At 39.2% G+C, this 144179-nt stretch overlaps 1 protein-coding gene and 1 long non-coding RNA gene across 2 annotated transcripts in view; one reads left to right on the top strand and one right to left on the bottom strand.

The window, feature by feature from the left end:
- ccni2 (cyclin I family, member 2) overlaps positions 1 to 8425 on the bottom strand; it is a 9096-nt gene extending 671 nt beyond the window's left edge. Inside the window, exons 1-7 of the mRNA XM_038707822.1 lie at positions 8137 to 8425; positions 7286 to 7442; positions 6735 to 6869; positions 6083 to 6157; positions 5835 to 5975; positions 1388 to 1687; positions 1 to 1069 (exon numbers count right to left, since the gene is read on the bottom strand). The exon at positions 1 to 1069 is cut by the window's left edge and continues 671 nt beyond it. Of these exons, the coding sequence (XP_038563750.1) occupies positions 752 to 1069; positions 1388 to 1687; positions 5835 to 5975; positions 6083 to 6157; positions 6735 to 6869; positions 7286 to 7399 (1083 nt within the window). The 5' untranslated portion in view covers positions 7400 to 7442; positions 8137 to 8425 and the 3' untranslated portion in view covers positions 1 to 751. The remainder of the gene's footprint in view (positions 1070 to 1387; positions 1688 to 5834; positions 5976 to 6082; positions 6158 to 6734; positions 6870 to 7285; positions 7443 to 8136) is intronic.
- A 38574-nt stretch (positions 8426 to 46999) lies between these two features.
- LOC119896106 lies at positions 47000 to 129898 on the top strand. The gene is made up of 2 exons (XR_005443173.1): positions 47000 to 47153; positions 129052 to 129898. It is a non-coding gene; the product is annotated as an uncharacterized LOC119896106 (long non-coding RNA).
- Positions 129899 to 144179: the final 14281 nt, after the last annotated feature.

The following is a 144179-nucleotide window of genomic DNA, read 5'->3' as shown; positions in this document are numbered from 1 at the left end:
TCAACACAGGCAGAAGCATTAATGAAATAAAAAAAAACATCTCACAGTCATGAAATTAAAGCTTTTGTAAAAATGTAGCTTCTGTAAATAACACTTAACACTGCACAGAAATGTTTAGTACAAGTAAGTAAGATTAAAATAATAAAGTTGTGGAAAAATATTTGCATTTTAAAAAAAGCTTGTATTAATCTCAAAGTGCTATGTGGCTCTGTGAGGAACCTGAGCACCAATATACCTCAACATTCAAAATCAGGATCATCTCTCACAAACCCCCCCAAAAAGCTCCTCCAACTTGTTAACCAAAAATATTTGGGGTGGATATAAAAGGACATAGGTTAAAAAAAGTAGATAAGAAATATGCCATTAATAGGTATGAGAACCTCTGCATCAAGGACAAACATTCAAATTCAGTCACATTAATTTCCCACAATTTCTCCTTAACTGCCCAGCTGTCAACACAAGAACAACTTATGGCCTCAGAATAGGAGGTTAACTCTGATCCATACACACCTCTAGATTCACAGTTTGGTTGTAGACAAGTGCACAGAAGAGACTAAAAGAATTTCAGACCTCAGACAGGCCACAGAGAAAAAGTTTCAGGTGAGTAACATCTGGATTGAAGTCTAGTCAGTGCCCATTAAGCTTACGACTGAAAAATGTGCTGAATTATAGTATATTAGGACTTCATCCTCACCGTGAAATGGAAGCACTGTGCACTTGTAAGAGGTGGACGGTGTGGATAAATGTCCGACTAGTTGACAGCGGGGTGCAGCGGCGGGCAGGGCGAGATGTCATTCTGCTGGGAATCAAACAAACCCTCAATATTGTCCCCCTCCGCCTCTGGAGTGGTCTCCTCGTCGTACAAACACCTAAAACCGTCGTAATACTCGTCAGAGTCCCCCTGCGTTCCGTCCTGTCTGAGGCGCTGAGAGGGGCTCCAGGCTCGCTCCTCGTCCTGGATCTGTGCGGTGTCGAAGATGTAGACGGCGTTGGCCGGCAGGGAGAACTCCAGGCTGTGTAGGTACTCGTCCACCATCTCTTTGCAGTGGATGAACTCGCCACTATCAACCTGGGAGAGCAAAGACATCAAAATGGGTGTATGTATGCTACAACGCTTTTTGGCAGAGCATCATTTGTTGACCCAAATGTGCCAATATGTGCCTTTAATGTGGTGCCTTCATCAGTATAAAGGGGGGGGGGGCAATTTGTTAGACAAATGTCTTTTAACAAACCAAAAGATTGCGAATTAGTTAAATTTGGTCAAACTGAATGATATATAGTGGGTCATTTTACAAAAATAAACCATACTCTCATGTAAATGTTTTCTAATGACAAACAATTTCTTGTTATTTATCCAAAAAACAAAAAGCCTGTGCATTTCTCTTACTTGTGCTTTCTTCAGCAGATCGGTGAAGACGGAGAACCAGTCAGACGTGAGCGCCTCCAGTTCCAAAGTGATGATGGCCAAGGCCAACGTGGAGCCCTTGAACTGCCAAAGCTGGTGGCAGGCCATACAGTGCTGCACCTGCCTGGTCCACAACGCTGCCTGGAAGCCCGGGGGTGTCTTCTGACGCCCCGGTCCTGCGGGAAGCAAACCGGGGTCTGTTGCCGCATCCCAGCCGATGCTGGAGCCGGGCCCGATGGACGGAATGAGGTGAGGGTGGCCGGAGACGAGCAGGGCGTGGAACTGGACCAGAGTGAACAGAGAAACAAACAGGAAGAACGAGACCAAAACTTTAGCATAATGATGTCATTGTTGTCTCAGTGTGCATTCATCGCTCACCCCTTACCTCTACAACTTCATAACATTAAATATACCAGTGCATCGGATGTACAACCATGCATATCTGACAGTCATTTATCCCTTTGATTCAACCCTCATTCTCATCCACCCAGGACCCTGTCACTTTGCAGTCAGTGGTTCTCTACTCTTCTCAAGTGTTCATTGCTGCATTAAAAGCTACTGTAAACCTGAAGCTCTGCAGGAGGATACTTTGAGCAACAGTTAGAGAATCACACCATCAGGTTTTACTAATGAAGACCCACCTGATTGCCTGAGGAACCATAGTAATCTTGTTCGTATTGTATCGTACGTGCAGTGCTTTTCTGTGTTCCCATTTCTAGACAGGAACTGTAAATCACAACCTGAGTCGGGGCTCAATGTTAAAAAAAAAAAAACTTTTTTGAAATTTTGTTCGCTTTCTTCATACACTTGTCACATAGTGATTAGTAAACATCTGGTAACAGATTGTTAGCTAGCAAGTGAAACCAAGGGGCTAATGTAGTTCCATCCTTTGATTTAAATAAAATAAATAAAGTAAAAAAGGGATTTCCTGCCACGTGACAAGTGGCTGGTGAAGAAAAACGACTGGATTTCAAAATAACAGCGCATTCTTCTGATGTTTGTTAGTCTTTCATACATGTTGTGTTCAGCTCATTTGCTTTAGTTTGTCTCTTACCCTGTAGCAAAAATAAGCCATGTTTTTTTGAAAGAAAGCAGAATTCACTGGGAGGTAGATTCAGCAATGTGATGCGAAAGTCAAAAAGTTCAGCTCTCGACTTCTTAAAACCTTCTCAAGTCTCTCCGATGATGATGAAACATGGAGAGTTCAGGGTAGTGTAGCAAACAAAGAAAACAACAAGTTTAGATTCGACAGTCCTGGTACGCTCTCAGATGGTAAAAGACTTGAGCATCACATAGCTGATTCTGCCTTTCAAAATAGTTTTACCTGGATGTTGAAGCATATCGTAGGTAATGACAAGGCATCTCTGTAAATCCTCTTATTTATTCACATGAGTGTGTTATGGTGGAGAGTCTGACAAATTATTGATAGATTTTATTGATTGCCGTTTCATAGACAATGGAGAACCACTTTATTTAGAACACAAATGCAGAGGAATTTCTTCAGGGCAGGGGGAATGTAATTGTGAGATACTTAGAGTACAGTTTAAAAGTATTTATTTGAATAGTGTAAAGAGAAAAATGTCTTTATTTTATTATAGTTTTTATTAATACATTATGTCTCTTTATTTAAAAAGTATTGGATTTTTGTAATACCTAAAGTGAAGTGCTAGGACAATAAGATTCACTACAATAACGCCACACGCACAGTAAAACGGACACCAATATCAGTCAAATCCACAAACTGTATTTGTGGAATGTGCCATTTTTAATCTTGCAAAAGTCACTGAGTCAGTCCAAACAAACGTGCCAAGCGTCTTTTTGGTGACAGCTTTGAGGCCTTTAAGAAAATGTCCTCCACCAACTTCAATATCACAAACTAATCAAACGCTTACATTTATTTGTCGAGGGAATGTTGATGGACTTTTGGTCTGGGATGAGATGGACTCACACACACGACAAAACTTCACAAATCAACTAGGGATTGTTTTTTTTTTAGAGAAAGTAAAATAATCATCTTCTATGAATCACTGTTGGAGTTCTTTTGAGAAAGTGAACGGAGGAAGTCTTCTCAATGTAAATCCTTTCAATAGTGTGGATCAACACGATGTGTAAACCATTTCTGTCAAGAGAATCACGGGCTGTATTCATAAAACATCCAACTGCTGGCCTACGACCTGTTTTGCTTTCCTCATTTGCAGTTTAGTTTTCTGCCAAATTACAATTTATTTTGCTTTAAAACAAAGAACAAGTAGAATATCTGCCCTTTGAACTTCCATAGAGTCTTCATATAATGTGAAACTTGGGCTGAACAATATTTCAATATTATCATTCCTGACTTTGAGTGGAATTATATAGTGATAATCTTATTAGGTCATATCCTTTTTGCAAATTTCTGCCCAAATTAATGATTCCAAGCAAAGTGTAGGTAAGACTAAGTCTAGAGCCATGCTATAATATCATTATATAGAAAGCTAAAAAGGTCAAAGTTTTTACAGTTCATCCTGAGGGGGACATGAATGTGCTTATCAAATTTCATGCCAATTCAACTTACAGTTGTTGGGAAATTTCATTAAAAAAGTGAACCTGCTTCTGACGCTAGAGGACATGTCAGAGGATCACCAAAGGCACTAGGCTGGAAACATGGATATTGGTAGCAAATTTCATGGCAATCAATCCAAAAGAGATATTGGAGTTGCACAAAGTAGTGGGCCAACTGCTGCTAGTGTGGCTAAAAACTAACAAAAGTAGTCACTGAAATGTTGTTTTGTGTGTGTAAAGATTTTAGTTTTAATAATGAAACTGATGTTCAAAGCAATAAACTTATTTTGCATACATTTGCCACAATTTTGATGTATGAAGATATTGAACATAACCCATCACCCAACTCTATTTGTGAAGCCCATTAATACCTGCTCAAACTGTTGCCTTATGGCATAGTAACTCATCATTACATCCTGGAAAAAAGCCCAACAGCATGACCTAAATAATGTGTGAGTTTGTTGACAGTTCAGTCAGTGGTCAAGGATTTAGGCAATAATTTGTGAGGGTTATCGATTGAACTGCTGTGAACAGGTCCGAGCAACAAAACCATATTGTGCCATAAACTAAGTTACACAGAATGGGGCTTTTTAATAATTATAAACCTTGCTTTGACATTATAAAACAGTCTTAACAATTCACAGCATGTTATACATAACGCAAATGACCCAAATTGTCTGTTTCTGGAGGATTTAGGTACCCACTGTACGGCTGTGGGGTTAAGAGTTAGTAAGAAGTGCCTTGGCCTGATATGCAACGCCTTTGCTGGCTGTTATTTTGCTGGCAGCTTGCAAATGCAGTTTTGTGTGGTTTGAGGAATCGCATACACCTCTATCCAGACCTCGTGCTGAAATGCGTCTGTTGCTTTTCGTCCACTTGCACGCAATTTGGGTAACTGGCCTGGGTTATGCCGTAACTTGGGTTTGTCCAATATGTGGTTTTCAAGTCCAACATTGTCATATGTACTGGAGCTGCAGTTATCTGACAATGAAAATCTTTAAATGCAGTGGAAATACCAAGTGTGTAAAGACAATAAGTTGACTGTTTTAACTGAGGTCAGGTGGCAATATTATAATTATACTACTACTACTACTACACACAAAGAGCTGCAACGATAATCGAATAATCGTGTGACTATTAAATGAATCACCATCAACTTTCAGAATTGGTTTGAGTAATTTTCTAAAGAAACATTCTCCGATTCCAGTAAACTGAATATCTTTGGGTTGTGGACAAAACAAGACATTTGAGGACATCATCTTGGGCTTTGGGAAAAAATTTCACTATTTTCTAACATTTTATAGACCAAACAACTAATTGATTAATTGAGATAATAATCGACAGATTAATCGAGAATAAAAATGGCAAACTTGTTTTTTATTATTCTTTATTATCTTGTGTTTTATCATAAATAAAATAAGTTTGTTGCAGCCCTACATTTAATGGAAAACCAAATATAGATCTAACATATCCTCTAATCAGACTCTTTCATTTTAGGATGCGTATATGAGACACACACACACACACACACACACACACACACACACACACAGGATTTACTCCAACCAGGACTGAGTGGAGTTTATAATAATGGGCACAATGAGTCAAATCAACGCACAATCTCTACCAGGACCAATTCTTTACTGTGGGGGGGGCAGGGGGAGGGTTAAGGGTTTGTAAACACCATCTTGAAGCAAACAGGATGCGAGCATGATGGTTTAATGTGTGCTTTTGTACTGCTGTGTTTTTAGGCAAAGACCAGGACCTGAGTTCACAAAGCATTTCATAGTCTAGCCAGCTCACTATGAGATGCTCTGACAGCTCAACAAACAAACAAAAAAACCCCCAAAACAGTTATGTTTGCCTGTCTATCTGCTGAATTCTGACTTACTATGTGAATGAAGTCGACTGGTGTTGCGGTGTACAAGTCCCAGTGCAACTTGTCTAGAATGATCCTCTCCATGCGAAGAATCTCCGCTGTTGAAAAGCTGCATCCGCTCTGCACAACCAGGTCTTTGACGCAGCCTATTACCTGTTTAAAACAGACACCAACAAAAAGGGAAGCAAATAAAACGTATTGTTTTGAAATAGCATCGCTCTGGGTGTTTCCCCCCCCCCATCCATAAAGGAAGATCTCACCTCATCTTCCTCGTTGATTTTGGCAGCCAGGACCAATGAGGTAAAAGCAATGCATTTCAGGTATTTTGGTTGGGCCTAAAACCAAAAAATAATATAAAAAAAAAAAATAGCATTTAGTTCTTAAGAAGCAGAAAGATCACATGATCAGTAAGTGAATTTGGGAAATGAGCACATTTAGCATGAGGGATACGAGTTCGAGGTCTTTTTGGTCACACTGATTAGACAGATCACATCACTATGGCCTCTTTCTCCCTGCAGCTAAGGACAAACTAGTAGATCAGTTCATATCCATCAGCGCTAACATTTTTAAAAAGTCTAATTTAAATATACTTTTATGGTCAAATTAGCAAGTAAATGTAACTAAAGTAAAGATGTAGTTATTTACGATTCACTGTAGCCCTATGTGATGTCAAATACAGATGAAATGTATTGCTTTCATTGAATACAGACTTGGAACCATTGGCTTATGGATTAAAGAAGAAAAAACTATGTTGTCTATACTGTTCTATGCAGCCATTTGTGCAGGGTTTGTTAAGTAATGGGGAAATCCAGTCTTTATTATTTCCATTTTTTCTAAAAGAGTAAATTTCAGATCCTGGACAAATGGTAGACAAAAGGTCGTAAACCATTGTCACATGTTGTAGCCGTCTACCTTGACAGCGGACAGCAGTCGGTTGAGGATACAGACTCCCAGTGCAAAGGTCTCCGGACAGAACTGGAACAGTCTGTTCATCTCTCCGAGCCAAAGGATGATTTCTTGGTATTGGGAGGAAGAGATGTCAGCACCCTGAGTGGTCAAAGGAGACAATCACCAGTTAATAAATAAGTTGTCAATAAGATGTCAGACGTTTTTAAAAAACAAATGCTTAACTGTGTTTCAGATTAGCCAGACAGCCCCCCCCCCTCCCACCACCACTATGGGATTTTAAGGACACGTAAAAATGGAACTTCCAATAACCTTTGAGAAACTATAACATAAAAGTGACCGATTTTATGCTCTTTATTTTTAGCAAACCAAGATTAATTTTTCTGTTGGCCACAATACCTTTTTGTCATATAGGAAAAATTCCAGCAGCTTTAGCCCGAGCTTCTGTTTCAGCTGTGCAGCAATACATTTGTGGCCAATACAAATCCTGTGTGTGTGTCCGAGTACACCTACATCTAAAAAAATATATGTATGTTAATGATTTCTTCTCCACTCACCTGGATGCATCCATTCTTGAAGACAGGTACCTTCCAGAGGCGAGCCTCCCTCACCAGGGCGGCCTCCAGCAAGCCGACCAGCCGACGGCTCTCCTCAGTTCCTGGGTTCTTCATTGCCACCACAGCACAGGCCAGGCTGCACCCAGGTCACGTACACCTAATGGAGAAGGGGGAGGAGGAGTGAGGCAACAGAGAAAGAGATTACAATGCAATGCGAACAGACTGGCCTACACCAAACAAACGTCTCTATAAAATCAGTCTATTAAGCTATGCACACCCTTGAATTCACTCGGAGGTCAAAAAACATTAAGCATATTTTCAACACAGTGGGGTCCGGATCCCATTTTGACAGGTAAATAAAAGCAAGGAAGGACGAAAACACAGAAGGGGATTAATAAACAAAGTTCAGGAGTGTAAACAGTTTATTTTTCCTGAAAACAGCAACTTTAACAGCTCTTTTAAATTTCGAACGGGATTAAACAAGTTTCACTGCGCATATCTTGTCAGTTTTGGGCGCCAGTGATCTGGTAAACAGTTCATCAGACCAGCAGCTCTCAGAAAGCAGCAGGAAATATCTTTCAGTTTGATAAACAGCATCGCCATTTTTTAAGTTGTGCAGGCAGGAAGCGCAGGATAGAGAAACTGCACTTAAATATGTAACATGTTTAAAAAATTTATATGACTTTGTTTTAATCTGCAGTGGGTGGAATGCCACACACACACATACACACACACAAACACACAGGATCCAGGCGGGATAATGGGCTGCAGCTGCTGCAGCAGCCTCTTGCATAGTTGCTGCTGCAGCCAGAAAACATTTGTCTTAGTCTTCTTTGCTCGAGCAGTCTTACCTCTTCGATTTCAAACGCGGGATATCACTTTGGCGGCAGGTGCATTTATACGGCTTTGCAATTAGTCCATATTCACCGAAAGCAACGAGCAAACAACCGTCGGATGCTGTTTGAGAATACAATCTCGGAAAGAAACGTGTTTTCAAGTAAATATAGGGAAAGCAGCCGCATTATATACAGCACAAATATAACAATATGTTAAAAAAGCGCAAATTATTCCAAATCGCTGGGACAGTGGAAGAAATAAGCGCAAAATCCTAAAAAGAAGCAGGAAGCAAAAAAAAAAAAAATCAGGGAGGATTGAGGGCAAGCTGTGTTTTGAACGCTCCGGACTCCGCCCCGCCGTGACGTCATCCCGTCTATAAGGCAGAAATGTGTTAGTGGGTCAGACATACGGGACTCCTCGCACAAAATGGTCGAGACTTCACTGGAAATGGAAGATTTCTGCTGCGTGTCCATATAACATGTTTGTTCAGGTGCTGAGATATAACGCCCCCCACTTTGGCTTTACCCTCTTCATGTGCATGAATCCTGCTGAGACCCAGGCTGCTCCTCCAGCAGCAGCTCTTTCTCTGCTGCAAGCTCATTTTGCTTTTTTCTTTCATGCAGGCTGGTGTTTGTTATAAATGAATAACCTCTAGCAGCAACTCAACATTGCAAAGATATCTGATATTGGAAATGTATGGTATCTGGGGACTTACCTTGTGCTTGTTTGACACCTTTTGACTTCTCATTGTATTCACTTTTAAACAGCAGCTGAAAAATACTTTATGAAGCGTAGGCTGTTGTTAAGTTTTACTTTTAGGCTTTTTTTCACAGCAGACATTTTGTCGCGGGATGAAAAAGAGAATGATGTAAAAATGATAATTTGCTCTAATATCTATGTAATATATCACGGATCATATCGCAATTGCAACATCATTCAAAAGAATTGCGATATTTTTTCAAAAATCATAATGATTTGGTCCATATATACCTGTGCCAGGTGCAGAACATTGATGTTGTGCACTGTGGCTCGCTGATATGACTAATGGGACACTTTAAATTAGTAGAATTTGTCCAATTTGTGTACCACTATAAATATCTTATATAAATTACTGAAGAAATGGTCATTTATAACATTTATTATATGACAGTTAGCCTTGCTAGTACAGTTAAATCTGCATGAGGCTGACCTGATGCAAGGCTGGACCCCAGCAACTGCAATTTGTTAGTGGGAATTTGATAAATAAGTATTTTACCAAAGAACGATACACACTTAAATGATTGGGATAAGGAAACCCTATCCTAAAGAGTTGTGTGCCATATAATGATACCTGTATTATTTTGGCTCATATAATGTTAACGTGGTGCATTTTCCTAAATAAAATTGGGTTGAATAAAATTTCCACAAAACAAATTGACACACAGCCAGTTCTCAAACAAGGAATTAATCCTTCGGACTGTAAAATCAAGTTGGTAAAAAGGCCTGTCACAAGTTCACACAGCCCATAATGACACCTTCAGATATCTCGTTTTGTTTGTCAATATAATATGTTTACTGTCATAGAAGACTAAGAAAATAGAAAATGTTGGAACCAGCGACGTCACATTTTTGCTTGAAAAAAAAAATACTCACGATTAATCCATAATCCAAATTGTTGATGATTGATCTTCTGCCAATCGATTAATCAACTAATTGATTCAGCTCTTCTTGAACTCGAATCAACTGACTGACCAACACTGCTATGAAAGAACCAGAACCAGAACCACTTCAACCACCTGCAGGTATGTCTAATACCAATGCTGTAGTAATTGTTTATAATGTATTTAATGTGTTTAAAAACATATAAATGTATGTTATGGTGTTCAAAAATCCATGCACACTATAGTGGAAACCTGCTCACTCACATAACATACCACAGGCCACATTAGGATAGCACACAAAAACACCCTTTTTGCTCTCATTCTCCTTTTTCCTTCCTATCTATCCTCCGCGATAAGAAAAGCATTATTTTCACATGGATATGCTTTTGTCATCACACCTGATAATGAAACTAAACCTCAAACTTCCACGACCTTCAGAATACCAAAACAAATGCCAGGCTGAGATTGCATCACTATGGAGAATGTTGCAACCCTTACTCAGTATTGCTCAATGGCATTTTTTTAATGCAGTAGCTCAGTTTCCTGTTTGTTGCCAAAATCTAGTGGTTGCACACTTGGTTACATGAATTCATGGACAAAAACACACGTGATTGTGGTCATTTACTAACTGTAATGCAGTTTTACCCAGTTTTCATGTTTCACACCATTCATTATGTGAGACTTTTGAAAGCAAGTAATGACTATTGCACTTACAGTGGGTACGGAAAGTATTCAGACCCCTTTAAATTTTTCACTCTTTGTTTCATTGCAGCCATTTTCCAAAAATGCAAAAAGTTCATTTTATTTCTCAGTAATGTACACTCAGCACCCCATCTTGACAGAAAAAAAAACAGAAATGTAGAAATTTTTGCAAATTTATTAAAAAAGAAAAACTGAAATATCACATGGTCATAAGTATTCAGACCCTTTGCTCAGTATTTAGTAGAAGCACCCTTTTGATCTAATACAGCCATGAGTCGTTTTGGGAAAGATGCAACAAGTTTTTCACATCTGGATTTGGGTATCCTCTGCCATTCCTCCTTGCAGATCCTCTCCAGTTCTGTCAGGTTGGATGGTAAACGTTGGTGGACAGCCATTTTCAGGTCTCTCCAGAGATGCTCAATTGGGTTTAAGTCAGGGCTCTGGCTGGGCCATTCAAGAACAGCCACGGAGTTGTTGTGAAGCCACTCCTTCGTTATTTTAGCGGTGTGCTTAGGGTCATTGTCTTGTTGGAAGGTAAACCTTCGGCCCAGTCTGAGGTCCAGAGCACTCTGGAAAAGGTTTTCGTCCAGGATATCCCTGTACTTGGCCGCATTCATCTTTCCCTCGATTGCAACCGGTCGTCCTGTCCCTGCAGCTGAAAAACACCCCCACAGCATGATGCTGCCACCACCATGCTCACTGTTGAGACTGTATTGGACAGGTGATGAGCAGTGCCTGGTTTTCTCCACACATACCGCTTAGAATTAAGGCCAAAAAGTTCTATCTTGGTCTCATCAGACCAGAGGATCTTATTTATCACCATCTTGGAGTCCTTCAGGTGTTTTTTAGCAAACTCCATGCGGGCTTTCATGTGTCTTGCACTGAGGAGAGGCTTCCGTCGGGCCACTCTGCCATAAAGCCCCGACTGGTGGATTGCTGCAGTGATGGTTGACTTACTACAACTTTCTCCCATCTCCCGACTGCATCTCTGGAGCTCAGCCACAGTGACCTTTGGGTTCTTCTTTACCTCTCTCACCAAGGCTCTTCTCCCCCGATAGCTCAGTTTGGCCGGACGGCCAGCTCTAGGAAGGGTTCTGGTCGTCCCAAACGTCTTCCATTTGAGGATTATGGAGGCCACTGTGCTCTTAGGAACCTTAAGTGCAGCAGAAATTTTTTTGTAACCTTGGCCAGATCTGTGCCTTGCCACAATTCTGTCTCTGAGCTCTTCAGGCAGTTCCTTTGACCTCATGATTCTCATTTGCTCTGACATGCACTGTGAGCTGTAAGGTCTTATATAGACAGGTGTGTGGCTTTCCTAATCAAGTCCAATCAGTATAATCAAACACAGCTGGACTCAAATGAAGGTGTAGAACCATCTCAAGGATGATCAGAAGAAATAGACAGCACCTGAGTTAAATATGAGTGTCACGGCAAAGGGTCTGAATACTTATGACCATGTGATATTTCAGTTTTTCTTTTTTAATAAATTTGCAAAAATTTCTACATTTCTGTTTTTTTCTGTCAAGATGGGGTGCTGAGTGTACATTACTGAGAAATAAAATGAACTTTTTTGATTTTTGGAAAATGGCTGCAATGAAACAAAGAGTGAAAAATTTAAAGGGGTCTGAATACTTTCCGTACCCACTGTATATCAATTAAAATACTTGTGAACATATTATTTAATCTTTTAATAAGCTATTCTGGGATTCTTTAGATTTGTAAATAAAGAAAGACAAGAATTTACACAGAAATGTGCATTTTGACTTTCCTTTCTCTTTAGCCACTGAAAACCAGAGAGCACTCATCAATACGTCACTGTTGGCAGTAGGATTTGATTAATTGCAGCCAACTAGCATTTCAAATGGTTCTCCCACCAGGGATGGATGATTTAATTTATGTTTTTTTGTGTGATGAGGTCCCATTTAGTCTGAGCTGGAACTAATGTTTCTAGATGTAAAGACTTCTTTGTTTTTAGTGTAGGTAGGTTTCCTCTTTCTTTAAGAAAGCTTCTAACATTCTACCAGAGAAGGTAAATCATTGAGTCAATCACTACTGTATCTGCCCTTTTCAAGCTAGACTAAGAATCTCTAGAATTGTCTTTGTGTAGCTGACCCTGATCACTGACCTCCTTGAAGGAAGGAGTAAATGAACACACGATATCCCAGCAGAACTAAATTAAAAGCTCACAAATGGCAGTGATATGATGAAAGGACTGTAATTAGTGGAACACTTTTAAGTTATTTGAAAGCTAGACTACACAAAACAGGCCATAAGTATTACAATGTTGCCCTTTCTATAAATAGTTCCCAGTTCTGGGGGACAGGAAGTATTTGGACAGCACATTAACATCAATCAAGTCATCACGTTTCATATTTGGTTGTAGGCAATGACTGTCGGTTGGTTTCAGGGGGTTTTGACCTTCTTCAGCAATGAAAATTGTTGTTTGCTCATGTTGTATGGCCACTGTCAAACATACTGAATTATATTGATAGATTAGACAATTGCCTGTTGTAAAAATAACCCAGTTACAACTGAAACTTTAAAAATATAATGCATCCCTACCTTCAAAGCAGTCTGACAGTCAAACAGTGTAATAAATATTTGAAAACTTTATGTCCAAAGTTATTGCACGGTTCCATCACTCGAAAAAGGTCCATTTGTCTTATTATAAATGCAATCCAAATGGAGATACTGTCAAGAGAACAAAATGTTACATGACATATGTAGATTTATAAACTGATATATTTGGGCACAGTATTTATGCAGAGAAGCCCTAAAGGATGAGAGGTTGAGAACGGATTAACCTAATTGTTTCATATTAAATCCAATGTACTGGAGTGGAGAACTGTCCATATACTCACAGCCTGCGCTGTGTCTGTAACCTATGAGCATGGTGGTATAATAACCTCTTAAGAAATTATTAATTTTGTATCTTTGCTGTAATTAGCTAGCTTATTCATTGTTATTGTTAAAATATAAATGTTTTATTTATGCCCATTAGAGGCCAATAAGCTGAGCCAGTGACGTGTCAGTGTTGTTCTGGATCTTCTCTGTCCACATATACCGTCAGCAAACTTTACCACCAGTCAACAGACGTCAGCTGCACTCACACAGCCGACAAAGTTGACCAGTGTGTCTGAGCCGAGGTCACGACTGGAATGTTGATACGGAAAGATTGTCACAGTGAGCAGCATATCTGCATGTTGACAGAGTGTAACAAGCAGTGGGAACACAGCGATTGTGTGGTTTATCAAGCCAGGTTGTGTTTGACTTACACATCTTGTTTATTCTGTGTGGCTCTTTGAGTCATTTTATATCAAAAGGTTATTCTCACATATCCTGGGGTCTTGAGCCTACACATAAGTCTGTCTTTCTCTTTATCCTCTTGTCTCCCTGCAGTCTGAACTGTATCATGCAGAATGTCATGCTTGCTAACTGCTTCTGCTGCATCTGATGTCTTAGGTGTTTGCACAGTAGTGTGTGTTTGCATTCCATCACTCACCCAGTCACCAGCGGAAATTTGTACCTATTCGTGTTTTTTTTTCAGGATGGTTTTGTGTAACCCTGAGAGAAAGGGTGTGACACCAACATTGCTAATTCCCACAAGAGCCAAGCAAAAAATTAATACACTAATAGCATTTTACAGTGCTTCAAGGAAAAAACAAAAACATCAACCTGTATGTTGTTATTTTTTGTTTGGACCTTTTTTTAAGCAAACAAACCTTTTGCAAAGAAACAAACTTGTTAAATCTCTGAAGAATACCTGTCAATTAAAGGGTAAAATTGGCAATTTTCAATTTTTTTTGTCAACTAATCCCATGGAAAGACTGTGTTAGTCTATCTCTCAATACTTTCCCGACTTCCCTACCCTGCTATGGCACTCTGCCTCTAGCCTGTTTCCACTGAATAAGTAAATTTAAACTTTAAAGCAAGTCACACACAGTACATGCTTCCATTTTTAAAAACACATGTTACTCTAACTGGTGTAAACATGCTATTTATTTGGAGACTTTTTTCGGCTGCAGATTTGGTGCACCAGTGAGTATTTTGCATGTGGTTCATGGATGTATTTTTAATAGTTTCTGGACAACAATAGAGGTCTATGGCACAGAGGAACAAGTCTATCCGACTTTGGATATAGAGACAATACTTTCTAGGAGATCAATTCTTTGCTGGTTTTGGTCTTTTAATGGAATTTGTTGACGGTAAGTTAAAATTGTATCTTAAATATGTCAGTAGCATTTAAGAGCTTGGGACCATGTTAGATTGATTTGTTTGAAATCAAATCAGAGTCAACACTGATCAGGTGACAGAGCTAACCAATTAATTTATTTTTAGTTTATTTTAAACTAATAAAATTCTAAGATTGTTAAATAATGTTGCTTGGCATTTATCAAGTAAAAATATTAAACACCTGCTGCCGCTGGACACAGCTTAAAAATTCTCTGACTTAACAGTGTCAAATTAATTCTATAGAGGTTTCTCTTGGCTCCTTGTCAGTGTGGTAAACTTATAATATGTATATATATATATGTACATATATATATATATGTATATATATGTACATATAAATATATATATATATATATATGTACATATAAATATATATATATATATATATATATATATATAAACACATATACAGTGCTACTGTATATTCAAAAGGGAGCCAAGCCAGACTGCTTGTACAAGAGATGAAAACACTCACAGAGTCTCGGGGGGGAACACTGGCTTCAGCTTCTTGGATCCTAAGTATGAAACAGGAATGTAGACTCTACATGTTTATCTTCATATCTAAGTGATGGTTTGAGCAGTCTGCTCTGATCAGTTTAAAAAGAATTTCCAATGTGTCTGCAGACGCCCTGTGTCTCTGCTCTACCCACGTAGCTGAAGAATGCTCAGCACCGTAAATCAACCCTGAACCAACTTTGTCCTGTCAGGAAAGCTTTGTGCACTTGGCTGAGCATATTATGTTCCTAGAGTCACGTCTGATCTCTGACTTTGATCACTGCCTGTTGGGCCAAACTGAAATGTTTTTTCTTTTCTTTTTATCTTTTGAGGCCCCCTCAAGCGATGTCGCCACTGTGTTGGCTTAGCTAGACTTAACGTGCATGCGTTTCTACAGTCCACAAAGGGCTGTTCATATTTTCTGGAATTCAGTGGTACAGAACATAATGTACTGACTACACCACTTGTGATACAGATCCCTATAGATAACTAACTTAGGAGAAAAACTTTCATCCCATGTTCTTAGATCACATCACACACACAGGGTTTTCATACACTGTCTGTGGATCAAATCTGAAAAAAATCTATTTTGGATTTTTGGCCATGCTAGTAGTGTGGCTCAAGGGATGGCAATGTTGGTTTCAAATTGAAATTACTTCATGTCATTCATGTTACCTTGGATGAATTGTGATAATTTGGGGGTGGCCCGTTAACTTTTAATCTAGTGCCATCATCTTGTCTCCCTGTCAGCCTCAGCTTTACTTTGTTTTGTGCCAATCAGTAAATGTTAGCATGTTAACATGCTTAACTATGATGGTGAACACGATTAACATTAGCAAACATTAGCATGTTAGTATTGTCATTGTGTGCATTTTACCATGCAACTTTATTAATAATAATAATAATAATAATAATAATTAATAACAGCTTTATTTGTAACATGAATTTATGTTTAGCTCAAAGCATTATTGTGTTTATAAGTACACTGCAGCCTGACTTGCTAGAGTGGGTGTGGACTCTTGTTCCAGGCACACAGGCCAGTTGTTAGCCATGTTCCTGTCTCCACTGTCACCATACTCATAAATTGTGCTAGTGAAAACTTGAGCATTTACAACAAATTTTCAGCTCTTTAATATAATCTTTTGTGTCTTGTCCACATGAGTCCTACACATTGCCATCTCCATGCAGCAGGGGCGTTTTTAGGATCTTGAAACATTGGGGGCTTAGCCCAGCCCATAAAACTTCATATCTTCACATAATAATTGACCCCCCCCCCAAAGTTAAGTCTGTAAAGCAGTAAAGCAACAGTAAACATCCTCTATTTATACGGCACAACGAAACTCACAACACTATTAACTGTCTCATTTTGATGTTGCTAAATTGTAATGTCATGTGTCTAATTATAATAATATAACAACGAAACTGTGGCAATATGAACCGGGGGTCTGGGGGTATTGCCCCAGAAAAGTGTTAAACACTTAATTTCCTGCATTGTGGTGTTTTTCTGCACCAATTTCTGCATTTTCTGCATCAATTTACTGTGGAAATTATTTATGTAAAGGTAGCAGGCAGGTGGCTGAGTCTTTGTGAGCCGGTTTCACTGGTTGCTTTTAAATGACTTGAAGGCTGGCAATTCTGCCTTCAGATGTTATGACTGATTACTCATTTGATTGTCCTTGTTGCTGAATTGTGGTGAATATTTAAGAACATTTTGATATTTTATGACCTTGCAACTGATTATTTATTCCCATCTTAAATGTGCAATGCCTGGCCAGGACATTCTTGGAAAAAGAGTTTTTCTGGTTTAATAAAGATTTAATAAAACAATTTAAAATCTAAAACTGTAACAGAATATAATGCAGAGCAGCTCTCAGCAGCTCTGAGTTGCTTTCAGATATGTTTCTCCTGTAGATCAACTTTTAATATCATCACTGCTGAATCAACACACGCAGACGTGACTGATTGAGGTAACCTCTTTAAATGTGCATGTGGCACCTTTTTACCTCATCAATAATAAATTAAATCATTTTAATTCTGGACTTAATAGCTCCTGTGTTTCAGCAGGTTTTCTGCTCATGTTCAAAGTTCTGCACATTCAGAATCTAACTGGGTTCTCTGACATTTCCAGAATAAAGGAATATTTTGAGAGGTCAAACAGGATAAATCATCATAAACTTCTGTGGTCCACCTGCATGCCGCACCGTGTGGAAGGGATCCATACCACGTATTGCACCACTACTATCCATGGTAGTGTGGGGATTTAATTCTTGCATGTTTTGTTGCACAGGATCACAGCCCCTATGTGTCCACATGAGGAAAGGTCAAGATATCAGAGTAAAAATGAACTGTCTATTGCATTAGACAAGGCAACTTGACCAGTTTATGTTATTAAGTAGCCCATTCAAATATTTCTGCAAATGCAGTGAAGAAGTTCAAGTTCTAAAAATCGTGATTTATTTTCATTCATAAAAATGTCTCAAAACATCCCACTATTTATTAGCCTAGTGCCAACAGGGTTAGGGTTAGCAGCTTGGAAAAGATAACTGCGTCGAGTAAAACTCTCGCATTCCAGCAGCAACCTCTGTGAGGACCAGTCCAGTCAACACATGTATGGGCGCACATCATTTTAAAACAAGACAGTAATTAGGCTGTCTGTCTTTCAATCATGGTTTAGTTAGTCTGTGCTAATGCAAGTTTTCCCTTCTGACAGAAGCAGGACCCCATTTGGGACTGTACTAGATGAGACAAGGAGGTGGAACAGGAATCAAACACTCATTTCTAATAACTTTTGAAAACAGAATGTACTTATTATTGTGGCATAAAGAGGGTATTTGCAGTGACAGAAGATGGAGAATAATATAACTAGAACAAAACCAACTACATAAACCATAGAACAGTGGATAGTTAATGTAGCTAGCCACGGCACAAATGTATTCAGTTCTCCTAATGTTACACTTGTCTGCGATATTCCCTGTGTCTCACTTGGCCCTGACTCTCCTTGTTCTGTGGTCACTTCAACTCACATCTAGGAAAGCAACATATGTTTGTGAACACAGAACTGTCTTCAGTGCAAACTCTGATGACATGCTATTAACCTGACAAAGTCATTTTACTCTGTGAATTTTAGAACAAACTATACAGTATGTCTACTAGCTATCCATACAACTTACAAGCTCGTCCTCCTCCTAATCCTCCTCCTGTGACCTCTGTCCTCTTCCTCTTAAAATACTGCAGGATGCTCATCTCTGTGTGAACATTTTGACCACTGTTACTTTTAAATTGTTTATGGACATGTATGTACACATACTTTTTAAGATCAGAGACAGAGGCAAAAAAGTGGCCCAGGAGTTTGTCCGTGGTCAGTCCACCCTTGAATACGATAAATAAATCCATATCATCATCATGCTTACCATAAACTGGTGCTCTGTACTGGGTCTGACTTTGTTTTGCTTTTGACCTCATTTCTGCTGTCTGTCTCATGTTCACCATGGCAGCGCTAGTAGGCCTACTGGTGCTGCTGGCCAGTGGTGGGTAGAGTACTCAAAATCTTTACTCAAGAAAAATTACAACTACTCCCATAAAAAGTAAAAGAACAAAAATGACAAACCTACTCAAGCAAAAGTACAATATATTTCATAATATATTTCATCTGCTGTTCATCAGGTTAGAAACAGCTGCTGTGCAACAGGTTATTTATAGGGAATGCAATTTGCTTTGCTTCCTGATCATCTGTAATTTAGCTACTTCTACAATTCTATTTCTACAATTATTTTCCTTTTTAAATCTCCATGAAGGTGTTGATAAGATCACTATAAAATATCTCTTTTGCTGCCCAGCCAACTATTGTTGCCTGTGCCTTTTATTATGGAGATGTAGCCAACCAAACGGCTTGCTTTGCAGCAGCACAGGCAGCCAAAATTCTGATTATTCCTAAAGCATCTCAATAATCTTTACAACGCAAAGAATTATTGTGGCAGTAACAGGAGAGCAGCTCCTTGTTGAAGCAGGTGAACCTACATACAGAGGAAGCTGTGGGTCATGCGTAAAACCCAACAGGACTATTTTATCCTCTACTCTCTCTGTGTGCATTTCAAAAATAAATACCAGCTGGTAGCTGCTGAGTGAAAGATTAGTTTCACCAGCGACATTCTGTTTATGGATTCACCGTCGGACATCGCTATAAAACAAATAGTAACCAATGTGTATTAAAGAAAAGAAACAGGATAATGTCCAAAGCGATGCTCTGTTCAACAACAGGACACTTTTAATATATCTCAATCAGCTGGATCATTTTATTCTCGCTAATTTGCAGGAGAATAAATAATAACAATAATCTCTGTCTCTCTCTCTCTCTCTCTCTCTCTCTCTCTCTCTCTCTCTCTCTCTCTCGCTCCCGCGCGCCTAACGTCAGTTGAGCAAGTAAAGTTAAATTTTCCCTTGCCATGCAAGTAAACGTAACTTCATGCAGATCGTGGGGCTTAAATCTTTTTCACGTCCCAATACAACGTTTAACACGTTGTAATGATTCTGTGGAAATTAGTGGAATAAGTCTTTTGCAGCAATTTGTACGAGCCTATTTTGACACTGCAGAAACACGTCTTGATATTATGGGTTGCTCATAATATCACACAGGTGATTTGCAGGTCAAAAGATGTCTTGGATGATTTCTTGGCTAAAACCTGGCTAAATATTGTTTACCTTTAGATGTATAGGTTACATATGACCCTTTCAACAGCATAATGGTCATTGGTCAATGGTCACAATTGGCAGAATGAAAAAGTGACAAAATACACATAATACCCCACATAATCTATTGTTGGATCTAACACCTACCACTGGAGGGAGACAGAGGCCAGATCATAGATGTTAAGACATGCTGACCACCCATCCAACAGTTTCTCGTAACCCCAGTCATGTTTTGTTCTTCATTATTTTCATCGTCCCTGTGATATAAAGATGAAATGGTGAACTGCACACCCATTCGCTGCTCATTAAAAAAAACAAAACTTGTTTCTTTGTTCCTACTCTAAAGCACACTACTGTGGATGGCTCTCAGAAATCAGATTTCACCCCTGTCTTGCTTTAAAAGCTTTAATGGGGAATTCATTCAATCAAGGGAAGACATGACATCGTTAAGGTTAGAGAAGAAAGAATGCGGTGAAGAGGTGGGAGCAGCGAGAGCAGCCCATACCTTGACCATCACCCCAAAGTGGGTCTGAATAATACAAAAAGATGGTGTTCCTTTCTCCCTGCCTTCATGTCATTATTAAAGGTTGTACGCTGAAGGTGGAAAACACTGAGATAATAACATTGATGCCAGCTCAATCAATTTCATGGTCTGTTAATGGAAAAGTGGCAGGTTGTCCTATTACTTTGTACAGTCGGTGTGTCTGATGTGGCATAATGGATGGAGATAAAACAGCGGAAGGTTACATCACCAATCCACATGTCTTATTAAATCCGGAGACACAAGGACTTAAAACAAATTCAAATCTCAGCATAAAATAGGCAAGTCATCAGAGGGGATTTCTGCTCTTTTTAAAATTTTCTTTTGGTGATTGTTAATTTGATTGCTGCTCACAAGAAAAGTACATCGGAGAGAAAAAAAAAAGTAGGAGAGTCTGTACAGTCACATTTGCAATTCAATTTTTAATTAAATCAAATCAGAATGGTACTGGTGCTTCCATGCTGCAGTAATAGATAGCTTGATTTTGTTTACCTGTTTGGATTCATGTTTTTTTTTCTGCATTTCTGCAAAAATACACATTTTCATACAAGTTTTGAGTGATTTGTGTGGTGACTATAAAACTAAAACCATTTGTACTGTTTTTTATCAAATCTTCATTACATAAGTGGGTTGCACTTTCATGGTATACTACTTAGGGTGTCACCGTGGGTTCTGTGCATGACCTTGATTATATTTTCCAATCTTCGCTTTTATTCCCTCTAATGAGGGCTCACCTTCTCCTTTTCACATAGCTGAGTAAGTGTCACATTTTCTATTCTGCGGGTAAAATGTTGGATAGGAGACGCATGAGTGCTATGTATTAAATATAAAATAAATGACATCATAACGTCGACAGAGAGCTGTATGCTCTTAAATTGTCCAGGTCATCTTTTGTCAACAGGCGGAGGAGCACAAAATTGTGATGCTGTGGTTGTCTTTTTCATCAATAGGGGGCAGTATGGTTACATAGGAGCTGCTTTCAACATCCTCTGCACAAAAGCTCTCTTGAGTACAAAGAGAAAATATTATATAAAAATCATCTTGGAAGCAGAGCAGCAGTCGCCTAGGAATTTCTGGGAACTCAATATCTTTCAGTGTCTGAGTTTAGAGTTTCTATCTCTGATTCTTGTGTCGCCTTTTGCCTTTGAAGCAACATAAAAACTGCAAAAACCTTTTTATGTTTGTATGGATATTAAGTTTAGTTTGTGCTGGCTGTCTCTCTGTTGGTATTTGATTCTGTAATTGGAATCTAGACCTTGGTATTTACCTTTTGAGTTTGGTTGCAACCGTGTCCACATAGTCCCCAAGTGCATCGAACATACGTCTTCCTTGCTGTTAAACACATGCACCGTCACGTGCACAAATTTTTGGTTCCAGTTCCATTTCTACTTGACTGAGCCACACTTTTTGTAGATACCTCTTAACTTTAAAATTAAAATCTAATCATCAGTCTCATGCAAGTGCTTACAAGTGCTTAAAAAAGGGAATAAGCACATTTTCATTTAAATCACTTCTCTGTTGTATAGCACCTTGGGTAAAGAATTAAATTTAGGCCTAATCAGTACTGAGTGTGGGTTTTCTTCGGGCATTAAACAAATTAAGATGTATGGCATCAGATTGCTTGGCTGAAACCACCCACTGTATAATAATCATTACTGCACAGCTAATTGTCCACCATTGTACACATCAATATGGAGAACATTCTTTACTGTAATTCTGGGTTCACTGGAGATTAGGGAGGAAATTCTGCTCATTATGGGAATTTGGGAAACAGTTTTATAATCCACACTGAACAATAAAATCATTTGGTCAAAATGATGTGTTAATGTATGAAATCTACATTGTTGAGCCCCCAACAAATTACTCTATAATCTACTTCCCCTTCATGAAACGAGCAGTACATCCATGTTGAAATATCAAAGTACCCTCTGATCTAATTTCACCGAGGTGAGGGAGGAGTTGCAGCTGCTGATTTTTCATGCCGCACCGTAACCCTCTCCAACTGTTTCTCATCAGCTTGCTTTGCCTTGTCGTCTTATGTAAGGAGTCGACTGCACTCATTCACAGCCCTGGGAAATGTGAGACACGGCTTCTTGATCGGCTTCACAGTTTTTGGGTTCTGTTTTTGGAAGTAGAATTTCATGACTTCTTAGCCACGCTGGCAGCAGAGCTCCGGGGATGGCAATGTCGGTCTGTCTGTCAATCCACCACTTTGGTCTGAAATATCTCAACAACTATTGGCATAATTACTATGAAAGTTGGTATATATATACTTGGTGCCCAGAGACTGTATCCTAATGGCTTTGGTGATTATCTGATCATTCCTCTAGCGCCACCATGAGGTTCACATTTGTGGCTTGTGAGGGAAATGTCTTGACAACTGTTGGATGAGTTGTCATGACTTTTGGTGCAAACACTCATGTTCCCCTCCGGATGAATTCTAATAACTTTGGAGATTTCTTAACTTTTCATTACTGCCATTATCATGTCAAAATGTTCTATTGTCCAGTAATTTGGTTTATGACCAAATACTTGCATAACTGATGACATTCCCATCAGCCTCAGCTGTACTTTGTGTTTTTTGCTAATTAGCAAATGTTAACATGTTAAAGTAGCATGGTAAATTATACCTGCCTAACAAATACCATGTTGATGTTAGCATTTAGCTCAAAGAACCACTGTGCCCAAGTATAACCTTGTGGAGCTGATAGCATGGCAAAAGACTCTTAAGTGGTGTCCCAAATCCATATAATGGATAACAATAAACAGTAGTTCTAAGCAGGTTGTGAGTGTTGAGTGTAGTACATTAACACTGGAAAAGTGCCAAAAAAGTACAAAACAAAAAAAAAAACAAACCCCCAAATTCTTGATTGTGGTGTTGATGGACACCATTCTCCCATAATACAATATGAAAAGAAATGTAGAGCTAATCGTAGCTGGAAAACATTAAAATTAATTGTGGATGGTGATGAGTTCCAGGAGCTGAGTTGTCTCAGAAGAGAAGTATTACATTACATATTACATATGATGCACTGAATTTCTGTAAAGATATTTTTCTGTCTCTTTGTTAGGTTTAGTTGGCAGTAGCATTCTAAACTTGTCATGATTTCTTGTATACTAGTTGAAAAACCAGTATCCCATAAAAATTAATAAATAATGTATATATAATTAGTATGCAGTATGGAATTGGCATACACCTTTCATCTTGTTGTCTTTTTAAACTGCTGGTTGTTTCTTACTTCAGTGTGTCTACTCTACCTCTACCTCTTAAATTAAAGCAGTGTCCACTTGTGTCTCCTCTTCACATGTTATGACCTTTGTCGCAAGCAGTTGAACTAAAGGGTGATTTTCTTCCCCCTCAGATTGTTTTATTTAAAGGATTTTTAAGGTGAGAAGATATGAAAGTATCCAGTATTTCACAAGAATTTCACAAGACGAAAGCAACACATTTGAGAAAGGATATCCCTTTTATGAGATTGTGACCCCTCCAATTCATCTTTGGACACCTTGTGGAGTCCCGACCTGACCCCCAGGTAGGAAAAGTATTAGAATGTAGAGAGATTTGGAGATTTATTTCTTCCTGTGGCCACATATGCCAACCATATAAATTAATTCCACGGTAAAGTGCTCTCACCAAAGTGCACAGGATATGCTATCCAGAGAACGTTAAAAGATTTTACTCTAGGTGGGTGTCTGAAGGAACGTTCAGTACTCCAGCTACGCAATGCACAAACATCCTCCCACATGCATTTCAATTGATCGAACAGCATCTCGAAGTTGCTACAGTTTAATAACCATGACAACCTGTTGGTCATGTCATTACTTCTTGGAACAAAAGTCACTGGGGGAGTTGCATGGAAGAGAGCGGCCATCGTGTAGGTGGAGGTGGATGAGGAGGAGGAGGAAGCACAAGACAAACCAGTCATCACCGTTCTGGGGGAGCAAAATGCACCAAAGACAAAGGATGGAATTTGCAGGAAAATTCAGGCTTTTCTCCTCAGAGGCATTAAATCTGTGCGAGGCATATGAACGGCAGGTTTGTTAGGCTCACTTTATAATTAGACTTTGGGCTGCCACCATCATTTCTCATCTCTGTGGAAAGGAGAGCACCAGTCCTCATCACAGCAACCTGCCTCGAAGGTGCTCATTAATGAAGTGACGAAAACACACACACACACACACACACGCATACACAAACAAAAATACTTACATTTACACTCAGGAGCCCTTTCTACTTTATTTACTCCAACAGCTCAAATAATTGTTTTTCATCCCATTTTAAAATGAGGACAGGTTTGTAACAGCTGTGAGATAACGCCTGCCCCAGCAATCTGAGCATGATCACACACGCACGCACGTACGCACGGCTGGGCTGGTAATGGGTTATAAGGCCAGCTTCCTCCAGCTCTTCTGGGCTCTCCTCTCTCCACCTCCAACCAGGCAGAAGGCAGAATGTTGTCTACCTTTTTGTAAGGAATGGGCAGACTTTATTCAAACTATCCTTTCTCCGGAGTCTAGGTGAGCTCTTTTTAAGTAGGTAATTATAGATTGGTTTGATTTAGGTTCATTTTGTTGTTTTGTTGCAGCCCACCCTGAAGCTCAAATAAACTTCTGAGTAAAAATACTTAGATGGCTCAAATGTAACATAAAAGTAGTTAAATTAAATTTGAAAACCTTATGCAGAGTGGATTTGTTGTGATTTAATTGACATTTATGCAGGAAATTGATCTGTTAAATAGATACATAAACGTAGTGTCTGCATGCCTGCTACTACCTTAAGAAGCAGATGTGTTTGCCGTAATGCAAATGGAAGCAAAAAAGGACTATTATCTTTTCTCAAAATCTTTTATATAAGCATTAGACTGTTGGCTAATTCCGCAATAGATGTGTCAAAAAAAGCAGTCCCTCAACTATCTGAGACCAGCTCCACCAACATGTTATTTATTTGTTTCCAAATGCCTGGACTGCTAGATGTAATGAGATGGTATTTTTGCTTTTGCTCTTCTTAGGTCTTTATGCAATGTAACAGCATCTCAGTGCACTTAAAAGTGCGTATTCCCATTGTTTTATAGCATTTAAAATTTAGCCATGGTGGGGATATTTTTCTATTCTATAGCTTCATATTTAAATTTAGCGTTACATATTCCAAGTTTAATCTAAAACACTCTCAGAATTAAAGGTACAGCATATTAGTGAAATTCATAATGTAGACGTACTTGCACACTTTCTCACACTTTTCGGTATAACTGCTAATAGAATATTGTACCATGACATTTTGAATATTGCTAGGCTATTTTTAAGACCTAGCACCTCATGTTAGGAGAAAAAGTATTATTAGCATTCTGGCGCACTGAGAGCTTCAACCTCAGTTTTGAACCTTTGAGTTAAAAAAAAAGTATACTGTACTAACTTGCTAAGAACTTGCTTGCATATGTGCCCATTGCTAAACACACACACACACACACACACACAGGTGATGTGATACAGTGCTGGCTCATTCATGCTAATGTGATTGACTCCTGTTTGTCTCAGCAAGTGATGGTGCCAACCCCTTCTCAGGGGACTGCTCCAGGGTTTGTGAGTTAGAATTTTTCCTCAAATCCCATTTTATGCATCTCTTATCATTACTTTGCCTCTCCCACTTACATCACAAAGGTTGATATGCGAGGAAGGAAGAATCAATGCAACGTGTATCTGACAAATGAGACATCCTTGAGTGTTATTTTGTAGCACTATCAGTTTCCTGTGACGTGTTGCACAGCAGCACCGCCTGCCACTGGACATGGAACAGATTGTTCTGTTTGCCTTGTTTGCATTTTCTCAGATGATGTGATTGTATACATATTGTACTTAAGTATGAATTATGAGGTATTTTCATTTTATGCTACTTTACACTTGAACTCAATTACATTTCAGAGGGACATATTGTTCAATATACTCCACTACATTTATTTGACAACTGGAGTTACTAGTTACTTTGCAGGTCCAGAGTTTAGATACAAAGTGATCAACAAATTAAGTATAATTTTTTATAGATTGAACTTCCCAACAACATATACAGAAGTTACAATTAGGCCCACCGCCTACAACATTAAAAGCCAGTCACACATTAATGCAACAATAATACCATTCTAATAATATAATATACATAAATAATAAAATAATTCTGTATAATTGGAACTTTTACCTTTGATACCATTGTAGTTACACCACGATCGATATAAACGTAAAAACAACAGAGCACCTATTTGCTCTGTCTATTTTGCACCTAGCTTGTGACACGATCCAAAAACTCATGGAAATCCTTGCATGACTGGCTGAGCTCCAAATCCATACATATCGATTTCTTCTCTTTCCAGTTAATATTATCATAACAAAATACTACTGTATATATACAATTTTTTTTGCCAACCCCCCACCCTTGTCCTATATTGACAACAGAATAGTTTGTCACTGTACTAATATGTGTTATAAATACATTTGATTGGAAAAAAAAAAATCCTGGCCCAGTTGGATTCTCTCACCACTGCGGCTGTCTTATCCTAAGTCCTAATTCATACCTTTGCTTGACCGCATGATGTTTTCCATGGAGGTCAAGGGAAAGTGTTTAGAGGATAGGTGTTTAGTGTTTTTTTTTTTTTTTTTACTATCTGACCGAAGCCTAAATCTTGTTTAGCAATTTCTCAGTTGTGAAAATAGAAATACTCATATTGACTCTTCATATTGAATGATTTGACATACAGAGTCCCATAAATCCACACATGAACAGCAAACAGCTATTTAGGACTGTGTGAGTAAAGATCAATCAAATGATCTGTATGTTCATTTTACACGCCCAAATGATTACAAGCATTTCATTAACACTTTTTCACATAGACATGTTGTTTTATTAAAATCCGAGCACAATAAACATGTTATTGATTTTGCTGAATCTATATTATCATTATACTGTCCTATTAAATCAGCTCCAGCATCCAATTACAAAATAGATTTCCAGCCCCAGCTGATACTGTCATAAAACATATATTGTTCAATGGTGTGATTTTCTAAACTAATTCCAAAACACTGACCACCTATTAAACAAATGCCTTCATTATAAGCATTTATAACTTTTATGAAAAGGGCATTCAATTGCACCAGATATGAAAGTGGAGAATTTATATATCATGTGTTTATGAGACCCACATGGAGATTTTCACTTTTTTCCCCACTTTCAAAAGAGAGTAGAGCTCTTCGATAAGTCACTAAAGCTTATGAAGAAACAACTTTAAAAGAGAACTCCAGTGATTTAGTATTGCACTTCAGTAGTGTTTGGTAACTTGCAAAAGAAAATCAGAATCTCTGCAGCTAAGGCTGAGATATGTGTGGGTACTTACCAGTCAGGTAAGGTCTAACTAAAGATGCTGTCCCTGCATTATGGGAAGTTTATACAACCCACTGTTTTGGGGGGATTAGGAACAAAAAGGCCAAGATAGCTCAGCCTCAGCTGCAGAGCTTCTGCACAGTACAGTCTGTATACAAATTATATTTTAAAAGTGTTTTTGAAACTTTCATTCCAATAAAACCATTTGAATTGAATTATACAACCATTTAAAAAGGTTGTAATAGGCCTACTCATTGTGACTGAAGTGACAAACACAATGGAGTGAGAAGTGAGAGTTATTTGAAATAATTTTTACAGAAATACTGTGACTGACGAGTGGACGAGGCGTATCAGATGCAAAGCTAAGGAATATAACTTCTCCAGTAATATTAGGCTACCTATTATAGCATTTCATATGAATCAATTCAACTCAACTCAACTTTATTTATAGAGCACTTTCAACACCACAAGTGGAACCAGAGTGCTGTACAGAAGGTATAAAAGAGAAAATAAAAACAGAGACAAAAAACAAAGCAATCAATCAACCAAATAATCCCACTGTCATAGCAAAACTTATATTTTTAGGTTTTCGTGGCCATAAAACCCTTTGAAAACGTTTTACGGATAAATACTATCATATGACGAAAGAGTGGACGAACAGCAAGTAACGCAGCTACCACTGACTCCGGCTGTGCCCTGTTACGGCTGCGCCACGGTTTTGTTCCATCCTCTGCCCAGCATCAACGTCCACTGGAAGCATATAGCCTGCCTTCACTTTATTGACTTGTTAATTTGTCAGTTTTGTGCATTTCAGAATCAGAGCATTTTGCCTGCCTGATTTTGCTGACGTGTTTAGATTTTGTTGATTTTGTAAGTCTTGCTTGCTTTTTGTGGTTCTACTATAAGTAGTACTTTTCAGACCTTTGGCTGTTTCTCTGCAGTCTCTCCTTCTGGACAGTGCCTAGAGTCCAGTAATGAATCCAACATTACATGTACATTAAATGTACGGTGTTTACAACTTTTTCTCTCACATGCATGAGCATGTTAACGCCACCTGTTGCTGATTGGCTGGAACAATGTTGTGTGGCTTGCGTCGAGCTACTTTCTTCGTGTTCCATTTACAGACCCAGGGCTGTGTCAGACACACAAAACGGAGAGCTAGTGAACTGTGAGGAAATATTCACTGAAATAAAAAAACATTTATGGATTAGAATCACTTAGTATGCCTTTAAGTGTGATGTATCCTCACTGCAGCCTACTGCGAAAGGCTTCTTGCTCTTCTTTAAGCAGCATTTTCTAATTGCAATGTCTTTAAAGATGGTGGACCTCAATCGATGCCTGTGTCATGTGATGGACTACAAATGCACACGGATTAAGTAGAGAAGAACACTTGTTCCCAGAGAGAAACATGGGACTGGGTGTTAGCAGAGCTAACAGGTAGGTAATAGGACATGTGTTTTATGTGGTCACATCGGTTGGGGAATTACTTGTGGTAATTGGGAAACAGCAGACAGATTGTATTACCTGAAGACAAATACAAGATACACACAGCCACAAACACACGCACGCACACAACAACTTCGACTAGAACTAGTAGCTCAGGAAGCTTTGTGTGAGAGATAAGCCTAAAACCATTAAATAAAAAAATACATGATTTGGGTTTTTCTGGTACAGAGGAGGTTTTGAGTTTCAGGTCCTATAGTGCTGGGCACCTTCTGATTCAAGTCTTCAGTCCAAACACTTTTACTGTTTGCCTGAGCCTTTTACTCGCAATATTTACACAAATTACACCAATTTTACACTAGAAAACAACTGTCTACTTGTCAAGAGGACTAGCACGGAACCTGTGAAAACAGTTACATAATGTCTTCTGTAGCTCTGAAAGAAGCTCTCCAAAGTCAGAGAAAATAACCGGTGTTTAACCAAGGGGGTAAGCCACAGTTGAAACAGTGAAGCTGACCAAAGCCTGCATAGAGAGGGTTAGCTTCACTGTGTTTAGCAGGTGAGCATTGTAGGTCAGCTGATTAAACAGTGACGATCTGAGTCAAACAAACACACTGAGCAAAGAGACTTTTTATTGGCGCAGCTATGCAGCTACCAGATTTTTCTGCCGTTGCTCTACATCATTAAACCTCAGTTATGCTGCGTGATCATGCACAGTAGACGCTGGTGCCAACAGTAAGTAGCCCTGTAGTAGTATTTTTTTGGTCCAAAACTGGATTCAATGCTCTCCATTCAAATCTGCGTGGTGTCTTCCCCCAGCAATACACTGTCTATGTGTTTACCTGGGTGGGAGGGTGTAACAAAAGATGCTGTTGAGCTCCATTTTGGGAATTGTAGGATCCACTCTTTTTGAAGGTGGACCCATATTAGGCACTGAAAATCTGGATTACATTAGGCCTACATTTATTCATTTAGATGACACTTTTATCCAAAGCAACTTACTATATAATAAATATAATATAAATTACTATATGCAGTATATGTCAGAGGTTGCATGTCTTGGGACAACTAGGGGTTAAGTTTCTTGTTCACACTGGTGGATGTGTCACAGTGAGAACCCAGGTCTGCAGTCGAAGTAAAAAACAAAATTCTTTCCTAATCACCTTTCCTTGACTTCGATGGAAAACGTTATGAGGTCAAGGACAGATGTGAAGGAGAATTCATAAGGACTTAGGAAAAGAGGACCGCGGGGCTCAGAGAATCTGACTGCTCTTTTCCAGGCGACGTAATTATGCGATAGCGGATGTTACTGACTTGACTTGAAGATGGACTACAAAAAGCGCATCTCTGATACTGTGCATCGTGTTGTTTTAATGCAGGCCATCTAAAGGTGGACAATATATTACTAATATAGCGTCCGAGCGAATAGTATAGGCTATGCGTTACGCGCAGCTCTGTAATCAAATACGATTTTACCCATAGCCTAGTAAAAAAAACAGTAATTGAAAATCAATCTGTGGTGGTAAGCGTTGATAATGTGGCAGGTCGCCACAAATAAATCTGTGTGGGAGACACTGAAATAATACGTTACATTTACTTTAGAAGTCATCCAGCTTCATCATTGCCTTTGATATGTTACAAAACTTAATTTCACTCCATAACTTGTTGCTGCCGCAAGGAATTGTAGGACGGGATTATCTCCTTTCCTTTCGTAAAGGATGGTGCGGTGTACCCCAAGCTAAAGGAGATATGAAAGGAAGCATTGAAGCTCCTTTCCTTAGCTTTTAGAGAATTTGACCTCCTATCATGGCTGCCACTGAGATACTTCCGGTTCACTTCACTCACACCAAAGGCATGTTTCTTATCCACTGCGTCATTGCCACCCCAAGGATCATGTGGGATCCTCTGCTGTTTTGATGTTGACCATTTACAGCAAGGTGAGGCAGGCAAGAGTCATACCAGGGAAGTAGTTCAACAATGGGTAGGTCCACAGTCCAAAATCCAATGTAGGCGATGTTCAAGCTGAAATAATATATTCTGTTTCCCTGTGTTTTGGATATTCTGTAATATCTGTAGATATTCTGTAGAATATCCAAAACACAGGGTAACAAACACTTAATTTCTGATATGTCCCCAAAGGCCTGTTTTTTCCTTTTAACAATAAAAAATATTGACAATATGTTTGAAAAACACATGTTGGCAATATTTGTAACGACAAAAAAGGATGCCTAAAGTCTTTTCATAAAGTAGACTGATAAGGTAATTCCAGGTAAACACAAACACAAGTATTCCTTAGTGATTTTATATAAGAGAATAAATGTAAATGTAATGTAATGTGTATATAAACTCTGTAGCAATTACAAAGCAGAAGAAGATAAAGATCTATAATGAAAAAGTGCTCTAAAGCTTGGACTGAATTGGGACTTTATCCTGTGAGACAACAAGAAAAGGCAAGGTCCCTTTCAGCAACTAATAAGACAACAACAACAACAACAGAGAAATCTAAAAAATAGGAAACAAGGCCACCATGGTGCAGAGTATACAGGTCATCCACACACAGCCAGTGCATAATGTGTACATTAGAATTAAAAGACTCCAGCATTACTGTTTAATGGCTCTGAACCAAATTAAACATTTAAAAGGCTCCACCATCAAAGTGATGTAAAGGGAAATAAATATTAATGAATGAACCAACACTTGGTTCAAAGGGTTGGAAGCTGGGAAAATTAAAAGGGAGCAAGGGTCTGCATACAGAATGATGCTCAGTGGGGAGAGAAGACAGAAGTGAGAATGTTTGATTCCTCTGAGACCACACATACAACCAAATACATGAATTAATGTTACTGTGAGGCAGGTTGGTTTAAAGCATGTCTGTTTCTGTGCACCAAACTGTATATGCATAAACTGTATATGTCCACAATCTGTTGAGATCAAGTGAGGCATGAAGTCTTAACAGTATCTAGTATTTCGTTTCTTTCAAGTCAGCCTTTTTCTTGCACACAATACTCTGCATTAGTGCATGTGTAGTCCTACTGATTTGGTCATTTGTGGTGTTGTCAACTTTGTTGGCAATAAAGCAATAGCTGAAGTCTGGTTATCTCCGAACTTCCCTCAGTTCAACTCAGATTAATCAGAAGTTTTTATCATCAGTTCAGATTTCCTCAGTTTCCTTTTCCTCCAACATAAAGCTTCATTGCAGAAATCTCTGTGTCTTGTCTTTTGTCTTGTTTTTTGTGACAACAAGCTTAATTTTGATCATCATGTGAATCTGTTGTCCAGACTTGCTTCCTGTACCTTTGTGTCTTGTAAGAAAAGATGGGGTTGTTGTCTTTGGCTGACATTATTTATGGTTAAAGCTCTACAGCAAAAACTGACAAACTATCTCTACTCTTTGATCTCATCTGATTACAGTCATTACAACAACTCACAAGTCATTCAAACTTTATATATCTATACCGGCCTGTCTTTACCAGAAAATCAAAAATGATCTTGTTTGTTCAAGTAGCTTATTATTATAGATATTGTGAATGTGACCTCTAGTGGCCTTATGATGGTAGTAAAGGAAGGTCCAAAGTCAGGTGACATATAGTATAAAGAGCAAGAAAGTCCACGTAAGGAGGTGGATGGCTGGGTCAAACTCAGTCAGGAGACTGGCATTCGTGTCTCATGTGAAACCAAGTCAGTGTAGAGTTATTTAGAGTTTTAAGCTAAATTGCGTAACTGACTTAGGTCACATGATGTCCTACTTACATTAAACAAAACTGTGATGTTTTCCTAAACCAAACTATGTAGTTTTGTTGCTTAAACCTAACCAAACTGCGAGTTATGGTGCGCTAGGACTACACCTGTTGGAGGATAGGTATTTTTAGGGGCACTAAAATGTCATTTTGTGAGACATTGACAAACGACCTGTTTTGTCATTTAGGTATGAGGATTTTATCTATTCTGCACGGTCAAGCAGAACTGACTAAGCTCCTCACAAATGGCATGACAAAAAGTTTTAAAATTACACAACTCTTTTTTTTCATATTAATTTTTTATACATAGCTACTTGCTAATTGTCTTTCTTAATGTGTAACTACTTGTGAACAGGCCACTCTTGAATGAGATTTTAATCTCAACTAGACTACCTAGAAAAAAACCCTTCAAAAATCCAATCTTTTGCACTGACAATCTTTAATCCACTTTTATTACATCCTGTTCTATTATATTGATAAACTGCCAATCCCATATGAGGCTACATTAAGGTTCGGCCTTAGATGTTATGTCAATAAATAAAGATATACTGATGTTATTGCCATAGAAATGAATTTACTGTTGTACAGTTTAATCATAATTTCCTTCCTTTCATATCACATTTTCAGTCCAAACTGAAGAGCTATATCTAAGAGGTTTATGTAAACCAAGACATTTATAGGATATATTATACATTATTAGTGTGTATTTGGCTGTGGCCCAGGGTGTACAGTTCACTAAACATGTGGTAGAAATAGCAAGGTCAAGAACAACGGGCAACACCAGCATTATTTTTCTTTTTGAAGATTCCCTCTCTCCAACATTTGTGGCAGCTTTAAGAATGCCGTAGGCAAGGTAGATAGCTCATCACAATGAATGACAAGTGTGGGGACGTAACCTTGACCAAATGAGGGGAAGAGGTGATGACTAATGATTCATTTTCCTGACTCAAGGTGAAAAGTTACACTTTTTGTGTGCAAGAGTCATAGCAATATTCTCCTGAATCAGAAAAGAGCAAATATAAACCCCCATTAACTGTCTATCATTTAACTCTTTATTACGTATATCGGCAAACCTGATCTAGAATTGTTGATTCACCATCTTCCAGAGCACATCCTATTACATGCTCTGAAGGATAAGATGCGTTTGAAGTGTGACAAATATCACTGTATTTGGGAGATCTGAAGTGTTAACACAGGTCGACTGACCAAATTCACCAGATCTTTTGTCATTGATACTGGCTGCCAAATGCTAACATATTAAGTTCAAGGATTAAAATGTTGAAAATAGAGCTCATCCTGATGCATTGGGACAAACGAAGATGCTAATTATCAAACAGAGTGTGTGTTGTCAGTGGATATTCATCTATGCTCCACATCAAAACAGCCTCCTGTACATCTCTTAAATATCTTAACTGATTTAAACTTGCAAATCCCTTTCGGTACATGTTTAATTCATCATTTGCCTCAAAGTTTCAGGCTCACATGAGTTAAAGATATGCAAATGAACTCACAGTGACTTCCCTGCCCGTTGACTCACAATGCCCCTGCACTGGATTTGTCCTCTTGCTAACCCCTTATGAGGTGAGCGGGAAAATAATCATCCCAGGTTGCATTCTGCAATGACCTGCTATTTTGCTCCCATCTTAGCTTGAACAGATAGACCTCCTGTTTCTCTTTTCTGGTAGACATGTAAAAAGGGCAGTCTCCTTAGGCAAATATACTTCATCCATAAAATAATATATGCATTTTGGAGTTGATTATGTAAGAACACTGTGAAGATGCTTGGAATAAATTTAAGGATTTATGTTCTTAGAAGTTAATATTAATTCCCTGCCCTCTGATGTGTAGGTTTGTCACAATATGATGAATGTTCACACTTTTGCTTATTAATTCATTTGAATGGAGTTTTTTTTTATTTATTATCTTCATAAAACAGGCGGCCACACACTGAATAGATGCTCCCAAACTGTATATTAGAACATTGTTTTTTTCAGTACGCAGGTGCCCCTTTCTCTGGAGATAGTTTTTGCCTATGAACCTGATATCGTGTTGGAATGCACATACACTACCTTGAAGCACAGATTTATTCAATAAAATAGGCACCATTTACCCCGGAGACCAGCATCCTGCATGTGGTGGCAACAGAAACACTTTGATAAGGTTAGGGAAAGATCAGGTTTTGATTAAAGTGGCTATAATCAATATTTTTTCAATTAGCAATACATCACGGGCGCAGCAGGCAGCTGTTTTCAGCAAAAAGGCTCTATAAAAAGTGATTGTACAGAACCTGCTCAGCACCAAACAGCAGACAAAAACAGTTAGCCACCAGATGAACATGGATTCCCTACAGCGCCAGATTTCCCCCCCAGGAGTAGTGAGGACCAAAACAGAGCTAGAAGGACAGTGACTGTTGGACTTTTTGTGAGTGGACAGAAACAAAACTTCAAAAGAATGCTAATATTGCTACGTGTCTGCTGCTGCTAATGAGTTTACCATATCAACTTAAAGGGGCATTATGGAGTTTCCAGCGGCCACTAGCGGTGCGGTTTTAAGGATTGCAACCAGGCATGTGCTCGTACGCATGCTCGCTTAAACTCATGAGCAAGCATAATCCGAAACACTACCACTTTCATACAGAAATCCTGCAATAAACTCAGAAACACCTGCATGCAGGCTGTGGCTTTTCACACAGACATGTTCAGGCTCTGTTACTTCAATGTTCCCGCCTCAGAGGCAGATCAACACCAGCTCCGTAACGTTACTTTATTCAGCGCAGCAAGCCGCAGATTGGCACAATCCTCCCGGAAAAAAGGCGGAGTGACAGCGGCTATAGGCAGGCAGGGAGACTGCTTCACACAACATGCTGGAAACTCAGGTAAACCCCTACTGCAACCTTATAGTAAAAGTTTCATCAGCTGCAGGTTGAACTAATCCATGCTCGTTACTTGATCGTGGTACATTTACTGCATTTACGCGACGTGCTACATCGTTAGCTCGCCTGCTGCTTTCAGTAACTATCTTTATTATCTGTGTATCATTCACCGGAGGCTCAGCAATGTCAGCACAGCTAAATGTTTTGGATGATAACGAAACGGGTAGTGAGCTGGACTGAATATTATAATTAGATTGTGTCACAGTTTATAATAATAAGACCATAGTAAGTAAATTTAATGTAGTGTCAGTGGATGGCTATTCCTCTGGGTTGTATATTATGTGGGTCATGTTAGTTACAGCGACTGAGAGGTGGAGAAGCTGTGTACCTGAGTACTGGTAAAAGGCAATAAATCTAAATTGAATGTTACGAAGCAAACAGCGGCAGATCCCAGCTAATGTAACATTAGCTGGCTGCTCCAGGCTGCATCACTATAGGATGGTAAACAAATCGTTCCACAATTGTTTTTTACTGTTACATCATTTCTTGCGGGCTTTGACTCTTTGACATAATATCTGTGGTACACAGGATAGTAATATGGGTCGCGTTAGTTGGTGAATTAATGTGGAAAGCGGTCGGATAACATTAGCAACTGCTCGGTGTTAGCTGGCGAGCTAACGTGACTTTCTCTATGTTTCTCCAGCTTTACTAATGCTCACTTTGTTCTTACTCAACATCATCTGAACCTGTTTGGTCTGATGGGCTTCAGCACATCAACCTTTATGGTCGTTTTGTATCCTTACGTGGAGGGAGCCGGTTGTTTTATGGTGTTAGTGGACTGCATGTCGTTAGCTGCCGTGTTGTCGCTGTAGTCAGAGAGAGGCTCGTGAGCGCGCACAGAGCTGAATCCGAACTCACATTAAAAGCAGAATAGTGGCTGATGCAAGCAACGGAGAAAACAGGCGTGTGCTTAATTTCTAAGTGAGTTTTGAGCCCATTGACAATAAGGCAATGACAATTTGATTTATTAAAATCAAAAACTTACATATAGCCCCTTTAAAGACAATAATGTGTTGTGTTCACAGTTTGTTTTGGCTGCCCCCAAATGGCTAAATAGCTGTTATTGCAGGTTAATAAAGTAAACATATCCTGTCTTCTGCTACAAGTCACTGTTGTAACCATATGGCAACGCCATTCAATAGAGGGTTAACTTCTTCTTTTAACCATATTTAACCAAGGCCATGAAACTGAAACATGCTTTAGCTACAAGCTTATATTATATAGAAAGATCAGATATTGTGGGTAAAACAAATGAAACACAGTCAGTGGACATTTTGCAGATAACTGCAGTATAACATAATTTCTAGGAGATAGGACTGGCATAAAGTTTTTTTTTTGCTTTGAAATTGTGCCTTTTCACATTAAAATAACATGCAGGATGTATCCTGTTGTAGGAAATCACATGCGAAGTCAATGTTCACAATGAAATAGTAACATTAAAAGAAGGAAATGGGACATTACACAAGCCCAATGTAGTGTAACCTCCCTAGAAAAAAACCAACATGACCAGTGAACATAATGTCATCTTCATGAGGCAGAATACATTTTTAAACAGCACTGACTAAACTGCATTTCATGTCAGTAGAACCCCATGTACACTTGTTTGATGATTTATTCACTTGGTGCCGGCCACATCTGCAATCGTCCATGCCTAGCACCTGGCTTGTGTGAAGGTATTGGAGGAAAATGAGAAGTGGAGAAGTGTGTGGGTTTCATCATGACCTTATGAACAGGCATTTGCTTTAGCTGTTAGAGCCACATGCGTTGTCAGTGGACTTCAGGTTGAGGTTAAAAGCTGTTTCATCTGCCAAATCTAAATGTTTAATGACCTCGGGAACATGATTAAAGCTTTGGTTGTTTCTTTACAGGCTTCTTGTGATCAAATAGATATGTTGATGAAGTAAAGCTGCTTTTTTTTCCTATGGTTAGTCATCTAAGATGACTTTCTTTTAAAGTGTATTCCAGAATTTGAACAGGATGTTGCACAAGATGGAAGTGGTAGCTTACAATAATAAGATAAACTTATAGGATATAGGGGTTTTAAAACAAGTTATTACAGCGCAGATTACCAATATTACATTTGGCGTGATAAAATAAATTAGGTTTCTTAATTTCGGGCACATTCCCCATGTTTGACTTGTTGGCATAATCATCCTCAAGATCAGTGTTCTTTCTCCATTTCATTTTTATTCTCTCCCTGTCTTTCTGTCTTCCTCACCAAGCTCGCTGTTGTCATTGCTTAGGATTTGAAAAATATCTGCCAACTATCCAGTAAGTGAGTTCCAGCCAGTTCCCAATGTGCCTGTGTTTTAAATAGTTCATGATTTAAACTCCCTCCCTCTGTCTCCATGGCCCCTGCGAAGTAGCTGTAGAGATGCTGTGTTATTCTAAAAAGCAACTGGGGAGTATTTGTGTTGAAGGAATTCTTTGCTGCTGTGTAATGAAGGCTTATTTCATAACAGCGTTTCAAATAGAAACACGCTCATCCTAATTTGAGAATAGAATCTCAAGTAGAGGTTGTATAACTTGCCTTAAGCCGATGCATTTATGTTGTTTTATTGTCTGAATTGGATTGGAGCATTTATGCACTTTCAATCAGTATTTGACTGGCGTCTTTCTGTTTGTCTGCTGTTGGAGAAGCATTTGGCATTGTATTCATGAACAATTTTTCCAATTACCTGACTGAACAATTGAAAACAGAAAAATATACAAAGCAACAACTCGCCTGGGATGAATGCTCAATTAGAAAAAAAATAATCATAATATTGTTTGTTTTAAATCACTGGCTGCCACCACCAGTACCATCATTAAAGTCAACATGAGAGGAGAATAAAAGAAGCAGGAAAGTTCTGCCACTTGTCAGAATATTAAAGAACAGATGAGCACATTTGAATGGATAATGTGAAAAGAAGAAATGTCACATGGATATGTTTTGTGTAGGATTGAAGCTGTTACTGCAGTAAAGGGCAGAATGAAACGGTGGCAGTGCTACATTCACCTTGGTACAATGTGAGTGTTTTCTGGTATGAGTCCTGCATCTTGAGAACATGTGAATGCTCTCCACTCTGTTATTACTATTAAGTTGCCTTGAGCAAGACACTAAAGACCTGTTCAGGAGGGAAAAAAGTAAGCTATATGGCTGAAGTCTCCTTGAAACACAATGAATGTCTGTGAATTTAAAAACCAGGGGACACAAATGTCCCAAATGGAACCTTCGCTACTGTACCCTGATTTATGAAAGTCGCAAGTCAGTCAGGCAGTGCAGCCATTGCTATGATATCATCTGATTAAAATGCAAAAGCATAAGCCAGACAACAGTATGCTTCCAATAAAGCATAGTTACTGCAAAATAATTTTATCTATCCATTCATGCATCCCCTCATTATATATATGTGCTTATATTATGGGGGATGTACATAGCAATTTGTTTTCACTTTGCAATATTTAATTCATTTCAAGTTGGAGTGTTGATAGCATCCCAGCTTTAACTGCATAAAGCAAATTATGCTTGCAACATACATTGTGAGTGACAGACAAAACAGGTTGATCACATCTTGTCACTGGCTACTTGTGTACATGTAAGATCTTCCCTTGGTCGAGTGCATTGATATTTATAGCTTAGTTTAGTTGCACTATATTTTCAAATCAGTCAGAATAACGAGCCATATGACCCTGATACAGTGCATTGTTAGATTAGGTCAGTAAAAATCTGAGGGATTGCAAAGTGACACAATGACAAGTTAGATAAGAGAATAAGAACTTTATTCATCCCAAAGGAGAGAAATACATATATGTACTTTAGCATGTTGGTATGCTAACATTTGGTAATTAGCACTAAACACAAAGTACAGCTGAAGCTAATGGGAATGCCATTAGACTTAACTCTTGGTCATTCTAGCCAAGCAATCTATCCACCATAACATCAAACTACAAATCGACTCCTCAACCATCACCCAAACCAAGGTGTTGAGAAACTTGGTTGTCATGATTGATGAACAACTGTCCTTTTCAGACCATGTTGCTGCTGTCTCTCAGTCGTGCCGCGTTGCTCTATACAACATCAGAAAAATCAGGCCCTACCTCACTCAGTATGCCTGCTTCTGGTACAGGCCATGGTTATCTCTCGCCTCGACTATTGCAATGCCCTCCTAGCAGGTCTTCCAGCTTGTGTGGTGAAACCCCTACACAAGGTTCAGAACGCAGCAGCACGTCTGGTTTTTGATCAGCCCAAAAGGACTCATGTCACTCCATCACTGTGTGACCTCCATTGGCTACCTATGGCCTCCAGAATGAGATTCAAATCACTTTTATTAAGTTCTCTTTTATCAAATAGATTTTTAAAAGTGTGAATAAACAGCTGTACTTTGTCCATATGTGACAAAAACACTATCGCCACTAGGGGATCAGCAAATGGCAACTGCAAGGTGTCACTGCGCAAAACGGATATAGAGATACAGACACACACACACACACACACACACACACACACACAGATATACGTATATAATACGACTATTTATTTATTTATTACTATTATTTTTTCCTGACTGGTGTGTTATGGTTGGTTGGTTGGTTGGTTGGTTGGTTGTTGTTGTTGATGGTGATGTATGTAGCCTAACCAGGGAACGGGGTTGCAAATTAGCTTCAGCTAGAAACCCCAACACATCTTTTCAAGTTACTGTAACCTGTTGCAGTGTGTCTCTTTGCATTGTCCCTGACAAATAAACAAATAAATAAAATGCTTGCATACAGAGTGACTACTGGATCTGCACATCTACCTAAGCTCCATAATACATGTTTACGTTCCTTCTCGGCCACATCGCTCTTCCAACGAATGCCACCTGGCTCTGCCATCCCTTCACACAAAGCGACCCCAGTCCCAGCTGTGACACTACGATGATGGAACGAGCTACCACACGCCATCAGAGCAGCGGGGGGGTCCCACTCTAACTTCAAGAAGCTCTTGAAAACTCATCTCTTTCGAGAACACTTCCTCTCATAACACCTCTAACTCCTAACATCTAACATGCACTTCCTGTGCTCTTCTTCTTCTATCCCCTTACAATTATCTTGTATTGATTGCACTTTTTTGTTAACTGTCACTTCTTTCCCTAAATATTTATCCCATTGATGCGATATGTGCTATTAGCTCTTACTAGTATTTATTGCTGCTCTTACTAGTATGTATTGTCAGTTGTAGATCTCCTGCTATATTTGATGCTTTGTTGATTTTGTATGTTGTTTCTCAAATGTACTGGACTCTATGGGTACAGTGGGTGGAGCCCGATGACTGTCCGCCCTAGCCTAGCACACATGGACACAACAGATGCACTCTCACCTCCCTGCACCCTAAGTGGGGTAGGGGGGTAGAAAGCATCCAGATTTATTGTCCTGGACCTGCACATGCTCCGTATGTTCTTAAGAACAAAGGAAGTGCGTTGTCTCAATCTGGCTGCACTGTGGACACCAAGAACCAGCATGCAGCTGGGGTGAACTGACAGGCACACAGCTCACTCACCTTCTTAGCAGAGGTGAGAGCAAGGTGCAGGGCTATTCAAGAGATAGCATTTTCAATGAGGACTGCTCCAGGAGCTTATCATGTACAGATATTAGAGCCACCAGCACAAGCAGCAAGTCCTACTGAGGCGCCGAGAGACACGACACTGTTCGCTGTCTTCTCACACCCTGCAGAAAGCATATCACGAGGGAGTGGGTGAAGACTGTTCTGTCACCAAACCCCCTGTGACAGGAGAGATAGCTGCAGCGCGACAGCCCCTTCTTCATCAGACCCTGCAGGAAAGAGAAAATGGATCCCACCGAACAGGTAGGCAGATCCGTCTCCCTGATGCCCACATCTATAGGTTCCCTGGACTTCACCCTGTCTGTTGCGCTGGAGGAAACGCACCACCACACTAGAAACATAACCTGGAGTGGATTGTGTATGTGTAGTGTGTGGCCACAACACTCACTGCACTCCCCTGGCAGGTCCCGCCTCATTCAGTGAGAGACTCATCTATGAAGACTGACACGGATGAAGACACCCTGCCGAGCAGCACCCTAATGCCCTTCTCGCATAACGATGAAGTGCGATGCATCTGCTGAGTGTGTGGGGGGCTAGCGAGTAGTTGACAGGGAGCCTAATGTATTTGTAGGCTACCCCCTCAGAGGAGAAGCCTAGAAGTTCCTGCTACTGTGTCACCTCGACATGAAATAGGCGTCTTTCAGGTTGATGGTGGTGAACCAGTTGCCAGGCTGCACTGGCTCCAGCATTTTCTTGATCATCAGCATGTGGAAATGCCCTCTTTTTCATTATGCTGGTTCAGGTGGCGGAGATCCAGAATGGCTCAGAAGCCTCTCGTCTTTTTGGGGACCAAAAAGTACATGGTGCAAGACCTCTGTGCATGTCATGCACAGAGATGCCCTATGACAGCCTGCTTCAGCAGAAGTTGCTGGATCTCGGCGGCCAGGAAGTCCACTTCCTCTTGAGAGGATAGACTGGCTTCCATTTTCCAGGAAAACTGGTGGTATGCAGCAGAACTGAAGAGAGTAGCCTCGTCTCAGAATGCTGTCCACCCAGCTTGTCAGCATGCAGCGGCGTCGCCATTCTGCATGAAAATGTGTACACGTGAACAAAGCATCTTCGGCACTCTCCACCGCCAAACTTCCGGCTAGCGAGGAAGAAGCCCAGGTCCTACTACCGTCTCGCTCAGATGCCACCAGAAGAGCAACATGGGACATGGGCTTCTGTCCCAGTGGTTTGAATAGCGCAGCAAAGACCCGGGCCCTCCCACTGTCTCTCTCTCTCTCGAGCTTAGCAAGGAGAGCAGTGTGGGCCCTAGGTCGGATCATTAGCTTAGCACTGGTGAACTTGCAGTTTTGTGGAGACTGAAGCGCATAACGGAGGGAGGAGGTCTGGTGGTGTGCATCAGCCTCTGTCCCTCTGTCACCCTTATTTTTTATTTATTTAAAAAAATAAATAAATAAGGCTTAGACTTTTTCCAAGGGCTGCAATCGAAAAGGCCGACTTGGCCTTGAACGCACCACAGCCGGTGTGACTGTGGTTGACACGTCACCCAGTGTTGACGTCAGCCTCAAGCTCACAGCTTCCATGTGAAGCAGCGGCAGGGTAGACAGCCTCGTCTGCTGCAACAGGCGCTACGAGCCGCTCGTGGAGGAAACAAAACCAACCGAAGCAGCTAGCGATCTCTTTCGTCCCGCTATACCGAGAGAGACCTGACTTTGGCTGTCTCTCTCCGGCTATAGCGGACTAGCCTAGCTGCGCTGTGACCGCTTGGCGAAAAAGATGTCTGCAGGGCAGCGAGTCTGTTTATGTAACACGCTTTCACCACCGGTGAGCTAGTAATGCGCCCGTGCAAGTCCTCGTGGGCACGCTGGGAATGTTGGGAGTTACAGTACACTGCTACCCGATTTCCACGGTAAGAACAGCTCGTTTCTCGGCTGTCACGTCATGGAAATGGACCATTATGGCTGTGCAGACTCGGCGGTCAGGCTAGCGAAGTGGACGCCCGGGCCTCACCCACCCTCTCACTCGGTTCTGACCGGGAGAGCGGTATGGGCCGCGGGGCGAACTGTTAGCTTGGCGTCGGTGAGCGTAGCGGCGCGTTCAACATGGCTAGCTCAATGGGATGGGGTTGGTGGTGGGGAATTAGCACTTTTAAGAATGTAATGTGTTTCTAATAAACAGTTTAACATTCACAAGCATCACCACAGTGTACACACAAGCAGCACATGTTAGAACAGTTTGATGGGAGAAGTTAACTTAGCTCTTTGAGGAATGTAATTAACATGTTTTACTCAAAAAACAGTTTCCACATTCTCAAAAGCCTTACCATAGTTTTACACAAGCAGCACATGTAAAACAATGGCGTCTTGAACACCAGACAGGAGATTGTGGCAGCGTCAGCAGGCCTCTCTCCCTCCATAACAGTCACTTGGCCAGTCGCTCCCTTCCCCAGCCGCAGGTCGGCTGGCGGGGGGTGGGGACCTGGACTCGTCTGGGCAGGACATGGGTCACCTCGCCTGGGTGCAAAGATAATTTTTAAAGTGGTGACTCCATCCGTGGAGGTGGTGAATTGGTAAGCAGTTCGCCGTTTGCTGAAGAAAAAAGGATGCTGAGGCAGTCTGTCCTTCATCCTGAAGGGAGCATGAAAGTTGTTGAGATTTTTCACTAAAAACATGGTTCAAAATATGAAAAAGGAAGTGCAAATGACAAATGATTGGTGGAATGCCAGAATAAAGGTACATGTCAGTATGTAATAAATTATAAGCAATAAAAAAAGTACAGAAAGATGCATCAGTGTTACTATGTCACAGCAGTAGACAATTTAATAAGTTGTAGGGCAGGACCACATTACTATCACACATATATAAATGCCTGTTTGTTCTCATTTTCCGTGACCCACGCTCCTTCCCTCATTTCTTTCTCTCCTCTCCCATAGCCTCTCTCGTATCCTGCAGATACACTCATGGGGGTCTCCCAAGCCTGGAAGCCATGGTGGGTCCTCCACAAAGCCTTTCCCACATCACAGCCGTAATCCTGTTCAACCATTCCCATCTGCTTCTCACTTCTCATACATTTCATATTCAATAAACACTTAGATTCACACCTAAGTAGATGGCGTCATCCCTGTTTGTCAACTGTTCCAAATTACAGAAATGATATAGAATAAAAATATGAAAAATGTATTAGGGGTGCATCATTAAAGGACGCAAGTAACTCTGAGCTGCAGGTGTTTCAGCACACACCATTCGACAAACATGTCCAGAACACTTGGTCTCTGCTGATACACCCCACAGTAGCAGTCCGAGGTGTAAAGGGTAAACAGTACAGGAGACAGGAATATCCCCTGTGGAGTTCCGGTGCTGAAAAATTAAAACACCTGTTTCTATAACACAAAATTATGTTTACTTTGTGGTCTTTTAAATGTTTTTTTTTTGTGAAACACCGTTTCTCTAAAAATTATTAAAACGTGACAAAGGAACATTATTTTCCGGTTTAACAAATTACAACTCACAGAAATATGTCTTCTGTGAGGAATTGTGAGTAGGTATTGTTTAAGTATGTTATGTGATCTATAATATCACTTTACTTTATTTTAGGGATACCATTTGTGATTTGAGAGTTCATTAAGCCATCCTGTTCAATTTTAGATTCTTTATCACATGTTCTTTCATTTATCATGCAGCATCAGAACTAACATTCTGGGCTCTGCATGCTGGTTGCCACGCAGTTTCACACAGTGTGGGTTTTCCAACTATTCCTTTTTTTCTCCCCAACAACAGAGCTTGCTAAATCTGATAAAACACGCTTGAATCAGTCTGGATAATCTCCTTAGATAAAAAGCTTTGCCTGTAGGGTAGTTTCTGTCTTTTGTTTTTAGTATTTATACCCTCATATTTTCAAGTAGCAGTAAAAATAGATGAGATGTTGCCTCATTGACACAGTTAACACTCCAACATCCAACCCTCGTCATCACTGTTCACGTTTCTGTTATATCACAGCTCTCTTGTGTCACCCTCCTTGGAGCGTTGTAGCTTCTAACACTGCTCTTTTCCCCTAAATCAATGCAATATAGTGCTATATGTGAAATAAATGTGGCACTTGATGTAATTGCCTGAGGAGCACAATCACTTCCCAAATAATGTATGAAAACATTATATGCTAATTACTACAAACACTGCATAAATGTAATTTCTTGCTATATGAAAATGACTGGCAGTCATGAGCATGTGCACATCCACACACATGCTAGGTGTACTCCAGAAGTTAGAAAATATCCATGCATGTCTGTCTTTTCTATTGATCACAACAATACTGTGCTATATACATATAAGCAGTGCCTTGCGGGAAGTTCTGTTCGCTCTGATCTTTGGAAAACTTGTGTAAGAATCCTTTTGAGTTTACATGTATGGATGTTTCCCAGTATGTAATATCTACAATTCATATTATCCATTCTGTATGGGTAGCATACCCTCAGCCCTTGAGCTGTGTAGTTTGTGCATTTGTACATGCATGTTTCCACATGCTAGAGAGTCTGTCCCGGCAGGCCTCGGATCAAGCTTTGTTACAGCAGCAACCACAGTGCTGATGTACATTTGGGAATGAACCGTAGCCTGTGTACAAATGAATCCTTATCAGCTGCAGTGGGCGGCATTTTGTATCCAAACTTACAAAGTAACCTTGCAATGGAAGCAACACATATCAGGGGGAAAAAAGATAGGTAATCAATACAGTATCACACAGGCATATCCCCCCCTCTATGAAGAGGAGTTCTTCACAATAACAGGCAAGGTTTCACCCTGGGGGTGCAACAAAGACATGCCAGTGGTATTTATGTATCTATGAATATATCAGTTTCTATGCGAGAGGACAGACCTCCCAGCGAAAGTACTTAAAAACAAACGTGCAATTTCAATTATCCCAAGCTCTGCAAAAAGAAGCAAAGCTGCAGACTGTGCTCCTCCATTAATGTTATCAGATTTTTTCCTGGCTTATTAGCTTGATTCTCAAAAAGCAGCCACGTAAAAAAAATATTTCTCATAACATAGGCTATAATAGCCTATATTTAATAAATTGCATCCACCTGACACAAATATTTTATGACCTGTTAAATGTATTAGTGAGAACTATGTGACATACTATAGACTATGTGTATAAATGTCTTCAAAAGTCAAGATACCTAACTAAATCAGCCTATTTGACTATGTTGGACGAGGTATTAACTTGTGCATCAAATCTACTGAGATGTGTTACACAACAAGGTGATTGTTTATTTGGGCCTGCCACACTCACAGTGCTGAAAATTAAATAAGAAATGATTTCAAATGATTGGATCATTATAACTTGTAAATAAATGTTTTCTCTCTAATCTATTGTGAATAAAGCAAAAGTTAAAGAGTTTATTTTTCTGTACAATGTTGAAAAGGCTCAGATGACCGTGCTCACTAAGCTGACAAGATGAGAAATAGAAGAGTCAGAGAACTCAAATGCACATCATGTGATATACTCTTGCGACTGTGACATAAATCTAACGCACCTTAGCAGTAAGGTGGAATATTTAACCTGTCAATACCCTGCCCCCTTTTCTCCTCTGCTAGCTTGCAGCTTCACGGTGCATTAGCTAGCTAGCTAATGGTTGTTGGGTGTTTATCTTATTAGCTGTCGGCTTCAAACATGCACTTTCCAAAGATGGATTTATTCCACTGCATCACGTCACCAAGCTTGCTAACATCAGAAAGGTATGAGCTATTGCTAGTTGTTTGTTAATGTCCTTGCTGGCTTCTGATATGTGCTCTATGTCTTGTGTTTGTGCTGTATTTACACTCAGCTGCCAGGTTAATTATACACCTAACTAAAACTAATGAAGTGGGCAAACAATGGGCCTTTTTCACAGCAGACATTTTGACTCTTATTACAGAAAAAACACAGTAGTAGTTAATAACCTTATGCTCTGTTCCATTTACTGTTTCAGTTTGTCATGCTTGAGCACACAGATCTAATGAACCTGGGAAACCTTAATGGAGTTAATGTTATGGTTGATTGTAGATACTGTCATACCGGGAAAACCACAGGTGTCAAAATGTCTAACATGAAAAAGGCCTATTCATTTCTAGTAAGTTAGTGACTCAACTAACTTTTCCTTAGCTAACTTTTCTTTTGGTGGTTGTTTGGCATGTGTATTATGACACTTCCATACTAGACATTGTTAGTTGTGAAATATGACTAGTAATGTTTCAGTATTTTGTGTTTTTATGGGCTTCATTGGTTTGGAATAACTTATTTCCATTCCACGCTTTCCTGTTGGCTCTACAAGTCTGTAGCAAAGAGTAAAGTTCTATATTTGCTTTATGGATTGAATTTACAATTTACTTGTTATTGCACAAAGACCATTCTCTTTTTTTTTATTTTGTGGCTGTAATATTGTCTTCATTGGAATCTCAGCCATGCTTTTGTCGTAGTCTCCTTTTCCTCACACACTTCATATTTAGCTAAGCATTAGGATACAGAAATATGTCAGCTCACAAGCAAATGTTTTACTGCATGTGATGTTTACTGTACCTCATAAGTAGGTACAGTGAACCACTGAGCTTCTTCTTTTGTATGCTATATGCTACTGCCAACCTTGAACTAATATTGATGTCCTGATTGTCTGATGCTCATCAATGTTACATAACATTTCATAATTTAAAGGTCCAGTGTGTAATATTTCTGAAGATTTATTGACAGAAATGCAATGTAAGATCCATAATTATCTTTTCAGTTGTGTATAAAGACATTATATAATAAACTGTTATGTTTTTATCACCTTAGAATGAGACGTTTATATCTACATAACAGCGGGTCCCCCCTTCCATGGACGTCGCCACGTTGCATCTAATTCAGCACCGCTATTAAAGTATTTATTTTCTTTATTTTTTGCCACTATCAAAGTAATCACCATAATCTGGCTGTGGGCCAGATATTATTGTTGGCTGGCAGTTTTGGCGAGGATCCATAATAACAGAGAATGAATGTGTTTCCCTTGTCAGTATTTGCATAAACTTTATCGATTATGTGGTTAATAATGGACTGTGGTGCAGAAACAGTGTCAGTGTTTCACACTCTTGGCTTACTTTTTCCATGTTATCTGTCAGTGGCCAAGTCGCAATAACCTATACTTTTACTGAATAATTTAGTAAATATAATTTCTTAATAAATATACCTAAAGAAACCTCATTTCTTGACTGGCTTCTCTCTCCTGTCTCTGAAGGGACACCTTTTGTACTCAGCCACCGTAGTATACCCTTTGAAAGGGTTGGGGCAGTGGTAGACTGGAAAGTTGGTTGCAAATTACAACCTCACCACTAGATGCCACTAAATCTTACACACTGAACCTTTAAAACTGTCTGCTTCATTTCATAAATTGAAACTATCTGCTGGAAGTCATGAATTATGGCATTTAATATCCCTAAGTTGATTATTACCTGCTGCATCACTGATGTGTCTTAAGCTGTGCAGACATTGTGCATTTTTATTAATCTTTTACATTGTGTTAGGCCACTTGTAATCAACCATTCTCCACTCCAGGGGTGAAAATGAACTTTTTGGCTCACCTTCCAAGGTGTCACATTTGTTTCTGTTCTTTTAATTGAGATAATACGGTATTAACAGTGTTTTCTAAACTTACAAGATACATATTAATCATTCAACGTAAATCTCACCAATGCTCTCTCTTAAGTGCAATTTATACTTCTGCGTCAAATTGACGGCGTAGGTGACGGTGTAAGCTACGGGGCTACGCAGAGGCTACGCCGTCGCCTGACGTGCACCTCCTCAAAAATGTAACTACACGTCGAGTCAACGCGGACCGTAAGCTCTGTGATTGGTCGGCTGGGTAGCCTCGCAATGCCTCCGAGCCGACTGGAAGTACCCTATGTGAAATCACACACATTTGCTGGATAATGCTGCAAACTTTGTATTTCTGTATTAAGCAAAAGCGACTTTTATATGTGGATATTTTTTTCCCGCGTTGATCTCCGTATGAAAGCAGCTACACTCTCCCCTCTTTCCCTTTGCCCACCCCCTTACAAATCTATGCCAATCCAACACAAGTAACATGAAACGAACATAAACAACAACCAATGAATGCCCCTAATCCGTGTGTTACACAATTTTAGATCCTTTGGTAACCTTGGACCAATTTAAGTGTGACACACAACAAACAAGAATGCTCGTCTGCAGGTAGTTACTGTCAAATACTGTTATTATGTCGATATCATGCCGAATACATTTACCCGCCACTGTGGCGGGTAGCCTTCCAACCTTTAGCCACCAAAACGGAAAACCTACCCGCAATTGGCGGGTGTTAATTTTCATCTCTACTCCACTCCCTGAACCTGCAACTGCAACCAATTTAACTCTGAATGTAAGCACAGAACCCCCAGTGGTTTTGTCCACTGACAATTCCAGTAACGTTTATTCAAACAAAATAGCTGCATCCTCAACAATGTTGACAAAAAAAGAAGACGCGAAAGGGAGACTTACTTTGTGCAATCAGGCTGTTAGGATTGGCGATGGATCAGTGGATACGACACTGAAGATCTGGGTCCGATTACCACTGCCACATATCCACGAATGTGTCCCTGAGCAAAACACTTAATCCCTAGTTGCTCCGAGGCGTGTGACCTCTGACATACAGTAAATAGCAATTGTAAGTCACTTTGGTTGAAAGCATCAGCTAAATGAGTAAATATAAATGTGACTTTACTATGATCGGAAAGTAAAAAGGAAGATGTAGACAATATGGGCCGCAGTGAAATTCTTATGTTTATATCACAGATCAGTCAAGACTACAGTTTTAGCCACAACATGTAACCCCACCACTACTCTAATATTTTTTTAAAAACTCATTGTCATGTCTTTTGATAGCATAAGTGGAACTGCTCAAACTGTAAGATACCCAACCAAATTTCTGCCAGAAATTCATGCTATGGTGTGAGAGCCAAATTGTTGATCTTTCAGGCAATTGATCTAGTGACATGACCGCACTCAAACTGCATGTCAAATGACCACTCTGGCAGAAATTCAGCCCAATTCTAAAATCTGTACAGCGTCTGCCCAGCTTTAGCCTGCTGCTGCATATCAGGTGGATTGCTGCTTTAGATTTATCCGCCTCATTTCACTAGATGTTTCCCAGAATGAGGAGGTGCTTTGATTCAGAAATGCATCATTGTGGTTGGTGTTTGGCCCATATATAGTAGATTCTAAAAACTGGCGTGGTGGGGTCTGTATCTGGTGCTGTTTTGGGAAAAACTTTTATTATTGTCACCGTGTTGCTGTGCTGAGCTTGTTAAGAACATGTGATGAGGTCAGAGCCATGTTTTTACATGTTTTGTGTTCACATAATCCCAGCGAGGTGTCTGACTTTGAAATAGAAAAGTACCGAAAAATTGTGATGACTCGCACATCTTAATAATTCAACATATAGGTGGTCACATCATTTTAAACAAATTTCTGGACATAAAAGCCAATATAAGACGAACGATCGCTCCGTTATGTGCTCAGTTGTTCCAAGTCTTCAGCCTCTCTGTTTTCCAGACAATTAAACGAAAAGGTTTCCATCCCCAAGTTCAGAGCTCATTTAACCAAATTAGAGAACAAATTACATTAGTAATGAAAAGTAATTGAGCATCCTGTAATTAAATCCAAGACAAACGGGCCTGTCAGCTCCACTTTTATTCAACATTTGGCCATATTTAAGTTAGAATTCCCCCTTTGTCAAATCAAATTCTTTAAATTAAATGGATGTCTTGATAGCTGAATTAAGAAATGACTGTTTGATCAGCATCTTGACTTTCTACCTGACTCTTGTCGGGTTTTTTTTAATGTACGTTTTGTAGCACTTTCCTTTCTTGTTCACGTTATTACAGACTGTACTTTGCTGACCTGATTTTTGACTGGCTTCATGGCAATTTATCTGTAAATGACTGACTGCCTGCTTGCCTGACTGACTGATTGGCAGGATCAAACCAATTTAAATGTCTGTATGCCAGATGTGGCAGCTAACATGGAGAAAAAAAAGCAGCTTAGTCTTGAGAGCCACACTCACATCTGCTAATCCATCCTTCTATGGCATGCGTATCATGAAGCAATTAAGGAACAATTGCTTATAATACTCTAACAGTTTAAATGTGATTGCTAACCAGTTGTGGGAGTTTGGCAGGTGTATATTTATGATTGTGTGAATTGAATGGCCTTAAAAGTCCACAATTTACGGCTGTTTCTCTCTCTCTCTCTCTCTCGGTGGAGCTATGTAGTTGATCTGTGAGTGTTTTTGCCTCTTGAACAGTGTGAGGGAGAAACAAATTGCATCAACAGTTCTCTTCCCTTTAAGAGTGTGATGAATTCCCTGCACTCTGATTAGGCCATGCAGGTTTGTCTGGCCATTGCTCGACATAGACAATAAGCCCTAAAAGGCTTTACTAAATGGCCAGGGCGCAGTCAGTGGGGGAGAGAGATGAGGTGAGGTGGGATGGGGTGATGGGGGGAACCTGTCATAAAACAAACAAGAGTGGTAGAGGGAGCAAGAGAGTGAGGTGCAGCAGAGATGGAGGGGAGTGTGTCGTTTCCTGGAATAAGTGGCTTTAAATGGCTGTGGAAAACAGTTAACGAGTCTGACCTGTTGGGGAACCAGAGGGTAGGCGGCTGTCAGGTCAGGCATGGCAGTCTGGGCATCTGTGTGTGTGTATGTGCATGCTGGTGCTGTGTGTGGCCATGTGTATTTATTTGTTTGACTTCGGTACCCAGCAGTCAAAATAATACAGAGTTCACCTGTCGATTAAGTCTCCAAACAGGAGCTCCACTGTGCCAGTCTCTTCTGGCCCATAACGACCTTAATAATTGCTGCAGGCAACACTGCCGATGGTAACCTGCCTTCATATCTCTCTCTCTCTCTGTGTGTGTGTGTGTGTGTGTGTGTGTGTGTGTGTGTGTGTATTTTTTAATAGGAGGATATACACCAAGATGTCAGTTTAACTTACGAGTGTGACGCTGATTTAGTGTGACAGACATACTCGGCTACAAACACACAGTGACTTCCTGCAAGTACATGGCGTTGTCTTCCCCAGATTGCAATTAACCCTCAGCAGAACGAATGTGATTTTGAAGTGGAATATTGAACATGGAGTACAGAGCTGATTTTACAGCGTTCTCTTTTTCCTCCACTGTGTTCAGCACATTGAGGTTTTTCATCACATCGTGTGTGATCTCTATACAGTATTTATAACGCAGTTTAATCTGATGGCAACATAAAGTTTGTTTATTTATATATATATATATATATATATATATATATTTTTTTTTTAAAACTTCCTCTCAAAAAACCAAACGCCAAAAGGCTGCTAACTCAGTGGTGATTCAGACGTTATATTTTATAGCTGAAATAAAACATTTTCTCACATGTAAGGCAGTTTGCTTTCAGCAATTCTGATTATTAAGCTAAATTTTCCTCCCATACCGCGCAGTTGCCCTCAGGCTGTATAACACCTACGTGTATGGACCATTTTCATTCCTGTGACATACTTTTCATTTTGGCATTTTGGAGTGTTTGTTAACAAATCTTTGGACAATCCAGTGTCATAAAGGTGGTTGATGAAAAGGTGCTGGCTGGATGGACATGCTACATGAAATGCTGTGTCTCTATGATAACAAAATAAATATGATCACCAAAAGTTGAGCATTAAATATCTCTAAAATGTAAAGGATCCACTTTGTAAAGGCATTATTTTATATTTTTGTGAACGAAAGGACTTGGGGATTGTGGATGTCTTTTGGCATATCTTGCAAAAGTTCATTTATTTCAGTAATTCAACTTAAAAGGTGAAACTAATATATTATATAGACTCTTTCCATGCAAAGTGAGAGATTTCAAGCTTTTTATTTGATATAATTGATGATTATTGCGTACAGCTTATGAAAACCCCAAAATTAAAAATCTCAGAAAATTAGAATATTACATGAAATCAATAAAAAAACAAAACAGAAATGTGAGCCCTCTGAAAAGTATAATCATGCATATGTACTCAGTACTTGGTTTGGGCCCCTTTTGCATGAATTACTGCCTCAATGCGGCGTGGCATGGACGCTATCAGCCTGTGGCACTGCTGAGGTGTTATGGAAGACCAGGATGCTTCAATAGCGGCCTTCAGCTCTTCTGCATTGTTCGGTCTCATGTCTTTCATCTTTCTCTTGGCAATGCCCCATAGATTCTCTAAGGGGGTTCAGGTCAGGCGAGTTTACTGGCCAATCAAGCACAGTAATCCCATGGTTATTGAACCAGGTTTTGGTACTTTTGGCAGCGTGGGCAGGTGCCAAGTCCTGCTGGAAAATGAAGTCAGCATCTCCATAAAGCTCGTCTGCTGAAGGAAGCATAAAGTGCTCTAAAATGTCCTGGTAGACGGCTGCGCTGACTCTGGACTTAATAAAGAACAGTGGACCAACACCAGCAGATGACATGGCTCCCCAAACCAATACAGGCTGTGGAAACTTCACACTGGACTTCAAGCATCTTGGATTGTGTGCCTCTCCATTCTTCCTCCAGACTCTGGGACCTTGGTTTCCAAATGAGATGCAAAATTTGCTCTCATCAGAAAAGAGGACTTCGGACCACTGAGAAATAGACCAGTTCTTGTTTTCTTTAGTCCAGGTAAGACGCTTCTGACGTTGTTTGTTGTTCAGGAGCGGCTTGACAAGAGGAATAAGACATTTGAAGCCCATGTCCAGGACCCGTCTGTGTGTGGTGGCTCTTGATGCAGTAACTCCAGCCTCAGTCCACTCCTTGTGAAGCTCCCCCACACATTTGAATGGCCTTTACCTGACAATCCTCTCCAGGCTACGGTCATCCCTGCTGCTTGTGCACCTTTTTCTTCCACACTTTTCCCTTCCACTTAACTTTCTATTAATGTGCCTTGATACAGCACTTTGAGAACATCCAACTTCTTTTGCAATTACCTTTTGAGGCTTTCCCTCCTTGTGGAGGGTGTCAATGATGGTTTTCTGCACAACTGTCAGGTCAGCAGTCTTCCCCATGATTGTGAATTCCACTGAACCAGACTGAGAGACCAATTAAAGGCTCAGGAACCCTTTACAGGTGTTTTGGATTAATTAGCTGAGCCTACAATACTGAACCTTTTTCACAATATTCTAATTTTCTGAGATTTTCAATTTGGAGTTTTCATAAGCTCTACGCAATAATCATCAAAATTATATCAATGAAATATCTCTCTTTGCATGTAATGAGTCTATATAATATATTAGTTTCACCTTTTCAGTTGAATTACTGAAATAAATGAATCGATCGATTTATTGTCTGCCAAACTTAACTCAATTAATGCATTGACTTAGGTCTATACATACCCCTTTAAAGCAACTACAAATTTGGGCTTTAACAGACAAAAAATTATTTGTTTACATAATTAGTTTACTGGAAGTACTGTATTTACAGGAAAGACACTTAATGGTAATTTGAACACTCTGAGCTTCTGACACTCCCATGTACAATGAATACCAGTTCTTCTTCATTCATTTGATATCAGTGTTATTGGGATTAATGTCCTGAACAGCCATTACTGTAACAGTTTGCATCTGGTCTAAATGGTATTTTCAGTTTTGGCCAGATATCATGACTCCTCCCAGTCCTCTAGAGGGCTATCTAAAAGTAGCCTATCTAAAGGTGATTCTTCCATGCAGGTAAATGAGACAAATCAGTGAGTTTTCTTTAGAACTGAGACCAAGAAATCTGTTTTTTGAGCAAATCCTCAGAAAACATGCATGTTCACGCCAAAACCTTTCTAGTGGCCCTAGGGAGCATAGGAGGAAGTTGTGTGACGGTATTATGGAGCCACAAAGTCCAACCGTCAACATTAACCAAGTGCTTATTGCTGCAGCCATGACCCTCCATAACCTAATGAAGTAGTAATTTTAATAAAGTTGCCCTAAACCTACCCAAGTGTTTGTGTGCTTAAACCTAATCAAACCTTAAACATATCATTGTCACATCAAAAAATGGAGTCTGTTTTCCAACCGTGAACGTTGGCTTGTCTATAGTGGCGTTACATCAGAAAAAGCTTATGTTTCATTGTAGAGGGCGTTCTTTGGAGGACTTTTTGTTAGAACCTGCAAGTGATATGTCATGACCTCCAAATGACCTCTGTCATGTAGTTGGTTCACCGTTTGCTGCCTCAATGTCTACTATTAAACAGCTAAGTAGTTTTAATTTGGGAATTTAGAAACGTCTCTGTACATACTTGAAAAAAGCATTTTCTAGGAAGGTCATATTACGGTTTTTCTCATTCGCTTTGGTGCATTTCTCGAATCATCCTTAACATTTGCACAACAGTAAGTGCATTTCTCGAAACAGGTAGTACAAACGGCACAACACAGTGGATTACCTGCAAAAGGCCATAACTTGCTCAAAATCCTTAGTCTATCTCTCAAAAGCAAATCTTTGTCATTGAACTTGTCAGTGCCATCAGAACGACAAGTCCTTGTCTCTCGTTTATGAACAAGCAAGTCAAAATGTTTAGCCATCTTGTCAATACACAGTGTAATCTGTAAGTAATTTTTGATGTACATTTTGGCTAAGATTTTGATGACAATGATTGAAAATGCACAAGGCTGCACTTTTTTTAGTCTGGCATATATCACTTTCACCAGTACAAAGTTATACATTGCAGGAGAGAGGACAGGAATCACAGCTATGCTTTTACTGTTCGTACTGTAATTTGTTGACAGAGCATGTCATTGTAAGAAGAAAAAAAAGAGACAGGACTGTTGCATGTTGTATCACAGAGATATCTATCTATCTATCTTCAACCATTTTGCATGTAGTGACTAATGCAATGACCTTGTGTCTAGATGTTTTGGGGGGTAAGATTGTTCAACAGAGACTGGTATAATTCATTGTGATCAGCAGGACATAAGCAATTGATAATGTAGGAAACAGCAGACAATTCTACATAATCATTTGCATCAGTGTGTCAAGTCATTTGCAATTTGTTCAAAACAATGAGAAAGTGCTTTTATGATGTGCACAAGTGACGAGATGATGTGGAGGTTGAACAATTAGTTTTGAGAATTTCAATTCTGATCTGAAAAATGCACCAAAGCGACTGAGAAAAACTTTAATCTTCAAGTTGTTGAAAGGACATTTTTAGTGTACTCAGTCCATCCAGTGTTTGAATCCCATATTGATTGTCGATGTTAGTTTCAGAAAGGTTTAAATGTGACACTAGATTCCATTCAAACATGAGTCACCAAACTTTGCCTAGTTAACCGTGTGCTTGGTGGTTGCATGTAAAATTCAATTATTGAGCCATTCAGGCAGAATTCTGGTCTGTATGGAGTATTTATGTGAGTGGATGAACTGCCACCCTCAAAATTAGGTCCCTAACCTAGATATTCTCACTACTGGTTTCACACTGGCCCAGTCGCCGCTACAAGCAACGTGTGCGTATGTTTCTTTTCTTTGCGCTCATTTTTCTGTGTCTCTGTTTGACTGATTGATGTGGTTGACTGATTGTTTCTTCATGTGAAAACACAGCTGAGCATTTACTTACAAAATGCATCTGTGTGTGTGCGTTTGTCACTGTGTATTCACAAGAGGTGGATAAACATACGCACGTCTATTTTATTTACAATCTAATGTTAATTGTGATGCTGATTTGGTTTGACGGCGGCAGACCCGTGCACGAACACACACACACACAAACATGTACCAACAGCTGCATGAACATGCTACTTACAAGCCATTTGTGTCTACCCTGGAAAACAATTAACCTTGAACTGAACGAATGGAATTTGGAAACGGAGTACTGAACGACGCATGCAGTAGGGAGTTCCTGCTGTTGCTCATTAGTGACATGCAATGCATGATGTGCAGATATGGAACTGTGCCACATGTTTGCATAAACATGAAGGCTTATATTTTGCAAGAAAACTGTCTGTTCTTCTATACGTATCCAATGTTTATGTATGAGTCATATGCTGATGGATGTATGTTTTGTTACAGATGAACATATATCATGCAATGGCTTTCTCTTATATGCATTTTAAAAACAAACAGATAAATATTCTGACGTGTGTCTAGTACCGTCTTGGTGATTCAACAGATTGCTGAATAATTTCTGGAAAGCAGGGTGTAATCGTGTTGTCAGATTAATAAAAGTTGGGTGGCCTGGAGGATAAAAGGATACAGGGGAGGGCGCCAAGACAGAGGGCTGAACCCTTGTCCCAAGTCACATTGAGATCCCTAAAGAAAAGGACAAAGACACAGAAGGACAGAGGGGAGACAGGAGATAAATGTGGGTATCACGGGATGAAGGGGAGGAAGAACCGCATGACTGAAATGAAAATTAGGGTTGAGCTGGTCCGGTGACAAATGCCTATCTTGTCTCTTCAGTATGTTAAAATGATGATAAATACATGAATTTTGCTCCAGTTGGTCACCTTGCCTGTCATGTAAGCCACTGGAATCACTTGTGTCCTTGGTAGATCTTTTGCTTTGGTGCTGACAGACACAAGCAAGTTAGCTCTGGTAGACTATCAGTCGGAAAATGTGTTCAGCGCAAAGAAGATGTGATAGACCTTTTTCAACAGCAGACATTTTGACTTGTCACAGCAGGAACGATATGGGTGAAACAAATGTCGTTAGCAATGGCTCAGTTTCTATGTGTGTCTCGGTAAGCCACGACAGTGAAGTGTGACACCAAGACCCTGGTACGAGTTCATGTAAATGGAATGTAGTCGCTTTTAATGTTATCAATTACATCTGCTATGACAAGCCAAAATGCCTGCTGTGAGAAAGGTCTATTGTACCTCTTTATCAGTTGTTAACCAGCCCTTTAAAAAACCATCCAAAGCGCAGGCCGACTTGGAGTGCAGAGCAGTGGCTAGTTGTCCGCTCTCCTCAGCTACAGCACTGTGGCTGGGATGTGTTGCTGTGGGGGGGGCATAACAATGCTGGGAAATTGGACAGTGGCGTAGCTGATTAGTCGACTTGCATCATCCCTCAATGACTCAGTATCAACTCGCCGCCAATGAGTGCTGAACACACATAGAAACAGTGGGTGGAAGGGTTTTGACGCACGCCATATGTTGCAGTGTTGCCCTAGAAGTGGAAAAAATTACGTGTAACATCTCTACAGACCCTACATGCCCATGGTTCATCCACACATGATTTCACAAGAGCTGGTCAATTTGACTGACCTCTCCCTCACCCTTCAGTACATCTACATTTGCCTCTGTAGTATAATAGTAGTAATAAAAATAATAATACTGACTAAGAATATAACACTATAATTATTGTTCCGGATTTAAATGTGCTGCACTATTAGTCAATATTATTTTTGTATTGAAGATAAAATATGTTATACATCATTTGTGAACAGTTATTAAATTATAAGTGCATTCAGCAGGGAATACACTGGTCTGTGCGATCTGTTAAAATCACTCACAGCAATACTTTGGATTTCAGCATTAATTGTAAATCTATTTTGTTAGAGGGAGTTAAATCAATGTTTTTCCCAGCCCTCCCTAACACGCTTAGGCACTTTCAAAGAGCAGGTAAAGGCTCCATGCGGCTGACTGCCTACTCTTGTTCTTTTTCTGCAAAACACATGGATTAGGCATCAGTGAATGTGTAGGTGAAGTTAAGCTCCTGGATCAAATTAACATTCAGCCGCAGTTGTGACTTGATTTCTCTGAACTCATTACCATTTGTTCACTTTTCATGGAATTAGTTGTCAATGCAAAGTCGCATGCCTCACAGTTGTGAAATACAGCACAACACATAATCATCTCAACACAATCACATTAAATTGCATTATTAACATCACATTAAATCATTATTGATAGTTGTGTGAAATAGATTTTCCTTTGTCGATTGTCTTAAATCAATCATATGGGCATGTGTTAAGCTAAACCCTGACACTGGGATTAACATAAATTGATCACTTTTAGTTTTCAATAATGAGCAGTAATTACAGAGTTATGGTAAATGATTTATGTTTCTCAGAAAGGCAATCAGTAAATCTAAATTACTATCATTCTTGCCAAGAGGGAATATACTAATATGTGCTAAATGTGCTGAGAAATAATGTTTTTGTCTTGTAATTGTAGTTTTCTACAGTCCAGTTCATGACCACTCACTTTTTTTGAGCCTTTTTTCCTCTAATATGCTCTGAAGCAGAGGTTGAAATATTTTTTTAGGGTTAAGTGGTAAGTTAATCAGTGGGGTTAAAGATTGTGTATATGTAAGATGGGAAAGTAATGCTTGGTGATGTCTTTACATTTACAGTCTGCTGACTTGACTGCAATTTTGAATTGAATGCAACTTTATACCCTGACCAGTCATTCCCTCTTGTTTGTGTGAAATGTCCAAAGCCAGTGTTATAATCTTTAAGATTTCAAACCCCTTTTTTGATCCAGTTCATGGTCAGCATTGTAAAGCAATCGCCATTCACTGTTAACATTGTGTAATTGCCTCTGCATATTAGTTTTCATTGTTACTGGCATAGTCCGCTGTTCTTGTGCTGGATTAAAATTGCGTTCACACCCACAAAGGATTCACAGTAAGCAATGCATGTATGTAATCCAATTTCTTTTTGTATCAATGACATCAGCCAACTCACCTAACACTGTATCAGAGCTGAATTAAGTTACAACTAAAGCAAACCAACATTTCCTACTGTTGCCAATTCATAATAAGCATTAAACTGTGGAAACACGGGCTGACTTTTATTGTAATGTGCTCACAAGAAGCGTAGAGATCAGAGATTAGCGCTATCAGCAAAACAAGACAATTGTCAGTTTTCTGACGGCAGATAACTTTTGAATATTGCATTGAGTAAATGAATAAGAAGGGAAGGATCAGCCACAATGAGCTGTTAGATGAAAATGAATTGCAGGTGATGGTCACACACTACCAACTCCACAGCGAATTAACCAACTCCTACTACGGCGCTCTACTTCTGTCTGGAAGACTGCAATTGCAATTATTATTAACTGACTTTTGAACTTTAACAGATGGTTAAACATTGGCTTTAGGTTGAGTTTGGACTGAAATATTTTGTGAGCAGTCAGCTTAGGCAGTATCCTGAAGTAAGAAGGCTGAGCCAGAAAACCTTTGCTGATTGATACTGTAATACACGGTATAGGGGTCGTATATACATATGTATTGTTATATCGTACATGTTCTGGAAATTTATTTGGTAACCATTTATAGATAAAACAATCACATGGCAATTCTTGGTTTATACGCTACGTTTAATATTTATATAAGACAGATGAAGGTACTACATTACATTGACGCTACAGTCCTGTAAATCCAAGTTTGCCATGCTGCAGTCCTGCTCCTTAATTCCCTCATGAATTTGGTCATGCATTCCCTCATTCCTGCAATGGCCTGAAACAACAACATTATCATAATGCTCAATCTGCTGTTGGACTAAGCACTTCTCTCAACTGAGGCAGGCCCTTTCAAAGTGTGAAACACGGGCCCAGGGAGAGGCAGAATTGTCTCACAGTATATGGTGCCAAACCCGACCTGCCAGCATTGACACACGGGTGGCAGACACTGACAACAAACACAACCCAACCTCCAAACTGCCAGCACCCTGCTGCAACAGCTGTGCCAGGAGACTGATCCAACACAGCCAGCACTGTAACCAGTGCCTCAGACGGGCTTGAATGTTTGAAGGGAACAAACATGAGTCCCAAGTCTCATTGACCCATCCACCTTCACAAAAACGCTGCATTTAATTGCAGATTAAGTGTCTAGATGGTCAGTGATAGAACTGTGTGAATGATGTTACATTAAAGGACAAGGCGGTTGTATACCACAACCATCAGTCAAGATTTTAATAATTGACCCTTCCATCCATCTGGCATTCCATAACAACCCAATGCTAAATTTTCATTTTCAGATTACCTGGGGCCAAACAACAAGCTTCGGATCCTGCTGTATGATGGTCACAGAAATGGATTTGATATTATTTTCTTAGCACTTTCTAAGCACTGGGGTGGTGATGGCGCAGTGGATAAGACGCATGGCTTTGATGTGGGAGGCCCAGGTTCAACTCCCCACTGTGACCCTCCAACGTTACCCTGAACAAGACACTTAGTCCCTAGTTGCATCAGCTAAATATAACTGTTCAGTATGGAAATATGTGGGCTTTACAGAAGGAAATGAATCTGATTTTTTTTTTTTTTTTTTTTTTTAAATTGATTGGGTTGAACATCATTCTTGTCACCATGCTTTCCTTGCTCAGAGTCACCAGGCAAACATTTAATGTGCACTGCATGAATATGAATACCGACTTTGTTGGTATGAGAAAGTCCTTGTTTTAGTAGTGCAAGTCTGCCACAGACAGAAGTGAATTAAAAAGAGGTGTGTGTGTGTAATTATAATTACAGTAGGAATGTGGTCTCAACTGGTACTTTCCCTGCTATAATTCTGCTATTTATATCTGTGATTATTTTTTCTCAAATATCTGTAATAAGTGAAAGGAAATGCTGTTGAAGATGCTGGAATTCACATTCACTGTACTGCACCTCCTTAACTTAGGTCCCTTTCTCCATGCTATATACTTGCTTCACTGTGATGTGGCTAAATGAAAATTCTACCAAAAACCTCAAACACCCGACACCTACAGGCTTGAAAAGCAGTTGTATCCGTCTGTATGCTAAATATGTTCCAAACAGGTATAAATACACAGCCTTTGCTTGTTGCTAGCGTGGTTAGCAATTTATGTCCTGCATTCTACATTTCTGTTTTTTCAGTCTTGAACAGCACCTGCTGCTGAGAAGGAAGTGGTGTGAAAAATGGCATGGCCTAATGGCCCAACAAAAATGGCATGCTGTTTATAACTGTTCAGGAAAACATCAATGGCATATTAATAACTACGTTTCGGTTTTGTCTAGAAGTCTGCTGTACCTCCATACATTTTGTTGTCTAATGTACTTCATCCTGCATCTCTCTGCTGCTGCTTCTTTCCACCTTATATGTGAGTCTGAGCAGTAAGCTCCCTGTCTCATCTTTCTCTTCCCGCCACTCTCCACTGCATCAGAGGCGAGTCTCGCTCCCTGCTATGTGCCGTGCCTGTGGGGAGTCTCGTCAGTCACCCAGACCTAGGACACCTCCTGACAAGGTCATAGAGGTCTGCCACTCTGAGATTAAAACAGCTCCATCCATCCAGAGAGTTACCCCTCCGGGCAGCCATTATATTGGCAGATCGCCATGCCAAAAAAACTCAAATGGATATGTAGTGCACAGGCTGTGACCTTCCAACAGACTGCTGTCATTTTCGGGTCTCTCTGTCTTGTGAAATGTCAATGGTCGGTGGTTATAGTGTTTCTTTCAGGTGGAATGATGTTTTCAGTGGGAGAAAAGTTCATAATTTCATGTTTGTCCACAATTCTAGTGTGTGGGTAAAAACTAGGGTTCACCTGGAAAAAAGTATTCCTTTTCTGCCAATTCTCACATCATTTTTTTGCTGTTTTTAGTATTTGTGTGTTCATTATTTACGTATGTGTGTTTGCCATCGGTTTGAGCCAGGCCAACAGCAGGGATGAGCAGGCAGCCTGTTTCAGGTCTCAGGGCCCAAAGGTTTCACAGAAACACAGCTGTCAAAACTGGCACACAACCCTAATTAGTGCTTATTAGTATGCACGTTTGCTTGTGTGAGTTTAGTTCGACTCATGGTTCACCGAAGAGAGCAGTCTGGCTGGGGGACCTCAGATTACTGAAGCTTTTATCCATCCATCCGTTGTTTCTTTCTTGAGGTCTGTTTGGCATCAAATATTTGATGCTGTATTATTTTGCGTCCCAAGAAAGCTCAAAAGATCAAATATATGCAGGCTGGAAAATGTAAGATTGAGACTTTATTAGAATAGTGGAAGCAAAATGAAGTTGTACATTACTTCCAGTCCACTGTCCTATTATAATGTAACAATTTCCCTTGCAGCCATAAAGCAATCCAACAGAGAATTCCTGTAAAATCTGACCTGGTGTCACCCATGTAAAATGCAGCGTAAGACCTACTGAAATATAGACACAAACAGAACCCATCTGTTTGTTTCTAGTAAGAGCACTAATTACTGTGATTATACTAATGGGGTTATACTAATTAATGGGGTTATGATTTATTGATATTTAAATGTGACACAGAGCACCTTTAAAGGGATAGACCATGTATTTGGATAAATTCATTCTTTGATTAGCTTGTTGTTGTGTGGTGAGATTGCTTCTAGTAATTTACCTCATTGTGCCCATCTGTATTTTGCCGGAACAGTTTTTGTCTTTGCAAAACAGACCCTTTTTTCAGGGCTTGTCAAGTAGGGATAGGGGGGAAAAAAGTAGGTTCCCATAAGACTTGCAATTCTTATCTTTTACAATTCTGAACTGATTTCAAAAAATACAGTTTTGTAATGTTATGGTTTCTCATCCCACGTTCACGGTAATGATCAAGAGTTCATCTTTAATGAAGACGTGTTTGGGTGGATTGGATCTGATAACTTAATAATTAACTTTTCAAGGTGCTTTGTCTATACAGTGCACAGCATCATCAGGACTGTTAACAATGTGGAGAAAAAAAAACAAACATGTTCTACCAGATTCTTTTCTCTGCTTTCTTTTGTTCGGTCAGAGAGAGACCTTCGTCTGTACCAGTTTGCTGCCAGTTGTGTTTCACATTACAATGAAGTGGACTAAAAACATGAGTGAATGGTTTGGCAGGCAGTGCATGGGATAAGAGCCTGCAAATAGCTCTCAGCACTTTACTAACCACAAATTTGAAACTAATTTTCTCGCCACTCAAAGGTGAGTCAAACAAAGTTCTTGTTTTACAGCAGCTATGGCACTACAGCCATATTTTAGTTAATGCTCTTGGACGTACTTAAGTGTTTTGAGTACCATGTATAAAGGTGAATACTGAGACCAGACAACATTAGATGTTCTAACCTTAACAAGCCCCTTAAATACATAAATTGTAACGCGGCTTAACCAATGAAGCACTTGAGAAAGATCTGTTTTCAGAACAGGAGGGATTTCTGACACCAATCTGCTGTATTTATCAAATGCAACTGTACATGCACATGTTGTAGTGACATGAAATATAAATCTCTTACCACTGTCTCTTTCCATTAACTTCTTAGCTTCCTGCCTACTGCCCCTTCTCCCTTTCTTCTTCACCACAGCTTGTTCCACATTTAGATGGCATTAGATCTGAATTGATGAGAGAAACAGTTTGTGTGGTTTTTGTCTATCCTAGAGCAAACTGGGGCCTGATGGGGGCATGGATATGGGTTTGGGGAAATTGGGGGATCTAATGTGAGTGTGGACATAGTGTGTGTTTGTGCATGAACACTGTTAGGAGATTTGCCAAGGCTCAGGCAGCATGTACCCGGGGGCGTAAGGAGTATTTGTTTGGAGAGGAGCGCGCACACACACACACACACACACACACGATGCATCTAATTGGCAGAAGACAGCTGCTGCCAACCAGAAAACCCATGTGAAAGTGCTCATTGTGCTTTGGCCCACAGGCTGCCACGCCACACTTAACAATTTATCCTCATCGTTATGAGCGCAAATGTGAAGCGAATTCATTTCCCGTCTGAAGCGTTTTATTTACAAGCAATATAACAGCACAAGGGCTAACAACCTTTGATTGTCATAATCTTCTCATCATAGTTATGGAATATTGTCTTTGCTATAACTCGACGATTTATTAGAATCAGAATCTGACTGCCTTTGTTCCTGGGCAGAGACGATAGACATTACACTTTACTAGTGTGGGATCTTTATTTCCATTAAATTGTGAAGTTGTTTCTGAAAGCATACATGTTACAACAGTTCACACATTGCGTGCTCTAAGAGGACCTCAAAAGAGAGGACTTCTCATTTTTATTGGCAAATTGTGTTGACGTCAGTATCCCAACAAGGACACTTAACAGACTCAGGATGTGTTTTGGTGCACATTAATGGTGTAATGATTGCACAGGAAATTAGATTGAAGATTTCATTATTCAACAGTAATCAAAAACAGGCCAGGGATTCAAAAATTTTGACTGAAAACACAACAGCTCAGTCCATGTGACCAGTACATGAAGGGCAGAAACATTAATTGGTAAACAGCTGGTAAAAACATTAGTATTAAAAAAAAAACCAGTAATATATGTTTTCACTTGAGGGTGGACATTTAGTATCTGGCTTTGAATTGCCACCAGTTTTAAGTCCTCTTATGTTTTGATATGCCAGCAATATGTAAGATGACTACAGTTACTTCAATTTCAAACTCAAAGTGAATGCTCCAACCCACTCTGATCTGCTACATTTATCAGGATTTCAGTCAGTGACCTTGACCAAGGTTAGTTGGCTTGACTGCCAATTTTACAGGATTTCATATTATTTTGAGTAAATAGGCTGAAAATTACAAAGTGTGTTTATCTTAGTTGGTCATAGTTAACAGCTTCAGTAACTGCGCTGTGAGCTGCAGCAGGGTCGTACTATTTGTTTTTAAAAAGAGTAGAAACGACAATAATGAAAAATAAAACCATAACATAATCCAGTTACAAAAATCAGGTTTTCTCATGGGTGAATTGAGTCAGAATCAAGAAAAATCCTTCTTCGTTCTTATGTAAATGCATTCTTTACACCATTAGCATGCACGAAAAATGTTTAAACATCTTTGGGACAACATTCAGTCATAGGGCGAGCTGTGCTGGGTTTGTGTGGAAGGATCACTGAGCGAGCTGTGAGTGAAAGATAGTGAGGAGATGGCTGACTTGGTTGTTCACAGAACTCAGCAATAAGTGTCACAAGTCAGTAACTCATTACAATGGTCCTGTCACTGATATAATAATAAACTCTTACTGATGCAAGACACAAACTATTTTAGACACTGTTGCCCCCTCTACCCCTCTTTCCAGCAGTTCACCCTCTGCCCAGTAGATGGAAGCAAAGCCACACAGACTCAACAGGGGAAAAAAATAGCTGGGTGTGAGTTTCTCCAGATGGTGAGTGGCGAGCAGGTGCTCCTCTGCCCTTCTTTCCCCAAGCAGGCTGACAGGTCCTTTCAACTCTCTTCAATCAAGTTTCCATAAAAGCAGAAAGAGACCTAGTGCTCTTTACAGCAAGGGCTTGACGAGAGCTTCATTCCAAAGTGATAGATACAGCGGTTTCAGATCCAGGCGACCTGCACCTCGACAGGGAGAGCAGGAGTGGTAAAAAAAACAGCAATGTAAAGAGAGGAAAGTGAGAAAAGGGGCGTTGGCATAGAGAAACTACAGATTTGATTACCAAATGCAGATTATGGGAGACCCTGAGGTTTGGAGAACGCAAATAAAATAAAAACAGATTGACTCAGGAATTCTGTACATCTCTTTCTCTCTACCCGCCCTTGATCCAACTTTGAACGTGCGGCTTTTAAGCCTTCGGTGTGTGTAACACCGGCTCTGTCTTGTTCTCTCTCCCGCCGCATCTCCCTTTCTAATTAATGCTCAGCTATGTGAACCCAGGATTAGATCAGGCCAGGGAAATCAATGGCTGACAGCAGGGGGGGGGGGAGAGCAATAAGCAAGCTGACATTTTAATCAGGGTGGGTGAGGATCGGAAGTAACAGTAAGGTTTCCCCTTTGAGGTTGAGTGTGTGTGTCTGTGTCAGTCGCATACATGCATGTATATGCAGCGCGTGTGTTTGTATTTGTGTGTGTATTAACATGTGTAAGCCAGTGTCAAGGATAGCTTATGAAGGAAGACTGAGATGTCTGTGGGAGAGTTTGGACCCTGAAGTTCTCACAGAAGGACCACCGGATCTATGGAAGTCTTGGAGGCATGCTATGCAAGACTGCTGCCTCAGCGGCCATGGGGATGGGAGCTACCCTGTAGCATGTTTTCACAAACTGGCCTCGACTAAGAAAAAAATCATCACACTCAACTCCCCTTACGTGATTTCACCAGGGCGAAAATGTGTGAAAAGAGAATCCGGGACAGCTGCTTGCTTGAAAGGAAGAAAAAAAAAAACTTGCCCTCAACAAAAACCTTACTCTTGAACTTTAATTAGAAAAACACTGAGGCAGCTCGAGTCATATTATTGTTCAACTTGGGGGCACGAGCTAGTGTTCCACTAATCTCGCAGTGATGGCTCTAGTATACAGCACAACTGAGCTGTATACTAGAGCCATGTGTTTCAACTTTTTATGTACATTGAGCTTCACCCTGCAATGAATCCTACCTTTTTTAATGTGCAGCTTTATTGAGTCTTTATTGAAAAGCTGTTGATTTTAAATATTACATTTTATTGTCCTGAACAAAGAAAAGGGTAAGGGCTCTTCCTGACGTAACTGAACCCCAGCTGAGCAACTGGTTTGTTGTTGTGGATGAACTTAACCACATCTGCTGACTGCTCAGTCTTTTCACCACTGCAGCCCTCTGTAGACCAGGTGCTGGACCTTTTCCCAGGGGCACGGCAACAAGCAAAGCTCGAGCTTCAGTCCATCTCAGCCCCTGCTCGCGTCCTTTATCTCAATCCCTGTGCTCTAACAAAGGCCCCGGTGACTGAGCTCCTGCACCACAGCTATTTCTAAATTATATCTCCTGATCCCAGGTCCTTTAATCCACAGTGCTGGTACCACTAATACACAGAATTTTCCAGTGGGTCGTGTTTGCTAAGCCCCGGTCCCCACCTCTTGTCAGTATACTGTACTTATACATGTCATCACATGGGTTTTAGTTAAGCTGTTTTAAACTTATAAACATTTTTTAATTGTAATAAATAAATTTTAGCTCCTGTGGTTTGTTTATGCTCTGCTCCAACCCCGACTTTTAAAGAACCTGTGTCTGTGAGTCCTAGGGCTCGTTCCCTAGGTGGCGTTGTCGGCGAGCCCTCGCAACATATATTTTTTTAGTTAGTAATATTCACACCTATCATGCGCCACACATGAACTATGCCCTATGCATAAACCAGCCACTGCAGTTTCTAACATGAATTTCAGCCAGCAAATGTTTCAAAGTATGTGGGGAAAAATGCACTTAACTCAAGAGTGTTCCAATAATATTTTTTTAAATGGCATTTGTCCCTGTGTGTGTGGCTGAATGTCCTCTGCTTCTCTTTGCTGCGTTTTCAGTGCTGCCAGCTGTATTCCTAATGGGAAGTTCTTGAGAGGGGCCACTGCTTTTACAATTAGCTGTCTATGCGGTGTCCTTCCATTTACCACGTGGTCTAATGCAAAGCAATACACATAGCAAGGCCCCTCAGGACATAGTTCCCTAATGCAGAACATTCTGCTGGAAAGACAACGGTGCACTTTTACATCAAAGATTTACATTGATTTTATGAGGCTTTGCAAAGCAAATGATAGTGTATTTAAATGCAAGGAAGTTGCTTAGAGAGACAGAAAGGTCAGGTAGCTGGAAGTGAAAGAAAATGCCCTGCGTCATAGTGTTTACTGGAATAGCACAAGGCTCGGGAGCTTTTTTTATTTTTCCAAAATGTAGAAGAGCTGAAGGTGCAGATCAGAACACAAACACCTCATATCTCTCACATCAGCAGTTGGCAGACCATTGTGTATGCCCTCTCACGTTGGAACAGGCAACACAATATGTCTCAGGTTAATGTATTTGCACTAAATGAGTAAAGCAGTATACATGAGTCATGTCTGTGATTTATGAGATTATGTTCACTGCTACAGTGACTCATTTTAGCAGACACACTGTTACAGTAAAGTATGATGTAACTACAAACTCACATTTATTCCCCTAGGTCCGAGCTCCAGTACAATTATTTGTTTACTGAGTGAATGCGCACACTTGTATGTACTTTTGTGTTGCACACAAACTGCCCCCATCGTCTTACAGTGTTTGTGACACAGGCAAAGAGAAATGGGATGCAGTTTATACACTGTATAAATGATAGAGTTTGCACATGGTACAGTTTTGAATAAGTTGCTGTGTGAACCATCAGGCAGTCCACTGCAGGTGCTGCTGTACCACCTACAGCTCAGGAAGAGGGGAGGAGAAAGAGAGAAAGAATAGTGAAGAAGGAAAATTCTGAAAGGAGGGATGGGATGGAATAAACATAAAAATTCGTCAGTCCACATGGGTATTATCTTTTTTTCTATGCATGTATAAAACAGAACTAAGCAAGAATAGCACACAACAGAATGTACATTTGATGGAAAAGTGAGACTGAGCCATGAATCTGCAGCCTCTCATTCAAATAAACAGTGCAACAGTTGTTTTCAATATCTGCCACAACCAGAGAGGATCAACTGATCAATAAAAGAAAAACCACGTGCATCACGTTCAACTGTTTCTAGACTAAACAGCCGTTGGACTGTGCAAGACTGATAATGGGTGAGAATAAAAGGAAACAAGAATGGAGCTATGGTGGGAACAGAGGTTTCAAAATGCATGAAGTCCCAGGATGAAAACTGGGAGAGGAGATGAAATGGAATGCAGTACTTGTGTTACACTTGGCTGCAAATTTCAGTGTTTGATCAAGGCAGGACTCACTGATTGACAAGTGTAGCTTCACACAGATTTCAGTCATATTTCTGTGCATGATGATAGAGAGGTGGAGCTAAGAAAAAGTACAATAACGGCAATGAACATCCTAACAGCATACTCACTAACACTATTGCAATAAAACCTTTTATTATCTTGGCATGCCAATTTAAACAAATGCCAAGTTCTAAGTAATTTGTGATCCTTAGAGGAACAATAGACATTGCAGCATAATATGATGCTGTCTCATATATTCCTAAACAAGGAGCACTGGACAGGCACTAGTGTTTGCAAGGGTCTGATGGTGGTTGGGCTGACAGTGAGATCAAAATCTCTCCATGTTCTAGACATAATTCAGTGGAGCACATTAGGGGAATTGTGAGGAAGAGCATCATAAATTGATTCAAATCAATCTGATTTGAATTAATACAGCCAGGAAGTATTTAACAGACAATTTCATGCCAATTTTGTATATATGGCAACGGAGTTAGTTCCTTTTTATTTTTTTTTTTACAATGGGCTTGTAAAAATAAAAGACTACAGTGTTTGCACAAAAACCAGCAGAAAGATGTTTGAATACTAAGTTGTGAAAAGTGTCGGAAGAAGTTTGGTGGGAGTTACAAGGCACATGGGGAAAGGAGCAGTGAGGAGAGGAAATGAAAAAGTAAGAAGAAATGGATGGACGGACATTAAAGAGGAGTGGGGAGACGAATATTGGAGGGGAGTACCACAGGAACATAAGATGAAGAGTGAGAAAACTTGACTGAGCACAACTCAAGGTAGGGAAGGAAGTTTGGTGAGAAAATAATTGAGCATGAAGCAGGGCATCCCTTAAAAAATGCACGCTCAGCTGACTCACAAATAACAATCAAACAAACACAATTAATTACTCAAAAAGACTAAAGACTTTGACATGTATTCTCTATGAAGTTCTGTTACTCTAAGCATTGCAGTTGTACTATGGAGGAGGCTTATGGTGTGTTCACATAAAACGCAAGGTGAATTTTCGCCTCATGTTACTTGCGTGAGTTTCACCACTGGACAATTTGTCTTTACTCATGCGAATATTCACCCGTAATCTGGTTTACTACAGCAGTATGAACCCAAAGTAAGCATTTTGCAGTAATTTAATTTCAAAAAATGGATCAAAAGGATGCCGAGATAACTACACGATTCTGATTTGTTGATCATATGAATTAAATCCTTTGTTCAGGTCTATCCTTTTGAAATGCTTGTTTTCTAAATGGCATTCGGATTGATCAGGGCTGTGCTATGCAAAGTTGTTTCATAATAAAGATGAGTGAAAGCTGGAATCAAGGAACAGACACACATTTTTTGAACTTACCAGGTAGTTGCTGTAGACAGTGACGATAAGTATGAATGAAGACAAATCAACTTTTTAATCCCAGAAATTATAATAAAGACATTCAGAGCAGAATCCGGTGTGACTCTGGGTGTGTGTTTGTCCAGAAGTTATGACTATATATCTTTTTATTCTTTACTTTTTTCTCCCTTTTTCTTTTCTTATCACCTTGCCTTCATACTTTGGCTTCTCAGTCTTGGCCTCTGTTCAGTCACTGCCTTATTTTCCTCCTAACTTACTACACACTAACTTTTAATTGTGTACACTATCAGATGGATTGCCAAAGAAGGAATGGGCAGACAAAAAGACTTAAGCTCCACTATCTGTTGGAAACAGTGTCACTGGCGGCTTTCAATCTCTTTCTCAGGACCGATCAATAAACTTCACACCCAGGACTCAAGTTCACCCAGCAAAGCAAGAGAAACAATTCAAGACCGGAGGGCTGAGGGATGTCAACCTTTTCACTTTGTGATTTTGACAACACACACGTCTTTTCTTTTGTTGAGGAAAGCTGCAAGCAGTATTAACTCCAGTTCCAAACAGTATTTCAAACAAATGTATCAACCAATTTAATCCTTATAGCAATGAGAGTTTCCAGTACCCTGTTTATGTGAAAGGGCCGACATGGTTAAAGCCATTACGGCAAGAGTTTTATTACATCCAGTGAGTGAGGTTCCTATACTTCCACAGTAGTAATATGGGTATTATACCATAGCTTCCAAAGACAGGTCTCTCTGGGTTGTGCAAAGTTGGTACAGTGATTATATATTCAACCAGACTCAGCATTCCTACAATGTATTCTAGAGGAAATATTTCACAATAATTTGCTGTGGCTACATGCGTATAGGAAGGAAGCTGTTTTTAGCCTGCTGTGCTACTGAGCAAAACCCTCCAAAATCCGTAGTGCAGTTTACTACATCTGGTCGATGAAACTAAACTAATAAAACACTCATTAGGAATTTTAGAAGTGAGTCACCTTACCCTCCTGAATCCCTGCTGAATCAGCGCTCCCTTCATCAACTGAGGACACACCCCTTTTTACATCTCCTGCCAACCAATCCTCCTCAATCAATCATCTTGTCAATGACAGTGTATGGAAAATAACTGAGATCCTGTTGTCTTTGCAGCAAAAAAATCTAAATAAATAACTAAGTGAATGAATGAATAAATAAATAAATACTAACCAATGGGCCAACACAAACAAAAACAAGGTAACCAACCATCTAAATAATGAACCAACCAACCACATAAACCTTATAAATAATAGAGTAACCAACCAAGTAACCAGCCAGTCCCCCTTTACAAATAACCAACCAAGCAGTCAAATAAACAAATATCAAGGAATGGCACCAGTGGTAACTCTTTTCATCATGTTGGAGGTTGTGAATGGACCTGATCAATATTGTGAGGGATCTGAGGGGGACATGGGATTCACTCATTGATTTCTGTGGAGAAATTCTACTTCTGCCCCTTCTACGGTGAGTTCAGTATTAAGTTACCAAACGCTACAACTGGAGCTACTGAGGGTCTTCAAGGTTCTGCCTAAAGACACGTTTAGGCTAGCTCCTACTGAAAATAATGTTAAGCCCTTTGAATTTGTTCAAGATTGTGGTGAAGTTGAGTCAGGTCCAAAAAAATGCTGGTGGATGAAATGTTTATGGCGTAAACAGGAGGTGATTGCTTACATTTACTGGAGAGTGCTTAGTGCCAAATTGCTTGGAGAAAGACACCCCTGTGGTAAAAAGTGACCTCACGCTCCTGCTGAGTCAGCATTACCACCATAGTCTGAGATGTCCTCATGCCTTCAGCCAATCATCAATCAATACATACTTCCATCATTGTTTGAACAGTGCTACAGTTCTCTAAAGATCCTCCTTTAGTGGTGCATTGATCAGCTCCTTTGGACTCAGACTTGCTCGATTTAGTTCGAGAGCCAATCCCAACCCTGGCCCGGCATTAAAAGGTAAGGACAACTAAGAAAAATTAAGAATTTCAGTCCAACAGGAGACATTTACTGTCTCCTGATAAATACCCTTGTGAAGTGTGTACTACTGTGAAAGTAGAACTCAACATGCTATTTTCTGCATTATGGAAATTAATACAATAATATATTCAATTGGGAATGGATACAAACTATTTCAGAGAGAGATTTGTCAAGTGAAATTGGAATATGTGCGTAAGTGGACATTAATGTTCATTAAAATGGCTCCAACAAATCCAGAAGGAAACAATATTAAAATGTTCTCCCCATCTCAATTACTTCTACTCTAACATTTCCTTATACAATACTTTTGTATAATAATTCTGCCCCAAAGAAGAAACCCCTGGATCTTGCTTCTCACATGGCTCTTTCAATGCTTTTCACATTTTAATATGATCTCACTCTATTTTAGTTTTCATTTCTGAAGGGTAGCCAATTGCAAGTGAGATGCTGTGTCTGCTTGTGTAATTTCATAACGCAGATCGATATTTTCATGTTTAAGTCTTTATAATTAAGGCTGCATTAATGTTACGGTCAGGCAGCATAGCCTTACCTTTTATTCATGATTTTTCCATCCGTACAGCATATGTTGTACCCACTGGAGCACTGTTTTGAACACAGGTGTGAATCTTGAACGTGAACAGATCATGGATGTTTAATTTTTGTTAAACAGCGACAGCCAATGTGTGGACTATATGTGACGTGACAGAGATGTTGTGGACCACATTTACCACACACACACGCGCATACATATATATTTTGGATGTAGACCCAAAAACATAATGTGTAAGTAAATTATCAATATTTTTCCTCATCAACCAGATGGTACATAAACCCCACCCCCCTCCCAATGTTCCTCCACGCAGTCTAAAAATGCCTCACACCCAAAGTCAGATGGTCTTCTTAATTAATTGGACTCATAAACACTGTAATTGGTTAGATGTCACTGCCAAGTGAGGCTAGTAGACCCTAACGATGTTCCCAGTAGTGACAATGAAATCTCCATTAAGGGTACATCAGTATTGCTCACTCTACAACCCTCAGTTACAGCTGAGTCTAATGGCCATTAGACTCCAGCGCAGGACTGACTTGGACTATGACAGTTTAATCAAATGCTGCATGCAGCTTGGGGTTTTTTGTGCTTTCCTCTGCGTATATGTGTGTTGATGTCCTAATGGAATGGTGTGTTTGTGTATGTCTGTTACTTACGCATGTTTAGTTATGGTGTATGTGTGTGTGCTGCGTGTTTGTGCATGGAAAGTATTAAGTATCCTGCTGACATCGAGTTGCAGTTTTTATTTTTGTTTTATTCATCGCATTAGTGAACTTCCCAGATGGAAGAAACCTGCCTCTAACCTCTTCAGTCCCGTCGTTCAAAGACACCTCCAGAGAGTTTACACTCTTCCTGTTAAAGTTACTGTCACATGTAGCGTGATAACTACATGGCTGTATTAATCTGTATAGTGGGTGAATGATAGTGGTTCCTTATTTGTCTTCTCTTCATCTTAATGCTAACAACTGCTGTTTAGCATGGCAAGTTTTCCTTTTTGTGTAGGTTAAGGAGGACGTGTGTGTGTGTGTGTGTGTGTGTGTGTGCACTGTGGTAAGAATCACAAATTATCAGTCACCAGAAGCGTTGACATGTTGTGATATGGTTGATTCATTGGCTGCAGCTTTGATGAATGCTTAAAGGCACAAAGTTGTTAAGATGCAAGTGTGATAGGAAGAAAGGATGGGAAACAGTGACAAAGTTATTATAGATAGATAGCCTGTTTCCAACCTTCCTCTGACTTCCGGTGACTTACGTACATGGAGTTCTCACAGCTGAAGCAGAAAGCCTCACATAAGTGCTTACCGCAGGGGTTGTAAAATGTATTCCCCCGATTTCAAAATAAATGGCACCATATTGAATAACGTAGCTTTTTCTACCCAAATAATAAGCTTGTTTATAACTGCCCAAGTGTTGTAATAAATTTAATGCACATGGCACTTTTATACATATAGTGTAGAGTGGAATGCTGCTATAGACAGAAAAATAGAAAAAATAACTAGACGGACTACAGTTGTGAATGGAATCTCTTTGGGTGGACACTGTAAATATTTTGCACTATTTAATCCAGTAGGTGGCGGTAATGCCAACCACTATAAAACGACAAAGACGAATCAGGCCCCGATCAGACAGAAAGCGCTTTGCAGGTTCGAAAACGCGAGGCGCACAGCAATGGCTTTTTTGGTTGAATTTTGAAAAGCGCAAAGCGCTGCATTTTTTTTATGTTGCTAGGCAACCACCAAATCAGCTGTCCTGTCAGTCTAATCAAAGATTATAGCGCCAGTGATCTGTAGCCTAATCTTTGGTTTGCCGCTAAGTAATAACGGTCATATTAGCAGAAACTTGATCACAACTCACAGGTCTGTGTCTTTAGTTGTTAAAAACATCTGCTTTAAAAAAGACAAACGGAGGGCGCCTGCTCTGGCATTATTTCGAGGTGTACAAACACGCAGGAGACAGGGAAAGGGAGATCTGTGTAGACTACATGAGACCCTCAGAACGAGGAGACACCGCTGATAGTAGCCTACCAGTTGGTCCAGTAGCTTCATCTTAATGATGGTCGGTTTAAGGCTTATTTTAGGTTGAGTCGGGGACAGACTGTTGCAGTCTGTGGACAATCCAAGCAACTGTAAACTTCTGTAAGCACAACTGAGGACACGTCTCTCCATTCATTAGATTGGACAATGTGTGTGTGTGTGTGTGTGTGTGTGGGGGGGGGGGGGCAAAATATTTTCAACTTCAGAAAGGGGTCAGATCGCCAGAAAGGTTAAGAACCCCTGGCGTAGAGGGATGTCATGTGATGTATGTTGAAGTTCATGGGATTTCTTGTTTTGTTTCTGTTTCACACCGTGGTATGAATTGGGTATTGAGAATCGTGGAATTTCACTGGTACTGGTGTTGACTTCTAAATTTATGGTATCATGACATCCCTAATGCTCATCTCATTGAAGGAAACCTTTACTGGGCAAATGTTGATTGACTTGATAGACACCTGCCACTGTGGATATTGGATCTGTGACCTTTCAGTCAGGGAACTAGCCAGCCCAACTTGCTGACTTAAGTCTTTATCGTGTTTTCTATTTTATTTCTAATAGGGGTGAATGTATTTATGCTCTTTGAGTATTTTTCCCGAAACTCTGCTTGGCAAAGCATCAACAGTAGTGAAGAGCTCCAGCTTTAATCTGCCTGTGTCGCTCTGATGCATTTGACATGGACATGTTTGCTGAAGGAGGGAAAGTTGAAGCAAACTATAGGAAATTATTACCTGTATATACATTTTCTCAATGAAATGAAGTGTGGGTTTATGTATTTTTTATTTGTCTGACTGCTGTGCATTGGCCTAGATCTTGCCCGTCTTCCTGGGGATTGCTTGTAATGTTAATGATACAGAAATGTTCCTGTTTGCTCTCAGTTGAACCAGCATGTCAGCTACTGTAATTGCCTAAAAAGCATAAGTTGAGAAAAGTTAAATCAAACAAGTCAGGTGTCTTACCAGTGTATCCTATTAAAGTGATATGTTTTACCATTATATTGTTTCTGGGAGCTGATATTTCCACTTTTTATCTTGCAGGCAGCAGGCGCAAAACAAACAGATTTTGGTCTATGCACTTAAAGGTATCTAACAACTTCCTTTTCTCTTGCTATTTCTTAATTTATTTGCATGGACATTACCTACCCACATAAGTACAGTTGAGTTTAGTTACTTGACAATATTAAATCTATCCATCATAATCCACCATCCATTCCTGTGAAAAAGATTGACTTTTTCTTTTGGAGCATACAGTATAATTATACAAAACAGTGTGAGAGGGACTGTCAGAGAGACAAAGAATTAGAATTGTGGCGATCATCTCACCCTCCGTTTTCTGGTCTCAGCAACCCATGCCCACTCTCACCTCTGCCCGCCTGTATCCTCCCTGCTACTGCTTACCCTTGCCCTCTCCCAGAGGATAATGAGTTTAATTAAAACACTTAAACTTCACAGGTCAGAACAGGGGGGAGAATAAGAGGTGGCTGAGATAAAATGCTTAGGCAAATTCCTTGCCTCGCTCTCATTTCTTCTCTTTCACACACTCCTTAATTTTTTCTTTTGGGTGAAACTACTCAGTCTCTTCTGTGACTCATAACCACAAGGTTAATCACAGCAGCAGCCAAATTGTCTATCTCGGTCAGTCTCTCATCGAGCAGCTGAAGCCCCAGGAGCTCTGCAGTTGGCTGACTTCTTTGATCTCCTCTGCTGTACTGTATGGTATTTATTCTTAAGTGTTACAGTTGAAAGCACTAAAGAATTTTACCACAGTTCTTCTGCCTTTGCCTCCTCACGGTAGTAGTTCAGCTTACTTCACTCCTTTTGATTGTGCTTTGGTAAGATTTCTGAATTTCAGTGTTTTTTCTTGGTGAGGGTTTCATTTCAGTCATTCTACTTTTGCTCTTTTCTGATCGTTTTCTGCACAAATTTTTGCAGTGTTTTGTCTCATGTTTTGGGCAAGCTTAAACCTGCAGTGCGGAACTTTTGTCTTCCCTTCCTGGCAGTGAGAGTAATTACACAAACACTGTCCAAGAGCAGTAACGCCACATCTGTGTCTGCCCTCAGTCCCTTCTCTTCTTTCAGCGCTCTCCAATGAGGAAAAGCCACACCAACTGGACCATCAGAAACTTTTCTTGGACGCTGTGAAACATATCATTACCAGTACCGCTACAGACACCAGATTTAAAAACTTTGGTATACTGAGAATTGCAGAGGGATTTACTTGGCGACAATGTGTAACTCATTTGGCAAGGGCTTGAATGTAACAAACTTTATTATTATTTTTTTAAAGATTAAATGCCACAAATCCAGCTTTAATTGGAAATGTGTCTAAAAATGTGTTTTAGGACACAATAATTGAGTAAAGCATGCTATTTGCTTTGACATCATTGTAGCTGATGGCATAACGCATTTCCAGCCCAAGCTGGCAAATAGTCCAAACTGCAACCTCTATGCAAATGTGCCACTGCATTGTTTTCATTTGATGTGTGGGTGGAAGTTGAGCAAGGAAAAGGGAGGGACTATAAGAGTAACTATTGCAGACTCAAGAAAGCTTCCTTGCATGGACAGCATAAGAATCCTTGACCTCTATCTTCAATGTGTTGTTTTTTCCATTGCTTTTATATTATAGGATCTAAAGATTGTTTTCTGTTGTATAAACTCAACTTTCATTTCAAGGTTTTAAGCTAGTTCCATTACTAATTAAACAAACCCAAACCCTGTTTATCAACTTATGTATATTAATTTATGTACTTATTTCTGCTTTTGGTTTTAAGAGCAAATACTCTAAGCTCCTTTCATGGATCATGGCCAGATATGACAGTTTTGGGATTCTAGTAGATAATATAATATTTATGATTTCTTCTATCAAACTTAGCTTCAGAGGGCTTTTTTATAGCACTTCTTCTAACTTTAATTTTTCTTTTATGTTGAGACTTGGGAATGCAGAAGAAAATTCAGGTTGGAATTGGGGGTTTGACAATTTGTTTTAACTTAAAGAATATATATAAATCATGATTTAGAAAGTTTGTTATGAACCCCTGTGCTGCCTGCCAATACATGCTTTTACTGATTTTTATGGTCTCCTAACTTACAAGGTCTAGGATGGCCTAGCACCATCATGTCTGACAGAATCAGGCCATATACTGTCCTACACATGACTGTCCTCTGTGTTTACTCCCAAATAAATGGGAGCACAGCTGCAATGCGTATTCACCTTCAGACACGTGACACTTGAAAGAAAAAGAAACATAACGAGGGCGTCACTGTATGGTCTATGTACGAAAATGATCATATGAATATGACTGTATTTCTTAAGGAAGCTTAAGAAGGTCAAATTCCTGTGTCAAGTTCTTTTTTTAAACTCATTTAGCTGACACTTTTATCCAAAATGACATACAGTCACTACATATGTTAGAGCTTGCACACCTCTGGAGCAACTATAGGGTTAAGTGTCTTGCTCAAGGACACATTGGTGGATGTGTCACAGTGGGAATTGAACCTGGGGCTCTCACACCAAGGCCACATGTCCTATCCACTGCTCCATCGCCACCCTTCCTTGTTCTTGTCAGCTTTTACAGAGGAGCAATAGAAAGCATCCTGACTGAAAACATTACTAACTGGCATAAATATAAATATCTGTACTATTTTCATTCAGTCTATAGCAACATCACTACTGTCTGTACCTCTGTGTGTATATTGTGAAGGCTGCCTCCCTCCCCTTCCATCTCTCTCTCTCTCTCTCTCCCCTCCCCCTCCCCCTCCCTCCTTCACCCCCAACCGGTCGAGGCAGATGGCCGCCCACCATGAGCCATGGTTCTGTTCGAGGTTTCTGCCTCTTAAAAGGAAGTTTTTCCTTGCCTCTGTCGCCTAGTGCTTGCTCTTGGTGGGAACTGTTAGGTTTCTGTAAATATCATCACAGAGTACGGTCTAGACCTGCTCTTTTATGAAAAGCGCTCTGAGATAACTGTTGTTGTGATTTGGTGCTATATAAATAAAACTGAGTAAAATGAAACTGATTTTAATTGAATTGGCATGGGATGTACATGGCACAGGACCGGAGGGATCTGCAGCGGGTGATTAACACTGCTCGATTGGTACCCATCTCCCGAGCATCAGTGATATCGGTGAGGTGAGGTGCATATGCAGAGCCTGAAGGATACTAAAGGACAATACCCTCCCCAGCTACAGCCTGTTCACCCTGCTGCCTTCTGGGAAGAAGTTTCTTCTGCCTCACCAACAGACTGCAGAGCAGCTTTTCCCCCCAAGTTATCAGACTTTTAAACTCAAATTCATCCGCAGCACTGCTCAATTTCACTTTCCAACCCGTTGTAATGTAACAAATAAATCATATCTTGTATATGCTATGGCCTTCGCTATCACTAGATCTCAGTTTCACAGCTACCTGAGATTTTGAAGCAGCCGCACTTTCCATCACCATCATCAAAGGACCAAGCAAGTGAATTCTTTTTAGAAGAACACTGTTCATCTTTCCAGAGTTCCAGAGAGTTTGAGAATCTTTGTCAAGGAGCATTTAAGTTGTTCTGGAGGATCCTTACTCGGACTCTTTTATGTTGGATTTTCCTTTAATTTGTCACCAACCTCTATATGTATAAACAATAGTATGCATTCTCTAATGTTATATCTGGACTGTTAATCATATTTTTTTTTTCTGAGACCTCGTGCTCCAAATTAATAACTAAATCACAATAGAACATGCATTGAACATGTTCCTGCCTGTCCATGGCAATTAGAAACCTCCCAAACCTCTTGCCTACTGTCACTTTGCTGATTTTCATATTTTCTATGTGTTGTTCTCTGCCTTGAGGCTCTCCGCTGGAATACACCCTTTTGACAAGATCCCCGCTCTGTAGCTGTCTGCTGTAAGCTCCATGTCTAACAGCGCAAAGATGTTTGGCTGAGGAGTATCCCATCTTGACGATACACATTACGTGTCAAAATACATGTACACATGCACCCTGCGTATGTACAAGAAGTGATAACAGCCACGTGCAAAAGTGTGAACATGACATGCTTGTAAGCAGGTACGTATACTGTATCTCTATGCATATTCACACACACACACACACACACACACACACACTGTCACGTGAAAGAGCATGTGAGTTCAGAGACACAGGGGAAGAGAAATGCAAATGCTCCGCTCTTCGAGTCAGTGACATGGCATCCATAGGGAGGTGTGTGTGTGTGTGTGTGTGTGTGTGAGAGGGAAATGGGAAGGGGAAGACAGTGAAAGGAAGAGATTTAGAGAGAGAGATGGCGCTGATTCACTGTGTATTCACTGTCTCCCCCCTGCCCTGATGCACTTCGCTGTAAAAGAACCTGCTTGTCAGGCAGTGAAAATAGATGACAGTCTCAGGAGGATGTGCCGTCGCCAACAACCCCTTCTCTGTTTACTTGTTTCTCATTTCTCTTCTCCCTCTATCTCTCTTTTCCAACATAACGTGCCTGTGCCTCGATTGCCCTCAAAGACAGCAGGCTATGCCGCATATTTTTCTCAATTCCCCTTTTACTCTCCTCGTCTCTCCCAGTCCCATGCTGCTTTTCGTGCATAGTCAGGTTGCAAGTCGTGTGAGAGCAGGATTTGTGGGAGCACATGTGCGCTGGCGAGACACCGTGACTGACCTGATTGCTGAGAGGGAGAGACAAGCAGAAAGAGATGGAGATAAAGGCTGACACGATACGAGAACACTTTCCAGAGTTGCATTTGACTCCCCAACTCCCCATATTGTTCTGTTCCAAATAAATTACATTTTTATAAAATGGACTATTCATATATCGTGGTTTAGTTTATTTGACATTAGGAGGAGGAGAACATAATCATACACAACTACAAAGATGTCTAGGATAACACAATAAAGTCCTTGATGTAAAGATATAGAAAGATACAACAGTCCAGGGGCCAGATACATAAAACTGTGTGTACTCATAGTTTGTGAAATTGATCATGCTTGGTTTTTGTGCATGCATATGGTTTATACATCTTGTTCCAGGTGTCTGGGTGACATCATGAAACACAGTCATCACCTCTATCGCCATCAGTAAAGTCACTGCAAAGTCACTTCCACTTCCACGTTTCCTGTAAGCCAAAGTTCCAAACATACAATTCCTATAAAGGTATTCTTATTATGTACCAAACAAGCATGAACCTCTGGGTCTGAAAAGTGAAGCCAATACACAAGTGCCTTAAACCTGCTTTCTTTCTAATGGCCAGCACGGGGCGACTCCACTGGTTGCAAAAAAAGTCAGATTTTATAGAAGTCTATGACAAAATGGCCCTACTTCTCACTTAATTTATTACCTCAGTAAACAGTTTGGCTGGTTTCAAGTCTTGTTCGATACAGCATGATGTTCATTTAGTAAATTATGGTCCCATTTAGAGGAAAATAGATGATAAAGCAGGGTGTTGCTTTAGGGCATGGAGTGACTGACTCGTCGCTACCATGTCACCATGTGCCCCTGGGTTCACAATGCAACCATGCATAACTTGTTCTGATACAAAATACAGATGTATAATTTATATACAGTAGTTTGTCTTCAAGTATTTGGACAACTGTTTTTCCAATTTTCAGTTTGATTTTCTAGCCAAGAATCTAGTTCTACTCATTTTCCCAAGGGTTTTCTTAATGCCAAGCTCTTCCACCCAGGTTACTGTGTAACAGACATCCTCACTAATTAATAGGGGTATATATTTCACCTTAAGGAATCTTTGAGAACACTGGTTGACCTGACCAAATGAAGGAAGGATTTTACATACATATGTACATAATTTGATTGTAAACATTTCTTTTTACATGTTTTAGTATGCTAGAGTACCCTTGACTTACACACAAAAGGTGATGAAGTAACAGTTGTCTATTACAGGACAATAAAACTTATGGAGATATACAGTATATTGTTGACTATTCATGCATGTGTAAAAGATATTGCAGCCCAAACATTTAGCCATTAACTTTAATTGTTTTTATTTCTCACAACTACACCACAGCTTATTCGCCACCACTACTCAACTTTACTCTTCATTTTGATTCCCTTTTATTAGACCAATTTCCAGTCTCTTGTGCAGTCCCACATCGATAATTTACTACTAATAATTCGCTTGGCTCCCACTTCCCTGAGCTAGCCTCTGCCTTTTCTTATTGCAAAGTCCAATTTTCCTTTTTTTGTACAGAGCCTGTAGCAAAAAATTTGACAAAGGTGGTGGGATTCAGGCCAAACTCATCAGAGATATATGTGAGTCCAGAGGCAGCGACATTAAATATTCTACTGTCTCAAGGCACTTACCTACTATTACCCTGTCACTTCCTCTCCAAATGTGTCACTTTTTCAATTCACATCCACATTACCTCTTTGCTCTCTCTTTCTCACTCCTTTAGATGCCCTCTTCTTTCTCACGTCGCAACTCAAATGTCATTTTGCAGTGACATTGACAAAGAAGCTGTATTTGATGTGGATCAGTCACGGTGTGGCAGATACCCAATCTGCTCAGTTAGTATTGCCGCTGATACTGATACAGTCAATCAGTTCAGTGCTTATTCTTACATGCATACTCACATATGTAAATCAGTGTTCTTGTGTGTGATAAAGCAGTACACCCTGGAGCATTGGATGGAAGTTGCATATCATGTGTTAATGGATGTTCTCTATGTGGCCTGACACGATTTGTTAAAATTTCTTCAAAGGCAACCTACTTAGTCTAATTGAAACACTGTAGTTGAGGTAACTGTACTGTAAGGTAGTTGCATTTTTCAAAGTCAGAAGATAGCCTTCCTTTAATTTGTGATTTTTCCGTACAGTGCATGACCTGTTGCAAAATTTTTATTTGGACAGATCATTACAGATCAAATCAAAATGTTTTCCCTTGTTTGAATGGTAGTTTGAATTTCAAAATAAAAGTGCGCACATAAGGGCTTTCACTCAGCCCGTTCTCATTCCCAGGGCATCAAATACTTAGCTTTGTCACATCCTTTAACGTCTGATACCAACGCATGTGGCAGCCTTTAGCATCATAGTTCAGGGCACTGGGGGAAGCCCTTTAGCGTCATTGTTCAGCTCTAAAATTAGGCTTGGTATAAATAACAGAAAAGTCAAAGTAAGTAGGTGGTTAGGGTGGATGGGTTGGTCAGAAACCGGTATTTGTTTCAGTGTGGAACAAAAAGTTAGAATTGTTTTTTTTGTTTTTTTAATTATGTTAAGTAATGTTACTTCTGTAAGCAACATACATACATATGTAAGTAACATATTTATTTTAACCCAAACCATGATCTTTTCCAAAACCAAACCAAGTAGTTTTGTTGCCTAAACCTATATAAATTGCAGCCTTTCACAACATTAACCACTGGTTTTATTTTGAAAGTCTAAAGGACTTTGCATATGTGTTATTACATTTATTCATTTAGCTGACGCTTTTATCTAAAGCGACTTACAATTGCCAAATATGTCAGAGGTTGCACACCTCTGGAGCAACTAGGGGTTAAGTGTCTTGCGCAGGGACACAATGGTGTCTCACAGTGGATTTGAACCCCAGTCTCTCACACCAAAAGCATGTGTTTTATCCAGTGCTCCATCACCACCCTAACGTGCAAAAACAACACCAAAGGGAACCCAGGGCCGAGGCAAGGGTGTTGACCAAGCATCCATATGTGACGAGCTGGGAATGAGAATGGGTTGGCATGAACGCACAAATGCAATGACTCTATATCCTTCAGCACCTAATTAAGTGTTTTTTCATTTATCTTTCTGTGGGCTCTGTGTCTTGTGTTTGTATGCACACAGAGCTTTTGCACTTTGTGATGAAGGCATGTGAATGTTTGTGTGTGTGTGTCGCTTCCTAGAGCAGGGGTTTGTCAGTTCAGTCAGCCTACCTGCTCACCTGTGGTACCATATATCTCACCTCCTTAATCTGATTTGACTGCATTCCTCCAGCCTCTGTCTCTGCCAACAGCCCTCAGTGTGATTCTGTTGTCTGGCACAAAGTAATGAAAACACATAAAGCTCTCATTACCTGCCAGTGGCTGTGGGGCTGAGCGATAGTAGACCTGTACGCTCACAGACACACAGCAGTAAAGACACACAGATGAGGAGCAAGTTCTCACATATTGCACAGCCATACACACATGTACATACACACTATAGATAGATAGATACATACACACATGCGAGCCTGAGGCGTGCTGCAGTTGAAATTACTCAACTGTCATTGGGGTCTGATTGATGGTTCCGTCTCTCATGGCTGCTATATGATCAGTTCTTATTGGCCGTGTAATTTTTCTATGGCCACGTTTGGACGGGTGGGCAAGATGATTTGGTCTAACACCAAGGTGCATTTTCACATTCAAATAGATTATAGCTCTTGTGCACTTGCAATGATGTTTCATTTTGATTATGTTTGAGTATCAGTTTCTAGCATGTACATCACAAGAGCATATATTGTGGTAAGACAAATAGTCAAGGCATGTTAATGCAATGTGTTTCTTGTTGTAGCATGTGTTGCCACCAATTATTGTACCAAAGTTAATATGTCAATATAATGTTACAAATGTTCTTCACTATCTTTTTTAGGATTTGTCTTTTTCTGCTGTCCAATCCAGAAAGTAAGCATTTGTCACTCGCACATGTCACTGAACAGATATGCTGCCATTTTATTAAATGTTTCAATCCACACTGATTTCAGTCTATTTTTTATTTTCTTTGCGTGCTTAGTGAAGCGTAATCTCCAGGCAGCTGTTTAAATCACACTAATCTCCCGCTGTTTATATGCTGTGAACTTATTAAAGGTATCTGTAATGACTGATCAAGTGTCCCACTGTCACCATGAACTTTATCATTTCACTATAGGCATTTTCCCCTACGGTGGGTGGGAAAATAAAATCAAAGGAGCGAAAAATAAAAACAGTGCTTTTCTCCCTATATAATACACATGCATACTTAAAAACTATTTTTCTCTTGTAAATATCTGAGATCAGTGAGCCTGGAGAAGCTGGTCAAGGGCGGGGTGGATTAAACAGACCAAAAGCTTCAGTAGGGTTAACGTGGTTTATGGATTCCCATTAACACTATAAACAAAACAGATAATTTGCCCTGAAAAACACTATACGTTAGATGTATCATTTACACAGTGTTTTTTGTTATTTACCTATTTTGAGATATTTTGTTGTATATGAGCTATACATAAGACTCTCTTCTCTTGATGCACACATTTTACACAGACACCTGGGACCTGACCAGAAGAGTCAACGTCTTTAACTTCTGGCCATTGTGCAGCACAATTGAAAGAGTTTGAGGTTAATTAACTTCAGTAATGGTACTTTCACTGCAGTCATTTTGCGAAGTGGAACTTTTCCAGTCCTGAGTTCTTTTGCCATGAGTTTGAACCATCCAGGTGCCTGCCTTTTAATCTTTAGCTTATACTTGGTCCACAGATTATTAGACTTCTCATGGAAATGATTAAACATGCAGACGGTCGTCCAGAGACACGAGTGCACACACTCCTTATTCACTCCATGCCTATTCCACTAACGTGATTGCTATGTGGCCTTGCTCTCTAATGTCACTGATATGATTCTGAAAAGAGGGAGCAGAGAAAGGATGTGGTTGAACTTTAATCACTTAGAAAAGAAGGCAGAGAACCTCAGAGGAGAAATTGTATTTACTGGAAAGAGATAAAAAAGTAACGAGGGGGAGTAGAAAGAAAAGAGGAAGAGGAAAGGGAGAGAAAATAAAATGAGTAATGTAGAGACTGTATAGATGTTACACTAACTGGTCTTCATTCAGCCACTGTAAGCCTGCTTGTGAGTAATAGTGGGATTAGGAGATATGTGTAAACAAGTCAGGAACAAGTGGCTGTAGCAGTTTTTAGCCATGCAAGCGGTCTGGATTTTGATGAATGACATTCATGGTCACCCGAGGACAAATCCTCCTTACTTTGGTGAACCCCCCTTTCTTTTACTCCTAGCGCCACCGGCAGGTTGAAATGTTTGGCTTTCAGAGAAATATCTCAACAACAATTTGATGGAATGCTATGAAATGTTGATCTCCTGACTTTTCAACTAGAGCCCCCGTTGGGTTGGAGTTTTTACTTGTTCAGTAAAGAATAACTCAACATCTACTAGATGGCTTGGCACAAAACCTTACAGACCTTCATGGCTCCCTTAATTTGTATCCTAATGAATTTGATGATCCTGTGACTTCCTGTAGAGCCACCATGAGGTTTTTTGGTACACATTTTGGACAGAAATTTGTGTCCTCTTCAGGATGAATTGTAATCACTTTGGTGATCCCTTAACTTTTATTCTAGCAGCATCATCCAGTCAACATTGAAGTGTGCCCAGTGCCTTACCAATCGCACTGTCATGGAGACAGACGTGCAGCTGAACAGTGTGTCGAATGCGGGCCATGCGCTTCATAAAATGTGTAAGGGCGTGCACCGAACATAGATGCAATCCCTCCTCCCTAGGTCCCGGTGGAGTATGGGGTAGAAAGCATTTAAGTGTTTGTTCTCGACCTGAACAAGCTCCTTATGTTCTCATACCAGTCGCTATCCCTTCACACCCTGCAGAAAACGCTTCATTATGGGGTGAGTGAAGATGGGTCAGTCACCAAACCCCTCATGACAGGATGAAATGGCTGTCGCGTACTCTTTAATGGTTGAGTGCGACAGTCCTTCCTTCATCAGGCCTTCATCAGGCTGCTGCATTATGTGGCTTCCACTGAAAGAGCAGCTTGTCTCTCTGCTGTCACATTGTAGAAGCTAACCATAGCACAGGCTGGGCAGTCTGGCTTGCAAAGTGGACGCCGGGGCCCCACACCATCTTGCTCGGTAGTGGCCGTGAGAGCAGTGTGGGCCGTGGGGTGAGCAGTTTGCTTAACTTCGGTGAATGTGCCAGTACTTAATGACAAATGTTCAAAACATTTTGACCTTTCCATTGCAGTGGCGGCTCCTGCCAAATCTCTCAGGGGGGCAATTCAGGTGACCAGTTCAATGGTCTTAGTCTGCTATAAGACAAGGATTGTTCCTTAGGCTACATACTGTACAGTATTTGTGAACAGCTACATCCTGAAGTTCATTGTCAATGTCTACAATGAATGAACAGTCCACAGTTAAGATCAACAGATCTTTAGACCTTTGGATGTAAAAGCAACTACTTTAGCAATAATGAAAAAAAGTGACTCTCACAATCATCTGATTTAGCTGTGACAAACCTTTTATATAGGAACAATAAATCCAGAATAAAGCGCAGTGGCACTGGGCTGATGATGTGCAATGAATAAAATTATTTACAGTTAATCTTGTGTAAGGGACCCGTCTCAAGTAACAGGCTACAGTTATGTAATAATGTCACATATGCTGTATATGAAGGTGGATCAAACATAGCTAATCTTAAATGTGAAATGGGGTACAGAGGAGCACAGTATTTATTCTCATTCTTTAAGTTACACACATCACACAAGACTAATAAGGTATATTCTATGTGTTGCTTTCCTACTTCTTTTTACCCTCCTCTGACAAGATGCGAGTGGTGGCCACATCATGCTACCTCCTCTTTCTTCTTCGGTGTCTGGCAATATAAGAAAAAAACAACACATCAAATAATTGTTACTGGTTAAGTGCAGCTTACTTTAAATTGACTCCATCGCCACACATAAAACATGGCTTAACAACAATCACATTTAACATAAGCATAAAATTCGGCTTAAAAATAACTATCAAGATTATTAGCTTAGCCTATGGCATTTTACGGAGCATAAATTAGCCTAGTGGCTAGTGGACTTTTCCTTTTACAAATTATTTCCCTTACAAATTACATGTATTATTTATACTCTGTCTTACTCACCGCTGGTAAAGTCTCTGCATCTCCCGACATAACATCACGGTCGAATTTTCAGCCTGAACGTACATTTTCTACAGCAGCTGGTCGAAGTGAGAGCAACAAGCTGGAGGACTGCAGAGTTCAGGTGGCAGAAGCGTAGCTCTTATGCTGGGCACATGCTGGGCACAAGTGCGAGCCCTCCCGGAACCCATAGAGATTGCATTGCAGCGGCCGCAGCTCGATAAGAACTGCTTTTACATGAAAGTCTATGTAAGAGATCTGGCCGATTTATTTTATTTATAAATCGCACCAAAAGAGGCAGGACTCCACGAAACATGACTTGACGCTGATTGGACAGCGATATTCAGAGACAAACTGTCTGTCAAAAACAGTCACAGCTAACTAACAGTGTGGTAGAAAGTGTGAGAAAAATCTCCTGCCTTTTTCCCGGCTTGGCGGTATGTCGCCCGGTCGCCCTAATGAACAAGCCGCCCCTGTTCCATTGCCAAAACCTTTTTCTGGGACTGTAGAGTGTCACTGTTGAGTGTTGCTGTCTCTGTTGTTTCCACAACAATACAGTTACACCGGCTTACAGTAATGTGAATGTCAGTACCTTCAGTCAAACATCAAAATATCTAGCGAACGGTTCTATAATTTGTCCCTAGTTTGCCACTTCTAAAGATATATGTACGAGCCAATTGTCTGTAGCTACAGTCGGTGTGTTGGAAATGATTAAACCAGATGGGACATGTAAATAAACATGAGCTGAATAAGTATCTAACACGGCTTCCTAGCCAAACAAAGTTATCTAGCTTCTCTTTCAAATGTTAAACATTTGTGTTGCAAGTCCTCGTGTAGTAGTTGAAATATTTATCTTATTTATCAAAACTTTTATATTTTGTTATACTTTTCTTCAAAGTACAATTTATAACAATAAAATTGTGTTTTTAAACTACATTAGGTCATGTGATCTTAGTAAGGTCTCATAATTACATACATATGTTAGGATAATCTTTGTTCATGTTATGTGTTTCTGAGAAGCAGGCCAAAGCATCCAAAAATCAAAATTAGCTATCATGCTCTAATCTTATTATTTAAGGTCCACTTTGAAAAATCTGAAAATATCTGTGTGCATGCAATTAACCCCTGATAATAATCTAAACAACTGTTAAAGACCCCATGAAATAGCACTTCCTTAAATTTACGAGACCGGAGAGGAGGGGGAGCGCTGCAGAGAGGCACCCATAAATGCACGACAGACTTTAAATTACGTTTTTCACTGTAGACTACCTCAGAGATAATTCTTTTCAGAAAGCAGTTCTCCAGTCGATGATGAAACATTCAATTAATTATCCTGGTGACAGGGTTAGAAAATGTGGGCTTTGCGTTTTCGGTGTAAACATTGGGACAGCTGATTTTACAACATGGCTGACAAGTGGCATTGATGTCATATCTGACCCATTTCAGTTTATTTCTCCCCACAGACGTTATCTCTTGAATATATAACGGAACACTATATCAGGTGGGCTGAGTGCAACGGCAGACAAACTGAGGCATGGACCCAAAATGCAGACACTCTCTTACAGCAATGTCCAAACAAAAGGCAAGGCTCTGTGAGTGGACGGCTGGCTGGCCTCGGGAGCTCCTCCCGTGGGTTGCCAAAGGCTTTCCCCCGCCGCCACTTGCGGAGCTCCTCAACTCTGAAAACATATGTCATGACATATGTCAATATATAAATCTACACAATTTCTCACCTCAAAACTTCTCAGAAATGGATTTAGTGATGAAATAACATATGAAAATTGTAAAATATAAAACTTTCTCTCTGACCAAGCAGTAGTTTGCAGTGTTTTCACATCACATTTCAGTATCGCCTCAGCTCGCTTGGAACCTCGACGGAGGTGATACGAAAAAAAGTAACTGGTAGCAGGTACAGGTACAACTTTTCTACAGTGGAAAACCAAAAAAAGGCGAGTCGAGTTGCATCGAGCTGGTACCGTGCAGGTGGGACACATTAGGAATCAAGGCTACAGGAAACAAAGCTAGACAAAAATAGCAAACACCAATGATTACAAAATAAAACGGGAAGTAAAGCTAGTGACAACAGAGAACATAAAACAGGAGCATAACAGAACCTAACCATTAGTTCTAAACAGCATCCCCCTTGGTGGCCTCCATCAACAAATCCTCCTTTAACGTACGTCTGGCTGTATACAAGCTGCCTTCAATCAGCTACAATCACACTACCCGTGCCCCATGTGGTGTCAAAAACTAGAGGAAAGTAAATGTCCTTTTTTTCACTCCAAAGCTCTGAAACATCTCTCTGCATTTCTTAACACAACAACCTTCTTGCCTTTGAAATGTTGACCACCAGATGCTCCTTACCACCTGTTCTGACCTGGGGATATGCCAGTTAGCACTTTCTTTCACAGTTCACCCTCTCAACTAGGCTCTACCATCTGTATCAAATAGTTTATTCTGAAGACTACAACCAACAGCATCTCTTGCTGCTGTGATGCTCTACTTGACACTTGACACCAATATTGAAGCACAAGTCTCTGCTCTCCTTTATATCTGCAGCTAGAACTCTGCCCACCATCACAACCTCAATCAAGACATGACTGGGCTACCCCCCCCCCCCCCCCCCCGAAAATCGTGCTCTCTGCAAGAACTTTCCATCACAAGTGACAAAAATCTTTACCAGTCTGCCCACATACACGACACAAGACTGTCAAGTGAAGGTCAAACTGCAGTTACAACCTGATCCTGCAGGTTTGAACTCTAAAAGATTTTCTTTTCTTTAGGCCCTGAACTCCCTCCAGTTTACTATCTGAAAAAGTAGTGGACTTGCGCTTGCATATTCAGTAGAGAGGTTGTTTGGTATGTGGAAGGTGACCTCTTTGATCACAGAGAAGGAAAGTTATTACTATTATTAGTAACATGTAACTTCATCTCAGATAGGGCTGCGACTGATGGTTATTTTTATTATTTATTAACCTAATTGTTCCATTGCGAAAATTGGACATCAAGATCCCACAGAATCAATCTGTGCAGTCTGCCCAAAATCAATCACACTGGACCAATCAATTTGTGCCATTGACCAATAACAAGCGGTTTTACTGACAAGAGTCCAAAATAGAGGAAGCTATCAAAGCTTATTATCTTTGTTGCATGATTCACTTTTATTTAACGTCCACCGTCTGAGTAAAAAAAGACACAGCAATGGTTTGCGAATGTCACTTTGTGGTGTGACCACAGCTCAAAACTGAAAGGTATTCAATTTGCACTTAAATAGAAAAAATAAAAAATGGCAAATCCACACATTTGCGAACCTTTTTTTTTTGCCAAATGAATGACTAATGATCGTAGATCATTTTCTGTCAATTAACGTACTGAATAATTAACTAATCATTTCAACATTAATCTCTGGTAGCCAAGGTAATTCATGAACATCTAAAAGAGGCGGTGTCATATGTGAGTTGCTCTTGCATTTATGCAGTTTTAACAGGTTAAAGTGCAGCTGAGTCTCTGTTGTATAAATACTGTTATATATATATTTGTTTGTGTGTTTCTCAAGTGCACGTGTAATATTGTATGGCCCACTGAATATTTAATGCATTTATTGGTATACATGAATGAGCAACATCTAACAACTCCTATATCAAACTGTCATGGTTGAACAGCAGAGAAACACACCCTCTCTTTCTGCTCTGCCTCTTTCCCTGCCTTATTCCCATATGGATGACACACATTGTCCAACAGCTGATGTACTGTACAGCATTTTGTAGTTTGCTGTTCACTAACCACTTCACATTGTATACTGAGGCAATACATGCACAACAGGGAAATGTGCCATTTAAAATAATTAAAAAAGGTGAGGAGAAAATGCACTTTCACTGTTCAGCAGAAGGTTAAATATGTGTGAGGGAAACACTACAAGGCTGGGAAAACTCTGTGTGTATACACAGAGAGAAAATTGATTTAATACTGCTGCAACAACATGTTTAGCTAAGCCCTTATTAACTCTTAAATGTCTAGAGGTAAACTCTGAACTCCTACAGGAGGGTTTCTGGACACAAATTAAGCATACAGTCTCACAATCACTTTAAAATGAGATCCCCTAATTGAAAAGGCACTTTGGCTGATATGGGAGAGATACCATCAGCTGTTTGATTTAACCACTGATTTACTGTCTGGGGGTGATACTTACCAATCTTTATTATATCCATACAGTTAGCATTAATGAAAGATAATTTGCTTTAATATCCACACATTCTAGTCTTTTTAGTGTAAATGAGAAACAATGACTAAAACAGATGTAAATGTACACTTTCAGTCATACTACGGTTTAAGTGGTATTTATCCAGTGATCACTGTGATATGTGTAGCGGCTGGTTAATTAAGATTAATAGGAAGTTATCAAGCTTAGATGTTTACTGTATGTTCAACTTTCTAATTGTCTACGTCCTTCAAGCTTCTCAATTGTAACATTGTAAATAAAGATATCTTAGTAATTGTTGCTGGTAAGGTGGTTCGATTTTGCAGATTTCAGATAGATTGTATGACCAAATGTATATGGAAACCTTCTCATATGCTGTCAAGTCTTCTTAATGCTATAACATGTAACAATATTTAAGACACTAGCGTGAGTCCAGCCCTGTGAAAGTTTGGGGAAGGCCCTTTCTTGTTTTAGGACAGTAATTCCCATGTGCAGAAAGTGAGGTCTGTAATGAAATGGTTTTCTGAGTTTAGTGTGTAAAAACTTGACTGGCCTGAAAAGAGTACTGACCTCAGCCCCATCCAAAACCTTTGGGATAAGCCTTGTCACTAATGATCTTGTGGCTAAATGGTAGCAAATCCCAGTGGCCAGAATCTAGTGGAAAACAGTCTCAGAAGAGTGGAGGCAGCATGTTAATACCCATGGTTTTGGAATGATGATCAATCACTTATAGTTTGTATTGGTCAGGTATTAACATACTTTTGGCAAGGATTAAGTAAAAAAAATTACTTACAAAATGACAAATATATACAATAAGTGGTCATCTATCTGTCTGTACTGTGTGTGCACTGAAAACAAAAATCTGGTGTTTGTACACAGCCCTGGCTCTGGAAATGGGAAACAAACAAAGTGGCCCACACCCCACTACACAACACTCTTCCAGCCATTCCAACCATGATTTGTGTGTCAGGTAATGTTACTTCACCTTTAAGTCATGGCGAATGAGCAGATCATGGTTAAAACAAACCAATGACAAAACAAAAAGCAAACGGTGATCTTCCGTGTCACTTCAAAGAGAACAGTTGTTTTGGGGAATTTGCTGTGACGATTGATGCTTTCGTATCTGTTATTCACTTACTGATGACAAATTGGCAAAGACATAAGCTGGGGCTACTATGCATATAAAGCCTGTTGAGCCTGCAGGTGGTTCACATATTTTTATCAGCAGGCACAAACTTCTAAGTGAACTCCTTGTTGCTTTAAAAACCCTTTGGTAATTTATGTAAAACTTGTGAGAATTTAAATCTCCAGCAGCTGTCAGTGCTTCTCTCTGATCATCTTGCCTTCCTTTGGGATGGCCCTTAGGGTCCTTCTTAATCCTCCAGTCAAACTATCAATCGCTGCTTGCTCTCTTTCCCTCCTTTCTCCTCTGTCTTTCTATTCTGTTCTGACCTTCTGTTTTCCCTGCTTATTTTTCTCTCTTTCAATCAGCATGCCTCTAAGATGCTGGATCCTCAAGCAAAATTATTTAACCTTTGAATGCTTATATATAATTCTCTTTTTTCTTCCTCACTGTCTTTCCTTGAAACTGTTTCCCCGCCTCTTCATCTCCCCCTCCTCTTGCGCTCTCCCTAAGGGTGTCATTTAAACCATCGGTCAAACTATTTGTCCTTTCTTTACCTCCTCCTCCAGCTTTCTCTTCCTTTCAATGCTTTATCTCCTTCCTATTTCTATTCTTTCTTTGGTCAATTTGCTTCTCTCTCACACTGTCTCTCACTCTTTCCCACTTTTCCTCTGCCTGCTGCATTTCCCTTAGGGTGTCTTTTTATCCTCCAGCTAAAATATGCATTCCTCCTTCCAATCCATTTTATCTCTGGCTGGCATCCCTCTATCCCCCCAGTTTCTTTCTTTTCTTCAGAAACATTTGTATCCCTCAACTTTTCCAACATTTTTAGTCATGCTTCTATTTGAATAAATCCTATGTACTACTCTGTGTGTGTGTGTGCAGCTGGCATCTCACACCAGCAAGCCCCTGTTCCTTTGACAAGAAATCCATTATCTTCATGATGTTCCTGGACATGAAGGAAATTGAGTTACTCAACCCTATCGACTTGGAGTGCTTTTACCTTAAACTGACTTAAGTCTCTTTTGTCTCTCTCAATCTTTCTCTTTTTCTTTGGTGGGAATATCTAATTAAGTCAGAAGGTCACGGAAACTAAGTCTCATTGAGATTAAAAGTCCCCTTTCAGCACTTGGCCAAGAGAACCACATACTGTAAGTGACTAACAGCAGCAAACAAAAAGAAGATAAAATCAAAACAAAGTGTAATTCAAAAGATATATGCTACATGCACACCATTGAGAATCTATTGGCCAGGTGCAATGTTTCTACTGGAAATGTGCTTGAACAGTGTAACTAAGTTTGCTGGTAAAGCAACAATGTTTGTTCCACTTCAACCAGAACACATTGGTAACAGAATTTATTACAGATTGTAGTGTTGTTATTAAATTGAGTGCAGGGAGGTAAACATGTCAATGCAGGAAATCATAAAATTGCAAAGGTTAAGTTGGTTTAAACCTCTACAAATGAGGAAAAGCTTCTAACCAAGTATTGGAAGAGGGTGGATATGAAGGAATCCATGCATGCAAGCTGAACGTGAGAGTAAGACGAACAGATTCCTTAGGCAAATTTGGCAATCATGGGGCCGGTTTTCAGTTGAAGGCCAAAGAAGACCAAACCCACTTAACTTTGAGCAGAAATGAAACATATTAGTGTGACCTGCAGGTGACTGACATTGTCTCGTCTTTATATGGCCACTGAGGTTTTAAAATGTCAGCAGAAAACATAAAATTCAAGTAACCTCCATAGAAAAGTCAGGGTTGAGGCACAATAATGCTGTAATCTATGTCAAAGAGTTGACTTTTTTGAATCACTTCAGCCAAGAAATGTGTCTAGAGCATCATGTAACTGACCTATGCAGTTATCAACTGCAACAATACACTTAAATTTTAAGAAAAATAAACAAAGACAAATCCTCGAGCTTCTACTCCATGAAATTTATGTAACTTTCTTATTCAACTCCATTGTTGCCTGTGGTGCGCTGCTGATCTCTTGCTAGATGGGCTTGGTACACATGTTTCTGGCGGAAATCCTACTATTACAGTCGTTTTTCATCACTTTTGTTAAATTATGTATTCAGTCTGATTACAATGCAGATAACCATGTATTCAAAATCATTAGCCAGCAGTTTCACATCCAGAAAGTGGAGGTCGGACAAAACTTTATCTTAATTTTTTTTTTTCTCCACAGTTTGCTTTATAAACAATTTCACACTAGCCTTTTTGAGACTGTACATTCACACGGGCTCATCTGTTGGAGGGGGCGACTGTGATATACCCAAACATCCATGCTTTCACTGTCAGTGAAATGTATTCAATTCAACCTTGGCACATATGATCAACACTATATGCTTGAAGCTAAGAAGAAAAGAAAATATATTTTCATAATATGTGTGATTTGGATGATCTGGCCTTTTAAAGGACAGGCAGAAGTGAATGTATGGCTTAGTGACCCACTAAGACTTTGGGAGCAAACGTCACTGACTCTTCCCCTTTATATCCCTCAACTGGAGAGATTCATGATAGTTACCAACCAAAAGGTTAATGTTGTAAAATGATTCAAATCTGCCAATGTTTTCTTCACATAGTTGGGGCAAATTTACTAACAAATTAATCTGAAAAACAGTAATTACATTCGCAATCAAAACTCACAGGGTGCATCCGGCGACCGGTGCTGTCAACTCACAGGAACAGGATTTGCATAATGCACATCCTGACAAGTCATTCACAATGGATGACTTGTGAATGAACCATGATGACATGAACACCAATGATTCAAATTATGGACTATTGTTAAGCTTGGCTAGATGTAGTGATTAATTTCTCCTGCCACAACAAGTTGCACCCGACCCCCTGCTGATGTCGTCTAATTGGTGATGTGCTGAGTCTGTTCTCACATCTGTTAACAAAGAAGGATTTGACAACTTTCCAACACCCGAAACTAACAAATTGTTTGCTACAAGCTAACAAGCTCCTGTCCGTGTTTTTTGCTTGCTCTGTGACTCATGACTGTTCAGACAGAACTTGGTTTTGAATGGGGGGTAAAAAAAGATGAGAGGACAGACATCCACGAATGTAGGATGGAAACGTCAGTGCTTTATTCAGTTTGTTTCATCCCTGGATTTTTATCTCTCTATGATGCATGGCTCGATGAAAATAGAATATCCTCAAAGTCTCAGGTGATTTCACCACCACTGCTCCATCACAGATGATTTTACCAGCTGTCAAACTGATGATGTTTTTTATCATTGGATGGTTTCCATCATTATGTCTGTTTCTCTGTGGTAATGGACGAGAAAATGTTTAAAATAAGAAAAATGCCCATGTACTCCTTTATTTCTGTTTCTTTTTCTTGGATTTACAGTTGCTTTTTTTTACCATCACTGATTTGACAAGGTAAGATGTCTAGTGGCCTAGTGGCATCAAACTGCCTTTTTTTGCATTTCAGTTGTAAATATGCACTTTCTGCATGGCAGAAGACATCTCGGGATGATATTGTGAATGAATCTTCTTCTGCATGTAGTCATTTTCAGTTATCTAAAACAACACGTTGCCTCACTGGTTAATTACATTTGCAATACTCAAATGCAAGTGTGTGATATACTGAAATTGTTTTTAAATCATCACTGCCGAACGATCTGTCAATATTAGTTGCCCAAAGCACTAGCCACGATGGCTTTGAGACAGGCTTATAGAGGTCACCAGAAAAATACTGCCCCGTTTAGACATAAACTGAATGTCTTGCCATACCCATTACAATAATTGCATTTTTTAATGGAGCCGCTTTGCTAGCCTGTCTTGTTTTATCACTGCACCTAAAATATAGAAGGTATGAGATTAAGTTGAGGTGGAAGGCCATGAGAGGAAAGGCAGGCCTGTATGTCAGAGCTCAGGTCCTCGAGAAGCCGTGCTCCAAATGAGTCTCCACAACTTCACAGCATGAAAAGACGTGTGTGTGTGTGTTGCCACTTGATGGATTGATTGATGATTTCTTTCACATTCTTGACACATGTCCCAAAGGCTATAATTTGAGATGTAGAAGCAACACACGCGTGTTTCTTTTTTGTATTTTGTATTATTTCTTGAAATTGCAAGGTAAAAAAAAAAGTCGACAATTATTGTTTTGTGGGAAGTATCTTCACACACAGTTTTAAAAAGCTCCGGTCAATTAGTGGTGAGATCCTGAGGGCTCTCATTTAACTTTTTTCTCCCTTTGGGAAACGTCTGAATCCGCTGTCTAACTCTTCTCCTTCCCCTTACATTCAAACAGTAGCTTACTTTGGCAACTCTGATGAAAGAGTGATAAATGTGCTAATTTATGGCCTCTGCTCTGCTCTCTTTGGATATTATGAAGGAACACATTTTATGATGAAACTGTTTTGAAACTGAAGTAATGTTCTAGCAGGAGCATTCACAATGAGAGTTTGTGAGAACAGATGAGGCAGCAATTTGTCCCACAAGTTCAAATGTTCATTACTGTATCCTCAATCAAAGGACAAGGTAACTTTCCTGAGACGTGGATGGATTTTATGGACGGTGGATATGGATGGATGGATAGATATACAGAGAGATAAAGAAAGAGAGGGAGAGAGAGAATGAAACTCTGCAGTATAAAAGTTATGTGACAGCAAGCAGCATCTGACCTCAACAGTGTGAAAGTAAATCTGACTTTTCAGGTTCAAAGAGCTAATGAATATAAATGAAAGGCATCGACAAAAATGAATCGGCTGTAGATTAAAGATCAGACCCATCTGTAATTGTGATTATGCATGCATACGCCCCATCGAACAGATGAAAGATATCAATCGATGGCATGCATCAGCACTTTTAAAGGCCAATAACCTGTCCTCTTTTCCTTTCTCTCCTTGCAGGCTTAGGAGTTCTTCTTTGTGTGTGTGTGTGTGTGTGTGTGTGTGTGTGTGTGTACAACTGTGTGTAAAAAGACAGTGAATGAGTGAATGAATGCCTGCAGGATATGAATGTTAGTTATAAATAATGTAAGTTATAAAGTTTGTCTTATCTTTGTCATTTACTTTTTTACTAGAATGCAATCCATGTTATGTGTGTAATATACTATTACAGATTTTTGAATAATCCCATCCATGTGTTCCGACATAAAAGAAGTTAAAACTTAACGTTTGCTATGTCTCATTTTCAGAGAGAAAAAAGAAAGAAAGAAAAAAGAGCAAAGCTATAATTGTATTAAAGATGTCAAAAACTTTTTAACAAAAATGTATTGGTGTTTAAATATGCTACACATGTATCTCCTGTTGAGCATGAGTCATGAAAGTGCTGATCAGCATGACCAGTGATGGGTTAAATACCCCGCGTCTTGATAACTTTGATCTAACTGCTGACAGAGTTAGAGATGCTTGGGTGGGGTGGAGGGTGACACCATGGGAGATGAAGGGAGAAGGGGGAGGTAGATATGGAGGCTGATGTGAGGGAAAGTGGTGAGAAGAGACAAAGCGCTTGAGGGAGGGAGAAAGTGTTGCAATGCAGATAAAGAGATGAGAGGGAGCGCCTGAGTGATAAACACAAAGGAGAGACATTATCATCATGTAAAACGACTACATGTCTGTAGTCATGCAAGGCTGTAATCCTCATAACACACAGACAACAAAAGTGTTTGACGATTGAACATGAAAACATTTGCTATTCTTAGATGCTTACCACTTGTAAGGCAAAATAAAATTTAGCCGGAGGGTGGCACCAGACACAAAAGTTCATGTTACTTAATTAAATGGGGTGTCATTCTCAGCGCTACAGTTTCAGTTTTGTTCAATTTGTCAGATAAAAATTCAGGGGCTCACCAATTTCTGCCATCGATTCACCATCAACATTTCGAGAGCCAAACCACTGGCATGCACAGGTGTTATCGCCTTAAATCTTGAAGTTGAGCAGCGGTAGAGGACAGTGTCCCACCACATATGACTGAGAAGCTATATTAAACATATTTCCCATTCTGTCGGCAGGTTCAGTCACTGACAGGAAATCATCTCCGTTCAGAGGAAGTGATCAATCACAACCTGACAGTGAAATAAAAACTGTGTCCTATAAATGGTAACGTATGAGCACTCGGTCTAGAGGAAGCTGTCTTCACCAACATTAGGTACTCGACCTCTGTCACTTTTATATCCTTTGGCGGGGTAAACTTGAGTGTGCTGCGCATATTATATAATGTCTAGGAATAGAAATCAAACTGTTACCTCTTGCTGCCATTTTTATTCTCCAACGGCCAAAGTTGCATGTGCAGTCATTTCAGCCATGTAGCTTTGGTCGTTTTCATTTTAGCTAAAGAATTATTTCTTTTGACAAACCTATCCAGTGTCTTGTATTAAGCCCTTTCAAATTTCCAGAGCATGGCATCATAAATGAACTGTTATTGTGGAGGAAAGGGTTGCTTTTCTTAGTTTTGGAAAGACATTTTTGATTTACAAGGTTCATTTGACAGCTCAGATAACTTTATATAATCCCAATTTATACTGTATTTTCGTGTTTAACACCACCACCACCACCACACACACGCGCACACACACACGCACGCACACGCACACGCACACGCACACACAAACACACTTTTTTCTATGACTTTCTGGAAAAGTTTCCACAGAGGATCATTAAAGATTCATCTTATCTTCATAGAGAAAAAGTCAGCCAGACAGAGAACAATACAGACAAAGACACAGAGGAAAATAGGACGAGACAGAAAAGGGAAAGAAATGTACAGATTGAGAAGCTAGCTGGCAGGCAGATAGACATAAAACAGCCCAACCAACCAAGTCATAAAGCAGATGCTTGCTCCCTGTTCTCCCTGTCCTGTCTGGCTCTGTGCTCTCCAACCCCAGTCTTTCAAAGACGCAGCAGGAGGTGACACTCTCAGCCCTGCTCCCTGGCTTCTATATAAAACCTCCCCAGTCTATTTACTTTCTGCAGGGATTACACTCAACACTCATCTTTCACATGCAGCTCATTTGGGCAAATCCCTCCTGTGTCTCTATGGCTCAATAACTGTGTGCTTGCACATTTGTGTGTGTGTGTGTGCGCGATGGGACTAAGGGAGAGTGTGTCATCAAGAGAACAATTGTGTTTGTCTGTTGGTGTGTATCTGTCATGGGGATTTCATTTCTACCTGTGAGGCTACTTTCATCTGCTAGAGTGTCTTATTTGGCGTAAAAAGCATTTTATTCATCTTAGTGACTGCATGCTCTGTGATTGTGTTGGCAGCCACATCAAAAAGTACAGGCAAGGTAGACAGTGATTGTTGTGAAGTTAGGGTCCCAGGGTGCATCACAGGAAGACATCAGCATGAGATTATTTTTCTTTTATAAATCACTTGATTCGCCGTTACGTAGGAGTGGAATTTGACAAAACATTTTGATTCATTTGGATAGTCGGTCTGCATTTAAGTTCAGACAGGGAGATCAGATTCTTTGTTATAAATATTAATTAAGCAGAGCTGGTGAATGAATTGCCCGCGACTCTGTACGCAGGGTAAGCGGTTGACGATGGATGGTGAATGAATTGAGTGAACAACATTGTAGCCATCACAGAAGTCTGACGTTCTACAGTGTGTGCTTTCAGCAAAATAGCATGACAGATGCCTGGACAATTTTGCAATGTACACCCTTGAGTAATGTACATTCCTACTAAACATCTCTTGGATTCCCTTATCTACTTTTGCATGACAGATACATCGACCTATTTGTAATTTCCACATATTACATATTGTTTTTGTTGACTAAGCAGGTCTGCCTGGCTGGGAAGTTACCCTTTTATGGAAGCCAAAATATTTGGCTTTGAAATACCGCTGTGAAAGCGTCTTTGCCTCAGGCAACTTACAACCTTTGCATCAAGCATTTTGATTGAAAATGCTTGATGCACCGCATTTATGTCATACTTGCAACAGTGTGGAAAGTTTTGCAATAGCAAACTGTGTTTATGCTTAAAAGTCACCCTTGCTATCTGACTTGCCTTCATGCCAACCTAGGCACCGCTGGGATTAAAGACCGGCTGTAGTTCGCTCAATGCCCGGCTCTGTCACTGGCAAAAGAGCAGCATTGTTTGGAGTGGAGTTATGCTGGTCCAAAGTAAGGTGGAGTGTAGTGATGCCTGTGCCCTGGCTCCTGCAATAAATCAGCCACAGCTACTTGCCTCCGTAGAGGAAGAAGATGATATTTAATGCATCATAGTGTGAAACTGAAGACAACACCTCTCTGCACCAAGGCATTGTAGTATGTTTACCAAATCTTGGCCCCTGTTTTCCTTTGTAAGCCAGGACTTTTTCAATGGGATGAAAATCCACTCTTGACAACCCCAGTATTCAGCTTTGTTCTACTGGCCCTGCTTGTTGTACCAACCATCTGCTGGAGGGTACCTAATGTGTGGCAGCAGAGTCAGTTTTCATTTCTTATTTCTTCTTTGGCTCTTTGGAGGTGTCATGCCTTCAGCTTTTTAAAGCTGGTTTACCTTTTGGTTGAAGGGTATAGAAGGTCTCCTGGCTGCTCCATAGTTGCCAAAATGGCTATTTTCAGCTTTAGTATCCCTGTAGTGACCAGCTCAAGCATAGATAGTTTGAGTGCAAGGGAGCACTCTTGCAGGTTGCACATTTAACTGTGCAAGCGGCATGATGCCCAGCCTAGGATTGCCTTTCAGTGCTTGAATCCTGAGAGGGACACACTTAGGCTTCTGGGATTGCAGGGAGGAGCTGTGCAGACAACCCAGGATGTGTATGTTCAATCCATCCATTTTGAGATATAAAGCCAAATAATTGGGTTTTCAGAAGTGGCATTAAGAAAATATGATTTGTTTTATTGATACATTGAGTTCTGTGCTCTGGCTTTTCTTGGAGAATCGATATTTGCATTCCGCTATTTGTATGTGTGTTTATGTGTGTGTCAGCCATCACCCCATTGCATGATGGGCCTGGAGTGGGATTGGTTTTCAGCCAGTGTTCAGACTGAAGGGTCTCCTGCAGGGTATAAGCAGGAAACACAGTATGTCCAGTAGTTCATTTCTTCAGTGACAATCATATTTTGTTCTTGAGGCTCTTTTCCAAAGAGCCTTTCAACATCTACTGGCAGATCTCTTACTTTGACTATAACATAGAGTGATCTGCATCCCCTGCCACTTCATCCCAATGGAATGATGATAAGAGCGTATCAGTGACAAGCGCCACACTCAAAATCCTTCATGCCTGAGAAAAAATCTTAAACGGCATAATCTTTGTCAACCTTGTAGTTGTTACCCCAAATATGGTCGGTTGTAACACAAATGGGTTTGAGTTTTATTTGTTTATAGCATTTACAAAAAAAGTTTGAAATGGAAATACATTTTAAATAATGCAGTGCTTCTATAATTCTGTTGAAAATATAATATGAAATAATGCATACATACTCAATTTCACAGTTAATTGCTGCAATCAAGAGAATTATGGGTACTAAAACCAGGGTCATGGTCTAGTAAAGATTGATAATCCTTGCTATAGAGCCTTGGGAGAGGGCTCCTTCTGAGAATACAGATGCGTAGCTATCGACCTTAGCTTTGCTCTTTTCAGCCCAATTGATTTCACTATTACACATATTTTTTCACTGCAGCCATGATCTCTCTTTACCCTGTCTCACTCTGGTGGCCAATGTATTAACATTCAAATTTTTGTCTGACATTGTAGGCATGGTCGGTACAATCTCAGCAAGTCGGCCCATACCTGACAGAGAGGCTGCTAGTTTCACACAAACATGCACATATGTACTTTTTGTGAGAAATTGTGTGTTCAGATCTGCTTATGAAACCTACAACCTACCACTGAACGCTGCTTCTGTGAAGAGCAACAGCAATCCACTCTGACAAAAGAGCAAGAATGACGGCAACAAAAAAGGCTGTTATGTTGTGCAGAACTTTCTTCAGCAAAACCCCATACCAACCACCGCTCCCTCAATGTTTTTGTTACAGAACCATTGCATCCACAAATGTCTAAAAGATTTTTTTAAATTGTTCTGTATTTTGTAGTAGCAATATATCTTTTCTATGTTCAATTATTTTGTTAGGTCATGCACACTGCAACCCCAGTACACCTTGTACTACACAGTGGTGAAAAATGGAATGTGAGAGATAACTGAACGGAGAGTAAGAGATGACATTTGCAAATCAATCTTCTGTCCTCTTCCCTTGGTGGCGCTGACACATCTCCAGCAGTGTGCGTGCTTATTTTTATGTGTGTGGATGTTAAATTTCTTTGTGTATATGTCTATTTGTGGAAGTGCAATGTGGCCAAATGCACACTATGCTCTCACTTTATTGTCTCTTAGTCAGGTGTGATAGAAAAAGATAGAGAATGAGACAAAGCCAAAAGGCCTGAGTGCACAAAAAGACATGTCCAACCTCATAATCTAATCTGATATCCACTTTGTTGACTTACACACCCCTCTCCTCCCCTTTCTTTCTTCTTTGCCCCCCCTCGAACCTTTCATCCATGCCTCTCTCTCCTTTTCCATTCTTGAACACCCCGCTCTTGCCAACCTTTTTGCTAGTGTATAGCGGAGGCAATTTTAGCTTAAAGTGCACTGCTTACCTTGCAGCTTGCATAAGCAGCTGTGTGTGTGTATGTGTGCATCTCTGGCATGCTGTCTTCTTAGCTTTGCCTGGCAGTGACTTTGACAGTGTATGTGTGTTGCAAACAGGATTACAAACACACTGTTGACTGTGAGAGGGAAAGAACCTGATTCACAGCTTCAGGATAATGCCTGCTACACTCTTTTAAAGGATGCATCACTAACTAAAATAAATGTTATGTCAGTGGGTGTTGAGGTAATGGGTGCCATCCAAAACTTAGGTGGATGACTTGAAAATTACATTCCAGTTACTTTATGTGGCTTCTATAGAGTGTATATTGCATATAACCCTCTACAGGCACATATAAGGCATTTTTGTGCTGCTCACATAAAGTTTGACTGACACTGACATTCACAAAATATTAACCTTTTCCTCTCAATAAATCTAATCTTGAAACATCTTTTGTGTTACACTTGGCTAATTTATTTTATCAGTGTGCCAGGTCACACCAGAAAGTGGCAAATCGCTTTTAATCTGCACATCTTGCATCTGCAAAATATTTGGTTCTAGATGCTTGGTGACATAGGGACAACTTGCAGGCAGTGTTGCCAAACGTGTTGCCAACGTTATTCCTCTCTCCTACAGCATTCATCACAATTACATGCACATGGCCAATTATGCAAATTAGGTGATGATGCCATTAAGCGACTTCTAGCGACTTTTAGGACAGCCAATAGCTACTTTCCTTAATGAGGAGTTGGCAACACTGCTTGCAGGACCGCTAACACACTAGCCTGCTGGGAAAATGCTAGCACTAGTCAGTCACAATAGTTGTCAGAGGGTCTTTCTATTTTCTCTGTATGGGCTGTGTTTTCCCCCCTGGTATTTTGTTCTCAGGACTGTGCATTATTTAATTCAATAGAGAGTTACTGGAGAGGGAGAAGCTTGTTAGCAAGCTTGTTAACTAAAGTAGGCTGCTGATAGGACAATCATTTAATACAGTGTATTTAAGAGACATATGTGTATCATCATTGTCTCATTAACTATCTACAAACCATGCCTCTTTTGGAGCAGTTTATATTCAGACAGGAGGGTTTTATAAAAGTTAATAGTGCCACACAGCTAAGCTATAATAGCTTCCAACATTTTACACACACTTTACAGTTGGGTCAGCACTGACCTGAGCTAATGTAAATAGTTTATGTCCTTGAACCAATTAAGCGTTTAAGCCAAGGTTTTATTTATTTATTAATTGCAGGTCTTTATTAACAGTCACAGAGCAACTGCGCTGGATCAACTGAGAGGGGGAGTCAGCTGCTAAAGGGCACCTTGGGGATCTTTGTTGACATTTAAAAGTTTTGTCAATAGCCATCTTATTTAATTTTGGAGATTCCTATGTTCCTTGCTTTCAGAGGGATATGAGTTTTCTTCACCAGATTTAGCCTTAGTTACTCTTCCCGTCAGAGTTTTACAAGGGTAAAGTGAAAATCCTGCATCAAAGTGTTTCTCAGCAGCTTTGTTGGCAAACCCTGAGTTCTGAAATTTGGCTGAATCAGCAATGCCTGATACTTAATTTGTTTAAGAGAGTTGTACTTGTGCTTCCAGCTTAGGCTCAGCTCCTTTCAGTTTGGTTTGGATGTGAAATGCCCAGATTTCATCCTGTTTGTCCTACCTGCATGGACAGCTCAGAAGTGAGAGGAAGATGACGCGTGCCATAAGGCCAAATGTCCACTTGGTGACCTGGCACAAAATACATATTTGGGGTATTTTAAGGGCAGTGCCATTATTTTTAGTAACCTGGTTTAATGCTTATAACTTGTTATGAGTTCATAATTCATATCTCAGTTTTGATCTCTTTTGTCATTACTGAGAAAATATGTAAGCATTTTCTGTGCCATCCATCACTGCCACAGCAGGATTTGATCTTCTGCAGCCTGGGGAATAACTGTGTGTGAGAGATATGAACTGGTAGTTATAATGTGCAGTGGATTTCAGATGGGAAACATTACCAGCAACAGTGCAGCGGCTAGTTTTGTACTCATGAATGTTGCCCTCATCTCTCACTGCCTTAGGTGACTTGCCTGGTTATCATATCACCTATATGCTAATGCAGAGTAAGACTGTGGAGCAAGACATGATTCACTATGCACAGGGGGTACAATCAAATCCATAAAGTTCATGACCATACATTCGAAGGGCAATGGGATTTACTGTATTGTGCAAATATCTCTGTGTGGGTCAGACCTTTTAAAATGAGGCTAAAGGGCACTTTGTAAGAATATACTGTTGACTTTATATTTACCATTGCATTAGCATACTGTAAGAATACATATATAAGAATACACATCTACTGCAGACACACCCCCACTAAAACTTAACCTTTAATCTCTGTTTCATGCCATTTGCTCTGAAGATAGAAGAGAGCATGTTAGGAGATAAAAGCATTCATTTGAATGCTGATTTTGATATCATAACCCTGTTCTAGCCATGCTCTGGGTGTACATTTAATTCTGGTTGGCTAAGGAGATGTGCATTAATTAGTTCAGTATCAAATTGCTTTGATGTAGTTTCCAGTATTAAAGGATAGCACCAATATAGTTAAGTGCATTGCTCCTCCTCAGTGGCTGCTGCTGACTTTATATGTAACCTTCATGACTTCTGTGACTTGTCATAAACTGTGAGTTGGAAGTGACTGATCTTCTGCGTAGCTGAAAATGCATCTATATGCAGTTGAAATTAAATGTCCAGAATTTCTAGAGGTCAGAGTACAGATTTGCAAAAGTTAGTTAAAGTCACTCTTGCAGTCATGCTGTTCCATAAAATCTGGATTGAAAAGTAAACTTTATAACTAAATAATTTCCTGCCTGCTCCCTTATCTAGAGTGCCATGGCAATGATGTTACATGTCACTATAGCTCCTTCTCATTACGTGAGGCTCTCACATAGTCCTAGTCAAAAATAAATTAGCTCAGCCGGGGTGCTATTTTCAGAAGAGACAGAGAGAAAAGTAAAAGTAGGATGTTCAGTGCTGACTTACCGTTGAAGAAAATCAAAATTTTTAAGTGAGTCGTGTAGGCATCCTTCACCACGGCAGTCATCGCTAATTAAATAATTTTCACCATTCAATCTTTGCCTTAAGATAAACAAATTAAAATCCTTATTCCTGTTTCTGTGATTCAATTAAAGTCGGCCTACTTTCTGCAGAGCCTAACACTGACTTTTTTATAACCAGCAACCATGGATGAAATTACTTGACAGTCAACTTTCTACTAGTTTCAGTGGTGAAGTTGAGGTCACTTTCTGAGAAATTCAAACTTTTCGAAAGCTGTCAGTGGCCTCAAGGCCAATAATATCAGTTACCAATGACCAAGTGTCTCTCACTCACTGTCTCGCTCTGAAGTACGGTTGATAACACTGGTGAAGCAACAGGAGAACCATAACGTTGGCCATCGGACACGTCTAACTTTTGTAATGCACTTTTATTTTTTATTCACTGACACTCTAAGAGACTACTTCAATAAAAGACTTTGATATTGTATGTGACCAGACTGACATAATAAGTCACAGCTCCTCTTCTCTGTGATTTGTTGACACACCAAATGCCTGTGTGTCTTCATTTTTCCTAATGCATGTTCTATTTAGGCTTTTGTTCAGTAATAAACAGCTCCATTACAGAGACTCTGGATTGCTTTATTTAAAACAATAGAGCTTCCCTGCAGCTCACATGTAGTGAAAATTATTATTTAACATGATAAAACCATGATAGAGGCATCTGTGTATTAGCTATTAACTGTCTTCAACAGGATGTATTTACTAGGATTTTGAGGACACAGAATAGAAAAAATATTTTAGTAGTCTTGACATATTTGATAATAAACATGACCTTGATATCGGGACAGTATACAGTAGAAAGGGTCTCTTGCAGTAATATACAATTGTGGAATTATGCTCTCAAATATACTTAAAGATAATATTTAGTGTATTGTGGCAAATCATTTATTTTCATTATTAATTTATCAAGCCATTATTTTTTCAATTAATCGTTTAGTCTATAACAGTGGTCAATGATCAAGCTGACATGGTCAAATGACTTGCATTGTCTGATCAACAGTGCAAACCCCCAAAATATTCAATATGTATTATATGAAAAGAGAAAAACAGCAAAATCTGACACACAAGTAGCGAATGTGTTGCACCTTTGCCTGATAAATAACTTAAATCATTAAATGATTATCAAAATAATTGACAATGACATCATTGCAGCTGCAGCTTTTTACTACAATATTTGCACATTCAAATCAACTATGATGTGATTGTTGTTATGGCAAATTGTTCAGGTATGTTTAGGATTATGCAACTAGATGACATGGTTAAGGTTAGGGAAGGACTGTGGTTATAGTTAATAAAATTGAAATTACAGGGAAGGCAAACTCTGAACACACTACTCACCCATTCACCACCTCGATTTCTTTAAATTCTGCCTTGCTATAACTATTTGCACTGAATGTTGGCACTACGTGAGGTGTGGAATCATCCAATATGGATGCAATTCCTAGGGATTCTGGGCTAACATGGAACAGATATAACCTAGTCTGTACAATAAAAACATTTAACTGTTAAGAAAAATGTATGTAACATACAGTATCATTGTAAATTGACAGTTGAGATGGAGGCTAAAATTTTGATGCATGCAGATTCCTCTTTATTCAGATGTTTTGCATATGCTCGGTGGTTGTTGTTTTCTCCACTACTCCTTCTTTGCTTTAAATGGAGCTCTGAATTTGCATTCTTACGTTGTTTTTGTTGGAGGGAAAATTGTTACTTTTACTATCCGGAACAGCAGATCTTTCCTATCCTAACAAGGTCACCTCTCATCTCTGTGATGGACTGATGTCCTTTGTTTGCATCTTTCTCATAGCTACAAGAAGACTGTTACAGAGAGGCTGATCAAAAGCAGAAAGGAGAATCAACTGCTTTGTAAAAGAACCAACACCAACACCAACATTTAAAGATTTTCAGAGTGCTTTTGAGTGATCTGTCAGAGCTCATTTTTCAGAACGTGTTTTGTTTGCTTTTGTTGACTTACTTTTCTCTTGAAAGTTATTAGCTTTTATCCACTTCCATTTTCAAATGCTCTCTCTAATCTAAAATAGATGGATAGCAGGTTAAGCACAGTTTGACTAAACACCTTTCTCAAGGTCTTAAAAACTTGGAACATTATTTGGAACAAAAATCCGCAATAAGATTTTATTGAAATATAATCTGTGAAGAAAATTCCTGTCCCACAATCCAACAGGTCTGGTTGGTTAAAAAATAATGTTTTTCGTGTAGTTATATATTTGGGCCAGACCTCTTTATGAAATGATCAAATCCTCATTATGAAATTTTGAAAACCACAGATGCTAGATGTAGAGCAAGAATGGGATTTGAAACTTTATAATGAAAAAGTACCTCAACATAGAAACTCAGGAGTCACCTCAGAAATGAAACAATTCATTATGGATATTTTGCAATAATGATAACAAATATTTTGACTTAGTTTCTGGGAAATCACATTTTTCTGTCAATTTGGTATGGCATATAATTCTAAATACTATAGTGACCATGAGCCTCAGCAACCATTTCTATGGAGAAGCAGTCAACTAATCTGATAATCTGAAACTTAATTGATTTAAACTTCTTAAAGCATTATTGGCTTTCTTAAAAGTGTAATCTTAAGCTTCACCTTCCTCTTAATGGCATGGAGAAAAGCACTGAAAAGGTGGTAAATGTTTTTACCTTATTACTCCTTGGGAGGGGTAGTAGACTTTAAATCAGATAGACTGACTTTTCTAATGCAGCTGCTCATTTCTTTTTATTTCTGTCCAAGCCTTAAAAGTGCTGTATCCCTGTCTTTGTGGAAAATGAATAAGAGTATTACTTCCATAGCCTGGTTTACAGAATTAACTCCTTCCACTCTGTTATCTTGGTGTTCTCCCATCATCACCATCACTCCTTTTCTATGGCTTCGATCTGCTATTGCTCAGCATCCTTTTGTCCACCTGTTCTGTAGCATGACTAATGTAAAGGTAATTAAGTATCATCTCATCTAAAGTTCTCTCTCTCTCTCTCTCTCTCTCTCTCTCTCTCTCAAATTCAACTGTGTGTGTGTTTCTCTCTCTCTCTCTATTCTATTCTATTCTATTAATTCAAATTAGCTTTATTGTCATGAATGTGTAACAACAATATTGCCAAAGCATCATACATACTACATAAGAACAATCAATCCCATACATTTCATTAAACAAGTAATTAAAGCGTAAAGTAATCAAAGCGTATGTATATATGTAAAATAAATAAATAAAACAATAAGCGTGTATGTGTTTCTGTGTGTGTGTTAAAAATATATATTAAAAATAAAATAAATAAATAAAACAATAAGCGTGTATATGTTTGTGTGTGTGTGTGTGTTTAAAAAAATATATATATATATATATTAAAAATTAAATTAAAATCTCTCTCTCTCTCCAAATTCTTCTGAACTTAAAATCTGTAGCATATTGGCACACCTTCTGTTTTGATGCCCAGTTAAGCTAAAGTGGATGCTTCATGTTGAGAATTTGTCCATTGTCCAAACAACTGAGTTGCAAAATTTAGATTATTATTTACTAGTGAAAAGTACAGAAACATGTAAACAGTAACCCCCCTTATACATATATATATATATGAAAATCAAAGTCATTAAAATCAACTACTGTATATCAGTGATCTCTCAACTGATGGTTACTTTTGCCCTGTATATGGGATGAAAACAATCCATTCCTCCTTTATGCAACCCCATATACTGGCCAATCTTTCACTGTTTTGTGAATAAATGAGCTTTTCATAGCGGCTGAATCTCTAAAGTGTCAAGAACCCAGGCAAACTTTGCCAGTGGCAGTTTTCACAGTCCCCGACTCCATCAAGTTGATAGCCTTAAAGTTATTTTAGCTTTTTTCAGATTTGATTTATTCCAAACAAGTAATGCATCAAACATGCCCTTCTAGTAGATTGTCATTGGATTGAAAGAAAAAGCATACGAAAACAAGGACACAGAGCAGCGCCAAAATAAATGGGTAAAAAATCACTTGTTTAAAGGGTGAAAATACAAGATAAATGACTTTTTGTGACTTTTGTATGTCCTTTAAAACAACTGTCTCTGTTGGCTGTAACAGCAGCTCCTGGACATGTTAAACTCGGATTCAACAGAGCACAGTATATTTACTGATGCTCTTAACTGAATTTCAGGATCATTGACCAAGAATATAAATCTCATAGACAATGTAATTGTGGTGGGTTTTGGTGGAATTATGAGACTGCAATCCTGTGAAGGGTGTATTGCAGTTGTGAATGAGGATCACTGACTTATAAGTTGATCGATCGCTTCAGTGACATCACTGATTACAGAGGCAGATTAGGTGTCTGTTTTCCACTCTGCCGGGTGGATTTTGAATTGTGAAGAGACAAGTCTTTGCTCAGCTGAGATCTGAAACAGATACATTTTGCAAACCTCGCAACATATTTTTTGTATTGTTGAGTGAGGTTTATTTATGGAGCCCAGCATTACACACAATGTTTCAATATGTAATGAATATGTTTTTCAACAAGAAAATATGGAGAAATGTAGTGCAACAAAGGCATCTGCTCTTGTGCCTATGTTTGTGCATGCAACTACAACTACATGGTTAATGTCAGGGAATAACCTCTATGATGAAGAAAAGACATTAACGTTGACAACAGGACACAAACTGCAGTTTCTGTCATCCAAAATCAGATAAATAGATAGATTTGTACTTTATTCATCTCCGAAGGGGAAATTGCAGTTTTTATTACAGTTTACGTCGGTTTACATGAATAAAATAAATAACTGTTACAGTTACGAAACATAACAAGTTTCACAAACAGCAAGTGACAAACAAGCATGAGGTAGGTTTAGAGATAAAAAAATAAATATAATGAACAAATATTAAATATATAGATATATACTAATATAATATTAATTATAATAAAAGATGTTGTGAAATAATTAGATTGATTGGTTAAATAGAAAGAAAAATGCTGTAAATTCACTGGTTCTAGCTTCTTAACTTGCTGTTTTTCTCAGGAGGCTATGATAATAAACCACATATTTTTCAGTTTCAGACTGTTGGTTGGACTAACAAATAACTTAAAAATGTTGGCTGAAGGAAATCGTGATAGACATTTTTAAATAAAATCTTACATTTTATAGACCAAATGATCAATTGATTCATTGAGAAAATTGCCTTATAATAAACAGCCCTATAATAAACCTTGCTGCTCAAACATTCAAACAAGTTTTGACTTTGAGCCAGTGTAACTGTGATGGTGCAGTTGGATCCCTCATTTCTTCAGGGTTGGGATAACCGCCATCTTTGCTGTTACAGGGTTTCCCCATAGATTTGTATAGAGGATCTGATTGAGTGGCGTGTCTCCTCTAAAATGTCTCTGGTGGTGTTCTTTTTCTGATATAGTTTTTGTTTGCACCTCTGTTCTTTTGTTTCTAGCTTTCAAAGGGGAGTTGGGCCACTACAGTTGTTTTGTACCATGTTCAGCATTTGTACTAGTGGGTTTGTGCAGAACACCACTAAATTTAGTCTACTGTCTCCCATAAAGTAATGAGGGTGTAAGTCTATATTCAAATATGTTTATACTTTTTTTATGCCTCTGGCTATAAAGAGGGTCTTCCTTATGGGGGCGGTAATGCTGAACTGGAGTGAACTGAATTGAATCATGTTTAATCATATTGTGCCTGATTATGTGATTATCCAGCATACACACTTCCACTCCCAACCCATAAATTGGTCTTTAAAGATGCTGTCTTTTTTAAATACTATTCTTATTATTGGCTGTAATTACTTATGTAATTTGTATATTCTCTATTTGTTCTGTTTCCATATCCCATTGTCTTTTGATTCAAAAGCCCAGAGTTTCCATTTGTGGACGCCTACATTGAGCCATGCTGTACCTGGTTAGTAATTTTTTAGCTGCCAGAGGTCATGACTGTCTGGCTCACATTTACAAATCTTTCATTCTTTATAAACAGTTCGGTGAGCAATTCAGTACTTTAAGATTGGGATACAGAACAATTTTGCAAGTGGCATGCCTCTAAGGTATGGAAATGATGGTCTCTCTGTTGACTGATCAGTTCCACAATGTGGTCCAGATGGAAATATCTCAACAACTACTGAATGGATTGCCATGATATTTTGTACCAACATTCATGATCCACGAAGCATAAAGCATACCAACTTTGATGAACCCCTGACTTTCCTGTAGCCTCACCAGCAGGTGGACATTATTTGTTTCTTACTGCAGTGTCTTGACAACTTGCCTATTCGATGGATTGCCTTGAAATTTAGTACATATACCAATGGTGCTCAGATAATGAATCTTAATGACTTTGGTGATACACTGACTTTTCATCTAGAACCACCAGCAGGTTAAAGTTTCACTCAACATGTGAAATATAATACATACTGGATGGATTGGTACAATGTTTTGTACACAGGAATCCTACTGACTTTCGTAATCCACTGACTTTTACCATGCTGCAACCATGAGGTGAAAGCATTTTTGATTATAAGTGAAATGTCTTGACACCTCTGAATTGTAATAACTTATGATCCCCTGACTTTAGCGCCATCATGAGGTCAAATATTTATTTTTCCAATACTTTGGTTTTTGACCAAATACCTGCCAAACTAATGACATTCTCATCAGCCTCTGCTGTACTTTATGCTTATTGCTAACTAGCAAATGTTAGCATGCTAACATAAAGTACAATGTCGAACATACTAAATATTAGCATTGTCACTGTGTGCATGTTTGCATGCTGATGTTAGCTAGGAAAGGTTTGATTGGGGGCCAATATTAGTGTATTCATTGTATTTTAGATAATGTTATCATTATCACTAGTTTACCACTAGTATAATATTAATTCCAGTTACAGTTTCATGGTACATCGTTCTCATTCATTAATCAAGCTGTGATCGGTCAGTTCATGAAAAAGTGACATTGATAAGCAACTTTATGCACACTCTTGGATTAAAAAAAGCAACCGATCTTCTCCCTACTCTGTCTCTGCCGGTGGAGAGGGCAAACAAGTGTACCGGCAACTTGTGAGAAGTGCCAGTATGCAAGAAAAAGTATGCCAAAGAGTAAAAGATAATAGTGCTGGTACTGGTCAAAGCAATGCAAAAACGCACACAATGAATGCCAACAGCAGAAAGCAAAAGCCAAATCCTTGACATTTTTGGCAATTTAGAAATCCCTGACAGACACATTTTTCAGGTCCCAAAAAGAGGACATGTCCAGAAAAAGAAGACGTATGTTCACCCTATGTTAGCACTTGGATCCGAAACCCTTCTGTGCCTAAGTACTGCTAGCATAGCTGTAGACATGTTTTATGATATAAGAAGGTAAAAGCATTTGAACTTGAGCATTGGTTCATTGTCAAATTATAGCTTCTTTTAATGCATAAAGGGTAACATTAGCTAACACATTTTTGAATTCAAAAGTTGCATATAAATTCTTCAAAAACAACAGATGGTTTATCTTTTTTAACTAGATTTCTCAGCCCTTTCCAGAGCTGCATTGTTTACAACACACAGCTTCACCACAAGTACTGTAATTGCATAGTTTGGTCTACAGTGCATCTGCCATGATATTTATTACTCCCCATTTCTTTTACTGTGAGACGGTGTACCGTATGTCTGTGTGTGTGTGTCTCATTAGGCAGTGTTCCAGTGACACTGTTGAGACTGAGGTCACTTCCTAATCCTCTTGGGGTCATGCAGATGTACAAAGAGAACAGATGACACAGCACATAGGTCTATGTTGTCGGGAGAGAGAAGGTAATTAGGGTTACTATCAGTGTTTAACAGCCAAACACTAACACTGTTGGTGTTGGAGGTGTACAGTGTTTCACATGGAAAGAAAGGAAAGAAGATAGTTGCCCTCTGCTGTGACAGAAAAGCTGACAGGATTTTTTTTGTGCTGTAACATTCCGCTAGTGCTTAATTTTCTTTATAGTCACTTGAATTGTATTGGACAATTAGATATATGGCGTATAATATACTCATCTTGTTGAGACATTGTTGACCAGAATGCATAAAGAAATCATGTTTGGTCACAAAAGCACAGGGCAGTAAGTGTGCTACATTATAAACAACACAACATAATCCTAAAATAAACTTTAATACCACTTAGCATTTTTAATAATCGGCCAGCTGCTTGAAGTAATTTTTCAAATACAAAATACCAAACATTTGTAGGTTTCCATTTCTCCAGTGTGATGCATTGCAGATTTTTTATATCATGTATCTCATAATACAATAAAATGATTCCCTTCTGATTTTTCAATGTGAGACTATTTCACTTACAAATAAGAACCTAACCGCTTACAAATACATTAATTCATGAACAATAAAAGCACTCCCTTGCTCAATTCAATACACTCAAAGGTTTTGCAGCATATTTGGTCTTGTGGCTAGTGTTAGCAAACTCGCCATAAAGATATTGCTGTGTAGCTGACGTTACTGAGTCTGTTAACACACTTTGACTCGTCTTACAGTAGATTTTAGCAGTAAATACAGTATTAACCCTTTACTCTATTGTTCAGCCAAAATAAGCCATTAATCAAAAAATAGAATGCTACATTAACTTGTTAATGAAAATTATCATTATTTGCAGCCAAAAAAGATTCTTTGGGTGGCAGTTAAATGTGAGCTTATACACAGCCTGTCTAGACAGCTGTTTTGTGAAAAATGTATTTGTTGATTGAGAAATGGACAATTGAGGTTTTAGAAGAATCTGATGATGTTACATTGTCACTTATTTTCTTTTTAAGTTAATTCCATAACATGAAAAACTTAGACAAACTGTAATAGCAACACTATTTTTTAATTAATATAGGCTACAGTTAATTATCGGCCAGTATATCTGTGATGTGGATGTATCGATCAGGTTCTAGTACTAATGGAAAGCTTACTAACTGTTTGACTAGTTGTGAAAGCTAACCGAAGCTAATTAAGCTGTGTAATTAAGTGTCATAGTAGTAAAATTGTTATCACAGTTGCCTCACAGCAAGTATGACATAGCTGGGTCTAGGTCTCCTGTCACTATTCATGGGTAATTTAGCACCATCAATCTGCTATCATCCAGAATATGTAAGAGTCTCTGCTCGCTGGTATGTTACAGAATGAGAATCTGAATGATGTAAGATTTATTTATCCAACAACAATGTGTTTGTTTCATTGTTTTTCATGACCAACCATTAAGTGGTTTTACACATAAAACAGAGTAATGTCTTCCAGCCTTTAAATTTACATGTCCTATCGGGGATCTGAGTGCCTTCTCACTTTCGCTGCCTCCTCAGAAACACAAAACGCTGCCAAACCCACTGAATTGTAAAATTCAAATGTTCTTGTGATTTACAAGCAAGCACAACTAGACATGTAAATTACTAATTCATGGGACTTGATCTGGGATACTTAATACCCACTGCCAGTAGCAAGATTCATTTGGATTGACTAATTGGTAGTCTTACTCACTGTTACGTGATGCACATAACATTGCATCTTTATGATCACAAGTCATTTGACATTCTCATCTTTTCTCACACCATGAGTCACAGCTATTAGGATCACAACAGACTAATAAACATTCTGTGAAAACCTTATGCCAGTAAAGTTAAGTACAACAAATATCACAAAACCGTACATAACAGCTTCTGCCTTTTAAATAAAGTCAAACATTCACTGCACTTCTTGAAAGCCTCTTGTTGCTGAACAGATTGTTTTTTCTTAACTTAAACTTAAGCATAATGTCACTACAGTATTCATGGTTACAGTGGCATTGTCAAGGGAAATTGTTGAGGAAATATAAATTGACACAGGGCCACTGTTTGCTGCATAAATCCAAGCATGCTGACATTTTGGAGAACTTGTTAAAAATATCAACAACAGTTTTGACACAGAGAGATCTCCTGTGTCATTATGATTTATTCAGGGTCTAACCCCTAATGGCTCCCTCCATAAATGCATGTCTTTTGTGAGTATTTTGTCTTGCTGTTAAGTTACACGTTGGAAATATGTTGTTAATTCATTTGTAATATCAATTTTCTATTCTAAAAAAAGCAATGAAAGGAAAACATGAATAGGGAAATACTTTAAGTTCACAAGTTAATTGTTGGTCATTTTTGTGTTTCACTTTGTCGCAGTAGATCACAACAGATTCCACTAAAATCACATGGCTGAGAGTGTGTGGTAATGCAGATGGCTACAGTGGGGAGTGAAGGAGTGTGCTAACTCTGCATGCAGCTCAGAAACTGCCCTGAATACTGAATATCAATGACTTGTAGGTGAACAAGGTTCCACGTAAAGAATAAAGCAATTGCACAGCGCGGGGAATGGTAATTTTCATGCAGTAGTAATGGAAGTGCTGATGTTTGTGATTGTACTGCAGCACTGCAAAACATTACTACTGCAACAGAAACAAACAAAAAAAATCTAACCACCTCAGAGCTTCAATGAAACATCTGTCTGGCACTTCTAAAATATGGTTTTATTCATGTCTAACAACATAACTAAAGATTAGAATACTCAAAATAGTGTACATCACAAGGTAGGACACCACTTCGCAGATTTCTGATATTCAAAGTTGCCTTATTATGTGCGACACCAATGTTTCTTCTCTTGTCACCACCCATCCTGTTCTACTGTGGGTGATGTGAACAAGTTTACCTCCCAAAAGGATGTAGCCAACATTTGATGAAAAAGTGACAAGTGCTTTTACAAAGGGATAGGTACGCAGCAAAAATCGTCACTGTTAATTAAACTCAGAGTGTAAAAAGTAAATGCTGTGCCAGTGGTTATGCAAGTCCACATCCATCAGAGTTGATTTAGCTCTTTTTTAGATAGTTCAGAAAAGCCGCCCCAGAGCCATATCCACTTGCTGACTAAATAAACAACAAAACAAATAACTGTCACTGCAAAATCAACACACATTAATGCCAGAAAATTGGATGTACTTTGTAGTGCAAATTCTATGACAAGATAGAGACTTTCTCAAGACTAAACTTTGAGCTGATGGGAAGACATGACTTATTTTGTGGCTCTTTATACTTGAATATACTGAATGAGGAATGTAAGATTTACAGATATCAATTGTTTATGCACCGCGACCCTGTATGCAGGATAAGCGGTTGACGATGGATGGATGGATGGATGAATTGTTTATGCATTATTGCATATACATTAATGCATTCCAGACACACATCCCTTTTATATCACAGCCTTTCCTTTTGATAGCAACAATTATGTGCTACCATTGATAATGTTTACTCGCATTTTGACACACACCTGCAATTGTATTCCTAGATAGTTACTCGCTTTAATTTCTTCCCTTCATATTGATGACTCACTCTTGATTCTATTGTATACGTGGTTTGTCAGATACGCTGCGTATGCCCACTGATTTACAAATCTATATTCTGACTGTTTTAAAGAGGAAATTCAGAACAAGAATTTGAACGTGTTTACATGTGAAGCATAACAGATCAGCCACTGCAGCTCACTGGTGATACAGGAAGAAATAGGACACATTTATTCAAGTAAATCCACAACAATACTACATAATATACTCTTTCCAAAAATACCCAATACAGTGTGTATATATCAGTGTGTATATAATATGTGTACATATGCTGTAATATGCTTTTTACTTCGGCAACATACAAGGATACATTTCAAGATTCATAAATTCACAACAAAGTTTTATCTAGCTTATTTTGTGATTAAGTAAACCAGTTATGACTCAAATCATTTTTAAGGTTAAAATAAAAAGGAATAATTATTATTGGGTTTTGGGTGGAAAATCTTCTGCAGCTTCCTGAGTGTCTTCACTAGACTTCCCAAATCCCTTTAACCTTTAGGGGGCAGTGTTGGTTCATACCTCATGTTGAGGACTTTTTTTGAAAGTGCTTACAACTACTTCATGGAGGACAGAATGAAGAGAAGGGAAGAGAAGAGGAGGGAAGTGTAGGAGTTTGGAGACAGAACAAATGATGGGAAGAAGAAAGGAAGTGAGAGAAGCAGGACAAGTGCAGATGCAAACAGAAATGAGGGCGGAGAATATTGGAGAAGTGCTAAGTTTGAAAGGCTGGAAAATTGTCACCATTAGGGTATGACGGTGATAAGTGTGATGCAGCAATGTGAAAGTTAAATTATGATGTCTGGTTAGCATGACTCCTCATCTCCTGTAGTCCAACTTTCAATAAGCATCATGCCACTGTAAAAAACAAGCTTAAATTTCATCCTTGTTTCATGGATGGGAAGCAGAAATGATCAGTGACCATGGATTCTAAACAGGACAAGCAGGATGGAAAAGCAATGAGTTGTGTAAAGGATCCTTTTTGTTTTGGTACATAAAAATAGCTCTCTGGAGGCTAAATATACAGCAAAGTGTGGCAGTCACACTTAACCAAGCTGAATGCATTTCCTTCACAACCTTCAACCCTCCTATTCCCATTCCTCCTATCCTCATCCCTCATTTTGTTCCTTCCCCTCTCCTCCTTGTCTCTTTCCCTCATCACAGCCTCTTGCTCGGCTGTCTCTGCAGGTAGATCGGGTCCTTGATCAAGTGGAGGCATTTATGTCAGTGTCATGCTGTGGAGTTGATGTGGAATCAAGCTACTCAGAGAAATTAAATCACTCCAAACAAACTGAATGTGAGGGGCTGATGTTCAAATACATCCTCTGGACAAGATGTTTGACTGTTGCCTTTACGCTCTTTCTAATGTTGGGTCCCAAGGAGGGAGGGATTGGCTCTGATTTTCACTTTGTCATAATCTGACCTTCCTTTCTGGGTAATCACATGAATATAGTGACAGAGATTTTGGGGGAAATTGCATATAAACATTTAAATTATTATAATACGGTTAGCATATTTTCCTATATCGACATGTATGACAGATATGCGCATGTCATTAAATATAGATTAGAAAAATATGATAAATGATTAATAATAATGATTTTGAAGGCCCTGAAAACACACATTCTCAATCAACTTCTTACTATGAGTGATGGAGTCCTACTTGAACATTTTCTATCAAGTTAGAACAGTTGTGGTTGTTTCACATGAGGGATTTCAGTCTTTGCTATTTTTTTCTGTGCTCTTCTCACTGGTTTGAAGAAGCAGATTAGAGGTTTTAGCAGAGCTAGCGTTGTGACTCAGGGGATGGCAATGTAGGTCGGTCAGACGGTCTACCACTTTGGACTAGGCTGAAATATCTCAGCAACTAATAGATGGATTGCTATGAACTTTTGTGCAGACATTCATGGTCCCCAGAGGTTGAATCCTAAAGACACTGGCGATTTCTGACATTGTGCCTTTATTTGAGAAAAGACTGTAGAGACAGACCGGAAATGAGAGAATATTGGGAATGAAGTGCAACAAAGGTCCCCAACTTCGGGGCATTATGATTACATAGACAGCATCCCCAGGGTGCCCTAACAGGTTTTTTGGTTTTGAATGAGATACCTTGACAATTGTTGGTTGTTGGTTGGATTGCCATGAAATGTGGTACAGATATCCATGATACCCAGAGGATGAATCTTTATGAATTTGGTGATCCTCTGACTTTTCATCTAGCACCCACCAGCATGTCAAGTCAAGTGGACTTATCAAGTAGAAAATCTCAACATCTACTATTTGGATTAGAATTTCAACAACTATTGGATGGATGGTCATGAAATTTAGTGTGGACATTCATAAAGATAAAGTGTAATAATGTTGGTGATCCCTTGACTTTTCATCTAGCATCATTGTCAGATCAACCTTAACTTGCTGAAAGTTATGCTTGTCCAAAAATTATGTCCACTTAACTGCAAAACTAATGACTTTCAAATCAGACTCAGCTGTACAGGTATTTGTGTTTCTGTTGCTAATTAGGATAGATGATTAACATTATAAATATCACCTACTAAAAAGGAGCATGTCACATTGTTGACAGTGTGACCATTTTAGCATTCTGATGTTATCATTTACCTCAAAGCACCCTGTGGCTTAGCACAGCTTCCCAGAACCACTAGTATGACTGTAGTCTTGATGAATGTTAAACTCATAAATAATACCCGTTTTCCCTAACTTTAACTTTAATTGTTGCTTTTTTAGTCATGAATATTTATTGTTGAAACAAAATATTTAAGAAACCATGTTGTCAGGGGCTTGTTCAGTGCAATGAACTGTGTTCCACTATTAAGCATTACATCTGACAAAAATCTCCTCACAGGCTTATTCTATACCAGTGTCTATTACAATTTCTTTGCACATTTTGAAAGTTACAAGGATATGAATATATACTGTATACTTCATGAGGCAACATGATTTTACATGACATTAACTCCATGATATCACCATAGGAATATGAAAATATTAGAGCATATTCAATGGAAGGTGTGCCTACAGTAACTGAGTCAGAAAATGGATCACAGCTCACATGCAGATTATGTGTGGAGAATTTATGCAGATCATGACCTTTATGATTTGAAAGCTCCCAGGTTGTTCTAATGCAGGAGAATGAAGACCTTTTGGCTCTATCAATCTGTGGTCATGATTCGTGTGGTGGTAAAACAATACACACAAGCAAAGCAGCATAACTGGAAGCAACGAAGACCTGTAGATCACATGGTGGTTTTAAACACCAGTCTATATGTATTCTTATGGAAATGAATGAAAATCCAATTTGTGCTACATATATGCACCACCTATGCTGCAACAATTCCGAAAAATCCAATATAATGACATCCGACAGATTTTTTTTACCAGAGAAGTAACTTTAAATAGGGCTTCCTGAAAGCACCCTGTGCAGCATTCAGGCGACTGTAATGAACCCAATCACTTTTAATTTAGCTTCCCTGCGTCAGCTCTGTGATGGTATAATTGGGTTACATAATTAACACTAGCAGGAAAACAAACCACAGCACTTCTATCAGTGTCTTGCAGGAGGATGAGTAGCTAAGAGCTGTTGCTGGGGGTCTGATTAGGTTGGTTCTGCGACCACAGGGGGAGAAAGTGTATCTGTGCACTGACAGCTCTCCAGCTACGCTGTGCCGGAACTAACAGTTGAAATGGTGAAAGGTAGAATGGAGAGGAGGTAAAAAATTGGGAAACAAAGCTGAGATGGGATTAAAAGAAAGGAGTGTTAAGCAAAATAGAGGAGACGGGAAAAAAATAGTTCAGGAAATTATTTTGTCGTAGATATAATTAGCAATAAATGTTACTTGCAAAAATAAATATTTGAGCTTGAAAGGTCACCATCAGGTTCTAAACTGCAAGCGGCATTAATAAGCCTGCTCGTTTAAATCTCTCCCGCTTTTACAATCTTCTTTTTCTTTCTTCTCATTTTTTTATTAGTGGCATGTTGACTCTCCCCAGATTGTAAGGTTGATCTGAACAACAAGAGAAGATATCTATTTTTTTTCATATCTGCCAAAAACTTCATTTACAAAAAAAACATTTTGGTCAAAAGAGCATGACACTCCAAACGAAACAACTCTAAAATCTGAATACTCATTAGTGAAAACATGAGCGCTTATTAATAATGAAATCTCCATATGCAATACGTAGCAGAGGACTGGTAGAGGAAGAAGAAAGGGTTGATGAAATAGAATGCAAGGTCTTCATTAAACGCAGTGACAGCAACCTCCTTTCGATCTACAGGGAACTGGTGCGCAGGGACGGCCTGTGCTCTGAGGCTACGACATGCCGGAGAAGACTGTGGAATTTACTTTGAAGCTCGTTGAGTCGTGGACTTGCAGCAGTGTTGGACAAACTTTCAACGGATTATCTTGGGGAAGAGCGAGAAAGGGAGCAATCAGTCGACACCCTGACTCTGCAGCAGGAAGCAACCAATCAGAGTCCAATCAAAATCTGAGCTCTTGGGATATCAAATATAACTTACAGTAATTCACAAGTACAGATTTGTTTCATCATCATTTCTCCAGCAGCAGCTTCGCTGCAAAGGCAAAAAAGTTAGTTCAAAATCATGAGTCACAGGATGTTGTTTGAACTTTTCAGTTATAGCAGTCCTAGCAGTTCCAAACTTGGAGACATACAGTATGTGCCTCCTAAATGAAGGGATACTAAGTGATTGTAATCACTCTTTTTGTTAAATTCAGTAAATTTTTCCTCATAGTTTATTAGCTCTCCATTTTGTGTGTACTCTAAAAAATCTGTGTTTCCTACACAGCCCTATCTCTGTAAATGGAAAACAAAGGTGGTGTGGACCTTGCCACACAACATTGTTGGCGTTAATACTTGTGCACATGAGTAATGGGGGAGGGAGGTAGTGGGAGAGAGTGTACTACACAAGGGCACATCTGAACGTGCTGAACTCCCGGCACTGTGAAAAATGAGAGATGGTGAAAGGTCTAATGAGTATAAAAAGAGAAGAAAGTTATTTGACCAGGCAAGAGCAAAGGTGTTTCAATGCTGCAGAAACCTCAGCGATTTGAAATTTTGGGGGCGGAGCTTCTGAGGGAGCACTGGGGTTTATTTTATCAACAATCCTTCTGCAGAATCAATTACTCTCCCTTTCAACATTGTTTATAATTGTTACATATAATGACCATTTCTAAGCCTGCAGACATTAGGGATTAATATAGTGATTACCGTCTGTGTTCACACATTATATATAATATTTGGTTTTCTTTAGTTGTTGTTTACATTACTGACACCCTAACATTATTGCTACAGTGTAGCCCATGGTAGTCAATGATATCTTGGTCAGATAATTGTTTTGTTGTATTTATGGCTAAACGGTTAATTATTGTTATACTGATACTGTGACTTGTGAAAGGTGCACCCTTTCAAAGATAGCTATAATATCACTTGTGGAAGAGAAACTTGTTTAGTTGGAGATAATTAATATTATTTTTGAGGTGTCCAAACAACTGGAGGCTGTTTGTTAATATGCTCTACATGTGCAGTCTCTACTGTTTATACTAACACAAAGATGGCTTTGTTGATGAAGCACTCTGTTTACTTTATATGTCTCAAAACAATAAGGAGAAAAGAGGTATATTTTGCTGTTCAATAAAGACCAACTGTTTTTCTACATAAATGATCTGGATGAATGCCTCATGTAGCTAGCAGGTAGCTCTGAAGTTGTCGACGGCACTTTTGAATGCCGTGATTATATTTAAACATTAAAGTCTTGACAAGCATGCCAATAATGCAATAATAATATTTCAATAAAATAAAATTTCTTCTTCAGAAAAAGTTTACTTAGATGTTGCCTATACTTTGACTGACTGGTTTGACCCATGGAAGGCCCTCAACAACAAGCAACTGCATAAATGGATCTGATTCTATTCATGTATTCAAAAAATAATCAATTTGTGATTGTACTTGGCACAAACCTTAAATAGAATACAGTCCTGAAGTGTAATTTATAGAAAATTATCAAAATTTAAATAACAATACTGGTCAGAATAATCGCAAATAGACATTTCCTCATATCCTTAAGCCCTAAGGTATGTAATAAGTAGTGTTGCCCCCAAAAATTCAAATTCACTTCACTTGATTATCTTATTTTTCAGGTCCACTTATTCCTTACACCACAGTGGTGGTGGTTGATTTATTGCTTATTTGGCATCAATTTAGCCAAGACAGCAATGCCGAAAACAAAGAGAACATTTCTAAATACAATCTCTTTGTCCTTAAGGATTTCTGCACAACTGCTTGTTTACTTTGTCTGTCTCCCATACTGGGCACTTTGGCAGGAAACATTCAGTTGATTCAAATTTCCATTCCTCTGTGTGCTTTAAGAACTTCTCTTCAACGTTGGTTTAAAAATTGAATGTAAACCAACACAAGTTATTTCTTGACCTTAGAAACAGCAGTTGGCAAGACCATATCACCACTATTGTTTTTTGGATTAACTGTGCAAATATGATATATAATACACTGATTATATATTATACTGAGTTCAGCCTGCCGGTTTATGAGTCAGTAGTAACAGTTTGGCAGATTGTGTGTGTGTGAGTGTGTCAGTGTACCTATTTTTTTGTGTGTCTGCCTTTCATAATAATTCTGTCTATATGATTTGTGTTTAACTATACATGTCTAAGTGCCCGTGTGTTGCTCGTGAATCAAGAGACCACGACTGTTGCAAATGGAGTCTATTAAAACCAGCGTCAGGTTTACACCTGTCAAGGAGGAATTTAGACTGATAATCTGCTTACAGACACCAGCGTGAAAGAGAGGGTGGGTGCTTGGAGACAGGGAGGAAGAACAATATTTCAGACCGATCAGGGAGTGAAAAGGGAGCGGGAGTGGGGAGGACAGATTTAGATACCGCAAGAGAGATGGTAAGGAGAGAGAGCTCAAAACAGATGAGCGGAAGACATGACAGGGATAAAAGACATCTGGGGAAGCAACGACACCTAAGCAGAATCCACTCTGGACATGTCTCTAATGCATTTTGGCCATTTTGTTTGTAAATGTGCATTTGCGTATGCTTTGTCTGCACACCTCACTCTCAGCTGCTGTCAGGCCTCTTTATTGACAGACATGAAAAGAGTTAGTTACTGATGTGGTGCCCACTGTTGTCTCAGCCTGTATGTTGAGAACTGGAGCGGCATGCCATTAAGCTAGCCCTGGAGGGAGAGAGAGAGAAAGGGGGGTAGAGAGAGATTTTGAGCTTGAGCTTTAGCTCCACTCCCGCTAACACCATGACTTATTTACACAAACTTTTATGTACCCATTAGCGCTGCGGTGTAGCCTGTGTTGGATCTAACGTGTGACTGTGTGTGTGTGTGTTGCTCTGCAGACTCAAAATGTTCACTTAGCATCATTCATCTTGATGAGCATCACCAGTAGGATTCTGGCAGTTATGTAGTCTGTCTATTTACTTGTGACAGCGGACAGCTGTGCGCCTGTCCTTCAATGATAAATCGGCCTTCAATCAGGGAATATATTACAGTATAGCTGCTACTGCTATACTTTGGGCAGGCGTATAGAATCCGGATTTCTCCTCCACATCCTCTCACTTAGTTTGCTGACTTTGGTACTAAATAGTAAAATTATAATATGTGATAGCTTCTTTTTATATTTTTTAAGCAGAACTCTGGTTTGGATACTTGAAAAGGATCATTTAGGCGCTTCATCAGCCCCTGGCTCTATATATGTATTTGCAAAGTCACAAAATGCTCATACTAAACATACCTGCCAATGCATTTTTACTTTTTTCAATATTTAACATTACTTTTTACTATTTAGTAGTATACAGATGTTATATTTAGTTAGGGTTGGCTTACAGTAGGTATATGCAGCTTAAAAGTGTGTATGCTTGTGTGCATTTAACCTCTCCCCTTTGTGTTTGTCCACAGTAGTAACCAATTAAAAGAGTCTCTCATATTATTATTATATTATTATATTAATAATAATAATCTTTATTTGTAGAGCACTTTTCAAAAACAAGTTACAAAGTGCTTTAACAAGTGTAAAGACAATAATACCCAAAAGACAATAATACAAAAACAATATAAGATAAAAGCATGAAAACATTGAAAAGACTAAAATACACGTTTAAGATAAATATAAAATTAGTAAAATAGAATAAATTTAATAAAGATAAAATAAAGTCAAATAATCCTTCACCTTGCTGCTGCAGCAGCTTCAGAAGCTTGTCCTTCCTTTGATATTGTCAGAAGTGAATCAACAAACATACTGTTAATCATATCTCTGATCTTTCAAACAAGCAATTTCTGGACCAGTGGCTGGGAACTCAGACTTGGAGCAGACTTGACACAGACAAAACACCACAGTGTTCATGCTATGTATGTAGCTAATAGTTACTTGAAAGCTCTTCAATATATATTCATTCAAGGGATATACTTGATATGGTTTTCTGCTGTAAAGACATTTTTCCAAGACACAGGTGGGCTTTGCTTCTTGCTGTCATTTTTGCAGAAATTCCTACGAATTAATCAACAAGTACAACGGTGGTCCACACCTTCCCAAACATCACATACACTAGGTTAAGGTTACGGAAACACTAAACAAAATAACTTTGTTAAGGTTAGTGAACCATGATTGTCATGGTTACAAAAATAACCATTTGGTTAGGAAATGGCCGCGGTCTAGTTGTAAAGAAACCTATAATGACTTTTGGTAGGAAACAGGAAATGAAGTCTGATGCTTTATTGACCCATTCAATCACTTGACCTTTGTGCCTCTGCTCACACTACTTCCTCCTTTGCTCCAGACAGACAAGAATCCAGCCACTAGAGGGCTTTGTCACTTGAAAACAAAAAACTACTGTCTGGTGGTCAGAAAAACCCATTGATTCTATACAAAAACACAAATGTATTGTGTGTGGATACTGGCATATTGTTCACATGCACACATCAATGTTTATCTATGCACACAAACACGTACACTTTTTGCGCTTTAATTGAGGTATGTTTGCTGTCATATATGTGGATGCAGTGATTGCACGTAGATTGCTTTGTGTTTCACTGTCTTTACATGCACAGAAGCATGTGAGAATGAGATAAAAACAGACATGCTTGGGGAGGGTTAAGTGTCTCAGAATCGACAACTACCAAATCTCCTTCTCTGTCAGCTCCATCTCCCCCTCTACTCCACCATAATGCCACACCAGCTAGGGAATAGAATAATAAATAAAATCACTGCAGCAGCCTCACAATCCTGTTTAAGGGGATGATTTTCGTCATGGTTCAGTAAAAAGATGTCTTGAGAGTTGCTACAAAAGGAAGTATGAAGTCTCCCAAGTCAGTGTTAATGCGGGCACTTGGGTCTGAGAGCCGATGGCACTACGCAGACTGGGCTCTGTGGAGAGTGTGGCATTGACAGAAGTACCCAGGACAATGTGAAGAGACTTCAGCATCAGAGCAATGTCCAAGACAAGATTGAAATATGGCCACGGGATAAAATAAGTATAGTTTACACATAAAAAGCTTCATTACTGCATTCTAACGTGTCTTTCTGGGACTCTAAGACAAGTATGAGTACAGATTTAGAGGAGATCATAACCATGTTGTTGAAGCCATAATTAGCTGCATAAATATACAGCATCTTTTGGGCAAACTAACAATGAAGCCATTACAGATCGTTTGAGTCAGAGGCTTGTTTTTACAGGATCAACATCTAGTACAAACATGATGTATTGGCACAGACACGCTTAGTTTCTCTCCAGTTTCTGAGAATTGGATTTTAAAAAGTTAGATATAAAAAGTTTTTCCACATTGGTGAAAGCTCAGTATACTGGAAAAAATTGAGCCAAGTTACGGGTAAGTCTCTAATGCAAAAGAAAAAAAGCTGAAAGGTGGGAAATGTTTTAACCTGAAGCCAAATTGTGTGTGTGTGTGTGTGTGTGTGTGTGTGCGCGCATTCCAGGTCCCCGGGTACAATGCTTCAAGGCTAAAACGTCAATTACTTGTGATGAAAAGAAGGCAGGAGGGGGCGGGGAATCCAAGACAAAATGCGGAGCTAAGGTGAAACCCGGTCAGGTGGAATGTGTCGTGGTGCTGCCCCGAGGTCTGGATCTGTACAAGATGTTTCTCCAATAACTCTCCACATCAGCACAACTAGTGGAAGAGTTTGGCCTGGAGTGCTGTCCCCTCCTTCAGTGGCATGGGGGTACTTTGTACGCATGAGTGTGTGTGTGTGTGTGTGTCTTTGTAATTGTGCAGTCACACAGAAGTCACACACTCTGTATGAGTGCTTGTTTGGACTTTGGGAGACACACAGGGTTACTGTGTTAATGTGGGTGCATATGTCTATGGGCGTCTGTAGTGTGTGTGTGTGTTTGTGGAGTTATACAGGGACACTGTGCATAATTTTATGTGTCAATATGTTTTTCTTGTTTTAATTAATTAATTATTTGTCAAAAAACCCACTGCATTTAGATAAATAACCTTGTTAGTTTTAGTTCTTTGTTTATCTTTGAGTTTTACTTCTTAAATAGTAACTTAAGAGAGTCAAGAGTTTTGAACAGTTTAATCTAAGAGTATTAACTAATACTAAAAATTATTTATTTAATTGTTATTATTATAACAAAACTTTCTGACATTAGGGACCAAAAATTATCTGCGACATGTTGTTTCCTTCTTTCTCATCCTGTTAATTATCTCTTGACCCCTGAGATTTCTTTTACGACTCTAGTTTCCCACCCTTGGATTAGGATCCTCTGCAAAATCAGAATATTCAAACTTAATAAACAGATTCAATCTTGTCGATCCTGTCTGCTTTGTGTGTTGTGTGTCTGTACATGCATAACTTATCTGTATTCGTGCCTCTGTCTCTACAGTGATGCAGGGTGGTAAACTTTCTGTCAGGTGCTATATCAGCAAACCTCTTCCTCACCTCCTGCCCGCTCTGCCAAGTGGGATCATTTCTCCACACAAATGACTCCGGATATAATTATTGATAGCCATTGGCATGTATAGCCAACAAAAATTCTCCTGAGAGGGTCCACAGGAGAGGGTATTGGAATTAAGCTATTGCATTTCATTTGTAGAAACAAAAAGCACAAAATCTTTCATTACTGCCTGAAGTACCTTGATTCTTGTTTTATCTGGACAAAACACCCAGAGGATTGTTTGGTTGAGATGAATTTTGGCTGCCCTTTTATTGAGATCAACAGAGATTATAAACACAGCAGGATTTACCATTCAAGCAGGATACTGTACTGTGCAAAATGTTGTTTGGGAAAAGTCAGTATCTGAAAACTGCAGAGGGCTTATTTGTAGTCGATGAATTGTTTTCCTTCAGCCGGTTTATGCACCAACACCACACAAGGGTTTTTATTTGAAGAAATTTTCACAACGATCAATGTTGAACAATGTTGTTGTATTTTAGACACGTTAATGTTGGTACATTTTCTAAATGTAAATTTGTAATGCTTTGAGTAGCACACCTTTGTTTCAGTGGGTGGTAGACAAAATATCCCAAACCGCAATATCTCCAAACCTCTTCACATAAAACCAAATCAACATGGCTAGACATTGCAAGTAAACATGGACGTGCAAATGTTCAATTGCAGTTAGTAGTCATCATATGAAATAAATTAATTGGTAAGAACAATAATAACAATGGCTGAATGTAAATGTTAACTTATAAAACATCAATTAAGAAAACACGTAGATGCCTGTGAAAGTTCTCAGTCATCCAGGTAAAAGAAGGTTAAAATCAAGGGCAACTGGACTTGGTTAAAGAAACTCGAAGATGTTTCGTCTCTCATCCGAGAGACTTCCTCAGCTCTGAGTGACTGGTAAGGAAACTCAGCTATTTAACCTCTGTGGGGTCAAGCTGATCGATACCGCTGGTTTGTTAGTGCTCCTGGCTGTTAAAATGATGATGTGGTTATGTTCGTTGGAGACACCCAAGGCCAAATCTGACCGACCATTGTTGGCATTCTCACTGAAACATCTTTGAGTATCTTCAACCAAGTCAAGTTGGCCTTGATTTTAACCTTCCTTGGATAACACATAAAAAAATATAATGTGAAAAAGACCCCTAATACTGTGCATTAAATGAAATTCAATGTGAGAGTTGTAATGTGTGTGTGTGTGTTTGTGTGTGTGTGTGGGTGATGAGATATGACATGACAAGTATGGGTGATATTTCTCTTTTTTTGAGTTGATCAACTGAGGAAAAACCTAAAGAGCTGTTTTTATCAGATAGATTGTGAGTCCCTGTTTGCTCTTGCTTCTCTGTTCACCCTTTCATGCCTTGAAAACTCTGAGAAGATATATGGTGCTGCGGCTTATCGTGGCCATGAATTTTCACTTCAGTGAATATATCCATTATGATAGCTATTTTCAGTGCAGTGAGATTGAATGTATGCACTACTAGGCACGTTTCTCAATCCATAAGTGTGCACGGATAGTCTGTTCTGCCATGCACGATGGTGAGCATTAGAATCTCTACCCGCGCAAGGGTGATGACCTAAATAAGAGTAGCAGATACATGTTTCAGAGAGTTCACATGGAGATGAACATGTTGTGAATTTTCAGTGTGACTAGCAGCATATTGGTGTGCACATTTCTCGGCTGGTGTTCTCTTTGTGTAGAGCCTCGTTCTTGAAACAATTTACAGATTGATGTCCAGTTTCTGTCAGGATACTTTAGAGCATTTTAAGCCATTCAAAGTATTTTTAAAACATTAAGTTATGATTGTCAAATCATGAGGAAAAAGTACCAGAAGCAATAGATGATCTTGATCTAAAAAAACGGCAGCCTCTGCCTCACCATATTTTCATTTTGATATTTTTGCATGACCACATTACACAAAACCTTAGTCCTTTTTGAGGATCTTTGCTTCTTTGTTTGAAGCTTTTATGTGTTGCTGTACTGACAAAAGTAAAAATGTTGTTTTTATGTTTTTTTCCATTTATCTTTACTATTTCCATCATCAGCTAATTGTGAGAAATTTTAGGCTGTAACTGCGGGAGTAGTAATGGCCTTTTCTGGGCTGTGAAGGAATCCAGAGCTGAAACAATTAGTTGGTTAATCGATTAGTTCATCAACAGAAAATTAATCTGCAACTATTTTAGTAATTGCTTCATCATTTTTTTGTAAGTTTGTTTGGGCAAAAATAGTTCATATTCACTGGTCCCTGGTCCTGGTAAATAGTTTTTGTTTAAAAAAAAAACATTTATGAAAATAATGCTCCAGACAGACAAGAATCCATCTAAAAGTCTTTGTTTTGGACTGTTGGTCTGACAAAACAAAACATTTTTTTTCACTATTTGCTGACATCCTGTAAACCAAATGATTAATTGAGAATATAATAGTAGATTTGTCAGAAATGAAAAATCATTAATTGGTTTACTGTTCATTTTTTAAGTATGAAAAGGACATCCATCGTGAAAGCACATAAATGGGGTGTGTTTGTGTGTGTCTGTGGCGTGGTTGTGTGTGTTAGTGCATGCCATATGGTGACATTTGTATTAGTCATTATTCACACTGACTTCATGTAAGCCCCGCAGTGCCAAGCCACTTCATCCACTGCGGCCATAAAAAAAATTATGAGTAGTTCACGGCATTCACACACCAGATTGGAGTGTGATTCATTCATTGTTGAGCAACACACACACAGTCACATATTGTACGTTTTCTTTTAGGGCTTGCATCCTACTGATGGATTTCCCCCCACCCCTATTCAAAACAGATGCAAAGTAAGGTGGATGGAGAGCTCAATTAAGTTCTGACATAAGGAAAAAAATAGGAATCACAAAAAAAAGCCTCAGCCATGGAGAAAGAAGTTGAATCACTATGATCTCACAAATGTGCAGTGAAATTAAGTCAGTTTGTTAGGCAGCCATGGCACATATTCTATTATAGATATTATTATATATATTAAAAAACAACTGGCTTTCTGACCACTGAAACTGCATGTGTGTTAAACATTATTGATTTTTTTCCACTACCAAAAGTTGTTTGGTTTTAAAAGTAATTTATTTTTCAAAACTCCACTCTACTTGACCCACCTTTTCCCTCTCCCTAGACACTCCGATCAGCTTGTTCAAATGATGCAGTTTCCTCGTGCCTGAAAAGTTAGTAATGCCATGAGTAGTCAGAGATTCATGTCTCAACATCACTTAAAAGGGTAACTTCGATTTTATACATCAACACCAGTTTGGTTGTCAATACGGATAGGGGTGGTTTCCGATAGCTGTTCCATTTTGAATCCAGTGGAGGGCAAAATTCATTGACTTGTCAAGCTCCGACGATAAGAAATCTAGAAAATATTTAGGTAGCAGGCATCAGATTTTGAGACGTTACTTTTGGTGGTTAAAATGTCAAGCTTTACCTGCAGCTAACTGCATCAACTGTAGCTGAGTAAGGCCAATTCTGCAACAGCGAAATATCAAATCAATATTGCAAGCTTAACATTTTCTGAAGTTCTGAAACAAGACCTCAAGAATTTGGACAAAACCCAACAGCTGCTTTCAGTGTGTCAGATACATATATGATCAACATTAAAACTTTTCATGTTAGAGCTATGGGTTGTAAGCATTAATAAGGTTACCACTAAAAACTGTTTCTGAGTTTAAAGCCAACTAAAGATCATTTTTTATAACTTTAGTCACATGCATATATTGAAAGCTGATCTTAATTATATTGGAAAGAATGCGAATGGATTTGATATAATGCTATTTAACCTCAATCATACTGATGGTAATGGCCCTAAAATAATAATAATCATAACAATCATATTGAAAATGATGCCAATAAATGGCAGACTATATGGTACATATATGGTAGGCACCCTGGCATGGAGTGGCAATGAAAGTGACCTCACTCTCCCTACTACAAGTCATTGTACCATCAAAATGATTTAGAAGCTGTTATTTTAAGATAAAAATACTACATAATGTTGCTTTCTGTCACAGCTCCCAATATGAATCTTCAAAGGAAAGCAAAATGCTAAAAAGTTGCCCTAGTTGTGCTGAACTATTTGCAATGATTTCTATAATCCATGTGGAATGTTTGAATGAAGGTTACTTAAGTTTAATCAGTTACAGTGTCCTTGGTGTGGATGTGGTTCTATTAGTTATGATTTTACAAAGCACTCGTTATGACAGATGGAACCACATTGTTCATTATGTAGAACATACTCCCACAGACAGTCATGCAGTAACAATTTTTTTTTAAACACCCACAATGCACACCAATTAAAGCCAAAACACCTGCTACTAAATACAACAGTCATTGGGATAATAAAGATTGCATTTTGAGGGCTCCAGATCAAACTGAAATCCATAGCTTTTCCCTCAGCTAATCATTGAAAGAACAAGGCCCAGTGTTCTGCCATAATCCTTGTCCGTAATGACTGGATCTTTTCAGCGATTTACAGCATCAGCTCCGAGCACCAAGAGAGTCTACTTTATCGATGGAGCTATTGTGGAATTATCTGTTCAGTGCAAGAGAGAAGGATAGACAGTTTGAAGGAATCAAAGAGTCATGATGACTAGAGTTATATCATATAATGAAGCTTTTTATATGTAGCTTTTATTGTAAAATTGTCCATCACTCTATTTAATTTCCTCTGAATATAAGTAACTGAGTGTTGACATTATCAGAAAGAGTGGTTTGATGGAATTTAGCATGCAAATATGGATACAGTGGTATCAGGATGTACAAGGTTGCCATTATGTGTGTTATAGATGTAATGATGCCACATACCTGTACGTTTGTTAAAATGATCATATAATTGACACTTTAGCTGATTCAATTTGCGTTTGAGATCAGAGGATTAAGGATTACTGTTAGCACTTGATTCTGTCTGGCTTTAACAGCTTGGTGAACATATACATCTAAATATTTATGTAAAGTCATTTAAAATCATGTTGTAGCTGCAGTTAATACAACTGCATGTTACTTTGCATTCCTCGATTCTTGATGACTATCTTTCCCCTTGAGATGATCTTCCAAGCCCCAAATGCTGAGGGTTTTAACAAACCATCCAGAACTAATCTTCCTCAAAACTTTTGCCACTGACTCTAAACATGTCTAGTGAAATTTAGGGCATTTGACTCACAAAACGCAGCTGCTCATCTGAAAGACCAATCCCCATGATGCTCCATTTATTATTCATCTATGTTGGGGGGAGAAAAAAAAAAAGAGGATGAGAGGACAGAAAACGAGGTCTGAAACTTTTAAAAGATGAGGCAAAGTGCTGACTTGTGAACACTGAAACCAAAATGAGTACAGATTTGAATACAAACAGGTGGGAGGGAGAGTTGTGTAGTACAGTGTGCCAAAGCCCTTTGTAAGCATTAAGCAAGAACTGTGCTGTACTTGGTTTAATTAGCTGGAGAGCCAAGCAAGTGGTTCAAATTAGGATGAAACTACTGGTGAATAATAATCAAAAATAGGCAAGTCGGAGTGGGATGAGTAATGAATGGTGGCAGTCATTATGCATCATACAGCTGGAGCTTCATTGATAATGGCTGGATAACGTCCTTAAAACTGATTCTGTGGAGTCTGTGTGTCTTTTGGTGCTCCTTTCAGAAATAGAAACAAAATAAAGAGAAAGAAATGACTACATTAAAATGATGCCTGGTCTTTGTCCTTACTCTTATCAACTTTATAACTAACCTTTATAACACCTGACAGCACCCATTTGTTTCTCTCATCCGTCTCTAAACGTAGTGGGCAGTCTTATTATAAGGAGAGACCAACATCTAAATGGTGTCAGCCAACTAGTTTGTTGATACCCATTGGTCAAGTTGAATACTGAACGCATGATATATTTTGTGTTTCTCAAAATTAACATCACATTATGCAAAATCCCCACTACTTCCCATTGCAGAGGGGATGTCTGCGCTTAAAGTATTTATCTGTCTTGTGAGAAGTACAGTTCATTTCTGGTGGCTGCTTCACAAAAATAAGCCCTGGTTGACTGCTTTCAATGTGAAGCAGCAGCATCATGAAATGTTTGGTCTGCCTTAACAGTTACTTAATACAGCTTTGATAAGGCTGTAGAGAGCAAACAGTGATGCTTCTATTTATTATAATATGAACAGTAAAACTTCAATGAATGGCTTAACATTTTGGGATTATTTGCTTTTTTCCAAAGAGTTAGATGAGGAGATATCACTCTCATGTCTTTTGCATTAAGTGTGGAACTAGAGCCAGGCGATAGCATAGCTAGCATAGCTTTGCATTAACACGTGAAGCAGGGGGAAACAGCCTGGCTATGTCCAAAGTATAAAAATACAATTACAAGCACCTTAAAGCTTCCTAATTAACATGTTTTGTCTCGTTTCTTAAAACTACACACAAACATAAATGTAGAAATGACAAGTTGTGGTTTTACTGTCATGATTGAACTACCTCACACCACATGAAGATAAAAAGACTAAAATATCCACAATCCTCACTGAGACAGAGAACTGTCTAACTGCTGCTCAGGCTCAGCTGGTTGGCTTTAAGTCATGGGAGTACACATAATAATAAGAATTTAAAAAAAAGACTGGTTGAACATCTCTCCAAATATAGAAAGTAACCTCAGATAGCAGCACCAATCTCAACCTGGATATAAATAAAATATATAATTTAACTAATAAAGGCACAATTTAAAAAAAAAAACACAAAAACACAGCAACGGTGCCACTATTTCAAGTGAATGAATGGCAACACAATAAAATAGACATTAAATAAAATTAGCTAATTAACATTTGTAAATGTCTAAAACATTTTATACATGTGGAATGACAAGACAAAAACAATCAGAATCAAATGAAAATGCAAAATAAAATGACATGATAGTAAATCACTGCTACTGAAGTGATTTATTTCCCACAAAATCCTCACAGGACAGTGAAATGTAGACATGTTGCTCAACCTTCTGCCCACTTTTTCTATATTAGTAAAAAAGTATGTTCTGGTATTCCAGATGGCCAAACGGTCACTGTATGTGAGGGTGGTATGGATTTTCTTATCTAACTTTCTTAAAACATGATGATGTGTATTTCTCAAACTTTCTAACGTTTCCTTGAAGTACATTCATGCAGTGTTTCTTATGAATCGTGTGTGTGTGTGTGTGTGTGTGTGTGTGTGTGAGAGCAGGCTATGGGAAAGGTGGAGTCCTTAAGTAATAATCCATCAAACCATCTTTAAGTAGTTTTCAACAAACAGCTTGTTAGCTTGTTGGTTTGATATGATACAATTATTGTACTATTGTAATGTACTCCTTCATCTGTTGTTCTCTCTGTGTCTATCTCTTTGTAAAAGGCTGGGTCATATCTATGAAGGTTTTTTTGTGTCTTTTTAATGCAAGCAAAAAAAAATGTTTTGAGAGCATATTTATCGTACTGCAATCAAAAATTAAGTTTGCAATTAAAAATAAACAGACCTTTTTTTGTGTCACAAAAAGTTGTAATTTTTGTCCTTATTGATTGCAAGTTAAAAAGTTTTCCTTGCAAGTCAGAAAGTTTTGCAAGTTAATACATTTTGCAAGTTAAAAAGTTTTCCTTGCGAGGCAGAAAGTTTTGCAGGTTAAACCGTTTTGCAAGTTGAAAAGTTTTGCGAGTCAAAAAATGTCTAAATAAGAGATTGTATTGGTGGTTTGACTGACCAATCAATGGTTGCACCCACAATCCCCTCATTCCGACAGCTCCGTCCACTTTCTGGACACGGAGCTGTAGCGTGTACAGGCTAGATGGAGGTATGTTGAAGTTGTGTTGCTCATTTCAATAGAAATGCTTTTTAAATGTAGTATGACATGATTTATGATGATTATTTATATTTACTGTTGGCAAGGTCACGGAGTCTATCGCTGTCTCCTTTTCTAGAATGAGATGTATAACAGTTAGCTAACGTTAGACATCTTGGCATGAAGCTTGACTGGCAGTGCATTTGTGCACTCAGACATGTGCCCTGGCCTTTCTGTGTGGAGTTTGCATGTTCTGCGCGGGTTCTCTCCGGGTGTGGCTTCCTCCCACCATCCAAAGACCTGTATTGGCTTTACCTCCAGCACCCTCGCATGAAGGTCCTGTTTTCGTCTGTGTTGGTAGAAGGCTGGTGCCAATCAGTGAACAGTGTTATGGCTGTATTTGTTTGTAGCTTAAATGATGCCATGATTAAGAACCCTTGCATCAGCCATGGCATTCCTGGGCTATATTTGAAAAATGGATTTTATTTCACAACTAGGGTAGATTATGTTTTCAAGTATAGTAGCTAATTGCCTCAAAGACCACCTCCAAATGCAGTGAACTGCTTTCAGTTGGCAGTGTTACTGCTTTTGAATTTGGCTTTTAGGACCCATTTTCTTGTACCTAAACATAGCTGACAGTCATGGTTAATGTTGTTTATGTTCATAATAGTTGTTAAAAAAATACCACCCCATGGACTCCTTAGTACTCTGGACCTATAGTAGCTGTTACCACTTGCACAGGCCCAGTCTGTTTATTTGAATAAACATGTTTACTACATGTCCACGTTTGCGAACTTTAAAAAAAAAAAAGGTTAACATTACAATAAATTTATATTTGCTCTCCTTTTGTCTTTAATACTGACTGACTGGAAATGTTAGATTTCACATTCTGATATACTGTAAGTCTAGTTCAAACACACAAAAACAACAAACTATGCTCACATAGTGCTGAATAAAAGGGCTTAGAGTGAAAACACAAGAATGACCTGCACACTAAGTAATTATGAATCCCACTCGGCAGTATCATTTATTGCAATGTTTCAAACTCTGAGGTCTTCTCAGGCAAATACACAGGTATCGTGAAGCTTTTACAGTGAGGCAAAGACAAACAATCAGCTGATATGCACCTCTGATTAATAGGTGCTTTCTATCAGCTGATTTAGTTTTTTCCTTTTGCCTCACTAAACAGGTAAAGCCTCACAATACCTGTGCAGTATCTACAAGACTTCTCAGAGGTAGCAATAAATGACACCTCCTAGGGAGCTTCAAAACTATTCATTGTGCAGCTATTTCTTTGAGTGTAACTTCTAAGGGAATTTTACACTCTTGCTTTCCATTTCTTACTTTCTACAAAAAGATTCAACATGTTAACCTATGAATACCATCTCATTATTTTCATTTACAACTATTAACCATCATATTTTGTGAAAGGTTTAGATCACTACCATGTTTCAAATTAACATAGGGAACTGATGATTAGTCCCGTGACCCTGTATGCAGGATAAGCGGTTGACGATGGATGGACGGATGGATGGATGGAACTGATGATTTGTCTTGCCTGATTTTATTTAACAAATGATTACACTACACAAGAAACAGTTAATCAAATTAAAATCCTATCATGCATTCATGAAAACAGCACTAAAAAGGTTAAAATTGTTGTTTTGTATGATTTGAAATAATGTACAGTTAAGACACTTAAATAAATGAAAATGTGTAAAAGTTGTAACAGTAATTATGATAATGGAACCTGGATAGTAACAGTGGTAAATAAGTAGTGTTCATATACTGTGGGATTAGGTGTGGAGTAAAAATAAAAACAATGGTTCAGCAAAGCAGTAAGGTGCAGGTGCTGTCAGGGAGAGAGCCAGGCACGATGGATATCCTGTAGTGCACTGGGCCCAGGTGCTCCATATCAGGTAGAAGTAGACTAAGCAGGGGCCGTCACACGTCCTACATGAGAGACAGATGACAGTTTAGAAATACGTGCAGCCGAAGACACAAAATAAGAAGCACCTGTCACACACACATATTGCTAGCTAATCTAGCTTTACATAACTCACCCTACAGCCCAGCTACCAGTCTTCTTAAGGTACAGCCACTGATTCTGATAGTGTCCGCAAATCCTTTCTCTCCCTGACCACCCTGTTAGAGTACCTTGCAAAGTAAAGTCAATTACTTGTCAAAAGTATTATCACTCTAAATTATAACACTTCTGTATTACGTCTTGACTTCCGTGCATGCTGGTTTAAAAACTACGGCTAGCATACACTCACATTATGTTAGCATCATTAGCACAGCTTGGTATTGCTTAATGCTGGCTAATTTGCTAGTTAATGAGCTAACCTTACATGCTACAGTGGATGATGAAGACATCAAGTGCTGCACTTCTTCACAGGGAGGGGGGAAGCCAGCCAGACCAAGAGCCGTCCAGCAGGGTGAAGATGTTTCCTAAGCTCTCTGCAGCTTTCTGGCCACCATGTGGACATAGATGTCACCAATGATCCACACTGCAACTATGGGAGGAAAATAAATGAGCTTAATAAATTCTTCTATGTCACATCTAAAGGAGAAAACGTAACAAGGCAACAGCACCTCAAAATATCTAGATAACAGTCTATATTTCCAATATAATATTAGCGGTCTAAAGTCTATTACAGTGTATGCTGTGTGACCATAAACTTCAGTTAAAGTTACCACGGTCACAAAAAACTAGTTTAGCTGGATATCATGTACAAAGTGTTTTAAACAAGAGTAGCTAACCTTAGCCTAGCTCGTCATGTCTGAGTGCACAAATGCACTGCCAGTCAAGCTTCATGCCAAGACGGCTAACGTTAGCTAACTGTTATACATGTCATTCTGACCTTGCCAACAGTAAATATAAAAAGCATTTCTATTGAAATGAGCGACACAACTTCAACTTACATCCATCTAGCCTGTACATGCTACAGCTCCCTGTCCAGAAAGTGGGCGGAGCTGTCGGAGCGAGGGGATTGTGGGCTTGGCCATGTGTTCAATGCAAACCCATGATTGGTCCGTCAAGCCACCAATACAATCTCTTATTTAGACATTTTTTGACTCGCTAAACTTTTCAACATGCAAAACTCTCTCACTTGCAAAACGGTTTAACCTGCAAAACTTTCTGCCTCGCAAGGAAAACTTTTTAACTTGCAATCAATATGGACAAATTAGCAGGTAAAACTTTTTGTGACACAAAAAAGGCCTGTTTATTTTTTAATTACAAACTTAATTTTTGATTGCAGTGCAATAAATATGCTCTCAAAACATTTTTTTTTGCTTGCATTGAAAAGACACAAATACCTTCATACATATCTCCCATTGTGCATTTGGATAGACTGATTGGATTCTTTTATGGGGGAGCTGTCAGTGGATTCAGCTTCTGAGGAATGGAGAGGTGTATGAGGATGGTACTCCTGAGAGGAAGACAGACAGGGACCTCTGGCTCCACATGGAGGGTGGAGGGACAGACATTGGGTGGTTGGGAGAAGAGGTCAAGAGTCATGTTGCTGAAGATAGAGCTCATTACTGAGCTCTTGAAGTCCCAAGCTTTAGCAACAGAATAACACATCACAATTCTCTCTTCTCACCAAATTTCAAGGACATTAACGCAGGTCAACAAGTCCTCATAACTGAGCGACAAAATGGGTCATTTGTCATCGCCTTTGAACACTTAAGCTATGCCACCCCAATTGGTTAGGTATGTTTATAAAAAGGCTACTTAAACTACTTGTTTAGGTTTAAGGAAAGATTGCAGCCAGCGTTAAAAGGAAACATTTACTGTTAAAGGTGCCAGGACCAGGGGCGGTTTGTTCATTAGGGCGATCGTTCAACGCACCACCAAGCAGGGAAAGGTAGGGGATTTTTCACACTTTCTACCACACTGGTAGTTAGCTGTGACTGTTGTTCTGAATATTGTTGTCCAATCAGCGTCAAGTTGTGTTCCGTGGAGTCCCGCCTCTTTTGGGGCGATTTCAGTCTGGTTGAAAATCATCCAGATTGCTCTCATAGACTTTCATATAAAGGCAGTTTTTTTTCGAACTGCGGGCGCTACAATGCCATCTCTATGGTTTCCGAGGGGGCTTGCACTATCGTGTTTACGTCATGCGCCCAGCATCAGAGCTACGTTTCTGCCACCTGGAAACGACTCGGCAGTCCACCAATTTGTTCCTCTTGACAGTAGTCACGTAGACAGGAAAAGGGTGGTGGCCGATTTGACAAAGAAACTCAGCTACGGAGTAGGATATATAAAGAGGAGTCACAGAGAGATCGGGGTTATTCCTCGACAGATCTCAGAGGCATCGGTGACAGGTGATCAGTTAGTAGTAATTGCTTAATCATTTCTATAAAATCAGTCAGTCAATCTCATATCGATCATAAATCCTCCGTTACAGTGACCTGGAGTCAAACAATACACACACAGTTCCTGTGATTACGGTGAAATTTATTAACTAACTAAAAGGTGCATATAAATGCGGTTAAATATATCAAAGACATACACAATGACAAAACAGACAGAATGCAAACAATGAGAATGTTGTGGAGTTCAATGTAAATTGAGTTGTTCTATTGTGGGGAGAATTTGATTAATAGGGAGAAAGAACTAATAAACGCAGGTTATATGATACTAACTCGGTTAAATTTGTCTAGGAGTTTTAGGCTGGAATGATTAAGGATTAATGCTAATGGATTAACAGACTATTGGACATCAACTTAACCACAGAATGCAGGGTTTTAGCCTTACTGCTTGTTGTTTCGGGCGTTCTTGGTTAGGACGGCTTAACAAGCCTTCTCTGCTAGGGAATTGCTCCGGAGATCCATCCTCAATTGGCTTGGTTTGAAGAAAATTTGCAGTGGTAGGCTTTTAGCTGGGTTTAGTTGTGATTTTAATGTCCTTTGGTTTACTGCTAGTGCGACGGACGCACGTGGCTGGGTCCGAATTTCGGTGGGAGCAGTATAAGTTCACTCGACTACAATAAAGCTTAAAAGAACCTGGATGTTCTTGAATTCAAAGTCACGTGACTGAAACATTCTGATAAATTTTTAAAAACAAACCAAAGAAAACATAAAGCAAGTGAGTTGCTGGAAACAAGGGAAAAGCCGAAGTCGCGGCGCTGCGCGTGTGTGGCTTGAGAAGAACAAAGAAATTTTCGCGGCAATGCCGGGCCGGACTCCTTAGGGCATCGCTGGGAGACGGGACACACTCCGTAAGCGTACAATACATTACGTTAATTAAAATACAATACAGATTTACTCAAAGTTTACAAAATATTTACATAGAAAAAATACAATGAGTTTAATAATCTTTTATAATGATAATAATAATAATAATAATAATAATAATAGTTTAAAATATATAACAAATGAAATAAGGACTAAATGTAGAGATCTACTTACCATTAATTAAAAACAAGTACATACGTCCGTCAGAATGTCAGATATTCTGTTTTTAAAAGCAGCAAAGGAAATTAGCGCACCGATCTTAAGCCTAGACTGGAGTTTATTCCAGGACGAAGGGCCATAATAAGACAGACTCCTCTTTCCTGCTTTTGTCCTACTGTGTAACTACAGGATAACAAGTGGAGAAGATTCAAGCAAGATTAACAATAAATAATTTTATTCATTGTACATCATCAGCCCCAGTGCCACTGCGCTTTATGCTGGATTTATTGTACCTAAATAAAAGGGTTGTAACAGCTAAATCAGATAATTGAGAGAGTCATTCTTTTTTTTTTTTTTTTTTCATTTTTGCTAAAGTAGTTGCTTTTACATCTAAAGGTCTTTGAGGGTGAACTGAAAAATGGCAGTCTGTTGATCTACACTGTGGACTGTTCATTCATCGTAGACAGTGACAATGAACTTCTGCAAAAAAGTTTTTATGCTTGCTTGAGGCAGTTTTTGTCTTTGTCGAAAAATAGTTCATGCACTAAATGGGAGATGGAAACACTTTTGTCGAATAAGTTCTGATGTAGCGAACATGTAACTCACGACTGATCAGCTGTTTCCGCTGTCGGCGTAACTACACTTGTTGAATAACCTGGTTTATTCACTCCAAACCAGTTAAGCAAAACGCACTTAATTCGCATTTTTTTTTTTTGCAAAATTTCAAAAGTCTGCTTAAAATTCATTTGACAATTGGATGAAAACAAGGCTGGTGTCGTTCTAGCCTTTATGGGCGACAATATTCTCAGTTACCATTTTAATATGTATACTGAGCAAAAACTAATCCAATACATGAGTCCTGCAATAAATCCTACCTTCAGGATGGTTATAGTTTTCAGTTTTTGTTGAATGGTTATAGTTTTCAGTTTTTGTTGAAACTTTATTATATTTAGTCTACC

This window comes from Micropterus salmoides, unplaced genomic scaffold, assembly GCF_014851395.1.
Source record: "Micropterus salmoides isolate LMB-PRFRI ecotype aquatic unplaced genomic scaffold, ASM1485139v1 Ms_hic_scaffold_9, whole genome shotgun sequence".
Lineage (NCBI taxonomy): Eukaryota > Metazoa > Chordata > Actinopteri > Centrarchiformes > Centrarchidae > Micropterus > Micropterus salmoides.
The sequence above is the reverse complement of the archived record's forward strand: the minus strand, read 5'-3'. Positions and strand labels throughout refer to the sequence as shown.